The sequence below is a fragment of the Dama dama genome, chromosome 19 (assembly GCF_033118175.1).
Source record: "Dama dama isolate Ldn47 chromosome 19, ASM3311817v1, whole genome shotgun sequence".
Lineage (NCBI taxonomy): Eukaryota > Metazoa > Chordata > Mammalia > Artiodactyla > Cervidae > Dama > Dama dama.
In genome coordinates, this window is record NC_083699.1 from 71,462,479 (window position 1) to 71,606,657 (window position 144,179).

General features: G+C 45.6%; 2 protein-coding genes across 8 annotated transcripts; one reads left to right on the top strand and one right to left on the bottom strand.

Moving 5' to 3' along the window:
* The first annotated feature begins 18,022 nt into the window (after positions 1–18,022).
* Positions 18,023–59,167, top strand: TDRP (testis development related protein). The gene is made up of 3 exons (XM_061167362.1): positions 18,023–18,162; positions 55,764–55,867; positions 57,170–59,167. The coding sequence occupies exons 1-3, from the start codon at positions 18,058–18,060 to the stop codon at positions 57,513–57,515; spliced, it is 555 nt and encodes a 184-aa protein (XP_061023345.1). The 5' UTR covers positions 18,023–18,057; the 3' UTR covers positions 57,516–59,167.
* A 4,596-nt stretch (positions 59,168–63,763) lies between these two features.
* FBXO25 (F-box protein 25) lies at positions 63,764–91,151 on the bottom strand. Of its 7 annotated transcripts, none has more exons than XM_061167366.1 (12): positions 91,026–91,116; positions 90,640–90,857; positions 80,547–80,687; positions 78,005–78,108; positions 76,869–76,918; positions 74,468–74,560; positions 72,728–72,821; positions 71,069–71,253; positions 69,958–70,137; positions 68,680–68,823; positions 65,079–65,105; positions 63,764–64,487 (listed from the first exon to the last, which is right to left on the bottom strand). In XM_061167366.1, exons 3-12 carry the CDS (start codon positions 80,678–80,680, stop codon positions 64,398–64,400), a joined length of 1,101 nt encoding a protein of 366 aa, XP_061023349.1. In that variant the 5' UTR covers positions 80,681–80,687; positions 90,640–90,857; positions 91,026–91,116; the 3' UTR covers positions 63,764–64,397. The 7 variants fall into 7 exon arrangements, with proteins under 7 accessions (XP_061023349.1, XP_061023346.1, XP_061023347.1 ...); XM_061167363.1 differs by having other exon boundaries at positions 69,958–70,140; positions 91,026–91,114; XM_061167364.1 differs by lacking the exon at positions 90,640–90,857 and having other exon boundaries at positions 69,958–70,140; positions 91,026–91,151.
* Between the last annotated feature and the right edge of the window lie 53,028 nt (positions 91,152–144,179).

Below are 144,179 nucleotides of genomic sequence, written 5' to 3' on the forward strand. Positions count from 1 at the left end.
TCTTGGGTTCCAAAATCACTGCAGATGGTGACTGCGGCTATGAAAGTAGAAGACACTTGCTCTTTGGAAGAAAAGCTATGAGAAACCTAAACAGCATATTAAAAAGCAGAGACATTACTTTGCCAACAAAGATCCATCTAGTCAAAGCTATGGTTTTTTCAATAGTCATGTATGGATGTGAGAGTTGGACCGCAGAGAAAGCTGAGCGCCGAAGAATTGATGCTTTTGAACTGTGGTGTTGGAGAAGACTCTTGAGAGTCCCTTGGACTGCAAGGAGATCCAACCAGTCCATCCTAAAGGAAATCAGTCCTGAATATTCATTGGAAGGAGTGATGCTGAAGCTGAAGCTCCAATACTTTGGCCACCTGATGCGGAGAGCTGACTCATTTGAAAAGACCGTGGTGCTGGGAAAGATTGAAGGCAGGAGGAGAAGGGGACAACAGAGGATGAGATGGTTGGATGGCATCACCAACTTGATGGACATGAGTTTGAGGAAGCTCTGGGAGTTGGTGATGGACAGGGAGGCCTGGCACGCTGCAGTCCATGGGGTTGCAAAGAGTTGGACACAACTGAGCAAGTGAACTGAACTGACTGATGTCACTTCAGTAGCATCTGACTATACTACAACCCCATGGACTATATACCCTGCCAGGCTCCTCTGTCAATGGGATTCTCTAGGCAAGAATATTGGAGTGGGATGCCAGGCCCTCCTCTAGGAAGTCTTCCCAATCTAGGGATCGAACCCGTCTCTCACAAACCCTGCTTTGGCTGGTGGGTTCTTTACCACTAGCACCACTGGGAAGCCCAGAGCCCTTCTATCAGCAAAGTCACTGTGTCAGCTGTGCCTTCCTCCTGCAAGGGAATTCCACAGATGTCACACTGGCAAGTGCCACATCCTTGATGAGGCCCAAATCTCAAATTTTGCAAGAGAATCTCATTCGTCATGAACAAGGATCGTTTAGAAAGACTTAAGGAAGTGATGGGCAGAATTGCCTTGTAGGTTGATTAAGTTTACCCAATCAACCAATAGTGATTAAACACCTATTCTGTGAGAGGTTCGGGACTAGACTCTAAGTATGCATGTGAGTAAGATGGCATGTGCTGACACCAGGACTGTCAGTCCAGCATACATGGTCAGGGGCCACAGCCAGTGGTGAGAATTGTGACCAGCCTGTCCCAGCTCAGAGAAGCACCTACCTCTCTGGACATTTTATTTCTCATGGATCATGTATTTATTTCATCCTAATGAAGATAGCAGAAACACTGCACAAAACTCACTCTTTTCTCTTTTCTCAGCATCTGGTCCTTGTCCTTGTGTTAATCTCTTTGCAACCCCATGGACTGTAGCCCACCAGGCTCCTCTGTCCATGGGATTCTCCAGTCAAGAATAGTGGAGTGGGTTGCCATTTCCTTCTCCAAGAGATCTTCCTGACCCAAGGATCGAACCCAGGTCTCCTGAATTGCAGGCAGATTCTTTACCGCCTGAGCTACCAGGGAAGTCCCTAAAGGTGGGGGCTGGAAATGAATTTTCAATCCTTTGACTTTTCCCATGACTGACATGGCCTGTGGAAAGTGTTAGTCACTCAGTCCTGTCCAACTCTTTGCACCTCCAGGGACTGTAGTCCACCAGGCTTCTCCGTCAGTGGGATTCTCCAGACAAGAATACTGGAGTGGGTTGTCATTCCCTTCTCCAGGGGATCTTCCCAATCCAGGGATCGAACCCAGGTCTCCTGCATTGACAGGTGGATTCTTTACCCTCTGAGCCAACCGGGGAAGCCCCAGTATCTGGTAATTGAGCCCAAGACATGTTTGTTGAATGAATGGATGAAGGCTAGCTTGAGAAGTCCACCCGTGCTTCTGTCAACTACAAATTGGCACTTGCCAAGAGCATTGCCAGCAACTCAACAACAACAAGGGTGTTTGTTATGTGCTGCTGCAACTGTTAACCTTCAACAACCCCTTAGGGAGTTTAGGGTGGAGTAAGGCACTCTGTGCTACAGGGAATCTGGTGGAACAGGTCTTTAGTTAGATATTTTCAGAAACTGATTTCATGATTCCAATCCTTACATCTCTTCTTATCTAGAAAAGCACTAAATACATTCATGGTGACATCAGCCCCTCATGACTAGCAGAAAACCTTTTGTAAAGTAAGCCCTTGATTGCATTGAACTTCCCCTTCACCAAAATGCTATATTTTTACCTTCCCCCACTGCTTCTTTGGAGCAGTCTCTTAGAACTATCTGAGGTGCTGTCTCCCAGGCTGCAGTCCTCATTTTGTCCCAAATACAACCTAACTTGCAACTATCAAGTTATGCTGCTTTTTTAGTTGACACCTCCAAGTCCCTCCTGTGTGGGGCTAGGACCCAGGCCCAACAGTGGAGAAAGAGACTCCCCCCACACAGCCAAGCAGACATGGAGACCCACAACTCACTGCTTGGTCCCCTTGATGCTCCTGCTCTGGCAGGTCCATAAGAGGATGTTATATTTATGCTGAAAGTTACCAGGCCAGACTGGCAACTTCAGTGGCGCTACTTCTGGCCCATGGACAACCTGACCATGCCAGATCCCATCGAGTTTTGTGTGTTGTTTGGTCATGAACTTTCTTAGCTGCTGCTGCTGCTGCCAAGTCCCTTCAGTCGTGTCTGACTCTGTGTGACCTCAGAGACAGCAGCCCACCAGGCTCCCCTGTCTCTGGGTTTCTCCAGGCAAGAACACTGGAGTGGGTTGCCATTTCCTTCTCCAATGCATGAAAGTGAAAAGCGAAAGTGAAGTAGCTCAGTCGCGTCCGACTCTTAGTGACCCCATGGACTGCGGCCTACCAGGCTCCTCCATCCATGGGATTTTCCAGGCAAGAGTACTGGAGTGGCGTGCCATTGCCTTCTCCAGAAATTTCTTAGAGAGATAGACAAATTTATAATCTTGAGAATTTTTAATGTCACTGGAAAATTCTTACTATGTGACATTTAAAGAAAAATGCTGGATGAAAATTTTGAGAGTATAGTTTTTGTTTGTTTTTTTTTTTAAGACAGAGAAGAGTGAACAGAAAAATTCTTACACCCTTAAGCAGAAATCTGGAATGAGTTTTCCCCAAAAGGAGTAGACATCATGTATGTTTGTTCGTGTTGACTAAAAAAGATGCACAACTTGAGAGCCGTGAGTTCAGTTTTATTTAAGGCAGAATGAGGACTGCAGCCTGGGAGGCAGCACTTCAGATAGCTCTGAAAGACTGCTCCAAAGCAGCAGTGGAGGAAGGTCAATATATATGGTTTTGGTGAAGGGGGAGTTCAGTACCATTAAGCACTCATTTTACAAAAGGTTTTTTTGCTAGTCATGAGGATCTGATGTTACCATGAAGAAATTTAGTGTTTCTCTAGATACGAGGAGATGCAAGGACTAAGATCATAAAATCTGCTTCTAAAAACATCCAACTATCTAAAGACCTGTCCCACCAGATTCCCTGGAGCACAGAGTGCCTCACTCCATCCTGAACTCCCTGAGGGGCTTTTGAAGGTCAACAGCTATAGCAGCATGGGGTTCAGTCTCTGTAGAGGCAGATGGCAAATGCCTTTGTTGCTCAGTCGTTGGCAATGCTCTTGGCAAGTGCCAATTTGTAATTGACAGTAGTTTCCCATCGCCTCTGACACATTACAAACAGGGTCTTACAAGGACACCAGTTATCTTACAACCTAGAGTCAGGAGTCTGCAGCCAGTTTCCCTGGCCTAAAGTCAAGGTGTGGGAAGAGTTGTGCCCTTTCAGGAGGCCTGGGTGGGGGTCTGTTCCCACTTTGTCCAGCTTCCAGAGGCCGCTGCACTCCCTGGCTCATCCCGCTCTCCCCCCCCCATTTTCAGCGGTGCTGCCCCTTCTCTGGGTGCACCCACATTATCCAGACTAACTGCTTCATTCTAAAGTCAGCTGTTAACAAACGCAATTTCATTTGCAGCCTGAATTCTCCTTTGACCTAACATACCCGTAGGTTCTGGGGGTCAGGGTGTGGACACATTTAGGGCCATCAATCGGCCGACCCTGTGGCGAGTGGTGGGATTCAACATTAGTTTTACTTTATTTCAGTTTTTCCTGGTGTTGTTTAGATTTTTTAATGAATATATATAATTTTTACAATAAAGACATTTGTTTTCTTTTTCTTACAATTTTGGCGGGGGGGGGGGAGTGGAAGTCTGTGTATGAACCGCATGTGAATGTCTGCGTCACAGTTCAGGGTACGGATGTCCATTTGGGGATTTTATGAGAGTATCCAGGCAGGACGGTTCCACCTCATCTCTGCAGTGACATTCTGGAGAGGACGTCAGTGTCACGTCACCATGGAGTGGGATGGGTGGGTCCAAGCCCCTTAGGGACACCTGCTGTGGTTAAGTGGAGGGAATCTCACTAAGTCCCAGCCCTCCAGACAGCGTCATTCTTGTCCAAACACTGAACTTGGTGACATGCACCCAGCAAACATCCAGCGTCTGCCTTGGGTGGGCCCCGGCTGTGGCACCCACCAGGAGGGCTCCCTGCTGGGGCCGTGACATAGACTAAACTTAGAGCCTGGGGGTTGGCATGAACTCGCTCCCCCACCTGTCTGGGCTGCAGACCGTCCTCCTCAGCCTTTTCAGCCTGGTCTTTGCCACTCTGAGTGACCACTGGGCTGGCCTCCACGTGACACGCACCACTCCTGGCTCACGTGCTGGTCTCCAACCTCTAGACTGTGGTCTCTGGATCTCCACAAGGCATTCAGAACACGACTCTCCTATTCCCTGAAGCCTCGAGTTGGCATCTTGATCCCTCTGAGCCAAGTCACCTGAGATGCCACAGTTACAGTAGGGGCTTTCTGACCTCTTTCTTCCTGAAAGCAGCACATGAACTTGCCCGTGAGGATGGAGCCCTTTTGTACCAGGGGGAGCAGAATATTTAATCACCAGAGAAAGGGATCTGGGCAAACCCAGTAACACAACCCTGATCCCCCACTGGGTCCCCTATGTTTCCCAGTCTTCTCCCACCATTTATCTTTTGTCACAGCCCCAGGACTTATCATATTTTTGTTTAAAAAGTGTACAAGCTCTGAATCCTAACCACTTCTTCATTCCTCATTTTTCTTATGAAGACTCCCCATGTGGACAAAAATATTAAATAAAATCTGTATGCTTTTCTCATGTTAAAATGTCTTATGTTGGTTTAATTTACAGGCACCAGCACAGAGCCTAAGAGGGATGAAGGAAACTTTTACTGCCCACAAAACCTCAAAACCTAATTCCTGTCGATGGAAACTGTGATTGGCTTAGTTAGGATGGGTTATCCGCTTGACAACTAAGTAAAATCGGCCTTGAGCAGGAGTCTGTAGTGTAAGGGATGTCCTGTCATCAGTGATGAGGTAGATGCAGAATTCTCAGGGAAGGGGCTGACTGGGAGAGTCATGCTGGAGGCGTCTGCCAGGCCCCTGCTGGAGCCCTGGAGTCAGGTTGGTTTTAAACCCCAAAGCCTGCGTGGGCCAGCCCTGCACATTCCCTCCAGCCAGGCTGCTTCACTGGGTGATGAAGTTACTGCAGATTGGATAATTCCTTGTTACTTTGTGCTCTTCATTATTTACCAGGTGGCCTATTATGGTTTCCCATTATCCTTGTAAGCAGAGAAAAAATGAATATTTTTAAAATATATTGACTCTTTTAGTACCAGTGTAAGAAATATGTTGCTATTAAGCGGAATGAGAGGGGACAGGCAAACTGCACAAGAAAAAGCAAATACAATTATTGAAAAGAAGGAAGGGAGGAGAAGGAAGGAAGAAGGAAAGCCGGCCGCATCCTGACACGGCGGTGGAAACTACCGGTGCCGGGAACCCAGGGTCGACAAGGTCACCAGGGTCACCCGTCAGCAGGCTCGCAGGCTTGGGCTCCCTCCTCCGGGTCCACAGCCCGTGTAAAGACTGTGTGGTCATTCTGCCCTGTTGCTTTTTTCCATTTGACACCTTAAAAAAATGAGCGACTCAGTAGTGAGATGGAATCTACTGTGGGTCTGGGAAAGTCAGAGATTCTGCACTGCCCAGGGCCACCAAAGGTCAGTGTGGTGGGCACTCCCGTGTGTGTGTGTGTGTGTGTGTGTGTGTGTGTGTGTGTGTATGTTGGGGAGTTTGTGCGGTATGTGTGCATGTGGTGTGTATACATGTACCAGTGTGGCACCTGCGTTGAGAGGGGGTATAGGTGGGCACGGACCGATGCCACCCCTGCAGTCACTGTCGAGGCAGCAATGTCAGCGGGACCCCGGCCCAGGTACCCCCTGCCATCGGAGCGCCTCCCACCCAAGAGCCAGGCTCAGCGGCCTGTTGAACCCCCAGGTGGAGACCGCAGACCGAGCTAGTGCCAAAGTCAATGCGGAAGCCAGGAAGTGGCCCCCCACCATCTGCACGCTCCTGGGAGGAGGGGCCGCCCCCAGGGAGGTGGCGAGGCCTCTGGAAGGCTGGGGGCAAGGAGGACCCGAGGGGAGGCGGGTCTGCCGGGGTTGGAATCTGGCGGGGAGATGGCCCCAGCGCGCCCCCAGCCACCTGCCCGCCCTAGCCCTTTGCTCCGCGTGCCCGCTAGCCCTAGGCCGCCCTGAGAGGTGAGACCTGCCCCTCCGCCGCCTCCCTGGGCAGATATCCCGGCAGAGAAAAGAGGCTTTGCTCAGAGCCTCAAAGCCCGCTGCTCCGCCGCAGAGTCTGTGCTGACAGCTGACGGTCCCCAACACTCACGGGTTTATAACTTTCGTTTCCACATTTCTTCAGCATGCAAAATAGCTTTAGATACAGTGCAACCTCTTATCACGATTATAATTTTTAAAAGATACAAATACGATAAAATATACAAACTACGATACATAAAAGAGAGAAGCTAGGAGGATTTACTGAAAAGCACAGGGAACTACACTTGGTGTCTTGTAATAACCTACAGCAGAATATAATCTGCAAAACACCAAATCAGTATGCCGTACACTTGAAACTAAAACAATTTTGTAAGTCAGCTGTAGTTCAATAAAAAATAAAACCAAAGGGAAATAAATATTACACTTGTTAATTAAGATGTTGGTAATGATTCAGAAGGTACAGCAGATACAAAAAGGCTTTAAAAATAAAGATGCGAGGGGCGGCAGGACGCTGGACAGTAAGGGTACTCCTTGCTCCTCTCAGGGTTTTATTGCATTATTTACCCTTTTATTTCTTTGGAGAAAACAGGGTTAATTAAAAGGCCCAGGCCCTTGGTGTGGTAGGAACTGCTAACAGCCAGCAAGAGACAGCAGAGCAGGCTCCTCCTGGGAGGGGAGGGCAGGTTGTGGGGGGCATTCCTGGGAGGGGGACTAGGGGAGGATTTGGAATTTTCTGTGCTTTCATGGTTCCAGAGTGAGAGGGGAACCGAGACTGAAGCTTGCTTCCTGGGCGGCTGAATTATTTGGACAGTTGCTAAAGATGATGAGCTTTATGCCAGCAGGGTTCTGCCTGGGGGTGCCAGCCCAGGACGGAGCAGGGTGGAGTCACGCTGGAAATCCACTGACAGAAAACATCAGGGGTTGGGGGGTCTTGCTGGAGACAGCCAGGGGGTCAGATTCCCTGGGTGGTCTGCAGGAGTTCCACTGAGCTGACCAGGGGGTGTCTTGCTGAGACTGGGTGACACAGGCCAGCAGGACCAATGCTGATGGTCGGACCCCGAGGGTCGAGCCAGGAGGGGCCGAGTTTGGGAGGGGAGCCGGGCTGTATGCCTCACAGAGGGCTTCTTGTGGAAGGGGTCCAGGAGATAGGACTCAGGTCACAGAAGCAAGTGCTTCACACGAGTTTACCCAGAGACTTGGTCTGGAAGCAGGGCTTTAACAGTGCAAGAGGAAGATTAGACCCGGAACACTGACCTGGAACACCGAGGCTCAGAGAGGGCAAGGCCCTCTTGCCGAGCTTCACAGCGAGTGCGTGTTGTGTCTTTATGCTGAGGATGAGCCCTGCCATCCTTAACTCATCCACAAAACCTTCCCATTACTGATACCAAAATGACCTCTCAGAGTCACAGAGTTTGTAAGTCAAAGAGCAGAACAATTTAGACCCCCTAAGGAACTTTTTAATTTGAAAAATATAGAAAAGACAAGGCTGTATATTGTCATCATACTTATTTGACTTAATCATGCAAAGTGTGAGGCTGGAATCAAGATTGCTGGGAGAAATAACAACCTCACACACGCAGATGATTCCACTTTAATGGTAGAAAGGAAAGAGAAACTAAACAGCCTATTGATGGGGGTGAAAGAAGAGAGTGAAAAGCTGGCTTAAAATTCAACATTCAAAAAAGATCATGGCATCCAATCCCATCAATTCATGGCAAATAGATGGGGGAAAAGTGCAAACAGTGACAGATTTTATTTTCTTGGACTCCAAAATCACTGCAGAAGGTGACTGCAGCATGAAATTAAAAGATGCTTGCTCCTTGGAAGAAAAGCTATGACAAACCTAGACAGAGTATTACAAAGCAGACAGAAGTCCACATAGTGAAAGCTTGTTTTTCCAGTAGTCATGTATAGATGTGGGAGCTGAACCATAAAGAAAGCAGAATGCCAAAAGAATTGATGGTTTTGAACTGTGGTGCTAGAGAAGACTCTTGAGAGTCCTTTGGACTGCTAGGAGATCAAGCCAGTCAATCCTAAAGGAAATCAATGCTGAATATTCACTGGAAGGACTGATGCTGAAGCTGAAGCTCCAATACTTGGGCCACCTGATGCAACTAGATGACTTATTGGAAAAGACCCTGATGCTGAGAGACTGAAGGCAAAAGGAGAAGAGGGCAGCAGAGGATGAGATGGTTGGATGGTATCACCAACTCAATGGACATGAATCTGAGCAAACTCTGGGAGATAGTGAAGGATAGAGAAGCCTGGCGTGCAGCAGTCCACAGGGTCACAGAGAGTTGGACATCACTGAGCGAATGAACAATGAAAGTACAAAAATAGAAAACAAATTTCCCAAAAATATACACGTGATTGTTAGTAACATTTATGCTGTACATTACATTTAATGGTAGGAATGTGAGCTTTTATACTTTCACTTATCATTATGCATAAATTTGGATATAGTCACTGAAGTTACTGTAGGATTTTAACAGGAAAAATAAGATAAATTAGAACAAATCAATTGTTAGTTGTAAATTTCATATCTGTTGCAATGTGAAAACTGTTTATATTTTATAGAGTAGCAAATTTCTTAAAAATTCAAAACAGCAAATACTGTTTGATCACCTTGTCCTTGTGTTAGTCCCTCAGTGGTGTTCAACTCTTTGCGATCACATGGACTGTAGCCCACCAGGCTCTTCTCTCTTCTGTCCATGGGATTCTCCAGGCAAGAATACTGGAGTGGGTTCTCATGCCCTCCTCCATGGGATCTTCCCCACCCAGGGATCGAACCCAGGTTTCCTGAATTGCAGGCAGATCCTTTACCGTCTGAGCCACCAGAAAGTCCAATATAGACTAGATACATAATATACATAATGCATAATTTCCTATCTATATATGTCAAAATTCATATATCTATGTAGATAGATAACTACAGAAGTCAAAGTGGAATTTTGTTACTGATTCTCAAGTTTAATTCCTGCAGGTAGCCAGTATTGAAGTTTGGTGCAAATCCTTTGAGGCTCTGTTTCTTTTTTTTAAGTGGAGCTAAAATTGTAATCCAGGTCAACGTGCTCCAAATTCTGGTCTTTTTTCCATTAAATAGGACAGTATATAAAGTATAGTGAATGCCTGGTGTTCAGTAGCCCCCAGTAAGCTATATTTGTGTTTCACTTCTGTCTACACAGCTGAATAGAATTAGTGAGCAGTTTGTGAATTCTTGGTGCAAGTTTTGTTCTCAGCACCACACAGGATGTACTTGAGAGAACGTGAAGGGTACAGAATGTCATTTTTAATAATACCTACAGGTAAGGGAGAACTTCCCAGGTGGCTCAGTCATAAAGAATCAGACTACAGTGCAGCAAACACAGGATTGATCCCTGGGTTGGGAAGATCCTCTGGAGAAGGAAATGGCACCCGACTCCAGTATTCTTGCCTGGGAAATCCCATGAATTTCCCAGAGGAACCTGGTAGGCTAGAGGCCATGGGGTTGCAAACAGTTGGACATGACTGAGTGACTAATCAACAAACAACAGTTCCTCTTCAACGGACAGACATAATGATACATCTTTGAGCTCTATGGGAACGAAGGCCCTCACTAGGAGGAGGGTGAAAAATGGGGTTGACCCTACAGAAGGCAGACAACTAGAGTGTGGATTCTGTTGACCTTTCCCCAGTTCTATGCTGATTCTCCCCTACTCAAGCCCCTGTGAATATGCATATACCCTAGCTTAAAGCTTAAGACCTCCCCAGTTGTGCTGTTCAGGAAACATTCTTTTGGAAAAATCCCTGGCATTCTCCTTATTTGCTACCAGTAAAAGCTGTTGTTCAGTCACTAAGTCATGTCCCTTTGCAACCCCATGGTCTGTGGCCCACCAGGCTTCCCTGCCCATGGCAAGAATACTGGAGTAGGTTGCCATGTCCTTCTCCAAGGGATCTTCCCCACCCAGGGATCAAACCCGGTTCTCCTGCATTGCAGGCAGATTGAGTCAGCGATGCCATTGAACCATCTCATCTTCTGTCGCTCTCTTTTCCTCCTGCCCTCAATCTTTCCCAACATTAGGGTCTTTTCCAATGAGTTGGCTCCTCGAATCAGGTGGCCGAAGCACTGGAACTTCAGCATCAGTCCTTCCAATGAATATTCGGGGTTGATTTCTTTTATGATTGACTGGTTTGATCTCCTTGTTGTCCAAGGGACTCTCAAGAGTCTTCTCCAGCACCTCAGTTCAAAAACATCAATTCTGTAGCACTCAGCTATCTTTATGGTCTAACTCTTACATTCATACATGACAACTAGAAAAGCCATTTGTTATTGTTGTTCAGTCCCTCAGTTGTGTCCAGCTCTTTGCAATCCCATGGACTGCAGCACACCAGGCTTTCCTGTCCTTCACCATCTCCCGGCATTGCTCAAATTCATGTCCATTGAGTCGGTGATGCCATTCAACCATCTCATTCTCTGTTGTCCCCTTCTCCTTCCTTCAATCTTTCTCAGCATCAGGTTCTTTGCCAGTGAGTTGGCTTTTTGCATCAGGTGGCCCAAGTATTGCAGTTTCAGCTTCAGCATCAGTCCTTCCAATGAATACTCAGGGTTGATATTCTTGAGGATTGACTGGTTTGATCTCCTTGCTGTCCAAGGGACTCTCAAGAGTCTTCTCCAACACCACGGTTCAAAAGCATCAATTCTTCTGTGCTCAGCTTTTTTTATAGTCCAACTCTCACATCCATACATGACTACGGGAAAAGCCATAGCTTTGACTATATGGACTTTTGTCATCAAAGTCTTGCCTCTGCTTTTCAATACATTGTCTAGGTTTATTATAGCTTTTCTTCCAAGGAGCAAGCATCTTTTAATTTCATGGCCGCGGTCACCATCCACAGCAATCTTGGAGCCCAAGAAAATACAATCTGTCACTGTTTCCACTTTTTCCCCATCTATTTGCTATGAGTTGATGGGACTAGATGCCACGATCTTCGTTTTCTGAATGCTGAGTTTTAAGCCAACTTTTTCACTATCCTTTTTCACCTTCATCAAGAGGCTCTTAAGTTCTTCTTCACTTTCTGCCATTAAAGTGGTATCATCTGCATATGTGAGGCTGGTGATATTTCTCCTGCCCATTTGATTTCAGCTTGTGAGTTATCCAGTCCCATATTTCACATTATGTCCTCAGCATATAAGTTAAATAAGCAGGGTGACAATGTACAGTTTTGCTGTACTCCTTTCCCAATTTTGAACCAGTCCATTGTTTCATGTCTGGTTCTAATTGTTGCAGACCCTTCCTTTTCCCAATCTTTGGCTTGGTGCTGTCTGCTGGCTGACACCCACCAAGAGGTGAACCCAGTTTTGCAGTAACAGAACCACCAGCATATGGCAGCTCAAATGCCATTGGACACCCCTGGCTTCATGGCCCCCATAACTGGAATAATGGGACTTCACCTTTGGCTGCCTTGTCACCCAGATGGACCTCTGCACCATCCCCTCCTGGGGTGAGGACGTGCCATGAGTTCACTGGGGCTCTGGTTGCTAAGAGGTTCTTTTGGTGCCCAGACAGCACTCTCTTTTAACACTAAGTTTGCCAGAGTAAAATCCCACTAAGCTGAGCCTTCAAACAGGGATGGCACACTCGATCTTTATTAACAGAGTTCCTACTCCAATCCAGTGAATTTTCAGGACTCCGTTAGCCAATACAGGCAATTTGGGCTAAAATTAGCTTTCTTCAAGGAGGGCTCAGTAGTAGCTTTCTTCAAGGAGGGCTCAGTAAATGAAAGGTTAGCCATGTCTTTGTAGATCCAAAAGTGGATTCTTAGGTGTAGGCACTGTGTTTTTGTGACACTGGATTGTGAAAAGCACATTTGTTATGGCACTTTCACCATAGCAAGACTTAATTTTATAAAACTCATACGTGAATGAATGAATGAGTAGGGTCAGACTCCTAGAACTCCCTGGAAGTGTTCAGAGTCCCAGGCTGCCTACTGCTCAGCCACCTGGCCCTCCTGCTGACCTTAGCCTCAAGAGCAGGCCTTCCCTGCAGAGCTCTCCTGGAAGTTAATGTGAGGCACTGTAACTGATCTGGAATTGAGCTGTTTTATTTAGTTAGCCTGGCCTTCTTATCCCAGATTGGCCTGCATTTGCAGGAGGTTACAGATCAATTTATTAAGAAAAAATCTCAAAACTGAAAAATGCAGATACACCAGAAAAAGGAGGCCAGTGGTCGGGCATAGGCCCCATGCTCTCCTGGCGAGAGTAAAGGCATCTGTGTTTATTTGTTGGAAGTGTTCTGAGTTGGTTTCCCATATTTTGTTTGTAGAGACTTTGAAGGGGCTGTGTTTGGATCCTGGCTTTGTTTTGTAGCCTCTACCTTTTTTTTTTTTTTTTTTTTTTACTTTTATCACTGTTTGTGTTTGCAATGTGTTTATTTTGACAGTACTCTGTGGACCCTGGAGTACAAATTTATTGTGTGTAGGTCACACATCCTAGAATCACCACCTGTCTACGTTCAGTGTTTCCATCCTGAAATCTTTCCAGTCGAGAAGATGAAGGTTAGTTGACCTGATTTGAAAAGATGTGTCAGTCAGTTCAGTTCAGTTCAGTTGCTCAGTCATGTCCAACTCTTTGTGACCCCATGGACAGCACGTCAGGCCTCCCTGTCCATCACCACCTCCCAGAGATTACTCAAACTCATGTCCATTGAGTGGGTGATGCCATCCAACCATCTCATCCTGTCGTCCCCTTCTCCTCCCGCCTTCAATCTTTCCCAGTATCAGGGTCTTTTCAGATGAGACAATTTTTCCCATCAGGTGGCCAAAGTATTGGAGCTTCAGATTCAGCATCCGTCCTTCCATTGAATATTTAGGACTGATTTCCAGTGAGACCAGGACTGGTTGGATCTCCTTGCTGTCCAAGGTACTCTCAAGAGTTTTCTCCAACACCATGGTTCAAAAGCATCAATTCTTCTGTGCTCAGCTTTTTTTGTAGTCCAACTCTCACATCCATACATGACTACTGGAAAAACCATAGCTTTGACTAGATGGACCTTTGTTGGCAAAGTCACGTCTCTGCTTTTTAATATGCTGTTTGGGTTTGTCATAGCTTTTCTTCCAAGGAGCAAGCATCTTTTAATTTCATGGCTGCAGTCACCATCTGCAGTGATTTTGGAGCTCAAAAAAATAAAGTCTGTCACTGTTTCCACTGTTTCCCCATCTATATGTCATGAAGTGATGGGACCAGATGCCATGATCTTAGTTTTCTGAATGTTGAGTTTTAAGCCAACATTTTCACTCTCCTCTTTCATCAAGAGGCTCTTTAGTTCTTCGCTTTTGGCTATAAGGGTGGTGTCATCTGCATATCTGAGGTTACTGATATTTCTCCCGGCAGTCTTGATTCCAGTTTGTTCTTCATCCAACACAGCATTTCTCATGATGTACTCTGCATATAAGTTAAATAAGCAGGGTGACAATGTACAGCCTTGACGTACTACTCTCCCAATTTGGAACTAACTGTTGCTTCCTGACCTGAGATTTCTCAGGAGGCAGGTCAGGTGGACTGGTATTCCCACCTCTTTAAGAATTTTCCACAGTTTATTGTGATCCACACAGTCAAAGGCTTTGGCATAGTCAATAAAGCAGAAGGAGATGTTTTTCTGGAACTCTCTTGCTTTTTTGATGATCCAACAGATGTTGGATCTCTGGTTCCTCTGCCTTTTCTAAATCCAGTTTCAGCATCTGGAAGTTCTTGGTTCATGCACTGTTGAAGCCTGGCTTAGAAAATTTTGAGAATTGCTTTGCTAGCGTGGGAGATGAGTAAAATTGTGCAGTAGTTTGAACATTCTTTGGCATTGCCTTTCTTAGGGATTGGAATGAAAACTGACCTTTTCCAGTCCTGTGGCCACTGCTGAGTTTTCCAAATTTGCTGCGATATTGAGTGCAGCACTTTTACAGCATCATCTTTTAGGATTTGAAATAGCCCAACTGGAATTCCATCACCTCCACTAGCTTTGTTTGTAGTGATGCTTCCTAAGGCCCACTTGACTCTGCATTCCAGGATGTCTGGCTCTAGGTGAGTGATCACACCATCATGGTATGAAGTCTAGGTCATGAAGATCTTTTTTGTGTAGTTCTGTGTATTCTTGCCACCTCTTCTTATATCTTCTGCTTCTGTTGGGTTCATACCATTTCTGTCCTTTATTGTGCCCATCTTTGCAAGAGATATTCCCTTGGTAGCTCTAATTTTGAAGAGATCGCAAGTCTTTCCCATTCTGTTGTTTTCCTCTATTTCTTTGCATTGGCCACTGAGGAAGGCTTTCTTATCTCTCCTGGCTATTCTTTGGAACTCTGCCTTCAAATGGGAATAGCTTTCCTTTCCTCCTTTCCCTTCTCTTCTTTTCTCAGCTATTTGTAAGGCCTCCTCAGACAACCATTTTGCCTTTTTACAGTTCTTTTTCTTGGGGATGGTCTTGATCATTTGAAAAGATGTATATATATATAGTTTTAACATTCTTATATAGTCCCATGAAGAAAGAGTTCTTTAATTTCTAGTGGGTACAGTATTCTTCAGTAGGTATTCTCTGGTTCTACACCAGTTTCGGGTATTTGTGCCTTGTGGATCCAGAGATATTTGGGGCCCTGGTAGGTGTGCCTGTGTGTTTATCTCATGATCCTCCTGACTCAGTGAGAAGGGAGAATGGGGTCGCCTGGGCTTCTTGCCACAGGCTTGGGTTCCAGGTAGCTGGCTGATAGGTAAATTTTCCCCTTCCATGCTGGGGCTCATATGGTAAAGAATCTTCCTGCAATACAAGACACCCACGTTCGATCCCTGGGTCTGGAAGATCCCCTGGAAAAGGGAATAGCAACCTACTCCAGTGTTCCTACCTGGAGAATTCCAGGGACAGAAGATCCTGGAGAGTTACAGTCCATTGGATTGCAAAGAGTTGGACACCACTGAGAGACTAACTCTTTCACTTCACATGCCCTAACCACTAATCCTGAAAGGACTCCCACGCCCCTCACCACTGGGTCTTGTTCTTGGGGCTTCTGCAGGCCTCTCCCAAAGACAAACTCAGAGCCTCTCTTCATTTTAAAACTTTTCCTACTCATTACATCTGGAAAGTCCCAAAAGGTACAGCTGATTTTTTTTTTCTTAGAGTAGTAAAATTACAAAGCTTAAGAAAATGTTATAGAAGCCAACAATTCTGGATTTCTCAACTAATACACATATGTTGTGAAAATACAAGCAATACTGAAGCATATCACATAAGTAAAAAGGTTCTCTGTGGGTGTTAATTTGCTGGGCAGAGGGTTCGCGAGTTTAAACTGTAATAGATACTAGCACCTGGTACATCCTTGCAAATGTTCACCATCTTGATAGGAAAGAAAAGGGCCTCATGTTCATGAGCAGAAAAGGGTTCTCATGTTCATTTGCATTTCCCTGATTACAGCAGGGCCCAAAACTTTGATTTTGGGCTCCAAAATCACTGCAGATGGTGACTGCACCCATGAAATTAAAAGACACTCCTTGGAAGAAAAGCTATGACCAACCTAGACAGCTTATTAAAAAGTAGAGATATTACTTGACCAACAAAGGTCCGCCTAGACAAAGCTTTGGTTTTTCCAGTAGTCATGTATGGATGTGAGAGCTGGACTATAAAGAAAGCTGAGCACAGAATTCATGCCTTTGAACTGTGGTGTTGGAGAAGACTCTTGAGAGTCCCTTGAACTGCAAGGAGATCCAATCAGTCCATCCTAGTGGAAATCAGTCCTGAACCGTTCATTGGAAGGACTGATGCTGAAGCTGAAACTCCAATTCTTTGGCCACCTGATGCGAAGAACTGACTCATTTGATAAGACCCTGTTGCTGGGAAAGATTGAAGGTGGGAAGAGAAGGGGACGACAGAGGATGAGATGGTTGGATGGCATCACCGACTCTAATGGACATGAGTTTGAGTAAACTCCGGGAGCTGGTGATGGACAGGGAGGCCTGGCGTGCTGCAGTCCATGGGGTCGCAAAGAGTCGGACACGACTGAGCAACTGAACTGAACGGATTGCACTGGAGTTGAATATCTTTTATATTTCATTGTATGGCTCCTTTATGAGACAGAAAGTAAAAGTCATCCTGTATTGTACGTGGGGTTTGGGTAAGAGGCCAGAGAGCCGGGTGGGCCGGGCCTCCTCTGCCACAGGTTCGCTCGCCATGACTATGACTGTAAAATGCAATTCTGAGAAAAAGGAACAAATTTCAATTGTTATAACTGACTGTCTCAAAGTACACTCGGCTGCCAGTGAACTACACCACGTGTGGGTCATCTTACTTGCTGGTCAACGTCAGGCTCCCGGAAAGCGAGCGTCCGGCGCGCAACAATGCGGCTTCCAAGGTGGTGTGGCCAGCGAGCTGCCCGCTTTCCCCACGGGCCTTCCGCTCCGAAGGCAGACACGTTCCCGTCCCTCTATCCGCACCCGCCCGGGCCGAGCCTACCGTCTACGGCCCATCCCGGGGCTCGGCCGCACCCTCTCCTCGGCGGCAGGTCCGCACGCCCAGCGCCTCCACCCTCTGGGGTGCCGGTCAGCATTCGCGCTGTTACCCACCGGACCCCCAGGCAGGACGCCTGCGCGCACCCCCGAGAGCACCAGGGGGCGGGCCGACCCAGCAGGAACCAGAGCAGCCACCGCCTCCAGCCCCACCCACCGCCCCCCGAGCCGCGGACACTGGCTTGTGCGCATGCGCACCATGCCCGCTCCGCGTCCGGTAGTTGTCGCTATGGTGACCGGAGCCCCGGCCGCCCCGCCCCCCGCGCCGCCGCCCGGCGGGTCTGGCCGCGACCCAGCGCGGGGTGAAGGGTGAGGGGTGAAAGGGTCAGCTCGGGGTGGGGGTGTGCTCGGGGTGAGGAGATATCACGGGGTGAGGGGTGAGGAAGGTCGGCCGGGTTGTGGGGACCTTGGGTCGAGGGGTGAGCGGAGAGGGTCCGAGATGAGTGGGGGCTAGGTGAAGGGAGCTTGGGTGAGGGGCGAAGGGTGAGAAGGTCGGTTTGGGTGGGCGGCCCGCGGAAAGGACCTCCTGGGATTTTGTTTGGGGGTGGGGACCTCTCAGAGGAGGCGGAGCCTCTTGGGGGTGGGGGTCCGTCGGGGGTAGGGCCTGGCCGGGGGTGGGGCGGTGGTGACCTGAGAGGGGCGGTGAGCAGAGCAAGTGGCGGCCCGGGGGGTGTGGCCCGGGTCTGGAGGTGGGCCCGGGCCGGGACGGACGGCGGGTCTGGTTGGGTGCGGGGACCGAGTCCTGTCCGGGAGGGGGCGGGGTGGGCTGGGGAGGGCCGGGTCCTGGGGGTGGGCCCGCCCCACAGCCCGGCCCCGCCCGGCCCCACTGGCAGCGTCCGGTCCTCCAGGAGCCGCAGTCCGGGCGTCGGTGCTGCGGGCCGGCGGTGGAGGGGCACGCAGGGACACCGGCGCCCGCCAGCCCGCCCGCAGCATGTGGAAGCTGGGCCGGAGCCGGGTGCTCCTGGACGAGCCCCCCGAGGAGGAGGACGGCCTGCGGGGGGGTGCGCCGCCCGCCACCGCCCCCGCCGCCGCTCAGGTGAGGGGGCGCACGGGGGGACAGAGCGCGGGAGGCGGGGGTCGGGGAGAGTGACGCGGGTCTGGATGCGCGCGGCTGAGGCCTGGCCGCGCAGTGGGGGAGGCGCACAGGTGGGGCGCGCAGGTGAGGCCCGCGCCGCGCGGCCCGTTAATTTCCCGAGGCTGGTCCGGGCCGGGCCGCTGTGCCCCGTGGTGACCCCCGCCTCCACATTACGAGTGACTGAACCCTGCGCCCCGCCTCCCCGCGCGCGGTTTCGGGATCGCGGGCGGAGTTCCTGGAGGTGGAAACCTCGGGCCGTGGCCTTCCAGTGGCGCGGGGGAACCTGCCTGCCGAGTGGACGCGGCCCTGGCCCCGGCCCGGGCGCATCAGTCCAGCGCCGAGTCCGGGGCCGCGCGCCGCGCTGGGCTGGACTCACCGGCGAGGCCTGGGCTGGAGGGGGGCACCGGCCCGCCGGCGAGGTCAGGAGCTTCTGGGGGCTGCAGCGGGCGCGCCGAGTGCGCTAAATACTTCTTCAGATAACAAACAGACCTTCACCTCTGTTTAAACCCTCGGTTGGAGGAAGAAGGCAGATGGCCTTTATTTAGACAGAACTGCCGTTACAAGTTCGGAGATATGCCTGGAATGTTTAGAATTTTTTAATTAAAAAGGACCCCAGGTGGATCCTGTGCGCGTTACGTACGCTCCACTCCACACCACCCCCAACGCAGTGTTCCTTTTCCTATGCAGTGAAATTAGGTCAGAAATTCAGCTTTTTATTTTTAAAATGACGGTGGTCATACAACTTCTTGTTTGTTAAATGTTTGGAAACCCTCTCCTGTTGCTGTTGGCGTTAAGACGGAAGTTAATGGTGATCTGTGTCTCTCTTCTCGGCACTTGGAAATAGTTCAGGAGATTGTTTCTTTCCCAGTTGGTTCTAAATAACTTCCCTTGGAACTGAAGTTGCTTCATTTGGATATTTTTTTAATAGGAGTTAAATACCTTTAGATAAGCATTTAAATATGATCCCTATCTGAAGTGTCTTTCAGAAACCACTTTTTGGTAGTTTTAGTGCTCACCCTACTATTTACTTTTTAAATCTCAAAATTTTATGGTTATTCTAAGCAACAACTTTCTTAAATATAATGTTGAGAATTTAAGTGCAGTTTAAATATGGTTACAGAGTTATTTCTGTGTTTGACTATTATTGGTCAGAGATAGCAGTATTGTTTCTGAATGAACTTAAAATTTTATAATCTATTTTATAATCTGTTAGAAATTCTATGTTCAGCTTCTGTTTTCTAATGAATCCCCAAACACGTTTTTTCCCCTTTTAAGTTAAATTACTAACAGAGAAAAGTTGGAAGGATAGGAGATTAAACACCCAAGTATATACTACCTAGACATAACCATTGTTGTTTAGTCGCTCAGTCGTGAGTCGGACTCTTTACCACCCCAGGGACTCCAGGCTCCTCTGTCCATGGGATTTTCCAGGCAAGAATACTGGAGCGGGTTACTGTTACCTTTTCCAGGGCATCTGCCTGACCAGGGATTGAACCTCTGTCTCTTACATTGGCAGGTGAATTGTTTACCATCTGAACCACCTGAGAAGCCCAGACTTAACACATTTATTAAAACTTTTTTTCTGATCTTCAAGTTTACAGAATTACAGTCTATACCTTTTTTTCCTCTGTGCGTAGTTGTATGTGTGTTTTAATAGACTTCTTTTTTTTAGGGGGGTACACAACAAAACTCAGTGGAAAACAGAGTTCCCATATACCCCCGGTCCCCACAACCTCCCCCATACTAGCAAAATCCCATTTGTTACAGCCAAGGAACCTCCACTGACACATTGTTATTGCCCAGAATCCACAGTTTACATTAAGGTTCCCTCTCGATATTGTCTGTTCTGTGGATTAGATAAGTGTATAATGACATGAATTCGCCATTATAGTGCCATGTAGTATAGTTTCACTGCCCTAAAAATCCTCTGTGCTCTGCCTATTCATCCTTCCCCTGCTCCCCCACAACCATTGATCTTTTTGCTGTCTCCATAGTTTTGCCTCTCCAGAATGTCAGAATTGAATCATAAGATGTGCAGCTTTTACAGATTGACTTCTCTTACTGACTGAGCAGTGTGCATTTAAGGATCCTCCGTGCCTTTTCACGGCTTGATAGCTCATTTCTTTTTAATGCTGAATAATATCCCATTGTCTGAAAGTTTACCAGTTCACTGCAGAGTGGCATCTTGGTTGCTTCCAGGTTTTAGCAATTATAAATAACGCTGCTATAAAATACATGATATGCAGGGTTTTGTGTGAACATTAGTTTTTAACTCGTTTGGATAGATACCAAGGACTGTGTGATTCCTGGATCATAGACTAAGAGTCTATTTTGTTTGTTAGAACCAGACTGTCTCCACAGTGGCTGTACCAGTTTGCATGCCCACCAGCAATGAGTGAGACTTCCTGTTGCTTCCTGCGCTTGCCAGCATGTGATGTCAGTGTTCTGGGTTTTGGTCATTCTGATAGATGTGTACTGGCATCTCACTGTTGCTTAATTTGCATTTCACTGATAACATTTGATGCAGAGCATCTCTTCATCTGGCTCATTTGCCATCCATGTAGGCTACCCACTCCAGGATTCTTGGGCTTCTCTTGTGGCTCAGCTGGTAAAGAATGCTCCTGCAATGCAGGAGACCTGGGTTTGAATCCTGGGTTGAGAAGATCCCTTGGAGACAAGAAAGGCTACCCACTCCAGTATTCTGGCATGGAGAATTCCATGAATTGTATAGTCCATGAGGTCACACAGAGTCAGACACTACTGAGCGACTTTCACTCACTCATGTCTCCTTCAGTGAGATGTCTATTCAGATTTTCTTGCCCCATTTTTTAATTGAGTTGCTTTTTCCCCCTTATTGCTGAGTTTTGAGAAGTCTTTGTGTATTTTGGATAGCAGTCATTTATGAGATGTGTCTTTTTTTTTTTTTTTTTTGAGATGTGTCTTTTCCAAATATTTTCCCCCAGTCTATGTCATATCTTTTCATTTTCTTAACATTATATTTCACAGAGCAGAAGTTTTTAATTTTAATGAAGTCTAGGTTATCAGTTACCTCTTTCATAATCACATCTTCAGTGGTGTTTCCCCAAAGTCATCTGCATTTTATCCTGGGTTACCTTCCAGTATCCTTGCCTGGAGAATCCCATGGATGGAGGAGCCTAGCGGGCTATAGTCCATGGGGTCACAAGAGTCGGATGTGAATTAGCGACTAAACTACCACCACCACCACCACCTTCTAGGAGTGAGATTTGACTGCAGTTTCTATCTTATTTTATCAAGTGTATCTATAGTTTGATGTGTTGAAAAAACTTTGCTATAGAAAAACAAAGATTTTTTGTGGCAAGTTCAGTTCAGTTCAGTCACTCAGTCGTATCTGACTATTGTAGCCCCATGAACCACAGCACACCAGGCCTACCTGTCCATCACCAACTCCCGGAGTCTACCCAAACCCCTGTCCATTGAGTCATCCGTTGAGTCATGGTGATGCCATCCAACCATCTCATCCTCTGTCGTCCCCTTCTCCTCCTGCCCTCAACCTTTCCCAGCATCAGGGTCTTTTCCAGTTAGTCCTCTTCACATCAGGTGGCCAAAGTATTGGAGCTTCAGCCTCAACATCAGTCCTTCCAGTGAACACCCAGGACTGATCTCCTTTCGGATGGACTGGTTGGATCTCCTTGCAGTCCAAGGGACTCTCAAGAGTCTTCTCCAACACCACAGTTCAAAAGCGTCAATTCTTCTGCACTCAGCTTTCTTTATAGTCCAACTCTCACATCTATACATGACTTCTGGAAAGACATAGCCTTGACTAGACGGACCTTTGTTGGCAAAGTAATGTCTCTGCTTTTTAATATGCTCTCTAGGTTGGTCATAACTTTCCTTCCAAGGAGTAGGCATCTTTTAATTTCATGGCTGCAGTCACCATTTGCAGTGATTTTGGAGCCCCCCAAGATAAAGTCAGCCACTGTTTCCATTGTTTCTCCATCTATTTGCCGTGAAGTGGTGGGACCGGATGCCATGATCTTAGTTTTCTGAATGTTGAGCTTTAAGCCAACTTTTTCACTGTCCTCTTTTCACTTTCATCAAGAGGCTCTTTAGTTCGCCTTCACTTTCTGCCGTAAGGGTGGTGTCATCTGGATATCTGAGGTTATTGATATTTCTCCCGGCAATCTTGATTCCAGGTTGTGCTTCCTCCAGCCCAGCGTTTCTCATGATGTACTCTGCATATAAGTTAAATAAGTAGAGTAACAATATACAGCCTTGACATGAGATTTGACTACAGTTTCTATCTTACTTTATCAAGTGTATCTATAGTTTGATGTGTTGAAAAAACTTTGCTATAGAAAAGCAAAGACTTTTTGTGGCAAGTTGGTCATAACTCTAAATTTAGTTCATTTCATCAGGTAGATTGATATTTATCCCAAAGCCAGTTTCTCTTAGAATTAAATTTTAAAGTTTATGACAAGTCTACCATAAAACTTCTGCCTACAAAATTTTATTTAAAGTTGAAAGAAGTAGGAGTTAATACAGAAGGATTTAATGGATCTGTTAAAATTGTGTCTCATTAGAAAGACATTCTCATTCCTCATTCTCATTCTACTTCATTTTCAGTGTATACCTTCCCCCTACCCCTCCCTGTCCCCTCAAAAAAGTCAGTTCATATTAAAACATGTAGGCTAGGAGTGCACTTTGTCTTATTCCAGAAAGGCATTTAATTTGTGTTCAAATCTGGTCAGTCGACTTACTTGAAAATCAGGTCACACAGCTATAATCTGTGTCGTTTTTTAAAAAAAGAAAAAATAGCTTAATGTTAGGTTCTAGTAAGTTTGAAATGTGAGGCATTCCATCATTCCATGGATTTAAGGAATACTTAACTGTTACTAAAATAGAAATTTTACAAATTTATCTGAGCCTCTCTGTAGGTGATTAGCCTTTTTTGTCATGAATACGCATCTATTTTGTATTAAAGTATAACAGTGAGGTTTTTAAGGTGAAACATTTATTGTAATCATTTAAAAAAGAGAGATATAGAAGTTTTACTGACTCTAATGTTTGTTTAAACAACATCTGCTATGTATATAGTAAAACATTTCTGGATGTTCAGTATTGGGTCTTCTTCCTGTTTCCAGTAGGAAGTATCATTACTTGTTTAATATAGCTATCCATGAAGCATTTATGTACATTCATAAATGTATGTTTAAAATCACATATTTGCTTTTCCACCACAAACATTTTTGTGTACTTGGAATGGTTCCCTCAATAAATAATATATGTATCATGGGGCACTTTCTGTCTCAGGCCTACAGCTGGAAAAAAATCACCCTTAAGGCTGGGTATGCCAAAATTTATCTGGTTGGGCCTCTCCTGATGGATGTGGAGGTGGCTGTTTTAGGCGCTGCTCCTGGGCGCTGTGTGAGTAGTAAGAGGAAAAGTTGGTCTGAGATGACCCACATGAGGGGAGGGTTCAGCTGGTTTTCACTTGCCTCAAGCTGCACTGCACAGGGTCCTGGGTGTTAGTCCCTCAGTCATGTCCGACTCTCTGCAACCCACCAGGCTCCTCTGTCCATGGGATTTTCCAGGCCAGAATACTGGAGTGGGTGGCCATTTCCTTCTCCAGCTGCAGTTGAACATCTTCAGAAACAAAACTCACAGCATTTGGGGCATATTTTCATTTAAATATGAAAAGGCTTTACTTAAAAATCTAAATACTTTATTTAAAAGTTTAAAAGGCTTAGACATACTCTGTAGGCATTCCAAAAAAAGTCAGAGAATGTTTCAGGTGTTTTTCACTCTGCTTTGAGGATAGGAAAAACCAAGAGTCTTAGTTGAGATAACACAGAATCTTTCTTGTGTGGTGCTGGGAGGTGTCTGTTGTAGTCTGTTATGGTGAGTTAGTATGTTGCCTGTGAGGTCAACATTAATAACCATGCAGTATATGTTAAATAAAGTTTTATACACTTCCCAGGTGGCTTAGTGGGAAAGAATCTGCCTGCCATTGCAGGTGACCATGGGTTCAGTCTCTTGAATTGAGAAGATCCCCTGCAGGAGGAAATGGCAACACACTCCAGTATTCTTACCTGGGAAATCCTGTGGACAGAGGGGCCTGGTGGGCTACAGTCCGTGGGGTCTCAAAATTGTCAGACACGAATTAGCAACTAACCAGCAATAGCAACAAGGTTTCATACAGAAACACATACAAAACAAGGATATATATTGAATGATTGAAGAAAATGTCACCAGAGGCTCACAGGAACCTGACCCCGTTTTTCCTGTAAGAGCAGCAATTCAGTATTTGCTGATTCATAGCTGTCTTGAATATTGAAAATCGACTGTATTTTACATTTGAATAACTTAAGGAAGCTAAAGAACTTGTGTAGAGTAATGTAGCTACTAACAGGAATTTGAATCCAGGTTTCATATTCTATGTTTAAAGTGCTAGGGCTTCAGTAATTAGTGCCTTAAAAAGCATTGATAAAATTATGTCTTGGCTCAAATTTCATTGTAACAAACATCCTAATATACTTTTATTTATTTACTTATTTTTTTGCTGTGCTTAAGTATTGTAATAATGAGTATATTTATAGAAGTCTTACTGTGGAAGGTAAATGGCTCTCTGGTGAATTAGCAGGTGAAATAAAGAACTGTTGTGCACACACCCTTTTCTTTATTCATCTCCCTTTTACCTTCATTATTTGAAGAAGAGCAGGTAGAATTTAAGCTGATTCTTGAAGAAAGATAGTGAGGGAGGGAGGAAATGGCATAGCTTTGGACCCCAAATAGCTTGGGGGATAGAAAACAAAGCAGTTTAATCGGTATAGAAGGTTTGTACAGGGAGATCTGGGAAACCCCACTGAGGGGTTTAGAATTCACCTTGGAGGTAAATATTGAAGGCCTCTGAGTCATGGCTTCCTGCCACTTCACAGGGAAATCTTGTGTGGGGAGGAGGGATTAGAGGTGAGGTGCACGTAAAACAGGTAGGATCTGGGTATCGGAGTTCAGGCTGAAATAAGAGCCTGAATTCTAGATGGATTAGATTCAGGACAAGTGGGAGGAAGCAAGCTTGCCAAGCCCATGGAAAAGAGAGCTGGTGCCTTTTGAAGATCAGAGGCTGAAGGGCACCTGGTGTGATGGGGAAGATGATGTCACCTCTGAGCAGCAGGGGATCCTGGGCGGGTTGACTGGGGACATGTGACTTAGAGGCAGCTTCTGCCAGACACCCCCATGGCTGAGCCGCACAGGTAGAGTGCTGGGTAGGAGCCAGAGGACTCATCATTTGTGAGATACTGCAAGAGCCTGGCTCTTCATTAATGAATGAACTAGGATCACGGGAAAGGGAGTTGGTAGCCTGGCATCAGCAGACAGTCCTGGTTCCCTGCCCCCTCTCAGCAGTTGTGAGACATGGGGCCAGTGAGTGTATTATGCACTCTGCAGAGCCCCTGTTCTAAGCCAGAGGGTTAGAGCAGGAGTGGAGAAGCTGACTGTAAAGGGCCACACGGTGTCCGTCATAGATGCGCAACTCTGCAGCTGTCATGTGCAGACAGCCATGACCTGTGTTGGTGAACAAGCGTGGCTGTGCTCCAGTAAAACTGTATTTACACGGGCAGGGCTTGGCCATTCTTTGCTGACCCTGGTTTAGAATAAAGGATCTTTGAAGTCTATGCTAATTATGAGGCAACCTAATTCATTAGAGTTTTGCAGTGTGGAATTTGTGATTTAGGGTACAAGTAGGAAGTCTTAGTTGCTAAACTTGGAAATTAGTGGCAGATGCTGGGGCTCATTTATATTCTTCCTGGGCTTACATTTTATTAATTGCCCAGTGAACATTTGTGTATCTTTCTGTGCTTTCACATAAATTGTCTATGCTGGACCTTTACTTCTCATTCCATGATGAAATGAGTCATGCTTTATAGTCAAGGAGACAACATTAAGAACAGCACAGTGATCTGCATCATCTCAACCCAAAAAGCACGTGGAACCGGGAGGTGTTTTGTCGACAGTTAAGAACTGTGTATAGTGGTGTTCATCTTAGCTCTGCAGAGGCCAGGGACTGGCAGGTGCCCTTTTCGGGGAGACTGCTGACTTCCCACTAACAGCACGTGTTCGTCATGTGTACAGCCCCCCAGCTGGAGACTTCACTCCCAGCATGCCTTGCGCCAGCAAGAGCTCTGAGTACAGGTCTGGGAGTCACATGGGAGGAAGCAAGTGCGCCTGCCCTCCTGCTTCCCATCCCCTTGGCACTTTGGTCAATGATGGTGGGGCTGTCCTCTGCCCCAGAGGGGGTGGGGTGAGGTGGGGTATGGTGTTGGAGTAGTGTTCTGTTCTGTTGTGCTGTATTCTTGCAGCAAATTTTATTATAACTAGAGGCTTTACGACATACATCTACCCAGTTCAGTTCAGTCGCTCACTCGTGTCTGACTCTTTTCCACCCCTTGGACTGAAGCATGCCAGGCTTTCCTGTCTATCACCAACTCCCAGAGCTTGCTCAGACTCGTGTCCATTGAGTCGGTGATGCCATCCAACCATCTCATCCTCTGTCATCCCCTTCTCCCACCTTCAGTCTTTCTCAGCATCAGGGTCTTTACAAATGAGTCAGTTCTTTGCATCAGGTGGCCAAAGTATTGGAGTTTCAGCTTCAGCATCAGTCCTTCCAATGAATATTCAGGACTGATTTCCTTTAGGATGGACTGGTTGGATCTCCTTGCAGTCCACAGGACTCTCAAGAGCTTCTCCAACATCACAGTTCAGAGGCATCAATTCTTTGGCACTCAGCTTTCTCTATGGTCTGACTCAACATCCATACGTGACTATTGGAAAAACCATAGCTTTGACGAGCGGACCTTTGTTGGCAAAGTAATTTCTTTTTAATATGCTGTCTAGGTTGGTCATAACTTTTCTATCAAGGAGCAAACGTTTTTTAATTTCATGGCTGCAGTCACCACCTGCAGTGATTTTGGAGCTCAGAAAAATAGTCTGTCACTGTTTCCACTGTTTCCCCATCTATTTGCCATGAAGTGATGGGGCCAGATGCCATGATCTTAGTTTTCTGAATGTTGAGTTTTAAGCCAACATTTTCACTCTCCTCTTTTCACTTTCATCAAGAGGCTCGTTAATTCTTCTTCACTTTCTGCTATAAGGCTGCTGTCATCTGCATATCTGAGGTTACTGATATTTCTCCCAGCAATCTTGATTCCAGCTTGTGCTTCACCCAGCCCAGGATTTCTCATGATGTACTCTGCATATAAGTTAAATAAGCAGGGTGACAGTATACAGCCTTGACGTACTCCTTTCCCGATTTGGAAACAGTCTGTTGTTCCATGTCCAGTTCTAACTGTTGCTTCTTGACCTGCTTACAGATTTCTCAGGAGGCAGGTCAGGTGGTCTGGTATTCCCATCTCTTTAAGAATTTTCCACAATTTGTTGTGATCCACACAGTCAAAGGCTTTGACACAGTCAATAAAGCAGAAATAGATGTTTCTCTGGAACTCTTTTTGATGATCCAATGGATGTTAGCAATTTGATGTCTGGTTTCTCTGCCTTTTCTAAATCCATCTTCAACATCTGGAAGTTCATGGTTCATGTACTGTAGAAGCCTGGCTTGGAGAATTTTGAGCATTTTTTAGCTAGCATAGCATTCATAGCTAGCAATTTTTCTAGCGTGTGAGATGAGTGCAATTGTGTGGTAGTTTGAGCATTCTTTGGCATTGCCTTTCTTAGGGATTGAAATGAAAACTGACCTTTTCCAGTCCTATGACTACTGCTGAGTTTTCCAAATTTGCTGGCATACTGAGTGCAGCACTTTGACAGCATCACCTTTTAGGATCTGAAATAGCTCAACTGGAATTCCATCACCTCCACTAGCTTTGTTGGTAGTGATGCTTCCTAAAGCCCACTTGACTTTGCATTCCAGGATGTCTGGCTCTAGGTGAGTGATCACACCATTGTGGTTATCTGGGTCATGAAGATCTTTTTTGTACAGTTCTGTGCATTCTTGTCACCTCTTCTTATCTTCTGCTTCTGTTAGGTCCATACCATTTCTGTCCTTTATTGTGCCCATCTTTGCATGAAATGTTCCCATGGTATCTTTAATTTTCTTGAGGAGATCTCTAGCCTTTCCTGTTCTATTGTTTTCCTCTATTTCTTTGCATCAACCCAGTGGCCTGCTCTATGTCATGTACCAGTTACTTAATTCTCCCTCTTCTGTATCAATTAAACTTTAAAACCTGATATGATTTAATATTTCCATGTAACTATTATATCTCATTTTAGATTTTCTTTGCTAGGTGTTTAGCTGTAGCTCATAGTAAATTTATTGACTGAAGATAAATCAGTTCAGTTCAGTCACTCAGTCATGTCTGACTCTTTGTGACCCCATGAACCGCAGCACACCAGGCCTCCCTGTCTATCGTCAACTCTCGGAGTTTACCCAGTCCCATGTCCATTGATTTGGTGATGCCATCCAACCATTTCATCCTCTGTCGTCCCCTTCTCCTCCCACCTTCAATCTTTCCCAGCATCAGGGTCTTTTCAAATGAGTCAGGTCTTTGCATCAAGTGGCCAAAGTATTGGAGTTTCAGCTTCACCATCAGTCCTTCCAATGAACACCCAGGACTGATCTCCTTTAGGATGCACTGGTTGGATCTCCTTGCAGTTCAAGGGACTCTCAAGAGTCTTCTCCAACACCACAGTTCAAAAGCATCAATTCTTCTGCGCTCAGCTTTCTTTATAGTCCAAATGTCACATCCATACATGACCACTGGAAAAACCGTAGCCTTGACTAGACAGACCTTTGTTGTCAAAGTAATGTCTCTGCTTTTTAATATGCTATCTATATGCTGTCTAGCTTGGTCATTACTTTCCTTCCAAGGAGGAAGATAAATAATACTTCTTAAAAAGAAAGTTGTTTTATAGTGGTGTTTTAAACAACAAATGGAGAAGTTTTGTCCTAAGGTGTAATTATAGACATTGATTGATGTGGCAGGAGAGTGTGCTAAGAAATTTTACAGAGAAAAAACAGTGTGTAACTATAATTAAGAGTGGTCATCTTCACACATTTCCATTTTTATCATAAGAAATATGTATATCCCCATGTTGTTTTTTTTCTGATGCCAAGCAGTTCTCCAGTCCTCTAACACCAACTGGGTGTCGTCCGATTCAGTTCCGTTCTGCCACTGCCTCAAGTTAGCACAGACCCCACAGGTTACAGGCTCAGTCCCACACAGCGGCCCTCACTCAGAAGTCGGCCGCCAGCAGGCGCCCAGGCAGACATAGGAGGAGCGAAGCCAGCGTGGTGGAGAGGGAATCCCTGATCTGTTAACCCTCAGACGCATCGCCTTAATAGTAATGATCTGGAAAAGCTTTTATGACTCCAGAAACCAGTAAAGAAGTTAAGTCACCCAAGCCAGCACAACGCCAAGAGCAGCCGCACTGAAGTGGTGACGGGAATGGTGACAGGCCACTTCACTCCCCTCACTCACAAGAGCCACATCCACAAGTGCCCCTCAGCCGGACTTTCAGTGAATGCCATGCTCACAGCTTCCTGGTTACAGGCCCAAGAGAAGCTACCGCGGGTTGATTTCCCTCACCTGACTGGCATGATTGGCTCCCGTGGGGCCACTGAGAACAAGGGTTGTTCAGCTGCTTGTGGCCAGAGAACCTGCAGCCCCGCAGATGGATGCTGGAGGGAGAAGGAGCTTACAGCTCTGGGCCGTGACAGGTGGAGAGAAGACACATGCCCAGAGAAGGTTTGGAGGCTCCCAGGATCTAGCCAGGCTGATTGGTGAAAGTCTTTCCCCATATGAAGCCAGTTCAGAAAGACTGGGAGAGGTGGCAGTTTTTACAAAGGCCCAAATCCCAGCCAAAAATAATGAGGCAGATAAAGAAACAGGGAAATGTGGCCCAGTCATAGGATCAAAATACATATCCGGAAACTGCCCCTAAAGAAGCTGTGTGAATTAATGAAGGATTCAAAATAATAGTCTTAACCTTTAGTATGCTACAAGAGAGCAGTTGAACTGCAGTTGTGAAAATGAACAAAATGTAAATATCAACAAAAGAAAGAAAAGAAAATGTAGTCACTCAGTCATGTCTAACTCTTTGTGACCCCATGGACTGTGTAGCCCACCAGGCTCCTCTGTCTATGGAATTGTCCAGGCAAGAATATTGGAGCAGGTTGCCATTTCCTTCTCTAGGGGATTTTCCCAACCCAGGGATCGAACCTAGTCACCTGCATTGCAGGTGATTCTTTACCTTCTGAGCCACCAGGGAAGCAAATATCAAGAAAGAGAAAGTATACAAAAGAACCAAACAAATTCTGGAGCTGAAGAATACAATAACTAAATTGAAAAATTCTCTAGAGTGTTCAGCAGCAGAATTAACTAAGCAGAAGAAAGAATCAGAATTTGAAGACAAGCCACTTGAAATGATCAAGTCAAGAGCAAAAAGGAAAAAGAATAATGAAGAGTGTGGAAAGCCTCGGAGCCTTATGAAACACGAACAAGTAGACCAGGATATGTTGCGTGGGAGACCTAGTAGAAAGGTCAGGAAGCTTCTGAAACCCAGGGCAGGATATGGACATCCAAATTCAAGATGCCCAAAAGAGGCCTGGACCAAAACACATTGTAATAAAACTCACAAGGCAGAGGCAAAGAGAGAATCTTGAAAACAGCAAGAAAAAAGCCAGTTGTCACAGGGGAGCTCCCATAAGGTTCTCAGCAGGTGTTTCAGCAGGGGCATTATAGGCCGAGAGGAAGTGGGGCGATGTAGTCAAAGTGCTAGAGGAAAAGAGGAGTGCCAACCAAGGGAACTGGATCAGGCAAAACTGTCCTTCAAAAGTGAAGGAGAAATAAGACTTTCCAAGAGAAGGAGAAGCTGAGGGACTGCACCATCACTAGACTTGCTTTGCCAGAAATGCTAATGACAGACAGGATGCAAGGTGTGACGTGAAAGCATACGAAAACATAACACTGTGTTAAAGGTGAATATATAGAGAGGTGTGGATGCTCAATCATGTCCAGTTCTTTGCGACCTCATGGATTGTAGCCCATCAGGCTCCTCTGTCCATGGGATTTTCCAGGCAAGAGTACTGGCGTGGGTTGCCATTTCCTCCTCCAGGGGATTTTCCCAATCCAGGGATCAAACCCACGTTTCCTGGGGCTCCTTTGTTGGCAAGCAGATTCTTTACCACTGAGCTACCTGGGAAGCCCATATAGAAAGGTCCAAAATCTGTAATACTGTCATGGTGGTACATAAATTAAAAGATAAAAACCAGTAACTGTAGTAACCATAAAATATAAAAAGATATAATTTGTGATGTTTATAACATAAGTGGGGGGAGATGTACAGGAGTAGAATTTTTGTATGTGATTGAAATTAAGCAGTAATTAGTTTAAAAGATTGTTGTAACTATAAACTGTGTTATGTAACCTCCCCACAAAGAAAATACCCATAGGATATAGGTGGAAGATGAGAAAGGAATCAAAGCATGTCACTGCAGAACACCAAGGAAGCATGAAGGCAGGAAGCAAGAACAGAAAAGAGGAGCAGATAAACTGTAAGACAAAAAAACAATCAACAAAATGAAAATAGTAAGTGCTTCCCTGGTAGCTCAAATGGAAAAGAATCTGCCTGCAATGCAAGAGATCTGGGTTCAATCCTTGGGTCAGGAAGAACCCCGGTAGAAGGGCATGGCAACCCACTCTGGTATTCTTGCCTGGAGAATCCCATGGATGGAGTAGCCAGATGGGTCATAAAGAGTCAGACACAACTGAGTGACCAACATTTTCACTTTCACTATCAGTAATTACTTTCAGTGTAAATGTCTTAAACTCCCCAATCGAAAGATACAGAGTAGCTGAATAAATGTAAAAAATAAGTATGCAAGTACATCAGACAAAAATTTGAGTCAAAGATTCTCACAAGAGACAAAGAGGGTCATGGTATGATTATACATACTACATACGTATTATATGTGTGCATGTACATGTATATCCTACAAAGCTTTCCGTGTTCCAGCACTGAGCAGGACAGGTTAAATGACTGGTCGGTCATTGCTCCGAGTCAGCTTAGCCTCTCTCAGCCAACAGGGGAGGCATGGTGGTGGGACTGAAGGAGAGTTCTGATGTAGGAGTTGCTTTTCTGGTGACCAGCCACCCCACCCCACCCCACCCCACCCCACCCCCAGTCCTGAAGTTCTGAAGCCCCCAAGACCCCCGTGTCATCATATTAGCACACAAAAGACTGTAAGTTCTCAGACTTTGGTGACTTTGTGCCAAGAAACAAAGATCAAGTTGTTTTTTTTTTTTTTTTTACTGTACTAGATTCCCAATATTTGATTTATTGTAAATGTATGTGGATTTTAAGTTAGACTTTTTATTAAAATATGTAAATGTTTTCTTAAAAATCTTTAAAAAAATGAAGTCTCAGTTTTTCTCTCTGTTTTTTTCCTGTTGCTTTTATGCTGAGAAAGGCATTTCCTTCCTTGAGATCAGATTCTCTTTAGTTCCTTTATGGCTTCAGTTAAAAGGAACAGCTCTTTCATCTGTGTGGAGTTTATTTTCTGTGAAAATAAGGATTTTAGTTTTTCCTCTCAAAATAGATAACCAATTGTTGTAAGTCTGTTTTGTTTTGTTTTTTTTAATCATTTTTCTTTTACCCTCTTTGTCACATCACTCTTACTAAAATTCTTCTCTGTTAGGGTTTGTAGGGTTTTCCCTTCTCTTCTCTTGAACTCTGTGTATTCTCGTTCCATTTCCACAGTTTACTTACTGAAGTTTTATAATATATTTAATAACTTGTGGCACAGATTGCATTTTCATAGCCTTTCTAAAATGGCTTTGTTTTTGTGAATTAAAAACATTGCGTGCCACATTCTTAGAAAACAGATTTTTGGAGCCATCAAACCACTACAGCTGCCCGATGGTGAGCCCAGAGGGGACTCAGGCTGGCACAGCACAGGATTCTGGCCCCAAAGAGAGGTGCACAGCAGAGGAATGATTTCAGTGAGCCCAGACTCTTGCATCTTGCCATGCACTAAATTCCTTAACTTGGTTTTCTTTAATTATCAGTAATCTTTGGATGTTCCCACTGCCTGGTCTGTGTTGCAAAAATTCCTGTAGATTCAGCTGCTGCTCTCTCACTCTTCAAAGCAGTCCCTCAGGGCTACCTGGGAACTGCCGCCAGGCTTGCGCCCTCAGGAAGTTCTTCAGATCAAACTGTTGTCAACTTTTAGGTTGTGTTTTTTTTTCTCCCAGTTGACACTTTCCTGTTTACTTTTTGTATGTATGTGTCTTACTGAGCTAGATTATTATCTTCTTCTTTGTTTTTAATACGCCTTTTATTTCATTTAGAGCAGTTTTAGATTCACAATAAAACTGAGAGTAAGGCACAGAGGTTTCCCGTAAACCCCAGTCCTCCATCTCCTGTTTCCACACATGCACAGCCTCCCCCACTGTCACCATCCCCACCAGATGGGATGTTTGTTACAGTCGGATGTATCGTCATCTCCCCGAGTCCATGGTTTACATCAGGGTTCACTCGTGGCCCATTTTGTGGGTTTGGACAAACATGTAACAACACACATCCACCATTATGATGTCACACAGAGGGGTTTCGTGACCCAGAACGAAACCTCTGTGCTCCACCTGTTCCTGTTCCTCTGTGCTCCACCTGTTCCTCCCTCCGCCAAACCCTGGTGTTATTACTGTCTCCACAGTTTTGCCTTTTCCACAGTGCCACACAGTTGGAATTTATAGTATGTGGTGTTTTTATATTGGCTTCTTTCACTCAATATGCATTTAAGTTTCCTCCATGTCATGTCTTTTCATGGCTTGGTAGCTCATTTCTTTTCAGCTGAGTAATGTCCCATTGTCTGGAAATACTAAGTTAATTTATCCATTCACTTGCTGAAGGACGTCTTGGTTGCTTCCAAGTTTTAGAAGTTGAGAATGAAGCTTCTGTAAACATCCATGTGCAGGTTTATGTGTGATCATAAGTTTTTGATTCCTTTAGTTAAGTACTAAAGCATGTGATTGCTGGACCTTACAGTTTGTTGTTGTTGTTCAGTTGCTAAGTTGTGTCTGACTCTTTGCAGCCACATGGACTGCAGCATGCCAGGTTTCTCTGTCCTTCACTGTCTCTTGGAGTTTGCTCAAATTCATGTCCATTGAGTCAGAAATGCCATCTAACCATCTCATCCTCTGTTGCCTCCTTCTTTTGCCCTCAATCTTTCCCAGCATCATGTTTTTTGAGTTGACTCTTCGCATCAGGTGGCCAAAGTATTGGAGCTCTACCATTAGTCCTTACAATGAATATGCAAGGTTGATTTCCTTTAGGATGGACTGGTTTGGTCTCCTTGCAGTCCAAGGGACCCTCAAGAGTCTTCTCCAGCACCACAGTTCAAAAGCATCAATCCGTTATGCTCAGCCTTCTTTATGGTCCAACTCTCACATCCATTCATGACTAGCAGAAAAACGTAGCCTTGACTATATGGACCTTTGTCAGCAAAGTGATGTCTTTACTTTTTAATATGCTGTCTAAATTTATCATAGCTTTCCTTCCAAGGAGCAGATGTCTTTTAATTTCATGGCTGCAGTCACCATCCACAGTGATGCCCAAGAAAATAACATCTGTCACTGCTTTCACTTTTTCCCCATCTATTTGCCGTGAAGTGATGGGGCCAGGTATCATGTTGTTAGTTTTTTGTTTGTTTTTTTAATGTTTTATTTTATTTATTTATTAGACATGCAGCATGTGGGATCTTAGTTCCCCAACCAGAGGTCAAACACATGCCCCATCCATTGAGTGGGCAAAGAATCTTAACCAGTGAGAACCACTGAATCTCAGAATCTTAACCACTGGACCACCAGGGAAGTCCGGATCTTAGTTTTTTGAATGTTGAGTTTTAAGGCAACTTTTTCACTCTCCTCTTTCACTTTCATCAGCGGGCTCTCTAGTTCCTCCTTGTTTTCTGCCATTAAAGTGGTTCCATCTGCATATCTGTGGTTGTTACTTCTTTGGGCACTCTTGAGTCCAGCTTGTGACTCATTCAGCCCAGCATTCCCCATGATACATACTCTGCATAGAAGTTAAATAAACAAGGTTACAGCATACAGCTTTGTCATACTCCTTCCCAATTTTGAACCAGTCAGTTGTTCTATGTCTGGTTTTAACTGTTGCTTCTTTATCTGCATACAGGTTTCTCAGGAGACAGGTAAGGTGGTCTGGTACGCCCATCACTTTAAGAATTTTCCACAGTTTATTGTGATCCACACACTCAGAGGCTTTAGCATAGTCAATGAAGCAGAAGAACATGTTTTTCTGGAATATTCTTGCTTTTTCTCTGAACCAGTGGATGTTGGCAATTTGATCTCTGGTTCCTCTGCCTTTTCTAAACCCAGTTTGTATGTCTTCAAGTTCTTAGTTCACGTAATGCTAAAGTTTAGCTTGAAGGATTTTGAGTATAACCTTACTGGCATACAGAATGAGTCCAATTTTACAGTAGTTTGTACCTTCTTTGGCACTGCCTTCTTTGTAATTAGAATGAAAACTGACCTTTTCCAGTCTTGTGGCCACTGCTAAGTTTTGCAAATTTGCTGACATTGAGTGCAGCACAGTAACAGCCTCATCTTTCAGGATTTTAAATAGCTCAACTGGAATTCTATCACCTCCACTAGCCTTGTTTGTAGTGATGCTTCCTAAGGCCCATTTGACTTCAGATTCCAGGATGTCAGCTCTAGGTGAGTGACCACACCATTGTGGCTATCCAGGACGTTTTTTGTATAGCTCTTCTGTGTATTCTTGCCACCTCTTTTTAATCTCTTCTACTTCCGTTAGGTCCTTACCATTTCTGTCCTTTATCGTGCTGATCCTTGCATGAAATGTTCCCTTGATATCTCCAGTTTTCTTGAAGAGATCTCTAGTCTTTCTCATTCTGTTGTTTTCTTCTACTTCTTTGCACTATTCTTTGAAGAAGACCTTCTTATCCTTGCTATTCTCTGTAACTCTGCATTCAGTAGGGAATATCTTTCCCTTTTTCCCTTGCCTTTTGCTTCTCTTCTTTGATCAGCTATTTATAAAGCCTTCTCAGACAACCACTTTGCCTTCTTGCATTTCTTTTTCACTGGTTTTTGTCACTGACTCCTGTGTAGTGTTACAAACTCCCAATCCATAATTCTTTGGGCATTTTGTCTTCCAGATCTGATCCTTTGAATCTGTTAGACACCTCCACTGTATTATAATCATAAGGGATTTGAGTTAGGTCATACCTGAATTGCCTAGTGGTTTTCCCTACTTTCTTCTATTTAAGTCCAATAAGGAGCTGATGATCTGAGCCACAGTCAGCTCTGGGTCTTGTTTTTGCTGACTGTATAGAGCCTCTCCATCTTCAGCTGCAAAGAATATAACCAGTCTGATTTTGGTAAAATCAATCTGGAGAGTCTATGTGTAAAATCATCTCTTCTATTGTTGGAAGAAGGTGTTTGCTATGACCAGTGCGTTACCTTGGCAGAAGTCTGTTAGTGTTTGGCCTGCTTCATTTTGAACTCCAAGGCCAAACTTTCTTGTTACTCCAGCTATCTCTTGACATCCTACTTTGCATTCCAATCCTCTATGATGAAAAAGACATGTTTTCTTTCGTGTTAGTTCTAGGTCTTGTAGGTCTTCATAGAACCAGTCACCTTCAACTTCTTCAGTGGTTGGGCATAGACTTGGAATACTGTGATGTTGAATGGTTTGCCTGGGAAACGAACCAAGATCATTCTGTTGTTTTGATATTGCACTCAAGTACTACATTTTGGACTCTTTTGTTGACTGTGAGGGCTATTCCATTTCTTCTAAGGGATTTTTCTACTATCCGCAGTAGTAGATAAAATAGTCATCTGAATTAAATTCACCCATTCCCATTCCTAAGATGTCAGTGTTCATTCCTGACAACTGCTGTTTGAGCATGTCCTACTTACCTTGGTTCATGGACCTAACTTTCCAGGTTCCTATGCAGTATTGGTCTATATAGCATCGGACTTTACTTTTACCACCAGATACATCCACAACTGAGCATTCTTTCTGCTTTGGCCCAGCCACTTCATTTTTTCTGGAGCTATTTCTCCGGTCTTCCCCAGTAGCGTACTAGACACCTTCCAACCTGCAGGGCTCATCGTCCAGTGTCACATCTTTTTGCCTTATCATGGGGTTCTTGCGGCAAGAATACGTTAGTGGTTTGTCATTCCCTCCTTCAGTGGACCATGTTTTGTCAGAACTTTTAACTATAACCCATCCATCTTGGGTGGCCCTGCACAGCATGGCTCATAGCTTCATTGAGTTATGCAAGACTCTTTGTCATGACAAGGCTGTGTGTGATCCATGAAGGGGGGACTTTATAGTTAGAGTCTATTTATTTGCATAAGAAACTGCCAAACTCTTCCAAAGTGACTTTTCCAGTTTGCATTACTACCAGCAGTGAATGAGAGTCATTTGGTGGTGTCAGTATTTTGTGTGTTTTGGACAGTATCTTAATACCTGATAGGTGTGTCTTTTGCCGTCTAATGTTTCTTCATTTGATGCTTTTTCCATCTTCTAGTTATATGGTCTTTGCCTAAATAATAGTAATTGTATTTTCCTTCCCAGTAGTTTTAACTCTTTTCTGTTTTATGCCTTGTACTGCTTAGAACTTACAGAATAATACTGAGTAATAATGTGGGAGGGTGGCCATATCTTTTTTCTGACTTTACTGGGTTATGCTGGGTAGAATATAATTTATTTTGATAGTACTGTAAGCATTCTCCTACGTACAATGTTTTGAATGCCTGTATTTGTAAGTTTAATCAGAGGTAGGTTTCATAGATACAGTTTTTTGGCTGGCCAAGAGATTGATTAGTGAGCATTTGAAAATCATCAGAAATGTAGATCAGCAACTATATTTAAAGTGAGGGTGGAGGAGGGACCTAAGATCCAGTCCCATGGCTGTCTTTTCAGGAGGAGGTCAGCATTTGCCAAGTTTAATGAGTTTTTGGCTGAGTAGGTGCTGCTTTTCTGGTAGGCTGCAGATGTACGTGGGGCCCTGACCTGACCTGCATTCCCAGTATTTGTGGTATCTTTATTCAGGAGTGTAGGAAAATCTGAATTGCAAAATGTTTCCCTTCCTAGTATTTTTTTTCAAGGTAGAGTCCATCAAGATCTAGTTCCACTGACTTATGAGATGAGGATCTTTATTTTAGGTGGCCCTTCAAGGGCAGAAACAAATACTCTCAGCCTGTTGGCAGCAGCCTCTGGCGGGGGTGGGGGGCAAGGGTGGTGACCCATGGGAGCTGCCAGTGGTCTCTCTCAGCCTGTGTCCCCGTGGTCTCGGTGGGACTCCCGCCCCTGGAGCAGGAAAACTGAGTTTGCCATTTCCCAGTGCCTGTGAGGCATGCCCATCCCTGCAGCCACTTACAGAGAACCGCCTATGTGCTGATATGGAGCTTCTAGTCCGGACGGCATCCTGTGTGGACATGTGTGAGCTGAGGAGTCAGCAGGGTAGGCAGAGGCTTGCCGGACACTGGGTTTCGGCCAAGCATTTTGGTCTAGAGGAGCTTAATGTGACTGGCCAGTGTGTCCCTGGCGGGTCCACTCTGGTCCAGTTTCCTGGGGGTTGGTCGTGCAGGCTCTGTGTGGAGTCCATAGTCTTCATGCCATTGGACGTATTTTTCTGTTAAATTTATGTGTGTGTTAAATGGGGCTGGTGTTAGTTGTCTGTGCCAGGCTCTGTGGTGTGCTGCTGCCAGGACTCAGGCATGTTAGGAGCATCACGGCAGTTGGTGTCGCGTTCAGGCATCTTCACAGAGGAGCGAGAAGGCTGGTGTGTGCCTTGCTTTTGTTGGGCACTGCTGCACCTGCGACCCTGCTGCTGCGAGTTTTGTGATGTGACCAGATATTCCCAGAATCTTCCTCTGTTGTTGGCCAAGGCTGGCGGAGGTGTGGGAAGAAGCTTTCTGGGTGTGTCCTGCACGCCTTCCACAGCATGTTAAAGTACAACCGTCTCCCTTAATTCATTCACTCAAATAGTACAACTAAATGATTCTTAGTGCAGTCACAGATATGTGACTACAACCTACCAATTTGAGGACATTTTCAGGACCTCAGGAGGAAACCCTGTGGTTCTTCACCCCCACTGTTTTCCCTCCCCAAGCAGCTGCTGGTCTGCTTGTGTCACTGCATCTTCACTACTCTGGGCTTCTGTTTGAACAGAAGATCGTGTAATGTGTGGACTTTTGTGACTGACCGCTTTCACTGAGCATAATGTTTTAAAAGGTTCATCTGTGTTATAGCCTATGTCAGTACTTAGTTACTTTTTTTGACTGAATCATGCTCCATTTTATCAATTTATCACAAATGTTTGGTTGTTTACACTTTTTGGCTATTATGAATGATGTTGCTATAAACATTTGTGTAAAATATTTTGTGTGGCATGGCCTTGTTTTCATTTCTGATGGGTATATATCTAGGAGTGGAATTTCTAGGTGCTTCAGACTGAATAAATTCTCCCAGATTCATATGTTAAATCCTACCCCTTGTGATGGGGGCTAAGCAGTGGGGCCTTTGGGAGGTAATTAGGTCATGTGCCAGAACCCTCATGAACGGGACCCCCGAGAGCTCCCTGCCTCTCCCACCACATGGAAATACACCAAGCGTAGCCAGCTGTGAGGCAGGAAGAGTGCCCTCACCGCTCAGCCTCTGTTAGCACCTCGTCTTGGACTACCTACCCTCTGGACTGTGAGGAGCACCCTTCATTGTTTACAAGCCACCCAGTCCATGGTCTTGTGTTAACAGCAGCGCAGATGGGCTGAGACACTGGGCCGCACGGTTTCTCTGTGTGTAATCATTTTACACACCTGCTGGCTGTTTCCTCCACGTGATGGCTTCGTTTTTCATTCCCCCAGTAGTGTGTTAGGGTGTGATTTCGCCACTTCCTCACATATGTATTGCTCTGACTTCTTGATTCTAGCCATCCTCGTGGGTGTGAAGTAGTATTTCACTGTGGTTTGACTTGTATTTCTCTGATGACACATGTATTGAGCATCTTTTTGTGTACTTCCTGGCTGTTTGTATACCTTCCTGGAGAAGTGTCTATTCTGGTGCCTTGTTCATGTAAAAACTTTTATTTATCTCTTTATTATTGAGTTGTAAAGTTCCTATGTGTGTTCTAGATACATATAAGAACTTTATCAGATAGATGATTTGTAAATTCTTTCGTTCTGTGGATTGTCTTCACTTTTTTTGCTAATGTTCTATGAAGCACAAGAATTGTAAATTTTGATTAAGTTCAGTTTATTTTTTCTTTTGTTGCTCATGGTTTTACCATTTTATTTAAGAATATCCAAATCTAAGGTCATAAAGATTATCCCTGTGTTTTCTTTAAAAGTTTTATAGTTTTAGCTCTTCTATTTAGTTTTTTTTTTTTTGATCCATTTTGTGTTAATATTTGTATATAATGTGAGATAACAGTCCAGTTTTGTTCTTTTACCTATTATTACCCAGTTGTCACAGCACCACTTATTGAAAAGACGATTCTTTTCCTATTTGTCTTGGCACCTTTTCAAGAAAATTAGTTGACCTTGGAGGTATGGGTTTGTTTCTGGATTCTCAGTCCTGTTTCATTGATCTGTTTATTTTTCCATTTGCCAGTAGTGTCTTGATTACTGTTGCTTGGTAGAATGTTTTGAAATGGTAAGAGTGAGTTCTTTTTCAAGATTATTTTGACTATTTGAGTCTCTTGTGAGTCTATATGAATTTTAGAATCAGCTTAACAATTTCTACAAAGAAGTCAGATAGAATTGCAATGCATTGAATCTGTAGATCTGTTTAGGGGGAGAATTGCTGTCTTAATAGTGTTATGTTTTCTGATCCGTGAACATTGTATGATTTTCTCATATTCAGGGCTTTTAAAAGTTTATTTCAGTACTATTTTGTAGTTTTCAGAAAAGAAACTTTGAACTTTTGTAAGCTGTATTCCTAAGTATTCTTTTTGATGTGTTTGTAAATGGCACTTTTCTGTCTTTGACTGCTCGTTGCTGGTATATATTGACAACTGATTTTTGTATATGATCATGTATCCTGTCACCTCATTGAACTGGTTTATTCTAGTGGGTTTTTAGGGGATTCCTTAGGGTTTTCTCTGTAAAATACATCACCTACAAATAGAAGTAGAAATGTTATACCTTTTCCTTTCCAGTCTGGATCTTTTTTATTTCTTTTTCGTGTTTGATTCCCTCGCTGGCACCTCAGCACAGTGTTGAGTAGCAGTAGGCATCTTTGTCTCATTCCTCATTAGGGGGAAAGCTTTCAGTATTTTACCATGCAGTCTGATGTTAGCTGTGAATTTTTCATAGATGTTCATTATCAGATTGAGGGAGCTCTCTTTTAAAAAAAAAAACAAAACTAATTTTTTAAAATAGCATAACAATCAAAAGAAACACTGAAAACTTATTGCTGCCATACTTAGCACATACAGTGACAGCTTTATTATAACTATGCAATATATGTAAGTTACACTTAAAACTTGAATGTTTCTGTCTTTGCTTTGATTCATTTCAAACTATTTCTCATTTCCTTTTTGAGTTCTTGTTTGACCCCTTGGTTATTTAGGCATGCGTTGTTTAACTTCCACCTAATTGTGAGTTTTTCCTGCTATTGACGTTTCATTCCTCTGTGTCAGAGGAATGATCTGACAACTATGAACAATTTTATCCTATTAAATGTATTAAATGTTTATTTTATGACTAGCATATAGTCTGTGTTCCATGTGCACTGAGAAGAATGTATATTCTACTGTTGGACAGAGTGTTTTGTTGATGTCTATTAGGTCTCGTTAGTTTGTAGTGGTTTTCATGTCCTCTCTTGTTTATTTTCTGTCTAGTTGTATCCAGTGTTGTTGATACTGAAGTCTCTTCTGTTGTTGAGTTGACTAGTTCGCTTTTAATTTCTCCACATTTTTCCTTCTTGTATTTTTTCTGTTATTATGTGCCTGTATGTTTTGTTATATGCTTCTGATGTTAAGATACAACAGTTTTCATTCTGTTTATCCAATTTCCATTCCTTCCATTTATCATTATGAAATAATCTCTTTATCTTTAGTAACTTCAAAAATTTTAATGTTTATCTTGTTGATATAGCCACTCCAGCTTTATTTGTGGTTGCTGTTTGCATGATTTATCTTTTCCCTTCCTTTTACATTTAATCTTTTTTATCTCTGAATCTCAAGTTGTCTCCTATAGGCAACATTTAGTTGAATCAGTTTTTAAATACAGTATGACAATCTCTGCCTTTGATTGGATTCTTTAATCAGTTTACATTTAATAGTATTATTGCTTAGGTGAAATCATATTGCCATTTTTTGTTTTCTATGTGTCTCATGTCTTTTTTGTCCCATGATTCCTCCTTTAGTGCTTTCTTTTGTATTAAATGTGTATTTTCTAATGTAGGACTTTGCTGGTGGCTCAGATGGTAAAGAATCCACCTGCAGTGCAGAAAACCTGGGTTCGATCTCTGGGTTGGGAAGATTCCTAATGTAACATCTTAATATCTTTATTGTTTTACCATCTGTAGTCCAGTATTCCCACCCACCTCTTTTATGCTGTTATCGGCAAATATATTACACCTATACATAGGCCCAGCATTACATTAAATATATATTACTGTATATACTTATTTAAGTTAGTTATAAGAAGTAAAAACCATGCATTTTTACTGTGTTTTATGTTGATAATTACATAATTACTTTTACCAGTGGTCCTTGTTTTCTCATGTGGGTTTGAATTACCATTTGGAGTTACTTGCTTCAGTCTAGACCATTATTTAGTGTTTCTTATAAGACAGATCTGCTAGCAACAAATTCTTTCAGATTTGCTTATTTGGGGAAGTCTTTATTTCACCTTCATTTCTGAGAGATGGCTTTGTTGGGCTCAGGATTCTTGCTTTTCAGTGTTTTCATGCAGTGCTTTGAGTATGTTGTCTTACTCCCTTCTGTCTTCATTATTTCTCTGAGTCAGCTCCTACTCTGACTGCAGCTTCCTTGGTAAGTGACCAGATGTTTTTCTCTTTGTAGTTTTCAAGGCTTTCTCTTTGTAGGCTGTGGTAAGGAAGATGTCTGGTCTTCTCTCCAACCCCCATTCCTAGCACAGAGCTTCTAAACCCTTGGGATTCCTGAGGGTCAGGCGTCATTGTTATACTAGGGACATGACTCCCCTGTGCCCCTCCATTAGCATAAGGATGGGGCTTGGTTCTGGTACCAAAGACTAGGCATAGGAATAGAGATTTGGGGTTTTCAGCCATGTCACCCCCAGGGAATGGAGAGGGCTAGAGACTGAGTTCTTTCACATAGTCAGTGATTTAATCAATCAGGCCGACATAATGAAATTCCAGTAAAGACTCAGTGGAGCTTTATGGTTGGTGAACTTGTTGATGTGTGTGTGTGTGAGAGAGAGGCAGACGAACTGGCTCTGAGTTCCTAGGAAGACTGCAGGCAGCACCGCGTTCCCCACCCTCTGAATTTATATCTCTTTGTTCAGAAGTGCAGCTTAAGTGAGCCCCTGAAGTGAGGCTGCTGACTTGCGTGAAGACAGTCTTGAGGAGGACTGAGCCTTGAACTTGTTGAGTCCGAGGCAGACTCCAGGTGGTTAGCCTCAGGATTGATGTTGACTCTGACTTTGCTTTACAGCAGTCTGTGTGTTTGTGGGTCTCAGGATTGGTGTTGGCTCTGACTCTGTGTTACTACAATGTGTGTGTTTGGGAGTCTCAGGATTGGTGCTGGCTCTGACTCTGTGTTACTACAGTGTGTGTGCTTGTGGGTTTCTGTGTTCATCCTACTTAGAGTTTCTTGAGCTTCCTGATGTATGGATTTTGGTTTTCAATAAATTTGGTAATGTTCTGTTATTTGTTTTATTTATTTATTTATTTTTTTGCTAATTTCGCTCTTCTTCTGGTACTCTATTTTGCATATATTGATGTGCTTAATGGTATCATGCATTTTTCTGAGGCTCTTCATCTTTTTCATTTTTTTCTCTCTGGTTTTTGGCTTCAAGTTCGATAATTCTTTATCCTCCAAACTAAGACCTACTTTTGAGCCCCTGTAATGAATTTTTAATTTTGTTTATTGTACTTTTCAACCTCAGAATTTCTGCCTGGTTCTCTTCGGTCGCTTCTGCCTCTGCCCTTTTTCATTGGGTGCCACAGTGCTGGCACGCCTTCTTTTGCTTCTTTAATGGCACTTCCTTCTGTCCTGTGAATGTGTTTATGATGGCTATTTTGTCAAATCAAACATCTGGTTTGCTCTCAGAGTCAGTTTGTTTGTCCACTTTCTTTTTGGTCTATGGGTCTTCCTTTCCTCCTTTTTAGGCTGCTTCAGAGTTTTTCATTAGAAAATGGACATTTTCTTCTATTTACATTTTTAAAACTGAGATATAACTAGGATATAACAGTATATTAGTTTCAGGTGTGCAGCATAAAGATTTGATATGTATACTGCAAAGTGAGCACTACAATAAGTCTAGTTAATATCCATCACTGGACGCAGTTAAGTTTTCTCTTGTGCCTTTTCCCCTTCTGCCTCTGACAACTGCAGTCTGTTCTGTCTCTGTGAGTACTGTGTGTACATGCTAAGTTGCTTCAACTCTTTGTGGGGACCGTAGCCCACCAGACTCCTCTATCCATGGGCTTCTCCAATACTGGAGTGAGTTGCTGTGTCCTCCCTCCAAGGGATCTTTCCGACCATGTCTTTAAAGTCTCCTGCACTGTTAGGCAGGTTCCTTACCACCAGCACCACCTGGGAAGCCCTGTGTGCTGGGTTCTTTTATGTTTTGCTTTGTTTTGTTTTTGATTCCACATATAAGTGAGATCATACAGTATTTGTCCTTATCTGTCTGACTTATTTCACTTGAACATGGTGTCCCCAAGGTCCATTCGTGGTGCAGACAGCAAGATTTCATCCTTTTTATGGCTGTATAATAAACCGTGTGTGTGTGTGTGTGTGTGTGTGCGCGCGCGCGCACGCACACACATCACATTATCTTTATCCATTCATCTGTTGATGGACATTTAGGTTGTTACCATGTCTTGACTATTGTGAATAGTGCTACAATGAACATGAAGTACATATATTTTTCCATATATCTTTTCCAGTTAGTGTTTTCATTTTCTCTGAATCAGTATGCAGAAGAATTGCTGGGTCATTCTATTTTTAATTTTTTGTGAAATCCCTATGATGTTTTTCGTAATGCCTGCACCAATTTACATTCCCGCCAGCCATGCACAAGGGTTCCCTTCTCTTCACATCCTTACCAATACTTGTTATTTTTTGTCTTTTTGATAAGAGCTGTTCTCATAGGTGTGAGGTGATTTCTTGTGATTTTTAATTTGCATTTCCCTGGGGACTAGTGACGTTGCGTATCTTTTCACATACTTGTTGGCCAGCTGTGTGTTGTCTTTGAAAACATGATGAGATCCTCTGCCCACTTCTTACTCAGGTTGTTGCTCAGTTATTTTCAGTGATAGTCGGGGAGGGGTGTGAGCTGCTCTGGAGCTGCATCTGCTCTGACTGGCTCCCTTGAGGGAAGCATGTCTGAGGCTCCGACCTCAGGGGCACCCCTTGGCTTCTCTCCGCTGGGTCTCCTGCAGTCTCACTGCTCAGTTTGGCTGCACCTCAGGTCCCCACAACCTCCTGCTCTGGACAGCTCCTCTGTGCTCTGTTACAGCGAGGTGGGTGCCTGTGGGAGGGTCTCTGGTCCACGGCTCCAGAAGCTCCTGCAGGCTCACAGGGTCTTGTGTCCTGCTCTTCCTGCAGGGCCTCTGAGCTGGGCTCTGGAGCAGGTGTAGAGGCCATGACAGGCTTCTCTCTGAGTGGCACCCACTCTTGGAGCCAAGCGCCTGCTGGGGAGCGGGCAGCAGCCTGGGATCTCCTGGTGCACTCTGGCTGCCACTACATGAGCCAGGCCAGGTGAGCCTCTGTCCCTTGAGGGGGGCTGGATGGAAGGAAGGAGCCCGCTCTGGGGCCCACTCCTAGGGAGCCTCAGGATGAGAAGTGCAGAAGCCCAGCCCCTCACCAGGCGGCTGGGGAAGACTGGACTCTGTGCTAGCAGCCAGCCAGGGGCCTGGGGGCTGTGTTTGGGCTCAGGTGCAACCAGGGCTTGTTGCCTTTTGTTCACTTCAGTTCAGTTCAGTCGCTCAGTCATGTCTGACTCTTTGCGACCCCATGAACCGCAGCATGCCAGGCCTCCCTGTCCATCACCAACTCCCGGAGTCCACCCAAACCCATGTCCATTGAGTCGGTGATGCCATCCAACCATCTCATCCTCTGTCCTCCCCTTCTCCTCCTGCCCTCAATCTTTCCCAGCATCAGGGTCTTTTCAAATGAGTCAGCTCTTGACATCAGGTGGCCAAAGTTTTGGAGTTTCAGCTTCAACATCAGTCCTTTCAATGAACACCCAGGACTGATTTCCTTTAGAATGGACTGGTTGGATTTCCTTGCAGTCCAAGGGACTCTCAAGAGTCTTCTCCAACACCACAGTTCAAAAGCATTAATTCTTCGGCACTCAGCTTTCTTTATAGTCCAACTCTCACATCCATACACGACCACTGGAAAAACTATAGCCTTGACTAGACGGACCTTTGTTGACAGAGTAATGTCTCTGCTTTTTAATATGCTCTCTAGGTTGGTCATAAGTTTCCTTCCAAGGAGTAAGCGTCTTTTAATTTCATGGCTGCAGTCACCATCTGCAGTGATTTTGGAGCCCAGAAAAATTAAGACAGCCACTGTTTCCACTGTTTCCCCATCTATTTGCCATGAAGTGATGGGACCGGATGCCATGATCTTAGTTTTCTGAATGTTGAGCTTTAAGCCAACTTTTTCACTCTCCTCTTTGACTTTCATCAAGAAACTCTTTAGTTCTTCTTCACTTTCTGCCATAAGGGTGGTGTCATCTGCATATCTGAGGTTATTGATATTTCTTCCATCAATCTTGATTCCGGCTTGTGCTTCCTCCAGGCCAGCGTTTCTCATGCCTTTTGTACATTTTCTTAATTTTGAGTTAATGAATTTCATTTCTCAAAATGATGATTGAGGGGTGGGAGTGCGTGAGGTAGAAGTCTTGTGTTAATTCCACCGTTCCTGGCGTTCATCTGGCTGTGTGGAGAAAGGACACCCCACTGCTGCACTGTGATTACGGGCGCAGCTCTGCTCCAAGGTTGGACTCTTGTTTATCATTGCTGCTGGAATCAGTAGTTTAAAATCAGCATTTAGAATCGGTGCTATTGATGTATTTTTCTGTCTCCAAATATAACTTTCAAAGGGAACAGGGGATTAAGGTGTGAGTTTATTTTCTTTATTGATTGTTATTTCCAGCTCTTACATATACCCATCCATCTTTTTAAGTTTATTTTTGCAGTAGTAACTTAGAATACTGCCATGACCTGTAATCACTGGCTTCCTTTGGTCTGAGTTTTATATATTTGATTTGTTCGTTTTATATGTTTGTTTATGCAATTTGGAATTCCTGTTTTGACACTTAGAACATATTAGGTTCTTACTACTGTTTTTAGTTGTATCATTGCAGATACTTAAAATTTTAGTATTGCTTATGATTATATGGTTGTTATATACAGTTAATGATTAGCTTGTCATCTCACTGTGGGAGTGGAGAATGGAACCTAAATTTTTGGTAGGATTGTGGACAGTTCTGAGGGGCACCTGGTGGGCGCTCCACCAGCTTCCCTTCCTGCTTCCTGCTCCACCCACTGCCGCCGGCTCGCTGGCACCCCTTCTGACTGAGAGCTCAGCAGCTTGCCTTTGAGGCTGTGGCCGAGCTGGCCTTTTCTTGGGACAGAGGCCCACGGTGGCTGGGCCGGATGGGCCGGGACGGTGGTGGTGGTGCCATTGGCTCAAGATGGAGGCAGAAACAGCCCAGGGCCCAGTGCAAAGGCGGGGCTCCATCCCTCCCACTTGCGCAGAGCCCTAGAGCTGCCCCCTCCTGGGTGGGCCGGGGTGGGGGGGGGTGAGGGGAAGGGGGCTTGCTCACAGGAAGCAGGAAGACCAGCTGGAGGAGAACAGGAGCCAGCACCCCCCGTGCCCTTGGGTCCAGGGCCCACCTAGCAGTGCTGCCTTCTGGCGAGGCCACCTCCTTCCAGGGCTGCCCCCGGAGGGCGTACACACTGCACCTCATGAAGTCTAGGCTCTGAGAAGAGCTGTTTTTGCTTTCCCTCTGCCTAAGTCTCACTGATGTATTGCTTATCTGATAATGTTAGGTTTTGTCAGCTTTTTATTCCCATTGCTTTGACTGCAGAGGATATTCAGAGGCTGCAGGAAGTGGGGGGAGCAGATGGAATTTTCCTTTGGCTTCTTGCAACAGGTTAAGATCATCTGTCTAAAATATTTCTAGCAAAAATCCCCACATATTTTGGATTTTGGTTGGCAAAGTGAAGGCCTGTGTTTCTTCATCGGGATTACTTTTTCCAGTTTCTCTGTGGCACCTTTGTGTTCATGGGATCACGTTGCTGTAACATAACACCAGGGACTGGAGTTCAGACAGCTCTGGTGAGGCCAACAGGACACTTCCTGCTGGGCTGCGTCCCATCCCATCGCAGGGCTCCACCTGCAGGGCCTGATCAACCCCCACATACCATCACATCGCAGTTTAGGATTCCAGCACCTTAATTCCTGGGAGAGACATCCATTTAGACCATTGCCTTCGATGAGCTGAAGACCAACGTTTCTCCCTTTGGCAGGCCCTCTGGCCCCAGAGTTCACCTGTCATTAAAGCCGTCAAGCACTCAGTGGCCAGTGTGCATTCACGTGAGCGGTTAACACTCCTGCTGGATGGGTCCCTTCCAGCGCTTGGCAAACCTGCTGCACGGTTGTATCGAGGAAGGTTGTAGTGGGCAGTGTGTAGAGGTTCTGATTTTCAGTTCCATAAGTATGCCACATGTATAAATGATGTTTGTTTTCATCAGGCCTACAAGATTATGTGAAGGTCCTAATTTATACTAGTTACATAAATTAAGTCATCATTTAAGGTTAATTTTTATTTCAGCTAAACAGTTGTGTTAAAAAATTTGGTGTGGGAAGGAAAAATTTGCTTTTCCCCACTGTAATCCTACTCTGAATAAGTAATTGCCACAATTAATTACCACTGCAGTTAGCCACTTAGTTTTCAAATAGCTCTTAAAAGGACATAAAGTGGAAGTTTTTTAGAAATGAAATGATTGAAAATGCAGTTTAAAAACTCTGAATGAATGTATTATGTTTGGTTCCCAAATGTGCAAAAGCAGAGGACAAGTTGTTTTATGTGTCATCACTGTCTCTGAATAGCTTCTGGTGTGTTAGATTCTAAACGCACCGAGATCTGTGTTCGCTTCCTGAGACAGTGAAGCGCAAAGAAGCCAGGGACCTGGAGTGTAGGCGGGCATATAGAGGGCCAAGTACTTGCCGGGGACTGGGAGCGTAGACGGCCGAGTGCTCCCGAGGAACCAGGGATGTAGAGGGCCGAGTGCTCACAGGGAACCGGAAGCGTAGATGGCTGAGTGCTCCCAAGGACCCGGGAGTGCAGGTGGCCGAGTGCTCACAGGGAACTGGGGGTGTAGAGGGCCAAGTGCCTCCGAGGAACCGGGGGTGTAGAGGGCTGAGTGCCCCCGAGGACCCGGGGGTGCAGGCGGCCGAGCGCTCATGGGGCAGCCCAGCACTGGCCTTGTCCCCCCTGAGGTGCAGGGTGCTAACAGGGTGGTGCCCAAGCAGGTGCAGAGACCCACCCACCTCTCTGGGGACAGCGTCCACCACCCTGTGCCTCCTGGGGATCTCCGTTCACACCTCATTTGGTAAATAGATTTGCTGGGGACTTTATACCAGCTTCAAGACTCTTAATAACACTTCCTGACTGCACCCCAAAGCTAAACAAGAGAAAGAAAACCAAAGGAAAAAAGGGCATGCTACCAAGCAGACAGTGTCCTGGGCAGCAGGGGGTGCAGAGCTGCTGGGTGCTGTGTGTGACAGAAGATCCAAGTCCTTTCAGGCCCAGAGCCCACCCTTCTCTCTGATCCAGAACCAGAAGGCTCGCCTGACAGGGTCTCCTCCTGAGACACCTGGGCTGAAGACCTAGTCACATGACCGGCTTCTCCCAAATACTCAGAGAGCCTTCCCAAGTCAAAAGATTCTGTTTTGTTTTGCCCATTTTCCTACTAGGTCGTTTGATTTTTTTTTTTTTAATTGTTCTATAAAACTCTTTATATTGAAGACATTAGATTTTTACCATTATACATTACAATCTTTCCTAGCAAAGTTGTTTGTCTTTTTGTTTGTCAAATTCAGAAAGAACTGTGAAGTTTATAATTAAAAGAAGAGTACCCATTTCTCCCCTCCCCACCATGAATTCTGCTCTCAGAAGTTACCAGTTAATGTTGAAGCTCTTTCTCAAGATACTTGCCGGCAGGTTTGCAAGCTCAGTGCTTGTCTCAGGTTGCAGTGGGACCCTGTAGAAAGCAGTCTTCCTAGAGACTGACCCTTGTGCATGTGAACTCTGCTCTTTGCTACTGTGTTTCAGAGGAGGGCGCTGTTCAGAGCAGTCTTTTCCATTGCATCAGAGAGATGTTTCCCAGGGGGCAGGGTGAGGTGTGTTTTATTGGACTTGTTACCTGTGGGTTAGATTTCTGGGTAAGCACTTGCCTGCCCTCAGCCCCTGGAAGACGCCACTCGTCACGGCCTCTGTTGCAGGTCAGACGTCTGCTGACATCTGAGGCTGCATTGCTGGACATGTCCCTCTCTGCAGTGTCCAGGCGGGCACTGTCCTCCAGTGGCTGAGAGCTGTGGTCCCCACAATGGGGAGCTTTGTTCTGAACTGGGGGCTGCTTCTCGTGGCCACTTTACATCTGCCTTTTATTGATTTTCCTCACAAAACTCCTCTTAACTGCGTTTATATCTTGAATGTCGAGCTCTGCCCTGCACCAGTTTCTATCTGGTGACTTTCCCTGTTCTCCTCCTCCCAGAAAACTCAGTATCTGCTTGACAACACCTCATGCTCTTTCTGTCCACCATCTGTCATTTAGTTTCCTGGGGCCGCCTCCTCCCATGGCCAGTCCACCACTCCAGGATGCCCTGTTTCCTGCTCCTTCCAGCAGGGACACATGATCTAAGACTGAAAATGGACTGAAGGGGATGTGGTGAGTCTCATCTCTGCTTGCCACCCAGTTCTGCAGTTCACAGCTCTTGCTCCTCCCTCTAGAGGTCCTTTCTGCATATAATGTATAAACACAGGACGTGTTGATATGCATACATGTACACAGATGTCACATGTACAAAAAGTTAGCACGTGAGTCCCCAGATACGCACGGACAGCTGGTAGCACGTTGGTGTCTAGCTGGTGGGCTGGGGTTAGTCCTTACAGCCCCTTCTGCCTGCCTAAAGAGGCCTCAGCTGACAGACATTCAGGTCACCCCCTCAGGATTCCACAGTGCATTTTCCTGCTCGTGCTTTTGGCACAGAGATGCACTTGGCTTTGAATCAGGAACCTCTCTCTTCTCTTCTGTTAGCATGAATAATTGAGTTGACTGTCAACTGATTTGGGTATTGAAAAGATATAAACATTGTTGCACAAGTGACCAAACAAACCAAGAACTCAAAGTTTAACTGGCGATTGATCAGAAACATTTTTCACATTTTAGGACTACTACATGTGTTTGTTACTATTAGCAAACGCAGCTGTAGCATCACACACTCTACAACAAGTGTGTGTCTTCTAGTGCTCTGCGGGTGAGTCACTTTGATCTGTGCATTCCCACTGAGGAGCAGGTCCATAGCAGACCATTGTATGGTATGTAGTTTCAGAGCACAGAGAAGGCAATGGCACCCCACTCCAGTACTCTTGCTGGAAAATCCCATGGATGGAGGAGCCTGGTAGGCTGCAGTCCATGGGGTCACTAAGAGTCAGACACGACTGAGCAACTTCACTTTCACTTTTCACTTTCATGCATTGGAGAAGGAAATGGCAACCCACTCCAGTGTTCTTGCCTGGAGAATCCCAGGGATTGGGGGGCCTGGTGGGCTGCTGTCTATGGGGTCGCACAGAGTCGGACACGACTGAAGCGACTTAGCAGCAGCAGCAGCAGTTTCAGAGCAAGCCATGTGAAGCCTTAGCTGTTTCTCTACTTAGTCTAAGGAGTTTCTGCAGAGTTTACTGCTGAGAACCATCCTAACAGATTAAAAGGGTCAGCTGGATGAATGCAGAGCCCCCATCTGGGGAGCAGGGTGATAATCAAGTGTAATCTCATAGTAACTTCTAATGATCCCTGCATTTACCTGGTATCAATTGTAATGTTTCTTTCATTTAGAATTTTGTTGAGTTGGTTCTTTGTTTTCCTTGGTGAGCCTAGCTAAAGGTTTGTCAGTTTTGTTTGTTTTCAAAGAACCAACTCTTAGTTTCATACATCTTTTCTGTCATTTCCTTGTTCTCTATTTCTCCTCTCTATCACTCTGTTTTACTAACTTTGTACTCAGTTTGTTCTTTTTCTCATCCCTTAAGGCATAGAGTTTTGTTATTCCGGATCATTATTTTGTCTTGTGAACTTCTTTCTTAGAATTGCTTTTGTCACATTCTGTATATGTTGTGTTTCCATTTTTGTCTGTCTCAAGATACAGTTTTATCTCCTCTTTGATGTCTTTGACTTGTGTGTTGTTCAGGAGAGTGTTGTTTAGTTTGCATGTTTTCATGCAGTTTCCACTTTTCCTCCTCTGGTGGTATATGTTGCAGTCAAAAAAGATACAATGCTTACAGTCTCCTAAATTTGCACAGATTTGTTTTGTGGCCTAATATATGGTCTGTCATAGAAAAGGCTCCATGTGTTCTTAAAAGAATGTGTATTTTGCAGTCACTTATAGAATATTCTATATGTGTTTGTGAGGTTCATTTCATGTGTAATGTTGTTCAGACTGTTTCCATTTTGATTCTTTGTTTGGATGATCTGTATCCATTGTTGAGAGTGTGGTATTAAATTCCCTAGTTATTATTGTACCGCAGTGTCTCTTTTTAGCTGTTAGTAGTGGTTGTTTTGGCTGCACCATGCAGTCTGTGGGATCTTAGTTCCCCAACGAGGGATCAAATACAAGTCCTCAGCAGTGAAAAGGCTAAGTTCTAACCACTGGACCACCAGGGAATTCTGTTAATTTCTGCTTTCTACATTTATGTGTTCCAGTGTTGGGTGCATAAATATTTAATAATTGGATCTTCTTGATAGAACTGACCCCTTTATCATTATATAGTGACCTTCTTTGCCCCTCTTCACCATTTGTAAAGTCTGTTTTGTGTTACATAAGCATAGCTATCCCTACTGTTTTTGGGTCACCATTTGCTTGAAGTTAGTTTTATATCCATTCACTCAGGCTATGTGTGTCTTTAAAGCCAAAGTGAGTCTCTCTGTAGGAAGCTTACAGTTGGGTCTTGTTAACCCATTACAGTTTATGTATATTTTTGTGTATCTGAGGACAGATTATTGTAAATGAAATTATTTTTAGTACTTTTTTTTCTACTTTTAAATTAGAGTTGTAAGTGATTTATATGCCACCATTACTGTATTACACTCTTGAGTATAAATTTATGTGTACTAGTGAGTTTCACTCTACCTTCATGTTTATTTTCACTCACAAAACTCCTTTAAGCATTTTTTGTTAGGCAGGTCTAGTGCTGATGAACTCCCTCCACTTTTGTTTGTTTGGGAGAGTCTTTATCTCCCCTCATTTCTGAAGAACAGTTTTGCTGATATAGAAATCTTGGTTGATAGGTTTTTTTCTTTTGTTATAATATCCTATGGTAATTATAATTCAGTAAGTCAATTAAGAAAATGTTTAGTAGTTAAAAAATCTTTTGATTATATCATCTCATCCTCTCCTGGCCTGAAAAGCTTCTCTTGAGAAATCTCTTCATATTGGGGTGAAGGGTTCCTTTGCATGTAACTAGTCTCTTTCACTACGTTCAAAGTTCTTTGTCTTTGAACAATTATGTGTCTCGGTGTAGATCTACTTGGGTTCAACTTATTTGGGGTCCTTTGGTCTCATGGATTTGGATATCCATTTCTCCCCCCAGGTTTGAGACATTTTCAGCCATTACTGTTTTAAATATACTTGTCCCTTTCTCTCTTATTCTGTAATTCTACCAGTGTAGATACTGTTTCTCCTGATTGTGTTCCACACGTCCCTTTGACTTTCTTTATTCTTTCTCATTCTTTTTTGTTGTTGTTGTTTTTTCTTCTTCTCTTACTGGATAATTTCAAATGTCTTTGTTTCTCTTCATTGTCAAGTCTATTTTTGACCATCTCTATTAAGATTTTTGTTTTGTGATTGTGTTTTTCACTTCTAAGTTTTTTTCTTTATGGTTTCTGTTTGTTTGTTCCATGTGTTGTTTTCCTAATTTCATTTAGTTGTCTTTGTGTTGTTATGGTTCACTAAACTTCAATAGGGTTATTTGGAATTCTCTGATAGTTTATAGGTACCACATTTCTTTAGGGTCAGTTATTGAAGCTTTATTAGCTCCCTTAGGTGCCATGAAATTAAAAGACTTTTACTCCTTGGAAGAAAAGTTATGACCAAGCTAGACAGAAGCAGAGACCCTGCCAACAAAGGTCCATCTAGTCAAGGCTATGGTTTTTCCAGTAGTCATCTATGGATGTGAGAGCTGGACTATAAAGAAAGCTGAGCGTCAAAGAATTGATGCTTTTGAACTGTGGTGTTGGAGAAGACTCTTGAGAGTCCCTTGGACTGCAAGGAGATCCAATCAGTCAATCCTAAAGGAAATCAGTCCTGAATATTCATTGGAAGGACTGATGCTGAAGCTGAAACTCCAGTCCTTTGGCCACCTGATGCCAAGAGCTGACTCATTTGAAAAGACCCTGATGCTGGGAAAGATTGAGGGCAGGAGGAGAAGGGGACGACAGAGGATCAGATGGTTGGAGGGCATCACCAACTCAATGGACATGAGTTTCGGTAAACTCCGGGAGTTGGTAATGGACAGGGAGGCATGGTGTGCTGCAGTCCATGGGGTCACAAAGAGTCAGATATGACTGAGCGACTGAACTGAACTAGGTGGTGTCACATTTGCCTGCTGTTCTGTGATTTCAGGCTCCAGAACCATCAGAGTGACTCCAGGAAAAAGCAGTTGACAGGAGAGCTCTGCAAATGCACTTCCTTTTCTCCATCCCTCCCTTCTTATTACTGTATTTCTTTGAATCTAAGGTGCCAGGCGTTAAGTATATCCTGATTTCAGAAATGAAAAAGTAACAAAATCATTTCTAAGAATACAAAATGTGTTGTGGTGCAGCCTCAGCACCCCTCCGCCCTCGGTTGGGAGCCCCATCAACCTGATCTGGTTTGGCTGCAGTTACTCAACGCGGCTGACTGTCTTCAGCCACATGGAGACTCCCTGCAGCTGATGGGAGAACGCGCTGTGCACACGCACAGATAAGGGGACATGGGCCAGCTTCTCTGCTGAAGTGTCAGTTTCACGGCCACCGGGTGATACAACTGTGACCTGTGTATTCACTGCATCAGGTCTGAGCTTCTCTTAACCTTTCATTAGGTTCCAGGAGCGAGTTTCCGAGGCTGGAAAGAAGTGACTTCTCTATTTAACAAGGATGACGAGCAGCAGCTGCTGGAAGGACGAAAATCCCCCAAGTCCAGAGCGTGAGTAGCCACTGTCCGAGGAGCGGGCATTCCAGAAACAGAGAGCAGGGCCATGAGAGGGGACGAGAGGGGCTTCCTCCCTTGTGAGGAGATGGAAATGCATTGTTCTAAGTGTAAGCACTTTGAAAGACTATAGAAAAATGGAAAAGAATTTTAAAAAGCTTCCCAGACCAGGTCTTGAACTTCCAGCTGTAAACTGAACTTACAAGCCTTAAAGCAGATGGTAGCCACATGTTTAAGGTGGGAAGATGGCAGTTGTTCCAGAGAATCAAGGAAAAACCCAATTAAAAATGCAAAGATTGACTGTAAACTATACTTACATGCTGACAGTGCTGCTAGTTTATTATAAACATTTTGAATTTAAAAATTACATACTTAGGGAATTCCCTGGTAGTCCCGTGGTTAAAACTTGGTGCTTTCACTGCTGTGGGCCTGGGCTTGATCCCTGGTGGGTGAACTAACATCTCACAAGTCGTGTGGCATGGCCAACAAAAAATGTAGTTAAAGATGAAAATATAAATTTAAATTTGAAAATATAAATGGTGTTGCCAACAGTGGGTGAATCCTGGGGAATCTGACCATAGGGAGGCTGCTCCTCCGTGGACAGGGCACCTTGGCAGCACTCAGGACCCATCAGAGCCAGCCAGTCCCCCTCCTCTGACCATATGACTGTGGCCTCCCCACCCTGTCTTCAGGGACTGTGTCAGTCAGTCCTCTGGGCTGTCTGGGTGGCAGCTAACAGGTAAACGTCTCCCAGGGGCCTTGAACTTGTGCCTGTGTTCTGCCCCTCGGTCCAGTTAAGCAGGACTTGGAAGGTTGGGCCTGTGTCCTGGGGATGCTCTTGGCAGCCCGGCCAGGGGGCCCGTGGCCAGGGTGCTGTGTCGTTTCTGGGGACCCACCTCCAGTTGGCTGCGTTTTCCTCAGGGCACACAGTGCTCTGAACTCTGAACATCTGAGGCTGCAGCTGAGTAAACCTGTGGCAGCCCAACTTGGTACAGGGCATAATCTGTTTCTGGATCTGGGATCTGGGGCCTGTTTTCTCCTGTCTCCAGAGACAAGCTCGGCCTTCTGTGTGCCTTGAGACAGCCTTCTCTTCTGTCTTCTCTCTGAGGCTGACTTTGCTCGAGTTTAAATATGGCATTCACAAATTTTATTAATCACGTGTACTGACTGATTTTTCCATATTAATATGGAAAATACAGGTTTTACATATGTATCTGTTTGAGTTTATTTATAAAATAAACACAACTTGACACCCTAGGATGACTGATCACCAACACTTAACTCTTTCGTCTCCTGTAGCACTAACTTAAGACTAAAAGAAGAGTTGAAGACAGAGAAGAAGTCTGGATTTTGGGACAATTTGGTTTTGAAACAGAACATACAGTCTAAGAAACCAGATGAGATAGAAGGTTGGGAACCTCCAAAACTTGCCCTTGAAGACGTGGCAGCAGACTCGGGCGGCCCTGTGAGTGACCGTGTGTCTCGGCCGGGCTGGCAGGAGGACGCAAAGGGCTCTACCAAATACACCAGCCTGGCCAGTGCAGGGAGCAGCTCACGCTGGAGCCTCAGGTCGGCCGGGAAGCTGGTCAGCATCCGCCGGCAGAGCAGAGGCCACCTGACGGACGACTGGGAGGAGCTGGAGTGACCGCCCAGCCCCCACGTGTCCTCACACCAAAACCTGCCTGATCGTGCACCTTTGTATCTCATCTCCTTCACATTCCTAGAGTCTGCGGTATCGTGGCGTTTATTAGTATAGTGTCCTGTTTGGTCTTTCCCAGATGAAAGTCACAGAGAATCTGCTCTGTGCTGTTTCATTTGGCTTTCCTCTTCAAATGCCAAGTGAGGAAATGCCAGGCCTCCTGTGATTTCTCAGTGGGCATGCACAGGGTCCACCTGTCACCTGTGTGTTGCTGACCTTAGGTGGGAAGTTCACCACAGTGGGGATTTGCTGTTTGCCACAAAACTGTCTTTCTGTGTCCTGAGTTGCGGTTCTGTGTGCTGTGACTTGATCCCTGTCTCTGCATGTAGCACATACCTGTAATCTATGACACAAGAATGTAGCAGCCACACACTTCTTTTCTGTTGCCAGAAACCTGCAATCCAGGTGTAACGTGAATCTTCCAAAGGTCACGTCACACTGTGCTCACTCTTCTTTTGTATTAAACCGTAAAATATGCAAGCAAATTAAACACTGGCGAAGTGAAGGCTGTATCATCCCCAGAAATACACTGTCTGCAAACACAGCTTCACCTCCCACAAGCGTATTAGATGGTGACAGTGTTCCCATCTTGAGGTTCTTGAACTTTTAAATACTGATGTTTCTTTTCTTCTAAAAGTTTGTTTTCTTATTTTGATTGCAGACTAAAGAATGCTATAAAGCATGGATCAGTTTTAATAACTTGACACTTCAATTTGTTTGGAAAATATTAACTTGCTTGTTAGAGTTGAAATTGCAGGAAAATGCTGAAAGTGCCTCTTTTCTGTAACACCCAGGGTTTTGTTTTTTCAAATGAGACTGTTGGACCCTGAGAAGCTCTGTGTTGTGGCTGGTTCAGGAGCATCACTGAGCATCTCTTGTGTCTCCGAACTTGCTTGTTGACTCCTTGACAGAGTGGGCTCCAGATCAGGTACGAAGCACGTGTGTCCTCAGCAAGACAGACCCAACCCACAGGAGGACCACGTGTTTCTGAGATCCGAACAGGTGTAGGGGTTTCTGGTTAAAAAGAAAAACTTCCAGTTACACTGTGCATTCCTCTCTTGTGAAAGCCACTGTCTTCAAGGTATTCAGTGAGCAGTTCCGTGCTGTTCCACACAAGGGGTGTCATTTAGCGTTTCTGTGGACCCCAAGGGGTGACGGGGGTGACAGAGCGCCTGCCTGTCACCTGCTATTTCTCGGTCCATCAGTCTGTGGACACTCTGTCATCTGACTACCAGCCGTCTAACCACAGTCTCCCTGTCATCTAACCATCTGTGTCTGTCATCTGTGTAGCGTCTGTCAAAATCACTTATGTCCTTCTCTTTCTAATAGACAAGTTTACTTCACCGAGCCTTGAAAGGGGGACATGTGAGTGGTGGTAAAATCCTATTTGTGTTAGAACCTTGAAGTGGTTAATAGCGGAGTTGAAAACCGTGTTTCCTCAGGTAAACAGTTCAGCTCATTAACTGGAGTCCTTCTCCCTAGAGACACTTGCTGTGACTGAGATGAGCTATCTGAAGCAGGAGCTTCGGGCTCATCTTGGGCTAATCCTGTGATGAGGTGCAGGGAAGGGGCTGTGTGTTTGAGGTTCTGGGCAGAGAGTGCGGGGTGGGGGGGGGGGGGGGGGGGCGGGGCAGGTGGGACAGCCTCCACCTCGGGGAGCCTGTGCCGGTGTGCTGTGATGCTAAGTGCCTGCGACCCCCTTGGGGACACACGTGATGCACAGCTGGCAGAACGGCCCCTCACACCCCTCATTCCTCACAGCCGAATGCAAGCCAGAGTGGGGTTGGATTATGCACGTGAATAATACTTTTTCTTATCTACAAACATTAATGTAAAAATGAATTTTTGTTCTGTTGTATCTGATTAAAATAACTCTGTGGATTTTAATATAAATATTTATTGGTGTGCTTTGGGGGAAAGATATTTTTTTCTTGATGGAATTTACCAAAGCAACTTTTATTTTGTTCACTGGCTGATGAGAGAGCGGGTCTGTCCAAATTCTGTAAACTGCACAGCTTCTCTGAAGAGTGAAGTATCTGCTCTTCTGACTTTGTTTTGTCATTAACAGGAAAGTGATTGGTTTTAAAGAAAGTTGAATTCATCCGTAATGCTGAAGTTTTTTAAAAATAAAAACATGGTTTATATCCTGTTAGTTTGCACAGTTATTGACATCTGCTTCTGACAACTTAGAGCTGATGACATCTTCTCAACACTTTCAGTGTCTTTCAAGATGCCAACGAAATGTGTAGATTCATGGATAAATGACCAGCTTCAACCTCAGTCATCAGGATGTAGCTTTTACATATGGGATGCTGTTCAGAGTAATAGGCGCTGCCAGCTATGGGGTCGCACAGAGTCAGACATGACTGAAGCGACTTAGCAGCAGCAGCAGTGCCCCACGTCTGAGCCGCCTGCCCTGGGCCCTGCTTTTTTCCAGTCACTTGATGGGGGGGAGCCTGAAGCAAGCCTCCCCTTCAGCCGCCAGCCTGAGTTCTTTAATCATCTTTTAAGGTTTCATCTCTTCTTTCCAAACAGTGGCCTCTTGGAAAGAAACCCTGACTCCCATTAGGACCAGGGTAGCACCTGTGGTGGTGCTGTCTCAAGCCAGGCGATGCGCGCGTCCCACCAGCCTCCTTCCCAGCGGGGTGTGTCCCAGGCGGCCTTGTCCTCACCAGTCTCGTGGCCTGTGCCCTCCCCCCAGTCCAGCTCTGCACTCCCCCCTGGGGGCCTCCAGCTCTGTGGTAGCCTCAGACCCCCACCCTCGAGTTCTCACTCACTTCACCAGATACTTCCGATTCTTGTACAGGTAAAGGACCTTCTCTTCTCTCTCCCAGTTTACTTCTAGCCATATAGCTTCTTTCCAGATTTTATGGTTAAGTCTCAATTGATACTTGACTGAGCCAAAGATAGGCAGGACACTATTTATAATAAGCTTTAAGACAGGAACTGGCTAAAATTTTTGTTAACTGATAAAATAGCCCAAAGGGCGTGCAGATGGTCCTAAGTGACTGACCAAGGGAGTGGCTGCCACTTGCCTTCTGGCAGAAGCGTGGTTCTGGTGGTGGGTGTGAGGCAAGGAACCCTCTGAGGGGCTTCCGTGGCACCATGCCCCGAAGACAGATACCACCGCTTCCTGTAGTTGCTGCATCGCCACGAGTGTCTGAGGGGCCTGCAGCCTGCACGGGATGCCGTCCTGGTGACTGTGCGTCCCCACAGCTGTGTTCTGCAGTCTGTAATTGTGCCGCGTCCCATCCCGTCCCAGCCCAGTCCAGTTGCTGCAGGCCAGCTGCCAGACTGTTCAGCCAGTTGAATGCACTTGTTTTCAGAAAAAGCACTACTCTATCCTAAATGTCTCTCAGTTCACATTGTGAAGAGTCTCTGCTCCCAAAAGACACAATCAATAGAGTGAAAAAGGCAACCTAGGGAATCAGAACATTTTCAAGTCATCTGGCTGGTAAGGGCTTAAATGTCCAGAGCTGGTGTAGTTCCTTCTACATTCAACAAGAAAACCACCACAACTCAATTAAAAGGCAGGCAAGTCCTTGAACAAGCAAGGAAAAGATGCTCAACATCACTCCACGACAGAGAAATGCAAATCAAAGCCACAATGAAATACCACCTCCCACCCATTTGGATGACAACTATCAAACCAAAAACTCAACTCCACAGCCCAACAAGTGTTGGCGAGAAATGGAACTATTCCACACTATCAAAGGCAGCACCATTTTACATTCCCACCATGGAAAACAGTATGGTGGTTCTTCAAAATATTAAACATGCATTTACCACACGGTCCTGCAGTTCCACTTGTGGGTGTATCTCCCAAGAGAGATGTATATAGCATGTTCCCAGCAGCTCAAAGTAGGGGAGCACCTCCACATCAGCAGGTGATGAAGAAGCAGAATGTGGAGGACAGGTACGCCAAGGGAGGGAAAGCCTAAGCCACGCTACAATGTGGATGCGACAGATACTAAAAGATTCCGATTATGCAGCGTGTCTTCAGCAGTCCAATCCAGAGAAACAAACTAAAACCTCAAAGTGCAAGGCTGGTTCAGCCAACAAGTCAACACGTGACCACCTCTGTGGATACAGAAAGGGAACTCAACAAAACCCAACACCCTTTCATGTAAAACGCCCCCAACAACATGAGGCTGGAAGGGAGCACCTCACCCTGAGGCGCCCAGACACGCCCAGCTCACAGCACAACCACAGGTGAAGGACAGACATCCCCCAGGGACCGCCGTCCACACCCATGGGGATCTGGTGGGAAAGCTGGCGAGGAAGGAATAAAAGGGTATCCCACTGAAAGAAGGTGATGAGCCCCCTTCATGTGCAGACCTCACAATGTACATCTGCATCCCATGGAGTCTACAAAATACCACTAGATCCATTTAGTGGTTTCAGCAAAGTTAAGAGGACTTCCCTGGTGGCTCAGATGGTAAAGCATCTGGCTACCATAGCGGAGACCAGGGTTCAATCCCTGAGTTGGGAAGATCTCCTAGAGAAGGAAAAGGCAACCCACTCCAGTACTCTTGCCTGGAAAATCCCATGGACAGGGGAGCCTGGTAGGCTACAGCCCACGGGTCACAAAGAGTTGGACACAACTGAGCGACTTGACTTTTCTTTCTTTCTTTCCTAAGAGGATACAGAATCAGTGTACAAACACCTTATATCTTGTTTGTGTATGATTCTAAAAGTGGCATTTACAGCAAAACTAACACCAAACCCTTCAATACTGTCCTGAAAGGAGATGTGGTTCTCTGTGGACAGCCCTGAGCACACACAGCCAACTCCGTGACACCCGAAAGCAGCTCCTGTGTTGGCTGCAGAACCTACCGTGGCTCCTCCCAACCCACAAGTCACAACCCGGGTGGGAAAATGTACCTCATTGCCAAGGCAGACACCATGGATGTGCTGGCAGCACTTCCTGGAGGCGGGGCTTCCCACAGGGGTGATGCGGGTCCCCTGCAGCTGTCCAGCAAGCACAGGGGGCATGCAGGTGCCACATCATGGGCAGGGAACCACGCTCGGGAATGCCACAAAAACCTGCGGCTCAGGACAGCACCCCTCTTCCTGATCCATGCCATTCAATCGTTGGGAAACAACCGGTCGGGGCCCAGGGACTGTGTGCGTGGTCTCTGCCCCTCCCCCACTGTACCCCAGTCACATCCCCACTCTGCACAACTGCTGGAAGTCCTGCCGACGCCTGTACATGGGTTCCGGTCCAAGCACATCTGCTGCCTGTGGAGATGGGCTGATTAATGGGGAACGGCTACACACATCTCCCAAGACTTTTCATGCTATTGAGGGGGAAGAACTCACGTCAAGAGGTTAATGTCTTCTTAAGAAATTAACACAAAAAAGACCAACACCCCAAAAGTAAACACACATTAGGTAATTTGCCAAAAGTAAAACAGAACAGAAATAAAAGCAACCAGCAAGCTTTCAGGAGAAATGCCCCCCCTCACAGCCTCTTCACGCATGCATCTTCAGGGGAGAAAGATGCCACGAACCGCTCTCACCACTGCTCTGGGAATGTCCTGCAGATTTCTGACTTGCTTCCCGGGCTCTGCTTCTTGTTTGACGTGAGGAGAGCATCATCAGATGTATGTAAGCACCTGTGTAGTGTTGCTGATCACAGAGTGATTCTTTCGAGCTGCATGGTACCATGTCACCAATAAAAACCGTATTTCTACAAACTCTTGTGAAAAAAGAGCTGGTTGTAAAATGAGAACACTATATATGCCATTGATGGTTTTATGAAAAGCTTCCACCTGATTCACACACAGGGAAACTATCATCTGCCAACTAAGCATAGTTCTGGCTGCACCAGTTTGGCACAGGATGTGTGCTGAAAGCAGAGACTCTTTATTTACAAATATGCAAGACTGCACATTTTCATCTGCTAAGAAGAAGGAAGCAGAAATGACTGGGCTTGGGTTCCCTGACCCTGTTCATTTCTCCCCTGCATCTGCTGGGGCCATTCCAACGTGCTTTCTGGCAAGCACAGCTATTCTGGGTGCCAGGGTTATGCACCAGTTTTATTCTTTTATAAACCTTTATTTTCAAAATTTTCTAAAATGTACATGCAATATTTTTAAAATAAAATGATCTTTGAGAGGTTTCAATAAACGATTATCAAAATCATTGACACTACTTTTTTTCAGTAAGATGCAAAATTGACAAAGTTAAAATAGGTAGACAAACATGATTTATTATTCTGCTAGAAGAGGATTCCAAGCAGTGTGGTACAGGCCACACCAGGCTTCCCCCAGGTCAGGGCCCTGCCAGTCAGCGTTGGGCATGAGGCCCAGGACCACAGCCCCAGACTCGCCCTCGTGGGTCTCAGCCATCTGCACAATTCACAACCCACTGCTGAGCATCCAGGAGACAGGCACATACTTCCCTGGATCCTTCTATATCTCAGAAGACTCGTGCAGACACAACCAATACAGTTAATATACATCTTAAGAAAAATAAATATTCTGTACAATGTCATTACAAGGATCAGTGATCTACCCTCACCCCAATCACTACAAAATCGGGAAACCATCATTTGAGTTAAGAGGCATAGTCTTCTTGGCTGTTAGTGTCAGTTCAGCACAGGATGTAGTGCTGAAAACACACTTTTTGAACCATATTTACAAATACACAAAGTTCCAAATTTTAATGTGCTTAGAAGAATTTTTTAAAGAGAGAAGCAGAAATGATCTTGCCGGGGTTCCCTGACCTGGTTTCAGAGGTGGAAACCATAGGCGCCCCTGCCCACAGGCCCTTTCACGTTCTCTCCAATGCAGGCTCCAGGTCACGGTGGGCCCGGCCAGGCCCTCAGTACTTGAAAAGGTCGATGAAGTGCTGCGGGGACACAGGTGTGAAGCAGCTGTCCGGGTCGGCGGCCGTGCAGGGGTGGCCTGAGTCCTGTGGGAGGGGCAGGGTGTTACCGCACGTGCCGGGAGGGAAGACAGCTCAGAAGTCACCAGGCATTCACTTAAATGCACCTGGACCCCACCGCACAGGTATGCGGACAGCAAGCGAGAATTAGGAACACGTGGCTGCTCAGCGGGGAGAGTCCCCGTGCCAGCACGTGGGGGACAGGGCGCCCGAGTCTGGGGGCCGGGAGGAGCCCACGCTTCCCTGCTCCCCAGCCCCGACCCCATCCTGGTCACGCTGCCCCCTCCGCCCACGGTGGGCCAGGATCCACTCTGGAACTGTGCCGGGCACCACCCACCCACGTTCCCCTGAGGGCCCAGCACCACGTCCCCCGGCAGAAACACCCAGGGCTCACTTGTGTCAGAACAGCCTCGGGACCTGGGGGCCAGTTAGGCCAGTGTCTGGAGACAGGACCCCCCCCCCCGCCAGCCAAGCCTACACCCTCCCTCTGGTCTAAAGGCAGCTCAAGGGACCCCGATGGTGGCCAAGTAGGAAGGCCAGTCACACGTCAGCAGAGGCCGTGGCCTCATCGGCCCAGCCCCCCGGGGACGCGCACAGACTCAGGCAGAGAGGAGGTACCTCGAGTAATAAAGCAAGGCGGCAGTCCTGGAGGTGGCGGAGGAGGAGAGCAGTGAAGGGAGGAAAAAAGGGAAAACAGGGTTAGGAAGAGCCAGGCCACACCAGGACTCAGGCTGAACATGAATCATTTATGGAAACGACCAACATCACTGGGCAGTGAACAGGGGAGCGCTGCCCCCGGGCTCCACGCAGCAGCTGGAAGCCAGAGGACCCGCAGGCCATCTGGGACCCGACGTGGCTTCCACCTCCTCCAGCCTCGGGCCCACAGCTGGTGAGACAGCAGAGCTAAGTGACCGTCACGACTTCACTGAGAACACGCAGAGCAGCACAGCGGCTCACACCGGGAACGTTCCCAGCAGGTTTCCCTGAAGCCCACTCACTCCCTCTTTGCCGTCTGAGCCAGCTCGGGGGGAGTAAGTGAACAATGCAGGTTCCCCGGGAGCCAGCTCCTTCCTGCTCAACCACGGTTTCCAAGTCAAGGTCAGCACCAACCTGCCCCTCTCGCCACCCGCTGGCTGCCCCACCCTCGCCACAGCCCGGGTGTCCGCGGGGCTCGCTGTCAGCACAGCCGGGACCCGTGGCCTCCTGGCCCCCGCTGCATGCCTGCAGTGTGGACCTGGCAGTGGACACATGGACACACAGTTGCGATTGCTGCCTTTGACTGGATTCATTCTGTCTGGCTTCCAGCCCACTCAACACCTGGTTTTAGCTGAAGTTCCCTGAAAAACAGCTAGAGGACAGTGGGGTGGGGGGAGCACAGCGGTCTCACAGGAGGGCCACCCCACGGAAGGCAGACAGACCTGAGCTGGGCCTGCGTGCACACAGGTGACTCAACCACTCCAAGACCTCCTTTCACCTTGCCGACATTCCCCCAAAGGCAAGTAGAAAAACTGACAGTGTCCAGAGAGTGAAGCCAGGTCAGACAGGATGGCCGGGGGCAGCTGGGGCGGCAGCATGAGCTCGCGGCAGAGCCCCAGCCTGTGTGTGTGGAAGAGGACAGGTCCGGTGGGAAGCGGGCAGCATCGGCACAGCGGGGTATCGCCCCACCATGCAGCCTCCACACAGCAGGCCTGCCCTCAGAGAGGCTCCAGAAACCGGGCTGAGGCCTGAGGGGGCCAAGCTGTGTCGGGGGGAGTGGGGTGGGGGCGGTGGCCAGCTGGGGGGCTTGCTCAGGAGCCGACACAGGCAGCAGGGTCCACCACAACAAGTTCCAGACACTCGTCTTTTCTTTCAATTTCCACCCATAGACTCAGAAGAAAGTGGAATGGCCTCTGGGAGAAAAACCTGCTCTGTGACCTCACAGATGGACAGAGCCAGTCCCCAAGGCTGCACAGAGGTCAAGGCGCTCAGCCTTCAAGGCAAGACTGTGAACAACATTTCAGAGCCCAAAGACCAGCAAGACACTTGTTCTGAATTTTCATAAACAAAAGAATCTGTAGGCAAATTCTTCTGGAAACCTAAAAAAATCACCTCTCAATTTTTAAACATCCAGAACGTCCCTATTTCTTGATACTTCACCTGAACATTCTGTACGCCAACACAGAAAGTAGCAAGGGTGTTTCTCAGTTCAGTACATCAGAGACAGTGTTCTCGGACGGTCTAACATGGTCTGCCACATGCAAAGTCAGAGACTTCTGTCCAGGGGGGACACACCACTGCTCCCAGTGTCTCTGGAATAAACCATCTGCTCGGGGGAAGCATCGTTCAGAGCAGCGACCAGACCTCATCCGCTGACTCAGCCCTGAAGCTGCCACATGTCTGGGATCACCCTGTGTGCTGTGGCCCCGGGGCTGACTGGTTCACCCGTGTCCCGCTAGCACCCTGGCAAGACTGAGCGTGAGGTGCCCCTGGCCTGGAGGAGCAGCTTCACAGAACCACCACTGCAGCCACCCAACACCTTTCCTCTTGTTAACTGTGCAGAACAAGCCGTGCCAGGCTCCAAAACAAGTCAGAAATGACATGGTCTCCAGCTGGCCCCCGCAGCACCAGCAGTAAAGCCTTGTTGACACGGGGACTCCCACCATACAACCACAGGGGTACAGGCAAAAAAAACCACACTATCATGTAAATAACCTGAAATGAAAACAATTTAAAGTAGTCATTTGCTTTTCAGCAGTTTAGAGTTTGCCACATAATCCAGTCAACAAATTACAGATAAACAGAAAACAAAAAACAACCACGGTGCTTCAGACCAGGCAGAAGGCACGTGGCCCCATGGCCCCATAGGAGGACACGGAGCGGCAGGGCAGACCGCCTGTCACCCTTCTCCCCAGTCAAACTTCACAAAGTTAAACAGACTCAGACTCAAGGCAAACTACGGAAATGGTCTTTCTAAGAGGAGGTGAACAGAAGCACCCGTCCCTCCCCCAGAAACTTGTTTTCATCAGAGTCTGGAGAGGAAGAGACCAGACGGGAGAGGAAGGGACCAGAGAGGAAGAGGATGGGCCTGACAACTGCAGACACAGCTCAGTCTCCACAAGGACCAGGCATGCTAAGTTTGGGTCAAAAAAACAGGAGGAGCCTGGGCGCCTTCATGGGCCTCTCCTCTGCTCCAGGGCTGTGCTTTGAGGAGAAGCCCCTTTGAGGAGGCACCATTGCTGGGGGTCCTGACAGTGAGCTGAGGCCAAGTGTGAAGAATGGGGGACGGGGATGCCCTCCCTTGATTCTAGAAGAGGCGGGGATCCCGACCCTCCTTCTCAGCTCAGCCGTGAGAACAGGGGGAAGCAGCCCGCCAGGACTCGGGCTGCCGCACAGGCAGCGTGCTCACGGCCTGGGGACAGGTCCTGCCCTACCATCCTGCACAGGGACCCGGTGGGTGGCCCCACATTCGGGTCCAGCCACGGTTCTGCTTTGGTGAACCTGCCCCTGGCCCCAGTCCCTGGTGAGACACCATCATGTTATCACACTCTACACTCGGGTGGACATTCCTGATGAGACGCCATCATGTTACCACACTCTACACTCAGGTGGACAGTCCCTGGTGAGACGCCATCATGTCATCACTCTACACTCAGGTGGACAGTCCCTGGTGAGACGCCATCATGTCATCACACACTACACTTGGGTGGACAGTCCCTGGTGAGACGCCATCATGTCATCACACACTACACTTGGGTGGACAGTCCCTGGTGAGACGCCATCATGTTATCACACTGAACACTCGGGTGGACAGTCCCTGGTGAGACGCCATCATGTCATCACTCTACACTCAGGTGGACAGTCCCTGGTGAGACGCCATCATGTCATCACACACTACACTCGGGTGGACAGTCCCTGGTGAGACGCCATCATGTCATCACACACTACACTTGGGTGGACAGTCCCTGGTGAGACGCCATCATGTTATCACACTGAACACTCGGGTGGACAGTCCCTGGTGAGACGCCATCATGTTTTCACACTCTACACTCAGGTGGACATCCCTGCTGAGACGCCATCATGTCATCACACACTACACTTGAGTGGACAGTCCCTGGTGAGACGCCATCATGTCATCACACACTACACTCGAGTGGACAGTCCCTAGAAAGACACGGTCATGTCATCACACTACACTCAGTGGGACAGCCTCTCTCTCCGGGAGCACAGGTGCTCTCCTTACCTTCCAGAAGAGGATGCTGCAGTGCCGGCAGAAGTGCAGGGTGTCTCCGTACTGCTCCTTGGTGGGGTAGTGCTTCTGAAGCGCAAAATACATCAGCTTCCACTCCACGTGACCTTTTTCTGAAAGGATCAAGTGTCTACAAAACTAGACAAACAGACTTCTGTTCAGAATCAGATGACTTTCATAGCAGTGTCATGTGCACAACAACTTTAAAAGGCAACACGCTGCAGGAAACATTCAATTATCTGAAAATAAATTCGAGCTGAATCTAGACAATGGAATACCATGCAGCTGTTCAACAGACTCAAAGGTTTTTATCTGGAGTGATGTCCATGATGTCTACTAAGTTAAAAATAAGTTACATGTATTGTGTCTAACAGGGACTTGTCACCAGAATGCAGAAAGTATCCAAATACAACATGGGCAAAGCATTTGGAAAGACACACAAACGGGCAAAGAAGCACACGAAAAGATGCTCAGCGTCTTGGGCCCCAGAGACGGCAGGAGGCAGCACCTCACACCCTGCGGGGCAGCGACCACACCCTCGGAGGAACAGGCATGGATGGTGTGCTGAGCAGGTGGGCTTGGGGGTGGCCAGGGGCTGCCCAGTGCAGCAGCATCTTCACGGTTCCTCACAATGTTACCCTCTGCTCGTGAGCCCCATGCCCCCAGGAGAAGGCAACCATGGTGGCCCCGTGGCCTGGCTGTGCCCAATCTCTCACCCTCTGATTCAGGCGGGAACCTGCTCGCTGCCCCCACCACCTGACTTTCTCCTGGATAGGTACGTGACCCCTCAGGTCTGCGAGCCTGTGTCTGAGGAGACACATGACATCTGGCCCTCCCTGGGGCCTCCCTGGGGCAAGGCTGTCTGCTTTGGCCCGGCACACTGCTGCGTGTGTCATGGACACCCAGCTGGCAGTGCTGCGCTCCAGAAACCACACAGGGCGGGGGTGGCAGGGAGGGATAGTGATAACCGGGAGACACACAGCATCCACCGGAATCCAAAGCTGGCCCCATCCTGGGAGGGCAAGATGCAGGGAGCAGGCGCCTACCCCTCAGTCTCGAGGGGACACGCCGCCTGGAGAGGGGCCTCCAGTTACAGCAAAGACTAATGGCCCGTCCTTAACAGGAAGAAACTGCCCCGGTTCTGCTGCTCTGTTCTGGGCCGTTTTTAAAATTATGGCTTTCTCCCCATGGAAAGCAAGCTTTCCTGCAGTGATTCCAGTCCACTCCCTGAAGCGGCCAGTCTCGGCCATCAGGGCCACAAGCCCCACTCACCTGCTTCTCCCCAAAGTGGTACTGGCAGAGCTTCTTCCACAGCTGCCGGTCCTCGCTGAGGGCGAACAGTGTCGGGGTCACCTGGCCCAGGGTGACGATGTCCCACCCGTCCGAGAACCTGTGCAGGATGTTGCTGAGCATGTGCACAGGGAGGTCGCTGAGCGTCAGGCCGCTGTCCACCTGCTGGGAGGGCCCCACACTCACTCCAGCGGCGACGCAGGAGCGCGTCGGGCACAGTAATATCTGCTGCCTCCCCACTCCTCCCAGGTGACACCCTGCGGCGGCCCTGGCTGCACCTGGGGCCCCGGACACCGACACCCTAGTCCCCACGTGCGCTGGGCGACGTGGCGTCACTGCACGTCAGGGACTCGGGGACAGTAGCGCCTGGGGCGCATGGCCTGGGCCAGGTCTGGAAAGCAGACACGCCCCACGTGTTACGTGTCTTACAGGTGAGTGGCCCTCACAACACAAGCCCCTGACCACAGGAATGAGGCTGCCGGGACACATACTGTCAGATCATCCCTGCTAACTGCAGGGCCTTAACTAGAGAATCACCACTCCTATAAATCCCGCATTTACATGGCAAATACATGGCCCAAGGTCACCTCTGAACCCAACCACAGATAAACCAAACACAACCTAAGACACTTTAGTGAATGGGGTCAACATTTCTCTTGGTGAAACCAGTTATCAGAATCAACACAAAACATCAAAGACAGCAAGAAGTGGAGATGGAAACACCAACCCTGAGAAGCAACAGCAGGTGAGCAGAGTGACTACTATACGGTGCCGTCTTAATTTACCGAATGTTATTCCAGCCTAAAATATCTAATCTGCTGTCAAGGCAAATTAATTTACCACCTCATCACCCATAGGAACAGCTGTTTTTAATAATTACCATCCCCACTGTCTTTCCAGTGACACCTATAAGCCATCAGAGAGTCTTTAGGCCTGAACCCATCTTACGACAGTTTAATATGTATTCATGAAATATAAAGAGAAAAAAACCTTTGGAAGAGCTGTGACAGTCTTCCACATACACTTAGAAGTAGCAATGGCTTCTGTGATGTAACAGCAGAGACTACTCTCTTGCAGTCCAGAAAGCACATACCTCAGTCATCTGAAGATTCTGCAGCTGCTGCTGCCAGCGGAGAACAGTCTCTAATCGGCAAATCCAGATGTTGATGTTTCCCACCAGCACGGACTTCCCCACTCCTCGGATCAGAATGCACAGGGTGGAGCTGAGGTCTTGGAGAAGATCCTTGATCAGGCGAGGGTTTTGGTGGTCACCAAGAACTGGAATAAACAAAAACGAAACAATGAAACAATACAGTCAGCCCCCACTGTTAAAAATGACCTGCTTTCGGGCTTCCCTGGGGGCTCAGTGAAGAATCCATCTGTCAATGCAGGAGAGCCACGGTTTGCTCCTGGATCCAGGAAGATTCCACATGCCTCAGAGCAACTAAGCCTGTGAGCCACAACTATTAAGCCCGTGCTCCAGAGCCTGGAAGCCACAACTGCTGAGCCCATGAGCTGCAACTACTGAGGCCTGAGAGCCCTAGAGCCTGCGCTCCCCAACAAAAGCCGCCACGATGAGAAGCCCATGCACCACAACTAGAGAGGAGCCCCCACTCTCTGCAACCAGAGAAAAGCCTGTGCAGCAACGAGGACCCGGCACAGCCAAAAATAAATAAATAAGTCAAATGATTTCTAAAGTGACCTGCTTTCACAACCCAAGGGCCTCTCAGCAGATGCCACAGGTAAACAGAATGTGATTTATACACACAATGGAATATTACTCAGCCTTAGACAGGACAGAAATTCTGACATGTGTCACATGAGACCTGAAGACCTTATGATAAGAACCAGTCACAAAGGGACAAGTGTTGTCTGATGCTCCTAATATGAGGTCCTTGGAATAGTCACATTCACAGAGAGTAGATGGTGGGTGCAGGGGAAGTGGGATTAGTGTTGGGGGGGACAGCTGCCGTGATGTGACTATGCTCAGTGCCACCAAGCTGTGCACTCGAGATGCGCAGGAAAGATGGTGTTTTATGTGCATTTCACCACAAAGAGAAAATAATGATTTAATTTCACTGCATATCCAAAGTGGCATCATTTTTGAGGTATCACAAGTATGACGAGATTCAAAAACTTCCAAATTGAAAACTTCCAAATGCTGTCTGATAGTGTACTTGGGGTTGAGTCTACAATTTTGTCTTTAAAACCATCTCTACTTTCTTTTATACTTAATCATAAAGAGAACTGATAGTTAAAATGGCATATATATGCATAAACTCTTAAAGTTCCATTTACTATTGGCCACTAACTAATCAAGACAAACATTAAGTTAAAAAGAAAATTACAGGCTTATCTGATGCCTAAGAACTAAGTCACAACCTTGCTAATTACAGAATCACTATATAGCAAAAGTGAGCTATGACTAGTTAACCATGAAGCAGTAAGTGTCCGTTTAAAACTCAGGGATTACTTTCTCAGGGACTTCCCTGCCAGCCCAGCGGTTAAGACTGCACTTCTACTGCAGGAAGCATGGGTTTAATCCCATGTCTTTCTCCTTACAATATATTCTGTGTCCAAAAGCATCTTTTAAAGAACAATACCAAGAACATCAAGTACCAAGCGGCCAACCTGAGCCCATCACATTATTTGACACCATTAATACTGGCGGTAAATGAAAGAAAATCCAGTCTCCTTGTACTAAGTTTCTAACTAAGACTGAGATCATTAAAAATGTCAGTCCTCGCCTTACCCTTCTGAACGATCTTATCCAAGATGTTGAAGTAATTCTTCTGGGCCACACCACTCAGCGAGGTCAGCTGGGACTTTGCAATCAGCTGCAACAGCTTGGGAGGGGGAGGGGCGGGGGGGGGTTACAGGTGAGCATCACCTCTGAAGGGAAGCCCACCTCCCCACCCCAGTGACCCGAGAAGAAAGCAAAGGATGCAGGTACGGCTGCTGCTCAACCCCCACCCTCCAGTCCCGGCCAGTGTCCTGGCCGCCCCTGCTGCACTCTCTGCCCTCTCCTCTGACCGCCCCAGCCTCACAGGAGCCAGACCTCCCCTGATGGCCCCCCAGCACATCTGTCCCACTGCTCCTGCGGGTCCATCCGGCCCCGATGTCCACCTGCCTCCCGGGCGCCCCCTCTGTCAGAGGCGGGCTGCTCTCAGCACACGGAAGCCGTTGCATCCCTCCTCGGCTCTGAGGGAGGAGCGGTCCCGGTGGCCGGCAGGGATGCTGGCGGGGAGGAACCAGGGGGGACGCGGCAGTAGTGCCGGCTTCTCGGCCACAGAGCTGCCCCTCCCTTCTGCACGTCAGGGACACCGGTTACCACAAACACAGCTCATCTCTAGGAGTCTCCAGCGCCCCATGCCCAGCTCTGTGCACACTGGTTCAGGAGACCTGTGTCAGCCCATCCCCACCCACTCACATCCTGCAACTGCTGTGCCCGCGCAGGCCCTCACTGAAGCCATGCCTGTCTGGGGTGCTGGTCAGACCCGCACCTGCACACACACACCCGTTCACTGCTGCCTGTACTGTTCCTGAGCAATCTGAGCCCCTCTGGGTGAGCCGTAAACACCTTCCAGAACCCGGATCACATCTGCTCCTGTGTCTCTGGAAAGGGGTTCTTTATCCCTCCTTTCCAGCCCTCCCTGCTGCCTCTGTCAGCTGCAGAGGGAGCAGAGAAAGTGCCAACTCACACACACTTACACACTCGCACCGCTGTTGACTATGGAGGCCAAAACAACAAACATGACAATCACATGGTAACTGCTGGGGAGGATCCCGCCGCTAACTCTAGTGTGTCTATGCACACGTGCCCGGTGCTGCAATGATTATAGAAACCACACCCCAGGCCCGGCTGGAGGTCACGTAACCAGCCAGCGTTCTGTCCCGACAGGAGCACTCCTACAGGCCCCTACAGGGAGTGTCTACCACAGCCTCGTGGCACTATTAAAAATCCCAACTGACAGTTTCATGACTCACCACTTACTCTTGGCCTAGGACAATCAGGTGAGTAAACTTGCTAGGCAAGTAAAAACAAACAATAAATGGAATATATAGTGCGATCTCTTATTTTCTGAATGCAGGAAAAGGTAAAAATTTCTTCTAAAAATGTATCATTAACACAATAAGGCTTCTATGCAGCTCTGTTCTGTATCAATTCCCTTCCCTCCACTAGCTTGCTCCCCTCTACCAAGCAGGGCTCATGCTCTGGGAAAAACACCAAGTAGAAAATGCATATGAGACCACCGGGTAAGAAGCCCTGAGAGGAACGCCCGCCTCTCGTTCCGTCGCCAACATGACACGTGAGGTAGGCTGGAGGGAGCTTCAGTCCTCCTCCTCCTGATCCCCACCCCCCACCCCATGGTTCTCCACAAGGAACAAGCACAGCTTTACGCAGCTGCCCAAAGCATCTTAAACATGGGACATAATCTTTAGGGTGCAACCACTCCACGTGTCCTCCGGTGGCTCTGAAATGAACACTCACCCTGACCACGTAATTGAACCTTCGGATGTCCTGGATCGCACTCGAGAAGTCTAAGCGATTAAAAGCTTCTCCCAAAGTACAGTAGCCGTGTCTCTGGAAAAACAGACATGAGTTATGATACATCAAATCAGCCAACCAGGCAAAATGAACAGACAGCTAACGGGAATTAATCTGTGCAACTTTTTTTTTTTAATTTTCACAAAGGAGAGTCATTTTTACTATGATTTATTCCATACTTAGATTTAATTTTTGAGTAAAATGAAAGCCATTCTAAATCTGTCATTTATGTATAATCAATTATGTATACACATTGACACTTTACACCACTGTAGATACAAAGGTAAATACTGATTAAATACTCATCAATTTCTTTTGTTGACATGCATTTGGGGAGGCTTTAATTTAGGCTTTTATTTATTTTATTATTTATTTATTTTATTTTATTAATTTAGGCTTTAAATTAAGCCTAAAATAATAAAATAACCAGATGTATTCTAGGCTGTGCAACTACAAATACATAAATCATGCTTGGCCACTATAAAAAGGCCTCTTCTATGAACACACATGTTGCCATTCAATCCCTCTGCATGCAGTCCTGTGTACATCCAGCCACTCAGGATGAAGGCCGGAGGCACCTGGGTGGGGCCGGAGGTTTGCATACCAGTGTTTAGGTGGAAAGGGCTGGAGGCGATGGAATGTGACAACGGGCAGTGTTCAGGCTGGGAACAGGGGGCCTAGTACCCCAAAACCCAAGCATGTGGTAATAAGGCTCACGGGTTCAAGAGTCAAAGACCACGAAGGAAACTTGACTTTTTTTTATTACCAGAAACACTGCAAAGATGTTTTTCCTTAATGATATGCCCCATATTCTATATTAAGCGCTGTAGCGATTTGAACCCTAGGTTTCAGAAGACATTTTAAACTTTATCCCTGTTTTTGAACACTTACAACACAGAGAGGTTTCAGTTCAGAGTTGTGAGCATAAAGCGCGGAATAATCACAGAAAACATGAGGAGACAGATACGCCTCGTGTTTCACACACAGACAGGAGCAGGCCCAGCGGGGCGGCGCCGGGGACACCTTGTTTCGACACGAGACACACCCCCAAACCGCAGCAGCCTCAAGGTGCAGAGAAGCCAACAAGACACACTCATCGTAAATGCTCAACACCACTAGCTGCAGAACGTTCCCTGGGGGCTGTGGAGGGCGCGTCGGTCATAATACAAAACCCGTCACAGCCGATCACGTTTCTCTTTCTCAATGAACAGCATCCAGACACCGGTGTGACAAGACTCCTCCCGGCAGCCACCCATCTCACAACAGGGCTAGAAGACACACGCGTGCACCGCACAAGCAGACACTTGGTGGGCCCAGAGGAGAAGACCAAAGGTGCGATGCTACGTGGAGAGAGGGGGGCCCTCCCGATGCCTGCCTGTGCCCCTGCTCCCCGGACCCAGCAGCATCCGAAGCCTCGCAGCCCCCTCCCCTTCTGCCTCGTGTGTGCCAAAGCAGGACATCTACTCTGTCTCGGAGTCTTTCATGAGCTCACACAGGTTCTCCCGGCAGCACACATCCATTTAACAACAACAACTACTGCCAAACAGGTCGGATTAACTCCCTGTCTCAGGATCTAACCCTTAAGCTTCTAGGAAATGGGGTTGTTTTCAGAACATCCACTACCAACACTGCCAGAACACTTCCCTCACGCCAACAGTCTAACACATGCTAAACGACTCCTCCCAAATTATTTCCCCCAACTGTCGCAAAATAAGGAAAAAGCAAAAGAGTCTTTCAGGCTACAGATGGAAGCAAGCTTCCCCAGACACCAAGCAAAGAAAAAGGAAACAGACAGCTGAGGTGAACAGACCACACCTTCCGTCAAGAAAGCAGGATGGCAGGGCTTGAACGGCTTTTTGCAGATTCCAACTTAACTACCAACACCACCTTCACTGCTCTACAAATAAACGAGGGTTTACAAGCTGTTCCCACCCTTCCAGAACACATGGGGGCCAAAACACAGCCTCACCAGCAACAGCAGCCCACTTCTGAACAGCTCGGGGAGGGCGGGAAGAAAATAGCAAAGCACCTGCGGGCCCCTACTTGTTCTGAAACAGCCCTCAGCTGAGTCAGAGCTGTACAGGGTGCTGACATGCACCACACACGCACACACTCACACCACACACACACGCAGAGGCACATACACCACACATGTGCACACACACACACATGCACACACAAGCACACACACACACTTATGCACTGAAAGACCCTCATAAAGCTTTCACCTGTCAGAACTTGGACACTGATTTGATATTGCAAAAGAAACAATTTACTTAAGGTGACATCAGACATCCAACAGAAGCAATACAAAATATACTCTTATTTATAACAAAATACTTACTTCTCTTGTGCTTTCTTTGTGGACATAGATCCAGTTTTCACGATAAAAACCTAAAATAAGAATTTGCTTTTAACATCTGGTGACTCATTACCAAATGAAGATTTTGAGGAGCTTCAAAAGCTGCACGTGTAACAACACTGTCTGATGCCATGGGGACAGGAAACTGCTGACTCGGCCACGTGCTTCACCTCCCAACATCAGTTTACCGAGTGCTGAAACATCTTTGCATGAAAGATGACATGGCACAGCCACGTCTTGGTGACTTAGAAGAAAATAGTGTCACCAGTGACTTCATCCATCTCCAAACATAAATGGCTACAAATGAGCATTTTGTATATACCCTAATAAAAATTCTCTTCCTCTTTCATTGTCCCAATATGGTATTCCATCTAAATACACTTTCCACGTAACTCACGTCCCAGAGTTTCAAGGATGGAGACTACATTGCCCATGGGAGCCTCCAGGGGGCGCACTAACAGGCCCTCAGTGACTCAGGGCTGAGCACACGCACAGGCACTCTCTCAGAGCCGCCCCATCTCCAGGCGCTCGCCCACCCTGCCTACAGGCTCCAGCTCTGACGGCGACTATCTCCTGTTCGGAACCAGCAGTGTCTCCTGCATCAAAGCAGTGTCAAGGCCTCTAAAGGTCAGTTTCACTGCTTGGGAGTGAACAGACCTGAATTCAGGATCGCTACCGTGACTCAGTGGTTAAAAAACCCACCTGCAATGCAGGAGACACGTTCAGGGTTCAATCCCTGGGTTGGGAAGATCCCCTGGAGGAGGAAATGGCAACCTGCTCCAGTATTATTGCCTGGAGAATTCCATGGGCAGAAGAGCCTGGCAGGCTCGCAAGGAGTAGGACATAGCGACTAAACACACATAATTCAACATTCAGACAGGCTGTTCTGTGGGTTTTCCTGTCTTTTATTTCACTGCTGTAAATCTTACTGATGACTTAGTCAAGCAAAGGGCAGAGCTGCAAGACTCTGACCCCCAAGTCTGACCACCTCTGGACACACTGTTGCTTATGTAACTGGATCAGAATTTCTGCCCTAGAACAGCACTGTCAACACAATCCAATTTATCAAAACAGTCCACAAGCAAAAATAATGAGATTATTAATGAAAATGATCTTACACTGAGTATTTGTGTCATTTCTAAAATGGTCCTTTTTCCTTTTTTTGGATGCATATTCGTGCTCTTCATTACTGAATATTTCTTCATCTTCACTATTTAAGATACTGAAACAAAGATACATTTTATTAAAATATTTTTTAAAAGGATTTCTTAATTTGGATTTTCTTTTGTAAAATAAATAAATAAATTTTGGTTTATTTGGACAATAAATACTTTTACAATTCAGGAGCCCAAAATAAAAATCATGTTAAAATCTGAAGGCAATCACTTAATTTTCAAAGCAACAAATCACACGCTTGAAATTATAAGGCTAATATCTAAGTTTTTTGTTTGTTCTGAGAAATCTGAGGTTTATCCTGGTTCTTATCAGAAAGTTGTATCAGGAAGTGATGTACTTGTTTTAGAATCTCCTAAGGATTTTGACATGCTCAACCAAGGTCATTTCAGGCTTTAAAACTTAGATTTATAATCTATACTCTGGAAAAAAGTACCTGATACTAATGATCTGCTGTCTCCTGATCCAATGCTGAGGAAACACCCAACATTTCTGCTTGTCCCCACGTTTCCAAAGACTCAACTAGAATATTACTGCACTGGTACGTATCCTTACGAAGCATCAATCAAATAATGCTGCCTATTAAGGCCTCCAACTGAAGCCGGATGAAGTAAAACATGTCTTTTATCCACTGAAATACATGTAATTTAAAGCTTTCCCATTTTTTTTCTTTTGGATGAAACAAGATAATAAAATCATAAACAACTTGAAAACACTTTCTTTAAAAAAAAAAAATCTTCCTTGTAGTTAAAAAGAAAAAAAAAGACTAGGCAAAACGCAGCCCACCCCCTTCAAAAGCGAAAATGACGCAATGTTTACTCTCGGCACACTGACCCTGGACAGCTTTCCAGCTGGTGGCAAAGAGGGGCTCCCTGGAGATCCTGGCCAGCAGAGGTCCAAGCACCGATGCACAAAACCAAGGAGGGCACACTGCTGGCTTCCTCGCCACCACTCTCTGACAAGAAAATTGTACACAGGCGCCATCCACTAACCCGAACTCACTTTTAATAAAAAACAGCTGAATTTGCCAAATGAATGCATGCATCACTGTCAGAACAGACTTAAACAACACTGGCAAGAACTGTAAATCAAGACAGGCAGAAGAGCACTTACCAAAAACAAACAACTTAACATTCAGTGACAGGTGCTAAATAACACCAGTTCGTAGAAACTGGATGATCCTGTCTGTATCTCACAGAGTCTCACACGAGTTTGCTGTCACTGATTCAAGCACTAAAGGCAGAAGCTCTCCAATCTGAACAGCTTCGCTAATGACAATCACACGGGTATCCGGGAGGAGCGGAACCACACTGCTCTCCAGAAAGACATCAGAGAGGTGGAACCCGGCACGGGGGATGAGGGAGCTGCCCGGCACCCCCACACCCGACTCTCCGCCCCCGGAGAGTCACGTCTGGCTGGGCGAGAGCAGCGAGGGGCCCTGGGGAGACACGCCCACGTGTGCTCTGCCAAACTCTGCCCTGGGAGGGCCAGGCCGCCAGACTGCCCCTCATCTGAAGGAATAGTCCAGGGACAAACATATAGGAGGAAGCACAGACATCTATGCATTTAAGCTGTCTGACTCATGCTGTCAGTTCAAAATATACAGTTGAGAATTAGGTCAATGTGAGATAAAAATATGCAGTATATCCATGGCAAGACCCATGAGTCTCTGGAGGAAGAGGTCCCCAGACCTCCCACTCCCCAAGCGCTGCAGGACACCGGTGACATGGACTATGAGTGACTCGCCACGGCCCGCCAGCCTGCTCCTGCGTCTGCAATCACTCACTTCCATCTGGGGAGGACCACGGCCCCCAGCCACCGCAGCCGCTCACACACCAGCTCGTGAGGTGGGGACAGGCGTCTCCCTCTTCCCTTCTCCCGCCAGGAGGAAGCTATACCCTGAACCGCACATGTGAGGCCGCACTCTGGGACCCGCAGAGCAACGAGACACATCACTTCAGCCCCGAGCAAAGTCACAGCGCCCCTCAGGCCTCCAAGAGAAACCTCTCCCATCTGGCGCAAGCCATTATTAGGGGCCTCGGACGTAGGCCACCAGCACTGCGTCTTTTCATTTCTTCTCCTTCCCCAGCTGTGCGTGCATGTTTAATCGCTTCAGTGGTGTCTGATTCTTTGTGACCCCATGGACTGTAGTCTGCCAGGCTCCTCTGTCCGTGGGGTTTTCCAGGCAAGAACACTGGAGTGGGTCGCCATTCCCTTCTCCATCCTCAGCTATAATGGGAGGTTAATAATAACAACACCTATCTCTTAGAAAGCTGTAAGTAGTAAACGTTTTAAATAAAAAGAAGATAGCAGCATCTGTGTGCGGGCACCAGGACTCCACCAGGCTCAGACTCTGGCTAATAACTTGTCTCCTCACACCAGCCTGTCTGGGGGTGATTCTCAGCCAACTGGTAAGTCACGGGGCTTCAGCAGACGCGACATCAATGTTGGATGGGAGACACCATGGCTCTGCTGAGCTAGACTCACATGCCGTGGCCAATGTCACACTGGCTGTTCTCTCCCTCAAGTTCCTGGCTCCATGCATCACATCTTTTCCAGCCGTCTTCTGTTTTGATCCAACTCCATCCAGGAGATCTCCAGTCCTGGCCCAAAAATGGCATAGTTCGCCTATAAAACATGGTTACTTTATGTTAAAAATGTGTAACTGATATAGTGCTTTTCATTTAGAACATGTGTTCATTAATTTTAATGAATACAATCCTATTTAAATGTCTGTATGTGCCTTACACGCCGGCTACACAGAAAGATAAGACAGTGAAGATAGCACAGTCCTCAGTTGTCCTAACAGGGTAAGACAGATGAGGACTGGTGGATTTCCTAGCTCAATCCTGCATGTGCCATGAAAGGTGTCCCAGGGCTGACATCCCAGCTCATACCTGAAGAACAAGCAGCCAGAGAGTGAGGAAGAAAGGGGGAAATGACACAACAGAATATCCACTCAGAAGTTAGAAGCAAAGGACATGAGACACTGATGCTCAGCCCTGTACACAGTCGAGTTTGGTGAAGCTGACCACGACAGGGGAGGAGCGGGGAGTGGCTGGCATGAGAACGAAGAGGCCACCAGTGCAAACGACTCAAAGGAGCTGGACTGCACTCTGAGGACTCAGAGTGGTCAACACAGGGACCTCTGCAGGGAGGTGACTCAACCAGATCTGAGCTTCACAAAGACCTCAAGCTACTCAGTCTCTCTGCCAGCACCTCGAGTCTTCCCAGTAATGAGTGTCCTCTGAAATTACACGGCTGCCACCTGCCTTCCTCAAGAAAATACCATGTCTTGTTCAACTCTGTATCCCAATACCCAGAACGATGCCAGGCACATAGGGAGCTCACCAGTCACTGAATGATGGAAGAATGAATGAAACACAAGGAGATCCATGACTCGGGGGAGAGGGTGAGGCAAGAGAGTAAGGTGGGAAAACCATCAGCATCCAGACAGTATGACCACAGGAACCACATCTCAGACAGAGACCAGACCAAGCGGGACAAGGAGAGTCAAGCCACAAGCTCTAAGACTCACTGACATGTAAGGAATGGGCAGATGAAGATGAGCCAAGAAAGGACACCAAAAAGGAAGAGCCACAGATGCAGCGGAAGTGGCAATGCAAGACAAGAATGGATTCAAGAAAGAAACGATCAACAGAGAGGTGTGATAAAGAAGCCAGTGCGGTAAGAATTTAAAAGTATACATTGTATTCAGCTGTACAAAAAGGTACTTCATAATCCAACAGAAAGTTTCAATAGAGTAACTGTGTTAAATTAACCTCATGTACAAAGTAAATCTGGGGTATTTCCCTAATATCACACATCATATCACAGAGTACACAAGAGATTAAAGTGTTTAAATACCATCTCCCAAATATATTTAATATAACTCACAAAAAATAAGCTATTAAAAAGGCATTTATACAGGCTTAAAAAAGACAAAAAAATTTCAGAGAGAAATTCTAAGCCTTCAACAATATTCCTGAGTTAACTACAAGTGCCCAATATGAAATGTATGAAGTAATTTTCCACCATACCAAGAGGATCTCAAAACCTTGTTTAATTAATAATCAGAACACACCTTTTTTAGTCACATATTATTTAATTTAAATCCTTGCTTTAGAAAATAATTAAAAATAATTTCCTAAATCTCAACAGTACATTAATAAAGCTCATATTACATTCCTGTTTCACAACTACAGATCACCCTGAAATGCAAAAGCCGCCACCCATGTCCAGTCAATCCAGATAAAACACAAACAAGAGAAAAATATCTGTTAGGACCACTCTGACAACTGCCAAAGTATCTTTCAATATCATATTTAAACTGCATTTTAGAAGAATCAAGTGGCAACCGTACAGAATATTGCCAATAAGTACAAGATACGATTTCTTCAATGACAAATATATAAACACAGACTAAATGAGTTGTTCTAATCCCAAAGAAAGGCAATGCCAAAGAATGCTCAAACGACTGAACAACTGCACTCATCTCACATGCTAGCAAAGTAATGTTCAAAATTCTCCAAGCCAGGCTTCAACAGTACATGAACTATGAACTTCCAGATGCTCAAGCTGAATTTAGAAAAGGCAGAGGAACCAGAGATCAAATTGCCAACATCCGTTGGATCATCAAAAACGAAAGAGACTTCCAGAAAAACATCTATTTCTGCTTTATTGACTATGCCAAAACCTTGACTGTGTGGATCACAACAAACTGCAGAAAATTCTTCAAGAGATGGAAATACCAGACTACCTGACCTGCCTCCTGAGAAATCTGTATGCAGGTCAGGAAGCAACAGTTAGAACTGGACCTGGAACAACAGGCTGGTTTCAAATCGGGAAAGGAGTATGTCAAGGCTGTATACTGTCACCCTGATTATTTAACTTATATGCAGAGTACATCAAGAGAAAATCTGGATTGGATGAAGCACAAGCAGGAATCAAGATTGCTGGGAGAGATTTCAGTAACCTCAGATATGCAGATGACACCATCGTTATGGCAGAAAGCAAAGAAGAACTAAAGAGCCTCTTGATGAAAGTGAAAAAGAGTGAAAAAGTTGACTTAAAACTCAGAATTCAGAAAACTAATATCATGGCATCCAGTCCCACATGGCAAATAGATGGGGAAACAGTGGAAACAGTGACAGACTTTATTTTGGGGGGCTCCAAAATCACTGTGGATGGTGACTGCAGCCATGAAATTAAGACACTTGCTTCTTGGAAGAAGAGTTATGACCAACCTAGAAAGCTTATTAAAAAGCAGAGACATTACTTTGCCAACAAAGGTCTGTCTAGTCAAAGTTCTTCCAGTAGTTATGTATGGATGTGAGAGTTGGACTAAGAAGAAAGCTGAGCGCCAAAGAATTGATGCTTTTGAACTGTGGTGTTGGAAAAAACTCTTGGAGAGTCCCTTGGATAGCAGGGAGATCCAGCCAGTCCATCGTAAAGGAAATCAGTACTGCATGTTCATTGGAAGGACTGCTGCTGAAGCTGAAAGTCCAATACTTTGGCCACCTGATGCGAAGAGCTGACTCATCTGAAAAGACCCTGATGCTGGGAAAGATTGAAGGCAGGAGGAGAAGGGGACGACAGAGGATGAGATGGTTGGATGGTACCACCTACTTGATGGACATGAGTTTGAACAAGCTCCAGGAGTTGGTGATGGACAGGGAGGCCTGGTGTGCTGCAGTCCATGGGGTCACAAGGAGTTGGACGTGACTGAGCAACTGAACTGAATTGAAATGTGTTGTTACATTATGCATCCCTTCCCTAAAGGTATACCAGTATACTCTTTTGACGAACTGAAAAAAAAAAATGAAAGCCCCCTCCACATACAATATATGTAAATACATTTAAATATATGTGCAGATGAAGGCAGTCAAAATGCACAAACTTACAGTTATAAAATAAACAGGTACTATGGATGTACTGTACAATAAGCTAGTTAAAACTGCTGTACATTATATATGAATGCTATAAAAACAGCAAAGCTTATGACTTCTCATCATGAGGAAAAATACTTTTTTTCCTATTTCTTTACTGTTGTATCTATATGAGATAATAGATGTTCACTAAACCTATTGGGGTACTCATTTTGTGATGTATGTAAATCAGACCGTCATGCTCTACATATAACATGTGGTTTAAAAAAACTGAAAATAAAGCTACCATAGGATTCTGCAATCCTACTCCTGAGCATATATTTGGAGAAAAACATGATCTGAAAAAATGCATGCACCCCAATGTTCACTGCAGCAGTGCTTACAATAGCCAAGACACGGAAGCAATGGACAGAGGCCTGGATAAAGAAAATGTGGTACATATATACAAAGGAATATTACTCAGCTGCTAGAAAGAATGAAATAATCCCATTTGCAGCAACATGGGCGGACCTAAAGAGTGTCATACTGAGTGAAGTTAAGTCAGAGAAGGAGAAGTATCGTAGGACATCCCTGATGCGTGGAATCTAAAGAGAAATGATACAAACAGTAAGACTCACAGACTTAGAAAACAAACTTATGGTTGGAGAGGGTGGGGGGAGGGTGAAGGGAAGACACAGTTTTGGAGTCTGGGATGGACATGTACACTCTGCTATATTTAAAATGGACAACTAACAAGGACCTGTGGTACAGCACGTGGAACTCTGCTCAATGTTATGTGCCAGCCTGGAGGGGAAGGGGGGTTGGGGGAGAATGGATACATGTATATGTACGGCTGACTTCACCTGATACTATCACAATATTGTGAATCAGCTAAACCCCAATACAAAAAAAAAGAATTTTTTTAAACTTATATACAGTGCTATCAGTTCAGTTCAGTCGCTCAGTTGTGTCTGACTCTTTGCCACCCCATGGACTGCAGCACGCCAGACCTCCCTGTCCATCACCAACTCCCGGAGCTTATTCAAACTCATGTCCATCAAGTAGGTGGTACCATCCAACCATCTCATCCTCTGTCGTCCCCTTCTCCTCCTGCCTTCAATCTTTCCCAGCGTCATGGTCTTTTCAAATGAGTCAGTTCTTCTCATCAGGTAGCTAAAGTATTGGAGCTTCTGCTTCAGCAGCAGCCCTTCCAATGAATATTTAGGACTGATTTCCTTTACAATTGACTTTGCAGCCCAAGGGACTCTGAAGAGTCTTCTGCTAGATCACAGTTCAAAAGCATCAGTTCTTCGGCACTTAGCTTTCTTTATGGTCCAACTCTCATATCCATACATGACTAATGGAAAAACCATAGCTTTGACTATACAGACCTTTGTCAGCAAAGTAATGTCTCTGCTTTTTAACATGCTCTCTAGGTTGGCCATAGCTTTTCTTCCAAGGAGCAAGTATCTTTTAATTTCATGGCTGTAGTCCCCATCTGCAGTGATTTTGGAGTCCAAGAAGATAACGTCTGTCACTGTTTCCATTGTTTCCCCATCTATTTGCCATGAAGGGATGGGACCAGATGCCAAGATCTTAGTTTTCTGAATGCTGAGTTTTAAGTCAGCTTTTTCACTCTCCTCTTTCACTTTCATCAAGAAGCTCTTTAGCTCCTCTTCACTTTCTGCCATAAGGGTGGTGTCATCTGCACATCTGAGGTTATTAATATTTCTCCCAGCAATCTTGATTCCAGCTTGTGCTTCATCCAGCCCAGCATTTCACATGATGTACTTTGCATGTACGTTAAATGAGCAGGGTGACAAAATATAGATTTGTCATACTCCTTTCCCCCCTTGGAGCCAGTCCGTTGTTCCATGTCCAATTCTAACTGCTGCTTCTTGAACTCCATACAGATTTCTCAGGAGGCAGGAAAGGTAGTCTGGTATTCCCATCTCTTGAAGAATTTTCCACAGTTTGTTGTGATCCACACAGTCAAGGCTTGGGCATAGTCAATAAAGCAGAAGTAGATGTTTTTCTGGAATTCTCTTGCTTTTTCTATAATCTAATGAATGTTGGCAATTTGATCTCTGGTTCCTCTGCCTTTTCTAAATTCAGCTTGAACATCTAGAAGTTCTCTGTTCATGGACTGTTGAAGCCTGGCTTGGAGAATTTTGAGCATTACTTTGCTAGCGTATGAGATGAGTACAATTGTGTGAGAGTTTGAACATTCTTTCCCATTGGCTTTCTTTGGGACTGGAATGAAAACTGATCTTTTCCAGTCCTGTGGCCACTGCTGATTTTTCCAAATTTGCTGGCATATTGAGTGCAGCACTTTCACAGCATTTTCATATACAGTGCTATATGTCACTAATATCTCAGTAAAACTGGTAGGGGTGATGTTATGTAAAAAATGTCCCTTGAAGAATTTTTTAACAGGAACAAACTGTAACAATTAAAAACAATTAAAATATCTAAAAGAGGCTTTGTTAAATATATGTTATTACACCAGGGATGTAAGTGACTGTAAATAATAATTGTGTGAATATCTCTTATCATAAAAAGATATTCATAGTATATTAAGTGGAAGAAGCAAGTTTTAGGAAAATATATGTGATACTTCCGTGTATTTCTACATGTGAGCACAAATTTATACACGTGTGCACAGAAAAAAAAATCTAAAAGCAGATAAAATGAAATGTAAACAGTGAATACATCTGCATGTTTGAATTTCAAGTGATTTCATGTTTGAATTTCAAGCACATTATTTTTCCTTTGAGACATTTTTATTTTTAATATTTATTTTCTTAGGTGAACATGTATTAACCATGTGACAATTTTTATAGAACACAATTTGCTGATGTGAAAGACAGAAATGGTGACATTGTTAACCTATATTATTTGATTCCTGATGTAGTTGAAGAATTATCCCCAGTATTTGTTTCTCTTTTCTTTTATGATTTGTAAGCTCACAGGTTTAATAAATTTATTATTTTAGTTTTTTCCTTTCTTGTAGAATTTAGAAGTTTTTGTATAGTTAAATTAATAAACTTGGTTTCTCATTTAAAAATATATATACATATATATGTATACATGCACTCTTGTAATATGAATACTGAGTGAGTGAAGAAAGAATGATTAAAAGAAATTCTGAGTAAAAAGCAAACCCTCTGGGAAACGCCTGAAGAAAAATGAGGACATGAGCTTAGCCTTGGAGCATGGTTAGACCTTAAGTGAATGGAGAGGAAAGAAAAAATACCAATCACAGAAATGATGGGTGAGAAAAATATGAAGACAGGAATACATGCAACATGATTTAGAATAAGCAGAACAGGCTGGCTGAAATAGAGAAATCTACAGCAAGGCTGGCAGGTATGTTGAAAAGGAGACGGAGAATGTTGACTATCAGAGATATTGGACTTTATTCTCTAAGTAATTAAAAGTTTTGAGCAATCCAGCAATGTGAGCAGTGCTATTTTGAGAATCATTTGCCAGGGTCTGAAGAATAAATTGAAGGGGAGAAAAGAGGCAGAAAGAGTAACTACTTAAGCCGTAGAAACCTCTTGTCAACACCTCAGCTAACACAATATTTTAAGGCTTTATGACACACATTGTACTTGCCTATGTGAATACCATGCCCACTCACCACTTAATGCATTTATATTCAGGCCTCACAAGCAATCCCTATAACATTTACACAAAGTGTCTACTGTAAAGTTAAGAGTCATCTTGGGGTTTCCAGTAAGATAATCGATTCCTTTACAACTACCAAAACTCGACAGATAATCACGGTGACTTTAACAACTCTGTGAGAAACAAATATATTTGGCCTTAATTTTTCAGCTGCTAGGGAGTGAAATGCAGCTAAATGGACCATGGAAATAATAATAGTACATTTCCATGGGTTTTCAACACAGAGTAAAAGATTTGTTTCAAAACAAATGTGTGTATTCCATCCTAGAAACGTGAATTATCTTTATACTTATGCTTTATACTTACATATAACCTTTTTAAAAAATTGATGTATAGTTGATTTACAATGTTGTGTTAGCTGCAGGTGTATAGTTAAGTAATTCAGTCATGTACATATTTTTCATATTCTTTTCCATCATAGGTTATTACAATATATAACCTTATATAATACTCAAACGTAATCTTTATGCTTTAGTTCATAAACTAAAGCAGAGATTCTGGAAGCACAGTGATCACAAACACTAAACAACCCCCCCGCCCCAAAAAAAAGCCATCAGGGAAAAGAAAAAAAATGACTTGAAATGTGAAAGACCTGGCTCTCAAATTTTCAAAAATATTCCCACTGTGAGACATCTAACAAATCTGCATACTGAAAAACAGTATTGCTAAACTTTTGGAATGATGACAACCCATCATCTTGTATGGAAATATATCTATCTGTTCTACTAAAAGATCTGAACTGCTAGCATTTGACAAATTTACTTAAAATTACCTTTTATTTTAATAATTTCCAAATAAAAAAATAAAAACTAGAAATTACTCCTGAAAATTATTAAATGTGTAAGAGTAATGACTCAAAGTGTGGCTACTCTTGTGAAATAGCTGGTACAATCTGCAATATTATGCACATTTTACCAACTAATGTCAGAAAGCATATGGGGCTATCTATCATAAACTTTTCCTTGATGTCTCTTCTATACAGCAGGACATGGAGGTGAAGCACTGCAAGAGAACTGGACTTCATCAACTTCATTTACCAGCTCAAACTCCTGCACAAGAGAATCACAAGTAACCAAAAAATGTCTTTCCTTCAAAAAATTAACTTTCTGTTAACTAATGATAACAGCAGCAAACATTTACTAGATCTCAGTATGGGGTAGGCATTACTCTAGACAATTTATTATCTCATTTAGTCCTTACACTACCCTACAAGGCAGGAAATGTTACAATCCCCTTTTAAGAGTTTAAATCTGTATTTTACAGATGAAGGAACTGAGGCACCAAGGTTGGTGGAGCTGGGATTTACAGTTATGGAATCTCAATCTACGATCCATCTCTAGTACAACAGTTATGACAGCAATTCCTGGATACCACCATCCATCTCTATCATAACACTTTTATTTTTTTTTTATCACAACACTTTTATAACAGTAATTCCAGGACACCATATAAAAACAGATGTCATAAAACTGCAGGTTTTTTTCCCCTTATATTTTTTGGCTTATATGTCATACATCAGATATGATCTAAAGTAATAAACTTCTAGCAGAAATCAAAGAAGAACTAAAGAGCCTCTTGATGAAAGTGAAAGAGGAGAGTGACAAAGTTGGCTTAAAAATCAACATTCAGAAAACTAAGATCATGGCATCTGGTCCCATCACTTCATGGCAAACAGAGGAAACAGTGGCTGACTTTACTTTGGGGGGCTCCAAAATCACTGCAGATGATGACTGCAGCCATGAAATTAAAAGATGCTTGCTACTTGGAAGAAAAGTTATGACCAACATAGACAGCATATTAAAAAGCAGAGACATTACTTTGCCAACAAAGGTCTGTCTAATCAAAGCTATGGTTTTTCCAGTAGTCATGTATGGATGTAAGAGCTGGACTATAAAGAAAGCTGAGAGTCGAAGAATTGATGCTTTTGAACTGTGGTGTTGGAGAAGACTCTTGAGAGTCCCTTGAATAGCAAGGAGATCCAGCCAGTTCATCCTAAAGGAATTCAGTCCTGAATATTCATTGGAAGGACTGATGCTGAAGCTGAAACTCCAATACTTTGGCCACTTGATGCGAAGAACTGACTCATTTGAAAAGACCCTGATGCTGAGAAAGACTGAAGGTGGGAGAAGGGGATGACAGAGGATGAGGTGATTGGATGGCATCAGTGACTCTGTGGACATGAGTTTGGGTAAACTTCTGGAGTTGGTGATGGACAGGGAGGCCTGGTGTGCTGCAATCCATGGGGTTGCAAGGAGTCGGATACCACTAGGCAACTGAACTGAAAGTAATGGTTGATCTAAATATAAAACACAAGACAAGGAAAACATATGAAAGGAAACAGAGCTATAAGTTTTAAAAGGCTACATATACCTTGCTGTTTTTCTTAAAGTCAGATGGAAAGGAAATGGAGTAACAGTACTTATCTCAATCACTAAACTGATTTTCAAAACAATAAAAACTATAACTGTACAGCAAGAGCTATTGCTATATATACTAGGAACAAGTTACAACGAAAATAAAAGGCAGTTTCGTATGTAGACAAAAAGCTGGCAAAGGAGTTTCTTCTCCAGTATTTATCTTTCATCATCAATTTTGAGAAAATAATTTCCATTGTTCTTAGATAAGAATGACTGATTCTTCATTTGATAAGCATTTGACTTTTTCTGTTGCTTTCTTTTCCTTACAAGACTTCCAAATAATGTTGACAGATAAAACATGAATATGGCTTCTGAGTGTGGAAGAATCTTATCCAGAGAGATCAAGCAGGGGTAAATCGAGGGCTGGGGATCAGAAACGGGATTTACCATAAGAAGGCCTGAGATATAATCACAGATGCCATAAGGAAACGGAAAACAGTCCCGAAAGAGGGGAAGTGGAATTGGAAAGAAAAGAGAACGCGAGTCATTTCTGATTAGGGCTGGAGGGAAGGGTTTGCGAGAGGCAGGAAAGAAAGGTTCCTCAGGACTCCTTTCAGATGAGTCTTAGCAGGCCAGGGCTGGGAGAATGGGCAAAGCGGAGCTTACCGCGAAGAGAAGGATGCAAAATGCAGAGGCGTCAGCTCAAGAAAAACAAGGAAGGCAACCGCAGAGGGGCCGGAGCCCAGTGAGGGCAGACGACTGACGCCGGGAGGACGGGTCTGGCCTGGGGAGGGCGGAGCCGGAGGGCGGACTCACAAGACGCCGGGCCGAGGGACTGGGATCCCGGAGACGGAGGGCGAGGGGCGGTGGGCAAGGGGGCCGACCTGTAGAGGGCGGGAGACGGCTAAGGACCGGGCGGGGTGGTGAAGGAACCTGGACGGCGTGTCGCGGAGGGTGGGCGCGGGGTTGAGGCCGACAGGCTGCCTCGGTCCCCACCTGACGCGCGAACGCCTACAGTCCCCACCAGGCGCGCGCAGCATCGCACTCCTTACCTAGCGCGCCGACGATCCCGGCCCCACCTGGCGCTCAGAAGCCCTCAGCCCGCACCTGACGGCGGAGCGTCAGGCTTTATTGCCGGAAGTTGCCCGCCGCCTACCCGGGAGCGCCACGGGAAAGCCCCGCCCCCGGCCGCGCTGATTGGCCGGCGCGGCTCCTCAAGGCCGTGTTGCTACCCTGATCCAAGAGTAGGCAGCGCGCGCGTGCGCAGTGGGCGTCGCCTGCCCTAACCCACTGGGCTGCTGACTGCCAGTTCTCAGTGGGTGCGGCCCGGGCCGGAGGGTACCGGCGCTGCGGGGTCCTAGGTACCCTAAAGGGTGTGGGTACCTGGGTCCTGACTGCCGTGTGGACTGCAGATCCGGTCACCCCCACCTGCTCAACTTTCCAACCCAACGGCTGCCCAGAAACCATCTGAAATTCCTGATTGTAGCTTCACTTTACACCCCACTATCCTGTGCACCTAATTACCTTGTATATTGCGTTTAATATTAATATATTAAGATCGCACTGAATAGTCACTGAAAATACTGATGCGAAGAACTGACTCATTTGAAAAGACCCTGATGCTGGGAAACATTGAGGGCAGGAGGAGAAGGGGGCAACAGAGAAGGAGATGGTTGGATGGCATCAACTACTCAATGGACATGAGTTTGAACAAGCTCCCAGAGATAGTGAAGGACAGGGAAGCCTGGCGTGCTGCAGTCTATGGGGGTGCAAAGAGTCGACAAGATGTAGCGACTGAGCAAGGACAGCAACTACTGAGTTTAAGGCCCAAGTCCTTTGTGTTTATAAACGGTTTAGAGTACTGCTCATTTTTTGGAAGTGAAAGTGTCAGCCTGTGGGGTTTTCCCAGTAAGGCGACAAGAATGTGGGGTACTGGGGGCAGGGGAGGAGCAGGGCCCTGGTTGTGACCAGTCTCCCCCATCTGTGGAGCAGGACTGGAGGCCAGAGGCTGGGGACTGACTGAGGCCAGAACCTCTCTCTGCCTCATTTTCTCTACAAGTAAAATGGAGCTGGTAGAGGCACTTACCTCACAGATCTTGACAAAAATTGAGTTAACATGCTCAAAACATTCAGGACAGTGACTAGTGTACAGTAAGCAGTATGGTACATGCTCCTTGTGGCCATGTTTTCACTTATCTTTGATAAATACTGAGGGTGGACTGTGCTGGGGCGTGTGTATGCAGGTAAACACATCTGCAAGTGGAGTTAGAGAAAGCCTTGCTGCTCTAAGATAATGTGTGTATCCTCTGTTTGAGAACCAGGTCCCTGCTTCAAAGATACACTATTGTTTCTTCTGACAGTACCTCTCTTGTCTCTGCAACCACTCCCTTCCCTAATTAACAACTACTTGAGCCTATTGGAACTCAGAGAAGGTCATGGAGGCTGAATGCAGCTCATTTCCAAGGATTCTGTGCCCAGGAGCCTCATGGGGTCCTGATCGGTATCAAGGCATGTACAATAATGCTCATAGTGGTTTATTGGTTGGAACAACCTAGAAACCTGTCTGCAAGGAAGTGGACTAATGGACAGGAATATTCAAGCCGTGGTCCACTACCCGGTGGAAGAGAATGAGCCTCTGATACATGTGACAATGTGAATGCTTATTAGGAATAGTATGTTAGTGAAGGAATGCAAACATGGAAGTGCATGCCATGTGACTCCATTCATGTGAAATTCTAGAACAGACCGAGCTAGCGTGGTGATAGAATGACCTGTGGTGGTTTCGTGGTGCCAGAGGAGGGACAGGGCAACTTTCTGGGGTGGTTTGGAATGAGAATATGAATGTGTTAAATATCACGGAGCATATCACTGGAAGTATGTTAAACCTCAATAAACCAATACGTATTTTTCATTGGCAGCAACATTTCTATCTGACTTTTCCTGGTCAAATTTTAAGCAACATGTTGAATTTTAAAAATCAAACAACTAGCAAATATGTTGAGTGCTTACCCACACCCAGAATCATATTAAGAATTGTGGGAAGTGCAGAGACACATAGAAACAACTAGGAGTTTGTGCTCTATAATTGAGGAAGGAAATATATGTAACAACAGTTGAGGCAGGAAATACATGTTAGAGAGCAACCAAAAATTTAAATAAAAATTCAAAAGAACCAAAGGAAGTGCCAAAACAGTCGCACAAATGACTAGTAAACTTTAATGAGGGGGTCATAGATGCAGAGAAATCACTTTAGCCTGAGCAGTCAAAGAAGATACTGAAATACACTTTGGCAGGTGAGGAGGGAAAGCACAGTCTCCTAACTTAGTAGGGAATCTGACCAGGCACATGTTTTTGGCAACATCTCTTAGAGCCATGCTCCCTTTCCTCAAATGTAAATCCCAGATAGCAGGTACTCCAAACTAAAAACAAAAAATGCTAGGTCTCTAAGTCTCTCCCAGTCCTGGGATCTTGAAATTCCATCCACAAGTTCAAGGGAGCATCTGTCCACACAATCCCGTTCCTCAAGGCTCACACCAACCTTTTCCTTATACGGTGACGACAACGACAGCTCTGATAATGACAATGGTGACGTGAGTGGCTGACCTTTACCTACTGCTCACTGCACACCAGGCTTTGTGCCAGATGCTCTGCTTGCTTTATGTCCAAGATTACCCTAGAAGGTCAGTCCTATGTTACTGTGTCTTGAAGATGAAGCCCTGAGGCTTCCAGAAAGCTCAGCAACCTAGTTGGAACCCCATAAGTAGGCAGATGTGACTCCAGGGAATGACCTGGTTAGTCTGACACCATCACTGTGTGTCCAGCCTCCCTGGGAGGCACCCCACTGGGCATGGGCTCCTTCCCCTAACCCTCCAGTGCTTGTAGTCTTTACCAGTCACTAGAAAACCACAAAGGCTTCCCAGATAGCTCAGTAGTGAAGAATCCTCCTGGCCAATGCAGGAGACTGGGGTTTGATCCCTAGGTCGAGAAGATCCCCAGGAGTAGGAAATGGCAACCTACTTCAGTATTCTTGCCTGGAGAATCCCATGGACAGAGGAGCCTGGTGGGCTACAGTCCATGGGGTTACAAAGAATTGAACAAGATTAGCAGCTACACAAAAAAAGACAACCACAGTTTCTTGTAAATTCTTTCAGTCACTTAAATCCCAGCGCTGCCCTGCCCCCAGCTTTACATGAAAACTGTAAGCTCTCTGAAAGCAGCCATTTACTTCTCCACGGGATCTTCCCAACTCAGGAAGCGAGCCCGGGTCTCCTGCACTGCAGGCAGATTCTTTATCAACTGAGCTACAAGAGAAGACATTCAGTTCAGTTCACTTCAGTTCGGTTCAGTCGCTCAGTCCTGTCCAACTCTTTGCGAGCCCATGGGTGGTAGCACGCCAGGCCTCCCTGTCCATCACCAACTCCCAGAGCTTACTCAAACTCAGGTCCATTGAGTCAGTGATGCCATCCAGCCATCTCATCCTCTGTTGTCCCCTTCTCCTCCTGCCCCCAATCCCTCCCAGCATCAGGGTCTTTTCCAGTGAGTCAACTCTTAGCATGAGAGGGCCAAGTATTGGAGTTTCAGCTTCAACATCAGTCCTTCCAATGAACACCCAGGACTGATCTCCTTCAGGATGGACTGGTTGGATCTCCTTGCAGTCCAAGGAACTCTCAAGAGTCTTCTCCAACACCACAGTTCAAAAGCATCAATTTTTTGGCACTCAGCTTTCTTCACAGTACAACTCTCACATCCATACATGACCACTGGAAAAACCATAGCCTTGACTAAATGGACCATTGTTAGTAAAGTAATGTCGCTGCTTTTTAATATGCTGTCTAGGTTGGTCATAACCTTCCTTCCAAGGAGCAAGCGTCTTTTAATTTCATGGCTGCAATCACCATCTGCAATGATTTTGGAGCCCCCCAAAAATAAAGTCTGACACTGTTTCCACTGTTTCCCCATCTATTTGCCATGAAGTGATGGGACCAGATGCCATGATCTTAGTTTTCTGAATGTTGAGTTTTAAGCCAACTTTTTCATTCTCCTCTTTCACTTTCATAAAGAGGCTCTTTAGTTCCTCTTCACTTTCTGTCATAAGGGTGGTGTCATCTGCATATCTGAGGTTATTGATATCTCTCCCAGCAATCTTGATTCCAGCTTGTGCTTCATCCAGCCCAGCATTTCTCATGATGTACTCTACATATAAGTTAAATAAGCAGGGTCACAGTATACAGCCTTGATGTACTCCTTTTCCTATTTGGAACCAGTTTGTTGTTCCATGTCCAGTTCTAACTGTTGCTTCCTGACCTGCATACAGATTTCTCAAGAGGCAGGTCAGGTGGTCTCTTTCCATCTCTTTCAGAATTTTCCACAGTTTATTGTGATCCACACAGTCAAAGGCTTTGGCGTAGTCAATAAAGAAGAAATAGATGTTTTTCTGGAACTCTCTTGCTTTTTTTGATGATCCAGCAGATGTTGGCAATTTGATCTCTGGTTCCTCTGCCTTTTCTAAAACCAGCTTGGACACCTGGAAGTTCACAGTTCATGTATTGCTGAAGCCTGGCTTGGAGAATTTTGAGCATTACTTCACTAGCATGTGAGATGAGTGCAATTGTGTGGCAGTTTGAGCATTCTTTGGCATTGCCTTTCTTTGGGATTGAAATGAAAACTGACCCTTTCCAGTCCTGTGGCCACTGCTGAGTTTCCAAATTTGCTGGCACATTGAGTGCAGCACTTTCACAGCATCATCTTTCAGGATTTGAAATAGCTCAACTGGAATTCCATCACTTCCACTAGCTTTGTTCATAGTGATGCTTTCTAAGGCCCACTTGACTTTACATTCCAGGATGTCTGGCTCTAGGTGAGCGATCATACCATCGTGATTATCTGGCTCGTGAAGATCTTTTATGTACAGTTCTTCTGTGTATTCTTGCCACCTCTTCTTAATATCTTCTGCTTCTGTTAGGTCCATACCATTTCTGTCCTTTATTGAGCCCATCTTTGCAGGAAATGTTCCCTTGGTATCTCTAATTTTCTTGAAGCGATCTCTAGTCTTTCCCATTCTGTTGTTTTCCTCTATTTCTTTGCATTGATCGCTGAGGAAGGCTTTCTTATCTCTCCTTGCTATTCTTTGGAACTCTGCATTCAAACAGGAATATCTTTCCTTTTGTCCTCTGCTTTTCGCTTCTCTTCTTTTCACAGCTATTTGTAAGGCCTCCTCAGACAACTATTTCGCCTTTTCGCATTTCTTTTTCATGGGGATGGTCTTGATCCCTGTCTCCTGTGCAGTGTCATGAACCTCCGTCCATTGTTCATCAGGCTCTCTATCAGATCTAGTCCCTTAAGTCTATTTCTCACTTCCACTGTAAAGTCATAAGGGATTTGATTTCAGTCATACCGAATGGTCTAGTGGTTTTCCCTACTTTCTTCAATTTAAGTCTGAATTTGGCAATAAGGAGTTCATGATCTGAGCCACAGTCAGCTCCCGGTCTTGATTTGCTGACTGTATAGAGCTTCTCCATCTTTGGCTGCAAAATACATAATCAATCTGATTTCAGTGTTGGCCATCTGGTGATGTCCATGTGTAGAGTCTTCTCTTGTGTTGTTGGAAGAGGGTATTTGCTATGACCAGTGTGTTCTCTTGTCAAAACTCTATTAGCCTTTGCCCTGCTTCCTTCCGTACTCCAAGGCCAAATTTGCCTGTTATTCCACAGGTTTCTTGACTTCCTACTTTTGCATTCCAGCCCCCTATAATGAAAAGGACATCTTTTTTGGGTGTTAGTTCTAAAAGGTCTTGTAGGTCTTCATAGAACCGTTCAACTTCAGCTTCTTCAGCGTTACTGGTTGGGGCATTGACTTGGATTACTGTGATATTGAATGGTTTGCCTTGGAAACAGAGAGAGATCATTCTGTCTTTTTTGAGATTGCATCAAAGTACTGCATTTCAGACTCTTTTTTTGACCATGATGGCTACTTCATTTCTTCTAAGGGATTCCTGCCCACAGTAGTAGATATAATTGTCATCTGAGTTAAATTCACCCATTCCTGTCCATTTTAGTTGGCTGATTCCTAGAATGTCGACATTCACTCTTGCCATCTCCTGTTTGACCACTTCCAATTTCCCTTGGTTCATGGACCTAACATTCCAGGTTCCTATGCAATATTGCTCTTTACAGCATCGGACCTTGCTTCTATCACCAGTCACATCCACAACTGGGCATTGTTTTTGCTTTGGCTCCATCCCTTCATTCTTTCTGGAGTTATTTCTCCACTGATCTCCAGTAGCATATTGGGCACCTACCAACTGGGGAGTTCATCTTCCAGTATCCTATCATTTTGCCTTCTCATACTGTTCATGGGGTTCTCAAGGCAAGAATACTTAAGTGGTTTGCCATTCCCTTCTCCAGTGGACCACATTCTGTCTGACCTCTCCACTATGACCCGGCCGTCTTGGGTGGCCCCACACAGCATGGCTTAGTTTCATTGAGTTAGACAAGACTGTGGTCCATGTGATCAGATTGGCTAGTTTTCTGTGATTATGGTTTCAGTGTGCCTGCCCTTTGATGCCCTCTCACCACACCTACCATCTTACTTGGGTCTCTTTTACCTTGGACGTGGGGGTATCTCTTTACGGCTGCTCCAGCAAAGCGCAGCCGCTGCTCCTTACCTTGGACGAGGGGTATCTTCTCACAGCCTCCCCTCTTGACCTTGAACGTAAAATAGCTCCGCTCATCCGTCCTTTGCCTGCGCAGCCGCCGCTCCTTGGATGTGGGGTTGCTCCTTTTGGCCGCTGCCCCTGACCTTGGGCGTGGGGTAGCTCATCTAGGGAGCTTTCCTACCCCAATAGGGAAGGCATATTGCCTGCTAAACAGCTAGGTTTTTCCAAGCAATTTTGCCAGCAGAAGTTTACTGCTTTTTGATAGAACTGAAAATAAACAGAAACAATAGAAAGACAGTATTATTTTACATGCATCTGGGTTTTAGTAAATCTTTATAGTAATGTGCCACATAATTTTGGAAAATTAATTCTGGTTTGATTATGAGCAATAAAACGATAAAATGGTTCAGTCAGTTCAGTTCAATCATTCAATCATGTCCAACTCTTTGTGACCTCATGAATTGCAGCACACCAGGCCCCCCTGTCCATCACCAACTCCCGGAGCTTACTCAAATTTATGTCCATTGAGTTAGTGATGCCATCCAGCCATCTCATCCTCTGTCATCCCCTTCTCCTCCTGCTCCCAATCCCTCCCAGCATCAGGGTCTTTTCCAATGAGTCAACTCTTCACATTTGTTGTCCAAAGTATTGGAGTTTCAGCTTCACCATCAGTCCTTCCAATGAACACCCAGGACTGATCTCCTTTAGGATGGACTGGTTGGATCTCCTTGCAGCCCAAGGGACTCTCAAGAGTCTTCTCCAACACCACAGTTCAAAAGCATCAATTTTTTGGCACTCAGCTTTCTTCACAGTACAACTCTCACATCCATACATGACCACTGAATAAACCATAGCCTTGACAGACAGACCTTTGTTGGCAAAATAATGTCTCTGCTTTTTAATAGGCTATCTAGGTTGGTCATAACTTTCCTTCCAAGGAGTAAGCGTCTTTTAATTTCATGTCTAATGAGCTGCATTAATCATTCTTCCAATGTCTTGGGGGAAATGAAGTTAAAGCAAATCCAACTAATTCAGAAAAGCAAGTGGAAATGAATGGGTGAAAATGTCGACAGAAGTGAGCCTCATCTTTTGGAGACAAGTGTGTAATGCACAAATGGAAATATACAACCAGAATACAGAAAATTAGCTTCTCTGTTCACATGGAAACCTCATCTTCCTCTGAAGTGCTGAGGATGACAGGATGGGAAGAGGGTGATACTCCTTCGTATCATCAAGGAGTCTGGATCGGCTGGATGAAGGCAGCTAGATGAAGACAACCACAGCCAGGGGAGGGGATGTGTGCAAGGGCAAAGTTTGTTTCTGTGCACACCAGAACTCACGCTCGCAGGGACATGTAAGCAGGGGAGGCACTTCATGGCCCCGTGACAGCTCATCTTCCCTCCATATGCTGACCCACAGAGCGTCATTCCAGGTGTCTTCACCCAACCCCAAGGTCAGGGGAAGTGAAGGATGGCAAAAATACAAAAATTTTGCTCAGTCTTTCAACAAACACTTTTTTCTTTTACTCCAGCCTGAAACCTGGGGCAGTGTAAGTGACCTGAGCCTCTGGCGGGAATAGTGTCCCTGAGAGGACCATGTAGGGTACATCACATACTGCGTGCAGCTTCTCTGCTCAAGTCCTTCTTCCTGGAGAACTTCTCTGACCTGTCTGAGCGGAAAGAAGCAAGGAGAAGCAAATGGCGATGCTACGAACATGCTTAGGCATGGAGCCTGACTCCAGATGCATAGTTTATAGATATGCTGCAGACACCTTGAGGCACAACCAAACCGGGGGATGGGAGGGGGAAACTTCCACTTGTCCTGGGTCCTGGGTCGCAGTAAGAGTGGGTCCCCAGTGTAGCCTCTCGGTTGGGACTCAGCGAGGTTTTGTGCACAGTCAGTGTCTCATCGGAGAAGGCAATGGCAACTGACTCCAGTACTCTTGCCTGGAAAATCCTATGGGCAGAGGAGCCTGGTGGGCTGCAGTCCATGGGGTCGCGAAGAGTCGGACATGACTGAGAGACTTCACTTTCACTTTTCACTTTCATGCATTGGAGAAGGAAATGGCAACCCACTCCAGTGTTCTTGCCTGGAGAATCCCAGGGACGGCGGAGCCTGGTGGGCTGCCGTGTAAGGGGTCGCACAGAGTCGGACACGACTGAAGCGACTTAGCATCAGCAGCAGCAGCAGCAGTGTCTCATCACCATGATCCACGAGTCTGACACGTAGGCAGCTGTTGATGGAAATTCCAGGGATTAGTTTGGCTCCTCTGCTTAAATGACTCAATTAAGTTGCCCCAGTGATATAGCAAAACCTGGAGACAGTAGCCTAGCTCCTGTTTGTTGGCCCTGCTGACTCAGGATGGTGAGTTGCAGTAAAATAAATCAAACATCTTCCCTTCCTTCTGCTTCTCACTCCAGCTCCGAAACTCCTACTGCTTTTCAAGGCAACGTAGATGTTCTAACTCGTGCAAAGTCATGTACAAGGGAGTCGATAAAAGGAAGTCACGGAGATTAATATTTCAAGAAACTGTCTTTACCAGCCAGGAGAATACGTGCAGTGGTAGGAAATATTCAGCCAGCATTCTGTTTGCCAGACAGCCTCAGAGTCTCTTGGAAATAGTACGTATTTTTAAAAAAGATCTTGAGAGGAAAATAAATACGCAATTTATACAGACATATCTCCTTTGAACAAGGACAATTGTGCTGTCTACAGTAGGTGTTAGAGTGATGAGACCTTAAAAGGGCATTTATAAGAAGGAAGCACAGCTTTGCCGTGATTCGTGCTGTCACAAATGAAGGGCCCCTTTCTCTGCCTTTTATTACCTTAGTATGGAAGGGGCTAAGCTTTTGATTGTGTGGATCACAATAAACTGTGGGAAATTCTGAAAGAGATAGGAATACCAGACCACCTGACCCGCCTCTTGAGAAATCTGTATGCAGGTCAGGAAGCAACAGTTAGAACTGAACATGAAACAACAGACTGGTTCCAAATAGGAAAAGGAGTATGTCAAAACTGTATATTGTCACCCTGCTTATTTAATTCATATGCAGAGTACATCATGAGAAACACTGGGCTGGCTGAAACACAAGCTGGAATCAAGATTGCCAGGAGAAATATCAGTAAGTTCAGATATGCAGATGACACCACCCTTATGGCAGAAAGCAAAGAAGAACTAAAGAACCTCTTGATGAAAGTGAAAGAGGAGAGTGAAAATTTTGGCTTAAAGCTCAACATTCAGAAAACTAAGATCATGGCACCTGGTCCCATCACTTCATGGCAAACAGATGGGGAAACAGTGGAAACAGTGGCTGACTTTATTTTGGGGGACTCCAAGGCATGTCATCACTGCAGGTGGTGATTGCAGCCATGAAATTAAAAGACGCTTACTCCTTGGAAGGAAAGTTATAACCAACCTAGACAGCATATTAAAAAGCAGAGACATTACTTTGCCAACAAAGGTTCATCTAGTCATGGCTATGGTTTTTCCAGTGGTCGTGTATGGATGTGAGAGTTGGACTTTAAAGAAAGCTTACTGTCAAAGAAATCCCTAATGCTGGGAAAGATTGAAGGCAGGAGGAGAAGGGGCCAACGGAGGATGAGATCATTGGATGGCATCACCGACTCAATGGAGATGAGTTTGAGTAGACTCCAGGAGTTGGTGATGGACAGGGAGGCCTGGCGTGCTGTGGTCCATGGGGTCACAAAGAGTCGGACACTACCGAGCGACTAAACTGAACTGAACTGATGGAATGGAAATTGCCTGGTAGACAGTGTCTGCACAGGGTCTTGTGGAAGCTGGGCCGTCGGGTGGCCCACACACCATAGGTTTGCAAACGATGACCTCCTGCCTTAGCAAGGCTCTGTTCCCATGTCACCTTCTCATTAGACCTACCTGCAGCATTTCAGTTAAAATTGTAACTGCCCTCAGGCACTCAGAAACCCCTTCACACTGGTCTGTTTTTCCTCTTTATTAATTAATTTATTAGTTATCCCCAGGATAGGACTTTCCAGGTGGCACTAGTGGTAAAGAAAACACTGGTTCAGTCATTGGGTTGGGAAGATCCCCCAGAGGAGGGCATGGCAACCCTGGAGTATTCTTGCCTGGAGAATCCCATGGACAGAGGAGCCTGACAGGCTACAGCCCATGGGGTCACAAAGAGTCGGATACAACTGAAGCAACTGAGCAGGCACCCCCAGGATGGAAGCTTCACCAAAGCAAAAAAAAATTTTTTTCTCTTATTCACCAATGTACCCCCAGCTTCCAGGAAAATACCTGATCTGTGCTAGACATATAACAGATACTTGCTAAATAAGTAAATGAGCAAATGAATGATACACATCCTTCATATGAAAAATGTTCAGTATACATGTTCTTGTTCTAGACCAGAAGATTCTATTGAACCCAGTTTAAGGACTATACCAGGAGGACTGGTAAATTGAGATATTTCCAGATTATGTTGCTTATTTACTTGAAGTTTGATGTCGCTATGGCCCGAATTAAAACGTGCTTGGTCCTGCTCTGTAAACACTGTGTGCATGGAAAACATTTGCTCAACATCCTACATGATGTTGGTCTCTGAGAGCAAGTGAAGACTTTTCCAGCGAATGGTGTCAAGAGCGGAGAACCACAATTTCTGAAACAAAACTAAATGTTAAATTACCTCTGCACACTTAACTCAGTGTTGGTTCCCCAACAGGACTTTTCACAGTGGCAACAGGAAAATGGTAACAGTATTTCAGACAGCCCTCTGGTTAAGAAAAGTGCAAAAGAAAAATGAAAATGGCCTTCTATTGCAGATAGCTGCCTAGAGAGCAGCAAATAGAACTCTCGGGCTCTTCCAGCTTCTTAGGGTTTATTTTGAGCTGTCCTCTGGCGTCCCATCTACCTGCAGCCTCCCCAGAGGAAAAGGGATGACTTGATGAAATGTCACACGTTTACAGTGTCTGGGTTAAGTTACAGAACACCATATGATTTTTCTCAAAACTACAGGCCTTTATTTTGCCAAAGCAAGTGGAAAGAGGTCTGTGTTACCTACTAGGTCCCTGGCTCCATCCTTAGCTGTAGCAGGAGCCCTGTGGGGAAGGCTGGAACCTTCACATAGGGGTAGCTGAAGGAGGGTTTAACACAGGGACTATGTCTATATGTGTGGGCAGGGTTTTGGACACCCAGGAGGACAGTGCAGTGCCCAGGGCTGGGGAACGTGTTGTTCCCTGTCGTCCCTGGGTGAGCAGAGTCAATGTCCCTGGGTGAGCAGAGTCAATGCCCAGGACAAAGGCTGCAGAGATCAGGCCATCTGAGGGAAGACCTCCTGATAACCCAGGACAAGAGGTTTATGGTTATGGAAACAGAGCAACTTTTCCTTATTGCTGATAAGGAAACATCATGATGCTTTTCCAGTGGATCTGCATGTGAACTTTGGTTCTTTTTATGGCTCTCCCGAGGTGGTTTGTTACATGTGTATCTGAACAATTTAGTGTTTAGAAGTGAAACTTAGGAGAGGCAGGTCCCCGTCAACAAGGGCTGAGATGTGCAGTGTTTTCCCCAGGAATTCCCTGTTGTTTGGACCCCTGCTGATGGGCTGTGGGGGTGGGGGGGAGGCAGGGCATGTGGGTGTGGGGAATGGGGGTGTGGGTGTGGGTGGGGCGGGAGGTGGACAGGGTCCAAGCTGAGCAGCCGGAGTTTGTCCCCTGTGGACAGAGACTCGCAGAGAAAGGTGACAGCAGAAGGGAGGAGGAGCTGAGCCCTGCCCAGATAAGAGCCAAAGAGATCACTTGTTCCTCCTTCCAAGGTCAAGGAGACCTTCCTAACTACACAGATGCAGAAAGACTCCTTGAAGGTCAAAGAGAGGCAGCCCCACCCCACAGTATGTGATGTCAACCTACCCACAGGCCTCTGTGCTGGAACCTGTCTCGGCTAAGAGACGCACAGGTACACAAGAAAGGACCCCAAGATACTCCAGACACGAACTCAGAGTCAGAGAGCCAGGTGACTGGCCAGAGAACACCAGAAGAAATGCCTGTGTAAGTGATTCAGACCACCCAGAGGGTGTGACTCCCTCTCTGAGCCCGCCGCAGGTCTATCTGCTGCTGCTAAGTCGCTTCAGTCCTGTCCGACTCTGTGCAACCCCATAGACAGCAGCCCACCAGGCTCCCCTGTCCCTGGGATTCTCCAGGGAAGAACACTGGAGAGAGTTGCCATTTCCTTCTCCTATGCTTGAAAGTGAAAAGTGAAAGTGAAGTCACTCAGTCGTGCCTGACTCTTAGCGACCCCATGGACTGCAGCCTACCAGGCTCCTCCGTCCATGGGATTTTCCAGGCAAGAGTACTGGAGTGGGTTGCCATTGCCTTCTCCGCCGAGGTCTATCTACACATACTCTGTTTCTTCCTAGTATACTTTGCTCCTTTCACTACTTCTGTCTCTTTGTGGAAATTCACTTTGACAAAGTCGACAGGCCAGGGCCTTGTCACTGTCCCCGGTGGTCTAGTGGCCAGGATTCAGCGCTCTCACCACCATGGTCTGACCTCAGTGTCTGGCCGGGAGCTGAATCCTGCAGCAGACCGAGGCCCACTGAGGCCACAGCAATGTGGGCATCGGGAGTGGAGGCTGGGCTTGGGGGCTGGGGGTGTGCCTGCATCTCAGGCTTGAGGGTGCCTGTGCCTGGGGTATGACCTTCACGAGAGCCCCCTCCCCACCGCAGGTGAGACCTTGGGTTTGCCCTGTGATCGCAGCTCTCTAACAGACCTAAGAAGCACTGTTGGTTTTCAACTTGTTGGCTTCTCAAACTTATAAAACCACAGGGGTGGTGACATCCAGGCTCTTTGAATGCCGACTGGGAGCCTGGAGGCTGGAAGGCCACGTTGTGAGCTCAGGGCTCTCAGCTCTTGCCCCGGGAACCTTCTGGACAGCACAGGAACTATCCTCAATATTCTGTGATAACCTATATGGGAACAGACTCTGAGAAGCAATATATATTCAGCTATATGCCTGTAACTGAATCACTGTGCGGTACAATTGAAACTAACAAGGCATTGTAAACCAACTGTACTTATTTCAATAAAAAATATATTAATAGGGACTTCCCTGGTGGCCCAGTGGCTGAGATTCCACGCTTCTAACTAGGGTTAGATCCCTGGTCAGGGAACTATATCCTACACGTCATAACTAAGAGTTTGCATGCTGCAGTGAAGATTGAAGACCCCACGTGTCACAACTAAGACCCAGCACAGCCAAATAAGTAAATAAAGCTCTCATTCCAGAGGACGCTCGAAGCTGAGGGCTTGTATACCAGGCTCGGCAGTAAAATGCATTTTGGATGCTGCAGGCTTGGCTGCTGGGGGTCTTGGGACCCTTGGCAGCGTGTGTCACAGGGACTCTCTACTCAGCATGGTCCAAAAAGCAAACATCTTTCACCCATGGCTCCTTGTCTACGTATGTACTTAGATGTATTTGTGATTAATAACACATTTATTTGTTAAATGTTACTGAACAAATAGTACCCTTTTGTCATTATACCCTCTCCCAATAAACAAAAATTCTGAGTACAATAATAACAAGTATGTGTTCATGAGAAACTGGGAGGTAAAGTTGGGTTTTCATACCTTCATTTGGGAACCATGAGGGAGGTAGCCAGCAGACTGGACAGCCAGCCAGTCTGGTGTGGCCACTGCTTCCAGAAGGAGCCCCAGCCAAGTGGGAAGGCCAAGGGCCCAGGAGGAACTTCTGGGAGGCACCTCCTCCAGCACCTTCAGGCGAGGCTGGTAAAGTCTGTTCACTTGGCGGACATCTCACCCACGAGAGCCTGGAGCTCACTCAAAAAAGAGGGAGTTGCTGTTGTTCAGTCGCTAAGTTGTGTCCAATTTTGTGACCCCACAGACTGCAACACGCCAAGTTTCCGTCCTCCACTGCCTCCCGGAGTTTGTTCAAACTCATGTCCATTGAGTCTGTGATGCCATCCAACCATCTCATCCTCTGTCGCCCCCTTCTCCTCCAGCCTTCAGTCTTTCTGAGCAACAGGGTCTTTTCCAATGAGTTGGCTCTTTCCATCAGGTGGCCAAAATATTGGAGCTTCAGCATGAGTCCTTCCAATAAACATTCAGGGTTGACTTGCTTTAAGATTGACTGGTTTCATCTTGCTGTCCAAGGGACTCTCAAGAGTCTTCTCCAGCACTACAACTTGAAAGCATCAATTCCTCAGTGCTCAGCCTTCTTTTAAAGCATGTCAATGTCATTTATATAATGTCACTTTGTGACCCCCTGGACTGTAGCCTACCAGGCTCCTCCGTTCTTGGGATTCTCCAGGCAAGAATACCGGAGCGGGTTGCCATTTCCTTCTCCAGGGGATCTTCCCGACCCAGGGAATGAACCCAGGTCTCCCACATTGCAGGCAGATGCTTTACTCTATGAGCCACCAGGGAAGCCCATATCATCAATTAACTCTTCAAAAAAAGACCTAATGCCAGGAATCTGAATTGACCTCTAGTTGTCACTATTGAGCAAAAGGAAACTAAAAGACATGGTACCTGATTAGTCTTTGCTCCTCCACCTCACTTTGCTCACCAGTGACCATTAGAGGTCTAGGAACCCTTCACTCTGGTGTAAGGCCTACTTCAGTAGTAGTACAAGAGCAAACAATTACTTCAAGAGAGGCCTTATTAAATGTCCTGAGTGGAAATGAACTTATTAAATCATCAGTCCTGGGGACGTAATGGTCTGCCCAGGGTCAGGGGCAAAGTAGCCACAGGGGAGTCCATGACTTGTGGCAGGTCACAGGGGCCTTGGGTGGGAGAAGCAAAGAACTCCATTCTACTGGAAAAGCAACAGATGAAGTAGGCTTCCCAGGAGGCACAGTGGTAAAAATTCCACCTGCAGTGCAGGAGACACAAAAGACACAGGTTCAATCCCTATGTTGGGAAGATCCCCTGGAGAAGGGGATGGCAACCCACTCCAGTATTCTTGCCTGGAGAATCCCATGGACAAAGGAGCCAGGCGGGCTGCAGTCCATGGGGTCGCACAGAGTCAGACACGACTGAACACACACACACTCATGTATGAGATGAACTGGTTCTAGTTACTAATAGAAAAGAACAAAATGTTGAGGGTCCAGCATGCTACGAGATACTGCATGTAGGCTAATTATGCAGCAAGGCTGCTGCCACAATAATCATCTCTGACTCTAATTGGGGAATGACCCTTTGGAAGCAGAGCTCAGAGAATCAATTTGCAGATAACATCAAAAGAGATTTAATCATATGTCTTCCTGTTTGATCATATGTCTTCCTGTTTGATCATATGTCTTCCTGTTTGAAAATGTTAGCTGCCGCTGTGCAGCCATATAATCGTTAATCTACCAGGTGAAAGATAGAAAACTTGGCCCACCCACTAAATCTTCTTCTCTTTTAAAAATACGTTTTCTCTGATTGCTTGTTTTCTAACTGAGAAACATTCTGCTTATGCGGTGGCTTATTTCTCGCCGCTAAGCTACTCGAGGTCCAAATGTCCTGAGGTGGAATATGAAAAAACAGGCTCTTGGGTCTTCCTCGACATGACCGTACAGGAGGCTGGAAGTAGAGCCTCGTTTTGCAATCTTGGGAATCAGGTGCAGGAGGGGAGGGAGCAAAGAAAGCCTGAGTGCCCAGGGCCGCCTGCACCCCAGGGTCGCCTGCCCCTCACCCATCTTCACGTCCTGTCCCTGACTCACACCCAAGGCAAAGAACAGAGCCAGGGAGAGAAAGCAGTGGGGTCTCGAGGACACGTTAGGGTGGAGGCGCTCGGCCACTGGGGGTACTTGCCCCATTCGACCTGCTTCTGGAGCTTAGCTGTATCCCAGAGGTGGGGATGCAGGAGAATTCCCAGATTGATGGGCCTGAGAAGGGGGAACTGAGACCCATCTCCAAGGCAGGAGGTAAAACTGAAGGCCAGGGCCTTCCCTGGTGGCTCAGTGGTAAAGAATCTGCCTACTGATGTAGGAGACACAGGTTCGATCCCTGGTCTGGGAAGATCCCACCCGCCGTGGAGCAGCTAAGCCTGTGCACCACAACTATGAGCCTGTGCCCTAGAGCCCTCACGCTGCAACTGCTGAAGCTGGCGTGCTCTGAGCCTGTACACCACAAAAGAAGCCACGACAATGAGAAGCCTGAGCACCGCAACCAGAGAGTAGTCCCTGCTTGCCACAACTAGGGAAAAGCCCGCACAGCAACAAAGACCCAGTACAGCCAAAATTAAATAAAGAAAATTACTTAAAAACAAAAACTGAAGGCCAGCCTGCACAGGAGCTCTACTGCCCATAATTCAGCCTTTTAGCCGAGGAAGTTGGTCAAGGGGAGGTGGCAGGGGCGGGGCGAGGGGGGGGCAGCCGCACCCAGTGTGATTCAGAGGTGCCTGCAGGGGCGATAGCAAACTCAAGTGGCAGTCACAGTCTCTCTGCAGCTCAGCCCACCCCTCCCTCCTTGGGCCTTCAGGACCAGGCTGGCTCAGCCCATCCACTGCCCCAAACATGAATGACAATCGGTCAGAGTCAGCCTGGGGCTGGGCTGAGACCTGGAAACAAGTCAAACAGCTGGGCAGGAAGAAGACTATAGGCGTATGGGGAACCTTTATGACCCAAGGATGTGAAGGCGAGTTAGCACTCCCTTCTCAACCATGCGCTGGAGCAACAAGCCTTTGTAGCAAAATGAAAAATAGAAACAATGAGTGATCAGGAATAGTTAAGAGCAAAACGATCATTTTCTTGCAGATGATATGACTGTCTATGTATAAAATCCAATACAATATCCTGATTAATAAAAGTTCAGTAAGATTTGCAGAGAACAAGAGCATTGCACGAAGTTCATAGTATTTCTTTACAATAGCAATAACAAGTGGGAATTATAAAATATTCATAGCCACAGTAAAATCAATGACATTCATAGTTGTGGCAAAACCTAACAAGTATGCAAGCTCTTGACAGAGAAAACAACAAGTGGGTTATTGAAAGATATAAAGAAAGCATTTAATATACGGGGAGAAGGGCCAGTTTCATGGATAGAAAGATTCAATTGTGCAAGTGAACTCTCCAAAATCTTTAAATTCAATGATACTTCAATCAAAGCTCCATCAAAATTATGGAGAACTTAAAAAGCTGATTTTAAAGAATGTGTGTAAAGAAACAGCTTAAGAAATGCTTGGAATGACACAGTACCTGGTTGAGGGATCAGGGGGGAGGCATAGATGAAGCATACAGGGCAGAAGTTGATTATCACTGAAGCTGGGAGTGAGTTACACTACTGGGCCTGACTCTTGAGAGTCCCTTGGATAGCAAGGAGATCAAACCAGTCAATCCTAAAAGAAATCAACTCTGAATATTCATTGGAAGGACTGATGCTGAAGCTGAAGTTCCAAAAATTTGGCCACATGATGTGAAGAGACAACTCATTGGAAAAGACCCTGATGCTGGGACAGATTGAAGGCAGAAGGAGAAAAGGGGCAACAGAGGAGGAGATGGGTGGATGACATCACTGACTCACTGGACATGAGTTTGAGCAAACTCCAGGAGATGGTGAAGGACAGGGAAGACTGGTGTGCTGCAATCCATCGGGTTGCAAAGAGTTGGATAAGGCTTAGCCTCTGAATAACAACAGCTACTTTTGCATGTTTAAAATTAATAATTTTATAATTTATATTATAAATTTATAATACAAGGTTTCAAAAGTTTGAGAAGAAAAACTACCTAAAACTTTTTTTTTAGAAAAAGCCAAATTGCAATTACTTATAAGAAAGTGAATATGTCAAAGGTACAAAAATAAAGAGTGTGACAACAGCAGAGCAGTAGAAAAGCAGGCCAATGGAGAAGAGCTCAGACAGTCCTATACTTGTTTGAGGATTTGGGGATCTGACAGCATCGGCATCGCCAGACGTTCAGTATGTAATATGGGGAGACTAGACTTCTCGGTCAGAAAAACCATTCAGGGAGATTCTCACTTCACGAATAAGATGAATTAAAGCCTAAATGTGACCACCTAAAAACTAGTAGGATGAAATATAGATAACAAAGGATTTTGTGATCATAAACATGGTGTGAGAAGAGGAAAGGGCAGAATAATCACTGCAGCATGGTGCCATTTGTGTAAAGTAACACTTTCAAAAACAAGTTTGTATAGTAGATACATGTACATTCAGTTCAGTTCAGTCACTCAGTCATGTCTGACTCTTTGCGACCCCATAAACTGCAGCACGCCAGGCCTCCCTGTCCATCACCAACTCCCAGAGTTCACACAAACTCATGTCCATTGAGTCGGTGATGCCATCCAACCATCTCAGCCTCTATCATCCCCTTCTCCTCCTGCCCTCAACCTTACCCAGGATCAGGGTCTTTTCAAATGATTTAGCTCTTCGCATCAGGTGGCCAAAGTATTGGAGTTTCAGCTTCAACATCAGTTCTTCCAGTGAACACCCAGGACTGATCTTTTTTCGGATGGACTGGTTGGATCTCCTTGCAGTCCAAGGGACTCTCAAGAATCTTCTCCAACACCATAGTTCAAAAGCATCAATTCTTCGATGCTCAGCTTCCTTTATAGTCCAACTCTCACATCCGTACGTGACTATTGGAAAAACCATAGCTTTGACTAGACAACCTTTATTGGCAAAGTAATGTCTCTGCTTTTTAATATGCTGTCTAGGTTGGTCATAACTTTCCTTCCAAGGAGTAAGTGTCCTTTAATTTCATGGCTGCAATAACCATCTGCAGTGATTTTGGAGCCCAAAAAAATTAAGTCAGCCACTGTTTCCACTGTTTCCCCATCTATTTGCCATGAAGTGATGGGACCAGATGCCATGATCTTAGTTTTCTGAATGTTGAGTTTTAAGCCAACTTTTCCACTCTCCTCTTTCACTTTCATCAAGAGGCTCTTTAGTTCTTCTTCACTTTCTGCCATAAGGGAGGTGTCATCTGCATATCTGAGGTTATTGATATTTTTCCCAGCAATCTTGATTCCAGCTTGTTCCTCTTCCAGCCCAGCATTTCTCATGATGTACTCTGTATATAAGTTAAATAAGCAGGGTCACAATATACAGCCTTGACTTACTCCTTTCCTGATTTGGAACCAGTCCATGTTGTTCCATGTCCAGTTCTAACTGTTGCTTCCTGACCTGCATACAGATTTCTCAAGAGGCAGGTCAGGTGGTCTGGTATTCCCATCTCTTTCAGAATTTTCCACAGTTTATTGTGATCCACACAGTCAAAGGCTCTGGCATAGTCAATAAAGCAGAAATAGATGTTTTTCTGGAACTCTCTTGTTTTTTCAGTGATCTAGCAGATGTTGGCAATTTGATCTCTGGTTCCTCTGCCTTTCCTAAATCCAACTTGAACATCTGGAAGTTCACAGTTCATGTATTGCTGAAGCCTGGCTTGGAGAATTTTGAGCATTACTTCAAATTGTGAAGTAGCACAATTACTGCAATTGTGTGGTAGTTTGAGCATTCTTTGGCATTGCCTTTCTTTGGGATTGGAATGAAAACTGACCCTTTCCAGTCCTGTGGCCACTGCTGAGTTTCCAAATTTGCTGACATATTGAGTGCAGCACTTTCACAGCATCATCTTTTAGGATCTGAAATAGCTCAACTAGAATTCCATCACCTCCACTAGCTTTGTTCATAGTGATGCTTTCTAAGGCCCACTTGACTTTACATTCCAGGATGTCTGGCTCTAGGTGAGCAATCACACCATCGTGATTATCTGGGTCATGAAGATCTTTTTTGGTACAGTTCTTCTGTGTATTCTTGCCACCTCTTCTTAATATCTTCTGCTTCTGTTAGGTCCATACCATTTCTGTCCTTTATTGAGCCCATCTTTGCAGGAAATGTTCCCTTGGTATTTCTAATTTTCTTGAAGCGATCTCTAGTCTTTCCCATTCTATTGTTTTCCTCTATTTCTTTTCACTGATCACTGAGGAAGGCTTTCTTATCTCTCCTTGCTATTCTTTGGAACTCTGCATTCAAACGGGAATATCTTTCCTTTTGTCCTCTGCTTTTCGCTTCTCTTCTTTTCACAGCTATTTGTAAGGCCTTCTCAGACAACCATTTTGCCTTTTCGCATTTCTTTTCCATGGGGATGGTCTTGATCCCTGTCTCCTGTGCAATGTCACGAACCTCCGTTCGTAGTTCATCAGGCTCTCTGTCTATCAGATCTAGTCCCTGAAATCTATTTCTCACTTCCATTGTATAGTCAAAAATCTATTTCTCACTTCCACTCTATAGTCATAAGGGATTTGATTCAGGTCATACCTGAATGGTCTAGTGGTTTTCCCTACTTTCTTCAACTTAAGGCTGAATTTGACAATAAGGAGTTCATGATCTGAGCCACAGTCAGCTCCCAGTCTTGCTTTTGCTAACTGTATAATACTTCTCCATCTTTGGCTGCAAAGAATATAATCAATCTGATTTCAGTGTTGGCCATCTGGTGATGTCCATGTGTAGAGTCTTCTCTTGTGTTGTTGGAAGAGGGTGTTTGCTAAAACAAGTGTGTTCTCTTGGCAAAACTCTATTAGCCTTTGCCCTGATTCTTTCCGTACTCCAAGACCAAATTTGCCTGTTACTCCAGGTGTTTCTTGACTTCCTACTTTTGCATTCCAGCCCCCTATAATGAAAAGGACATCTTTTTTGGATGTTAGTTCTAAAAGATCTTGTAGGTCTTCATAGAACCTTTCAATTTCAGCATCTTCAGTGTTACTGGTCAGGACATAGACTTGGATTACCGTGATATTGAATGGTTTGCCTTGGAAACAAAGAGAGATCATTCTGTCATTTTTGAGATTGCATCCAAGTACTGCATTTCAGACTCTTTTATTGACCATGATGGCTATGTACTACTATGACTATGTACATATGTAAATGTTTTTAAAGGAATATAATAATACAAACCACCAAACTATTTACCACTGGATCAGTGAGAACAGGCCTGTGTGTTGTTTATAAAGGATTCCTAAGCTGTATCTGTTTTTTTTTAAAGGGATTAGAAGCAAATATGACAACATAAATAGCTAAATTTGGGTTATGGGAACACAGTGTGTTTTGTAAAAATTCTCTGTGCTTTTCCTGTAACTTTAAATTTTTTTTCAAAATTGCAAAAAAGCAAAGAAATAAGAAATAACAATATCAGTGAACAAAATGAGAGCCCAGACAAGCTCTCAGGAAAAGAGAAGAAGGAAGAGGTGTCAGGACTCAAGGAGAGCTTTGTCCTGGGCCCAGGGAGTTAACCTGGAGCCACTCAGGACGCAGGTGTGCATCTGCAAAGCCGTTAAGAGACTCGAAGGCTGAGCGTGGAAGCCATGAGAAATAACCTGTGTATCATTGGTGCTCTTAAAGATAAAAACAGAAGTAATAAAGGGGGGAATTCAAGATGTGAGTGCATAAACATATCTCTTAAAAAATGAAAACTTTTTATCTGTTGGTTGCGTGTTCCAGGAATAAAAAAATGATACAAGAGGATGGATATAAAACACCTCGATTAAGTAACTCAAACTTGAAGGATAGAGAAAGCCCCCTGGGGTCTAAAAGGAAAACTATCAGAGGCAAGAAGAGGCTCAGACACCAGGACCAGAGGAGGGGCCTGATCACCAGGCAGTTGGAGGGCTCTCTCCCAGCCTGCGGCGGCTCCCACTCAGTGTATGTCATACGCTCTATATGTGGCACTCCCCTGCCTCCCCTGGTCTCCTCTGCCCCTGACAAATAAACGCCAGGTCCTGATCCTTGGAATGTGTGAGTGCCACCTTGTGTCTGTCCTGGGACGGCTTGTGTCCCTGAGTGTGAGTCCTCCAGACTCATCCATTCTGTTGCACATCAAGAATTCCCTCCTTTTCTAGCAGCCTCGGCATGTGATGAAACCTCCCCGCTCCCCACTTATCACCAGTTTAGCTTCTTGCTTGGTTGTATTGATCAAACATGTGTCTTTGACTCCACTACCTTAAATGGTGCTCTAGAGCATGACCATGAGCATTGGGCGGGGAACTCAGAAAGAGTTGCAGGGTCCAGAGGGTGTGATGTGGGGAGAGTCAGCTGTCTGCCCTCCTCACCTTCAGCCTCAGAGCTCCGGGGCTGACTGTCTCACCTCAGCTCCACCTTCCAGACTCCAGTGTGGTAACTGACTGGACACTGCTGAGCAAGTAATTTTCCTGACTATATAACTTTCTGTGCATGCAGAAGGCCCTGCAAAGTCACTTGAAGTGAACATATGGGCTGTGACATCTCATTTATGAATTTTGTCAGCAGAAAACACATGGCTTCATTAATGACATAGCATTTGATTAAGTTTAATCATGTAAAGTTATTACCACCATTAAGCCAGACAAAGTCACCAGTAAGTGCTTTACTGAATTCATTAGCAGATGTGAAAAGTCGCCAGGGAATATGTCATCTTGAAAGCTCAGCAAATTGGCAAATAAAATGACAGAGAATCTCACACTCGGGTGGCTCTTCAGAAACCAAAATGTGCCTTGTCCTCTGGGACAGGCTCCCCTGGAGGCCCGAAACCCTGCTGTTTCGTGGGCAGCTGGTGGATCCGAACTCCTGCCTGGGTGTGTCCAGCACTGCAGACCAGGAGACCCCCAGGATCCAGAGCCCTGCAGCCCAAACAAGATGAGCCTGTGGGGAGGCAAGGAAAGTCATTCCTCTTGCCCGTCCCTGAGACTTCCCCCTGGTTTGTCACCACGCCTCAGTCTACCTGGTCTTGACTCATGCCCCCATCTCTCATTCCAAGAAGTAAGACCAATTTCTTGTGACATTGCCTGTCTGACCTCCATGTGCATTTCAGCAGCATGTGAGAACCAGTGACCATCTGAGGCTCTGCTAACTCATACCCCAGCCAGCTGTTTCCCAGCCTCTGCGCCAAGGCCTCGGCTGATCGCCCCCAGTCAGGTGTGTTTTGAGGGCTGGGCCTTTGCACCGTCTAGGCAGTGAGGTAAGGGCAGCATGGTCTTGGCAATGATGTTCCAGGCAGCGATGGCAGAGCCCCAGGATCTCTGAACAGCTGAGGATTGGCATCGTTTTCAGAAGAAATTGGAACCATGGTCATGCACCAAGACCTAGGGTCAGCCACTCCCTTTCGAGGGCATCAGCTCCCCTGGACCTGGAAGACCCATGACCAGAGGGGTCAGAACCCTTGAGATGAGAACCTACCTGCACTTGTCTCAGGAAAGCAAAGAGGTCCCAGGAAATGGTGGGCGAGCCCAGAGGGGAGTCCGCCTACCACTGGCCGCCAGCATCAGGCAAAGGGTCTGGCGGGGCGGGGGGCACTGTGGTGCTGGGCCCCCTTCTCCTGCTGGCGCTTGAATCATCCAGACCTTCGTGTTCATCCTCTTTCATCCTCCTGTCCCTGGGTGTCCACATCCCCAGGGGGAGGCCAGAGTGGCTTCAGGGCATCACTCTTCCCTTGGCTGAGCTTCTCCCAGTAAATGGTTACCAGTGCTCCTCTGCTTGGTTCATAAGCACGCTGACCACACTGTGGAGGAAGGAAGTTTTATATTGAAACAAACGCAATAAACACTCCAGATCCAATGGTCATTCAGTCACAGCAGGGCCAGCTTCCCCTTGTCAGGCTTCTGCAGGAATGTTGTCCCACGGAACTGATTTCTAAGGTGCCCATACCTTGTCCATCAATTTGAATTCTTCGTGAAGAGGCTCTCTGACCTGCCTAAGTTCAGACCCTACAGAGCCTGAGCCCGCCCCGTCCTCACCACAGACTGTCCTCAGAAACCGAAGTCCCCAGAGCCCATCCTGATACTGCTCTCCCCCAACTCCACACTGCAGACCCCTCTCACCTCTGAGTCCTGCAAACAGCCCCATGTCTTCCCTGAAAGAGCAGGGTACCGACTTCACTTGCTTCCATACCCGCTCTGCTCCTTCACCTGCCCCCCAGTCCTCTCTCCGGACCCAGCACAACATGAACCACGTCTTCACTTAGATTTCACTTAATTTCTACCTCGGTTGAAAGGCATCACCCAGACACCAGCAGGAACAGGTGCCTATGAAACAGGTAATCCCTTCAGAGGAGCGTGTTCACAGCTAACACAGTCTTGCTGGGGAAATAAAGATAAATCTACCTGCCACAACTACTTTGGACCTGGCACACTGCAGGAGAGGGGTTTGATTTGCAAAGATCTGTGAGCGACTGGTAAGAAGAGTCCCTGGGTGGCTGATGAGAGGAGAGGAACGGGAAACACCAGCCGGTCTTTAAGGAAGGCTGCTGTGGGAGGGCGCCCCTGCTCCATGCCCTCCCCCTCAAACAGCAGCCCCAGCCCCTTGTCACCCTCCCATAATGTCCCAGCCATTTCTCCCCAGCTCAGCCCACCTTGGCAGACCCTAAGCCCTAGGTTCTCTCCTCATGGTGCCAACCTGCACAGTCCACACTCTCAGACTGGGTCTGCGGCTGCTGTGATGGTCCGAGTCCCATTACCACCCCACAGTGGGTGTCCTTGAGGGCTGGGAAGTTTCTTCCTTTTGCTTGGATAACATCCGCTTACACAGTCTTTCCATTGTCCCCTCTCTGCTGTTAACCATCTCTTTGTCTCCCTGCTCTACACTTCTAAGCCTTGTCTTCTGACCATTCCACTGCATTGTGACCTCCATTTTTGTTGGTGTTAAGTCACCCAGTCATGTCCGACTCTTTGCGACCCCATAGACTGCGGAATGCCAGGCCTCCCTGTCCCTCACCATCTCTGGGAGTTTGCCCAAGTTCATGTCCATTGCATCGGTGATGCCATCCAACCACTTCATCCTCTGTTGCCCTCTTATCCTCTTGCTCTCAATTTTCCCCAGCATCAGGGACTTTTTTTTAATGAGTTAGCTGTTCGCATCATGTGGCCAAAGTATTGGAGCTTCAGCATCAGTCCTTCCAGTGAGCATTCAGGGTTGATTTCCCTTAAGATTCACTGGTTTCATCTTCTCACTGTCCAAGAGACTCTAGGAGTCCTCTCCAGCACCATAGTTTGAAGGCATCAGTTCTTTGGTGTTCTGCCTTCTTTATGGTCCAGTTCTCACAACCATACATGACCACTGGGAAGACCATAACCTTGACTATAGGGACTTCTGTTGGCACAGTGATGCCTCTGATTTTCAACACACTGTCTAGGTTTGTCATAACTTTCCTGCCAAGAAGCAACTGTCTTCTGACTTCATGGCTACAGTCACCATCCACAGTGATTTTAGAGTGATTTTAGAGTGATTTTAGAGATTTTAGTGATTTTAGAAGAAGAGGAAATCTGTCACTGCTTCCACCTTTCCCCCTTCTATTTTCCATGAAGGGGAAGGATGCCACGATCTTAGGTTTTTGTTTTTTTTTAATATTTAGTTTTAAGTTGGCTTTTTACTCTCCTCCTTCATCTTCATCAAGAAGTTCTTAAGTTCCTCTTTGCTTTCTGCGATTAGAGTAGTTTATGTTTCTCCCACCTATGTTGATTCCAGCTTGTAACTCATCCAGCCCAGCATTTCTCATGATGTGCTCAGTGTATAGATTAAATAAACAGGGTGACAGCAGACAGCCCTGTTGTACTTTCTCAATCCTGAACCAATCAGTTGTTCCATACAGGGTGTCAGCTGTTGCTTCTTGACTTACATACATGTTTCTCAGGAGACAGGTAAGATGGTTTGGTATTCCCATCTCTTTAAGAGCTTTCCACAGTTTTTTATGATGCACACAGTCAAAGGCTTTAGTGTAGCTGACGAAACATAGGTAGATGTTTTTCTGGCATTCCCTTGCTTTCTCTATGATCCATTCCCACTAAAGCATGGCTACTATATGTGGCCTGCTACCCCCACATCCTCTGGTCAGGGACCCACACCCCAGCTGCCCAACTGCCAGCCCGAGCCTCACCCACATCCACAATCATCAATGGATGCTGCTGGTGGATGGACCATGTCTCAGAGCTTGGGGGGCTTCAGAAAAGCTCCTGCATGCTGTTTGGAAAATCAGAAGGAGGACAGTGATCATTTTATCCTCCTGCTCCTCATCTTGTGGGTATTTAAAAATGCTGCCCAGAGCATGAAAATTAACTCAAAATGGATTGAGGACTTGGACATAAGAACTAAAACCACAAACTTCCAGAAAGAAAACATAGGCTGGGGGCATCTGGCAGGTGCTTCTTTTCCCACCCTCCTACAGCACTGAGCCTCCGCTGGGGCCAGAAGCCCCATGCTTCTCTCCTCTGCCCAGGCCCTTTCTTGCATCTGAATTTCACCTGCAACCTGCTGGTGGCTGAGGAGACAGGAAGGCCAGAACCAGAGGAAGAGGATGTAAGAGTGGAAGCAGAGTCCAGGAAAGAATCTGCTCTTAGGCCTGGATGGCAGAGGAGGGGCAGAGCCTCAAAGGCAGGGGAAGGGAAGGAGTTTCACCTGTGAGAGGGTAGAGGAATATCAACCACGTTTTCTTGGTGCCGAGAAAATTATTTCATAACCTCGAGAGGAGCGTACAGACCAGAACACTTGGAGACAACCTTCTAGAGGAAGCACACCAAATTTGAATTTCAGTGAATGATTATATGGTCCACGATAATAGTGATGTATTCTTTTCTATCAACCCTGTTCTGAGTTTCATTACAGAGTTGAAAGCCCATTTAAGAAGGAATCTGGGAAGATGGAAGCAATTTACTGTTTTTGTATTTTCTCCAAATGCTCCCAGGTAGACATACACTAGATATGAAAAGCAAAACTAACAACCTAATCGTTCAGTTCAGTCCCTCAGTTCTGTATGACTCTTTGCGACCCCGTGGACTGCAGCACACCAGGTTTCCCTGTCCTTCACCAACTCCCGGAACTTGCTCAAACTCATGTCCATTGAGTTGGTGATGCCATCCAAACATCTCATCCTCTGTCATCCCCTTCTCCTCCCACCTTCGATCTTTCCCAGTGTCAGGGTCTTTTCCAATGAGTCATTTCTTCTCATCAGGTGGCCAAAGTATTGGAGCTTCAGCATCAATCCTTCCAATGAATATTCAGGACTGATTTCCTTTAGGGTGGACTGGTTGGATCTCATTGCAGTCCAGGGGACTCTCAAAGAGTGTTCTCCAACACCACAGTTCAAAAGCATCAATTCTTTGGTGCTCAGCTTTCTTTATAGTCCAACTCTTACATCCATACATGACTACTAGAAAAACCATAGCTTTGAATATATGGACCTTTGTCGGTAATGTCTCTGCCTTTTAATATGCTGTCTAGGTTGGTCATAGCTTTTCTAAAGAGCAAGTTGCTTTTAATTTCATGTCTACAGTCACCATCTGCAGTGATTTTGGAGTCAAAGAAAATAAAGTCTGTCACTGTTTCTATTGTTTTCCCATCTGTTTGCCATGAAGTGATGGGGCCGGATGCCATGATCTTCTTTTTTTTCATGCTGAGTTTTTTTTTTTTTTTTTTTTCATGCTGAGTTTTAAGCAAGCTTTTTCACTCTCTTCTTTCACTTTCATCAAGAGACTCTGTAGTTCCTCTTTGCTTTCTACCATAAGGATGGTGTCATCTGCATATCTGAGGTTATTGATATTTCTCCTGGCAATCTTGATTCCAGCTTGTGCTTCATCCAGTCCAGTATTTCACATGATGTACTCTGCATGGAAGTTAAATAAGCAAGGTAACAATATACAGCTTTGACATACTACTTTTCCAATTTGGAACCAGTCTGATGTTTCATGTTCGGTTCTAACTGTTGCTTCTTGACCTGCATACAGATTTCTCAGGAGGCAGGAAAGGTGGTCTGGTATTCATTTCCATCTCTTTGAGTATTTTCCACAGTTTTTTGTGATCCACACAGTCAAAGGTTTTGGCATAGTTAATGAAGCAGAAGTAGATGTTTTTCTGGAATTCTCTTGCTTTTTCCATGATTCAATGGGTGTTGGCAATTTGATCTCTGCTTTCTCTGCTTTCCTAAATCCAATTTAAACATCTGGAAGTTCTCAGTTCATGGACTGTTGAAGCCTCGCTTGGAGAATTTTGAGTACTACTTTGCTAGCGTGTGAGATGAGTGCAATTTTGCAGTAGAATTTGAACATTCTTTGGCATTGCCTTTCTTTGGGGTTGGAATGAAAACTGACCTTTTCCAGTCCTGTGGCCACTGCTGAGTTTTCCAAATTTGCTGACTTATTGAGTGCAGCACTTTAACAGCATCATCTTTGAGGATTTGAAATAGCTCAGCTGGAATTCCATCACCTCCACTAGCTTTGTTGATAGTGATGATTCCAAAGGCCCACTTGACTTCATACTCCAGGATGTCTGGCTCTAGGTGAGTGATCACACCATCATGGTTATCTGGGTCATTAAGATGCTTTCTGTATAGTTCTTCTGGGTATTCTTGCCACCTCTTCTTAATATCTTCTGTTTCTGTTAGGTGCATACCGTTTCTGTCCTTTATTGTGCCCATCTTAATATCCACCCAATACCCAAGGATCACACAGTTCTGAAACAATCTGAACCCTATAAACTCAAAACTAACAGAGCTCCCCCAGCAACCAGATTCCTTTTCTCAGGAGAAACGCCTGAGTCTGACCAAATCGAGCAGATCGCACAGTAGGGGCACTGGGAGAAGAGCAGAGGGGGTTGATTTCTTAACGTCCCAGGCCAGACTGTTCATCGCTTTGTGAAAACAGCAAAAGAGGGAGCACTGGGGCTATGAAGTTAAAGCTCTATGCCTGCCCACTGCTGCTTCCTAGATTCAGGAGAAGCCTTCATTTGTCTTACTTTTTACAATAAGCAGCAGTGGACAATCGCAAGGGAAATCTACACAAGCATTACCAAATCCCTGCCTACAATATCTGTGTGCCAGGAAAATACAGGCCTTCCTGCATATTGAAACATTCCCATAATGGCACAACTATCACAACACTAACAGGAGGAAACTGCCAGTCCCGGGAGTATGGGCATGGGCACTGTTTTTCTGAGATTAATGTTTTTACGTTGCGGTCAGATTGAGTGAGTCAATACTCTGATATCATTGAGAATCAACTGTGTGAGTGAAAGGAGATGTTTATACAATGAGTGAGGTTAAGTAAAAACACTGTATTCCTAAATTCAAATGGTATAAATACGAAATGACAAGCTTTGTACAGAAAAGGACTGAAACCAGTGCCCAAACCCGATCAATAGTCACCCCCAAGCGAGCAGATTTCTCATTAAAACCATCTGTGGCTTCTGGAAGAAACGGAAGATTTCATGTCTGAGTCAGGAAATGAGCAATCTAAAACAGTGTGCCCACCAGAAGGCAGGAAAGCCATGATGGGTCACCAGGTCCATGTCAACAACATTCGCTGAGGAGGCCCCCGCTGACTAAAAACGTGAGAATTATCACATCAAATCACTGAGCTTCCCTGCGGCTCAGTGATAAAGAATCTGTCTGCCAATGCAGAAGACATGGGTTTGATCCCTGGTCCAGCAGCTAAGCCTGGGCACCACAACTACTGAGCCCGTGGTCCAGACTCTGGGAGCCGCAGCTTCTAAAGCCTGTGTGCCTAGAGCCTGTGCTCCGTAACAAGAGAAGCCACCACAGGAGAAGCTGGTGGACCGCAAGGCAGAGCAGACCCTGCTCGCTGCAACTAAAGAAAAGCTCGCGCAGCAAGGATCACCCAGCACAACCGAGAATAGCGAAACAAGATTTTTAGAAACACGTCGACTGTTTAAATCCATGAGTTAATAAAGACATTAAGACAAAATAAAACAAAAAGCACCAAATCTAAATGAATCTAAAGCTACAAGTAGTTGATGAGGGAAAGTGTTTTGTTTTAAATACAAGCTTGGAATTCAAATGTCATTGTTTCACAACTGAGATTACCTGAGCAAATCTAGGCAACCATTTTCAAAGGCTGCTAACATCACCCAAAGAGAGACACAGAGAGAGAGAGAGAGAGAGAGAGAAAGAGAGAGAGAGAGATATCTCCCCAGGCAGATCCCTGGTCCAGTGACCGGAGCCTGCTGTTACCCGGAATCTGTACACAGCACAGCGGCCTCATCCTTCCTAGCCCCGTGTTCTCCTGGCTAAACAGAAGCCGTGGATGAACAGACCACCACCCCGGGTGTTCTGTTTTGTTAAGCAATTGTTGTTAACTTTTTGCTTAATGATAGAAATGCAATTACCTTTGTAAAGCACTCCCAATCTTTTAAAGAAGGGCTTCCCAAGTAATGCTAGTGGTAAAGAATCCACATGTCAATGCTGGAGACACAGGAGATGTGGGTTCGCTCTCTGGGTTGAGAAGATCCCCTGGAGTAGGAAATGACAACCCACTCCAGTATTCTTACCTGGAGAATCCCACAGAGGAGCCTGGTAGGTTACAGGCCAGGGGGTGGCAAAGAATTGTACTCAACTGATCGCACGCACACACGCATGTGCACACAGACACACACACACACACACACACAGGGTGGATGAAGCAGTAGAAGAGAGACCATCCAGCAGTGACTGTGGGTGAGCACGCTGTGTCAGATCCTGCCTGGAGCGTGCTCCGGAGCAGGTCCCAGAGGCCCTGATCACAACAGCGGTCACCATATGAGCTGGACGTGCTGACTAGCTTGGCTGTAGCAACCACTTCACTTTGCATGTGTATCTCAAGCCAGCACGAGGGGCTCCCTGAATATACACTATTCTGGTTTAAAATTTAAAATGTAAATGGTGAGGAGCCGTGACAGCACACTCCAGCTAAATGCCGCCTTGTGGCAGAAGTGCCACCCCATTCCCCTCTGCAGTCCTAGAAAGCAGGTGATGCCATAATCAAGTGTGGGGTTAAGAGGCATGGGTCACCCGGCCCTGGGAGCAGGGCCCGCAAAGAGGACCCCCGACACTCCTGAATCCGGCCGTCCTCTTCCCTCTGCTTTTCTCGTCTCCACTAAGGGAGGGCTTGCAGACCAGGAGCACGTGTGGAGCACAGCTAAGAGCCTCTCGTCCTCCTCAGAGCACCCATCCATGCTCCGGGCAGGGTATCTGCAGGACTCTGCCCACAGGGGGCGGGGGGCGGAGGGTTGGTTGTGGTGGGGGCTGGCTGGAGGCTCTGTTCCTCCCACAGAGTTGGTCCGCTGGGCTCTCGGTGACTTCCTTTTCCTCTTGCCCAAACCTCCATTCCCAGAGTGCTTCCTGAGGGTCAGTGGAGTGGGGGCCTCCCGACACTCTCCCCATGAAGGCAGACGGTCGTCTGGGGAAACCAGGTAGTCACGTCCACGCTCAGAAGACTCCAGACTTGCAGAGCCGAGGCAAGTCCAGCCCAGCCTTTTCTCGCCAAACTTGGGGACCTCCATCACAATCACGTGGCTCTAGCCCGGGGGCTTCTGTCTGAGCTGCAGGGGGCGGGGCCCATTCCCTCCCCCTTGAGACCCTCACTCTAGCTGTGCCCTCTGCCTGCACCATCCCACTGGCCCATTGTCATGTCCCTGTGTGGCTGTGATTCGGATCTGTGCACTGACACGTCTGTGTCCCCCAATCACAGACTAGCACTCCAAGCTTTCTTGCCCGTGCTTTAGCAAGACCCCGGTGGGGGCGTACATCCCCGCCCCCCACCTCGGCGCCAGTGCTGGGCCCAGAGTAAGGGCTCACTCAGTGAAGGCGTTTCTGCCCCTTGGCCTCAATTCTGATCGCCATCCCCCCCAGAGCAAGTTTCGTTAACCCCCTCCTAACATGCTGTTCCATTTCTCGGAAAGGAGGAAATGGGTTCTGATCCTGCCTAAGCGGAGGCCGGTTCCCTTGCCAGGACTCTTCACAGGTGTGGCCACAGCAGTGCATCTGAGGCCAGACAGCCTTCCTTGAGCTCTGGGCCACGCTCCTGGATGGGGCAGTGAGGTGGGGAAGGGGAGCAGAGACAGGGCCCCATGGCTCCGAGGAGCAGGTGCCCAGATTCCTGGGGGTCATTTCAGTCCCAGGCACTGCCACTCCCAGGAATCACGATGTCCTGGGCAGGTTGGACCCAGAAGAAGCCTCCTTTGGGAAGGGTTTGTCTGGGTTCCCAGGAGTCAAGCTCTCCTCCTATAGAAAAGTCAACCTCCAGCAGGCCCTTCAGCTGCCCCTCCAGTTTAATTACAAAGAAGACAAGTGCTCACTGGCTCGGTGCCAGCTATTCCGGGACCTAGGGGTCTTCCTAGGAAGACGCAGCCACAGGCCAGCTCCCGGTGTGATCGCAGGCCATGCAGGGCCGGGCTTCAGCTGCATCTCAGCTCTGACCCAGACCCAGGCCGTTGCAGGAGCACTGTCTTCTTCGCTGAAGAGCTGGACAGACAGGAGCCCCTCTGGACTGAATAATCCTATAAAGTGCTCAGTAGCCTGGAAAAAATGTTTTTTCCAGCTTGATCTGTTATGATACGTTATGTGAGAATGTAATCCGTGGTGTGAACCAAGAGCAGACTGACCGCCCTCGCTGGCCCCGACATCCCTGTCTCAGCCGACAGGGTCTCTGCAGAGCCATCCTTCAGCCCTGTTATGCAGGCCGTGAACGATGAGAAAAGTGAATTCATTTAGTCCCTAGTAACCAGGGGAGCTTGCCACTGGAGCTCTGGCTCACAGAGGTGGGCACCAGGCTCTGCAAACGAAGGAAACACAGATGCCCACATTTTCCAGCAACTGAGTTCATCCAAACCCTTTAGTCCTTTCTGGGAACCGGTCTCCCCTGTTTGGATCACACCATTGGAGGGCAGGCCTCAGGGTCGGACGACTACCTGGATGCTCCCACAGCCACCCGGCGCCTCCTCTCTGCCCAGCAGGCCCTGCCCTCAGCCCTGTGGTCACAGGCCCGGCCTGCAGGAGGGAGTGCAAGGCCACCCCCGCCCCCGGATATGTGCTTTGGGGAAGTCCACGGCCCTAGGGGACGCGTCAGATGGGGGACCCCCACCCCATCTTTGGGATCCAGTCTCCGGGCTCTGTGAGGCAGAAGAGCAGGGTTTCAGGGTTGTGGAAGGAACACGGGCTTGCATGAAGAGAGCCTGGGTTTCGGGTGTGATCCTGCCTGTCACTCAGGCCTTCCAGGACTACACACTCAGTTCCCCCACAGGGACGTGGGAGGGAGCTGAGGGTGTACCCAGTCCGCTGGGCAGGCGCTGGCCACAGTGGGCCCTGCTACACTCTGCCTTATTCATGCACCACACCCTGACCTCTGCTGGGGAGGAAGCTCACCACCTCCTGGGTGGGCTTCAGGCACTGCATTCCTGGGAGAGGGGGGGTGCTGGGACCCTACCTACCAGCCCGGTGCCTCCTGCCTCACACATTCCCGGCTGCAGGGGGATCTGTGGCCCTCACCACACGGGGTTCCGCCCACACGGCATCGCCCCCCAAACGAGACACACAGGCCAGTCTGCCCTTGGAGCACGAATGGTCCTCGCCCTTCGGACCAGGAAGGGCCGGCAGCGAGCTCACCGCACATGGGCAGATGAGGCTCCTCCAAGCCAGTGGGGCCTTGGCAATTGGGAGAGAGGGAGGCTACCGCCATCTAGTGGATCGTTGCTCCCTTACCTGGTTTTTTGGGTTTTTTTGTTTTTAGCTCTTTTTTTTTTTTTTTTTTCCCATTTATTTTTATTAGTTGGAGGCTAATTACTTTACAATATTGTAGTGGTTTTTGTCATACATTGACATGAATCAGCCATGGATTTACATGTATTCCCCATCCCGATCCCCCCTCCCACCTCCCTCTCCACCCGATTCCTCTGGGTCTTCCCAGTGCACCAGGCCTGAGCACTTGTCTCACGCATCCAGCCTGGGCTGGTGATCTGTTTCACCCTAGATAATATACATGTTTTGATGCTGTTCTCTCAAAACATCCCACCCTCGCCTTCTCCCACAGAGTCCAAAATTCTGTTCTGTACATCTGTGTCCCTTACCTGGTTTTAATTGAGCGTTTTATATAATGTATATAAGGCCTTGCTTTGTTCTCATTGTATCAATTTAATCAATAATACTCTTTTTTTTTTTTTTTAACCATGTGGGTAACTTTACTGGCTTACTCAGCCTTAAGCTTTGTAGACTTTTCTTTGGTTTTCATGCAAACCAAATGCCAGGCAAGAGAATGGAGGAAGAGAGCTCTGAGCAGAGACCCGATGTTCCTTTGAAGGCCCTCAAGTGAGACTTGTAGGCAGCTGGCAATCTGTCTGGGAAGTTGATGTGTTGTGGGTGATCCATTTGTCCCCTGAGTCCGGGAGTCTGTGGGTGTAGTTTCATTGGGGAGGGGGAGGGGGAATGGAGGACCACTTCTTCTCTGACCTCAGTGGGATCTTCTGAGATTCAAACATGAGTGGTCAACCAAAGGCTTGTGGTTTTGCTAAAAGTCTATTTGCATGAAAAACTAAGGACACTTCCTGGGCAGAGCTGGTTTACTTTGAGTGTAGTAAAAAAAACAAAACAAAACGAGAGCAAGCAAACAGCTTTAGCTATGAAAGGGCAGAGGTGCTTCTGAATGCAGCACAGATACTATATTTGCACTTGACTTTCAGCCCATGCCCTGAGGGTCTAAGTACAGCTTGTGGAAGGAGGGCTCCTTTCTCTGCAAGACACTTTCAAATAAAAAGGGGTCCAGGGAAAGAGAGGTCCATTCAATCTGGCAACTTTGATCCGCACCCCAAGTAAGATCACTTAAAAACACATATACAGGGGGGGAGGAGCCAAGATGGCGGAGGAGTAGGACGGGGAGACCACTTTCTCTCCTACAAATTCATCAAAAGAATCACTGAACGCAGAGCAAACTTCGCAAAACAACTTCTGATCGCTAGCTGAGGTCATCAGGTGCCCAGAAAAGCAGCCCATTGTCTTCGAAAGGAGGTAGGACAAAATATAAAAGATAAAAAGTGAGACAAAAGAGCTAAGGACGGAGATCCGTCCCGGGAAGTCTTAGGCGGCATTGCTTGGGGTAGGGTCCGGGCCTGAGTGCCCTGAGGACAATCGGAGGGAGCTTCTGTGAGTTGCCAACTTGAACTGTGGGAGACCAAAAGAGAGAGAGTAAATTAACTGGCCCGAACACACTGCCGGCTGTTCGCAGAACAAAGAGACCGAGAAAATCCGGAGAAGAGCTCGCAGGCTGTGGACCGGCCCAGCCCCGCCGGAGGCAGGAGGCAGGGGGGAGGGGAAGGTCGCGGCGAGACACAGGGCGCAGGCACCCGACCGGCGCGGGCGGGGACTGGGGCTGGGGACGCGGAGGGCAGAAGGCGCGCGCACCCGACTGGCGGCAGCGGAAACTGAGACTGGGTCCGCGGAAGGGAGGGGGCGCGCCACACCTGGGGAGAGTGCGCCCACCAAGCCCCTCGCTGCCTGGACCGCTCTGACGGGGAAGGCACAGAGAGCGGGCGCAGCTTTTCCTTCCGCGCTTTTGTGGAACACCCGAGGGCTGGAGCCTCGCGCAGCGCGGGGCGCGCTCCATATAGAGCAGCTGGGAGCCTGAGCAGTGCAGACGGAGAGAGCAGCGTCAGCCCCTCCTGGCAGCGCCGGCCCCTCCCCGCAGCGCCAGCCCGTCCCTGCGGCGCCAGCCCCTCCCCGCAGAGCGACGGAACTAGCTACCTGAATAAGGGTCCACCTCCGCCCGCCTGTGTCAGGGCGGAAATGAGGCTCTGAAGAGACCGGCAAACAGAAGCCAAATAAACAAAGGGAACCGCTTCAGAAGGGACTGGTGCAACAGATTAAAATCCCCGTAGAAAACACTGACTACACCAGAAGGGGCCTGTAGATATTGAGAAGCGTAAGCTGGAATGAGGAGCTATCTGAAACTGAGCCGAACCCACACTGACCGCAACAGCTCCAGAGAAACTCCTAGATATAATTTTACTTTTTTCTCTTTTTTTTTATTTTTTCTTTTTTATTTTTTCTCTTTTATTTTCCTTTAAAATCCCCTATTACTCCCCCATTACTCCTTAACTTTCATTTCCATAGATTTTTATGATTTTTTTAATTAGGGAAAAAAAAATTTTTTTTTCTTTTTTTTTTCTTTTTATTTCTTTTTCTTTCTTTTTTCTTCTTTTTTTTCTTTCCTTTTTCTCTTCTATTTTCTATTTTTCTTTTTATCTTATTTCTTTTAAAGTCCTCTAGTACTCCTCTACTACTCCTTAATTTTCATTTTCAATACACTATAACCTTACAAAAAAAAAAAAGAAGAGAAGCCCTATTTTTAAACCGAAGATTATTCTCTCCCAATCTTGACTCTCTGTTTTCTACCTCAGAACACCTCTATTTCCTCCTTTCCCCTTCTCTTCCCAATCCAATTCTGTGAATCTTTGTAGGTGACTGGGCTACGGAGAACACTCTGGGAACAGACAGCTGCGTAGATCTGTCTCTCTCCTCTTGAGTCCCCCTTTTTCTCCTCCTGCTCATCTCTATCTCCCTCCTCCCTCTCCTCTTCTTCATGTAACTCTGTGAACCTCTCTAGGTGTCCCTAACAGGGGAGAATCTTTTAGCCATTAACCTAGAAGTTTTCTTATCAGGGCTGTATAGTTGGAGAAGTCTTGAGACTACAGGAAGAATAAAACTGAAATCCCAAGGCAGGAGACTAAAGCCCAAAACCTGAGAACACCAGAAAACTCCTGACTACATGGAACTTTAAGTAATAAGTGACTGTCCAAAAGCCTTCATACCTACACTGAAACAAACCACCACCCAAGAGCCAATAAGTTTTAGAGCAAGACATACCATGCAAATTCTCCAGCAACGCAGGAACATAGCCCTGAACATCAACATACAGGCTGCCCAAGGTCACACCTAACACATAGACCCATCTCAAAACTCATTACTGGGCACTCCATTGCTCTCCAAAGAGAAGAAATCAAGTTCCACGCACCAGAACACTGACGCAAGCTTCCCTAACCAGGAAACCTTGACAAGCCAATCGTCTAACCCCACCCACTGGGTTAATCCTCCACGATAAAAAGGAACCATAGACCTCCAGAATACAGAAACCCCACTCCAGATACAGCAATCTAAACAAGATGAAAAGGCAAAGAAATACCCAACAGGTAAAGGAACATGAAAAAGGCCCACCAAGTTAAACAAAAGAGGAGGAGATAGGGAATCTACCTGAAAAAGAATTTAGAATAATGATAATAAAAATGATCCAAAATCTTGAAAACAAAATGGAGTTACAGATAAATAGCCTGGAAACAAAGATTGAAAAGATTCAAGAAGTGTTTAATAAAGACCTAGAAGAAATAAAAAAGAGTCAATTAAAAATGAATAATGCAATGAATGAGATAAAAAACACTTTGGAGTGAACCAAGAGTAGAATAACAGAGGCAGAAGATAGGATAAGTGAGGTAGAAGATAAAATAGTGGAAATAAATGAAGCAGAGAGGAAAAAAGAAAAAAGGATCAAAAGAAATGAGGACAACCTCAGGGACCTCTGGGACAACGTGAAACGCCCCAACATTCGAATCATAGGAGTTCCAGAAGAAGAAGACAAAAAGAAAGGCCATGAGAAAGTACTCGAGGAGATAATAGCTGAAAACTTCCCTAAAATGGGGAAGGAAATAGCCACCCAAGTCCAAGAAACCCAGAGAGTCCCAAACAGGATAAACCCAAGGCGAAACACCCCAGGACACATATTAATCAAATTAACAAAGATCAAACACAAAGAACAAATATTAAAAGCAGCAAGGGAAAAACAACAAATAACACACAAAGGGATTCCCATAAGGATAACAGCTGATCTATCAATAGAAACCCTCCAGGCCAGAAGGGAATGGCAGGACGTACTGAAAGTAATGAAAGAGAATAACCTACAACCTAGATTACTGTATCCAGCAAGGATCTCATTCAGATATGAAGGAGAATTCAAAAGCTTTACAGATAAGCAAAAGCTGAGAGAATTCAGCACCACCAAACCAGCTCTTCAACAAATGCTAAAGGATCTTCTCTAGACAGGAAATGCAGAAAGGTTGTATAAACGTGAACCCAAAATAACAAAGTAAATGGCAACGGGACCACACCTATCAATAATTGTCCTAAATGTAAATGGGCTGAATGCCCCAACCAAAAGACAAAGATTGGCTGAATGGATACAAAAACAAGACCCCTATATATGCTGTCTACAAGAGACCCACCTCAAAACAAGAGACACATACAGACTAAAAGTGAAGGGCTGGAAAAAAATATTTCATGCAAACGGAGACCAAAAGAAAGCAGGAGTCGCAATACTCATATCAGATAAAATAGACTTTCAAATAAAGGCTGTGAAAAGAGACAAAGAAGGACACTACATAATGATCAAAGGATCAATCAAAGAAGAAGATATAACAATTATAAATATATATGCACCCAACATAGGAGCACCGCAATATGTGCAGCAAACACTAACGAGTATGAAAGAGGAAATTAATAGTAACACAATAATAGTGGGAGACTTTAATACCCCACTCACAACTATGGATAGATCAACTAAACAGAAAATTAACAAGGAAACACAAACCTTAAATGACACAATGGACCAGCTAGACCTAATTGATATCTATAGGACATTTCACCCCAAAACAATCAACTTCACCTTTTTCTCAAGTGCACGCGGAACATTCTCCAGAATAGATCACATCCTGGGCCATAAATCTAGTCTTGGAAAATTCAAAAAAATTGAAATCATTCCAGTCATCTTTTCTGACCACAGTGCAGTAAGTTTAGATCTCAATTACAGGAAAAAAATTGTTAAAACTTCAAACATATGGAGGCTAAATAACACGCTTCTGAATAACCAACAAATCATAGAAGAAATCAAAAAAGAAATCAAAATATGTATAGAAATGAATGAAAATGAAAACACAACAACCCAAAACCTATGGGACACTGTAAAAGCAGTGCTAAGGGGAAGGTTCATAGCATCACAGGCTTACATCAAGAAACAAGAAAAAAACCAAATAAATAACCTAACTCTACACCTAAAGCAATTAGAGAAAGAAGAAATGAAGAACCCCAGGGTTAGCAGAAGGAAAGAAATCTTAAAAATCAGGGCAGAAATAAATGCAAAAGAAACTAAAGAGACCATAGCAAAAATCAACAAAGCTAAAAGCTGGTTTTTTGAAAAAATAAACAAAATTGACAAACCATTAGCAAGACTCATTAAGAAACAAAGAGAGAAGAACCAAATTAACAAAATTAGAAATGAAAATGGAGAGATCACAACAGACAACACTGAAATACAAAGGATTATAAGAGACTACTACCAGCAGCTCTATGCCAATAAAATGGACAACTTGGATGAAATGGACAAATTCTTAGAAAAGTATAACTTTCCAAAACTGAACCAGGAAGAAATAGAAGATCTTAACAGACCCATCACAAGCAAGGAAATCGAAACTGTAATAAAAAATCTTCCAGCAAACAAAAGCCCAGGACCAGATGGCTTCACAGCTGAATTCTACCAAAAATTTAGAGAAGAGCTAACACCTATCTTACTCAAACTCTTCCAGAAAATTGCAGATGAAGGTAAGCTTCCAAACTCATTCTATGAGGCCACCATCACCCTAATTCCAAAACCAGTCAAAGATGCCACAAAAAAAGAAAACTACAGGCCAATATCACCGATGAACATAGATGCAAAAATCCTTAACAAAATTCTAACAAACAGAATCCAACAACATATTTAAAAAATCATACACCATGACCAAGTGGGCTTTATCCCAGGAATGCAAAGATTCTTTAATATCCGCAAATCAATCAATGTAATACACCACATTAACAAATTGAAAGATAAAAACCATATGATTATCTCAATAGATGCAGAGAAAGCCTTTGAAAAAATTCAACACTCATTTATGATTAAAACTCTCCAAAAAGCAGGAATAGAAGGAACATACCTCAACATAATAAAAGCTATATATGACAAACCCACAGCAAGCATCACCCTCAATGGTGAAAGATTGAAAGCATTTCCCCTGAAATCAGGAACAAGACAAGGGTGCCCACTCTCACCACTACTATTCAACATAGTGTTGGAAGTTCTGGCCACAGCAATCAGAGCAGAAAAAGAAGTAAAAGGAATCCAGATAGGAAAAGAAGAAGTGAAACTCTCACTGTTTGCAGATGACATGATCCTCTACATAGAAAACCCTAAAGACTCTACCAGAAAATTACTAGAGCTAATCAATGAATATAGTAAAGTTGCAGGATATAAAATTAACACACAGAAATCCCTTGCATTCCTATATACTAACAATGAAAAAAACAGAAAGAGAAATTAAGGAAACAATACCATTCACCATTGCAACAAAAAGAATAAAATACTTAGGAGTATATCTACCTAAAGACACAAAAGACCTATACATAGAAAACTATAAAACACTGATGAAAGAAATCAAAGAGGACACAAACAGATGGAGAAAGATACCTTGTTCATGGATTGGAAGAATCAATATTGTCAAAATGGCTATTCTACCCAAAGCAATCTATAGATTCAATGCAATCCCTATCAAGCTACCAACGGTATTTTTCACAGAACTAGAACAAACAATTTCACAATTTGTATGGAAATACAAAAAACCTCGAATAGCCAAAGTAATCTTGAGAAAGAAGAATGGAACTGGAGGAATCAACCTGCCTGACTTCAGACTCTACTGCAAAGCCACAGTCATCAAGACAGTATGGTACTGGCACAAAGACAGAAATATAGATCAATGGAACAGAATAGAAAGCCCAGAGATAAATCCACGAACCTATGGACACCTTATCTTTGACAAAGGAGGCAAGGATATACAATGGAAAAAAGACAACATCTTTAACAAGTGGTGCTGGGAAAACTGGTCAGCCACTTGTAAAAGAATGAAACTAGAACACTTTCTAACACCATACACAAAAATAAACTCAAAATGGATTAAAGATCTAAATGTAAGACCAGAAACTATAAAACTCCTAGAGGAGAACATAGGCAAAACACTCTCCGACATAAATCACAGCAAGATCCTCTATGACCCACCTCCCAGAATATTAGAAATAAAAGCAAAACTAAACAAATGGGACCTAATGAAACTTAAAAGCTTTTGCACTACAAAGGAAACTATAAGTAAGGTGAAAAGACAGCCCTCAGATTGGGAGAAAATAATAGCAAATGAAGAAACAGACAAAGGATTAATCTCAAAAATATACAAGCAACTCCTGCAGCTCAATTCCAGAAAAATAAATGACCCAATCAAAAAATGGGCCAAAGAACTAAACAGACATTTCTCCAAAGAAGACATACAGATGGCTAACAAACACATGAAAAGATGCTCAACATCACTCATTATTAGAGAAATGCACATCGAAACCACAATGAGGTACCATTACACGCCAGTCAGGATGGCTGCTATCCAAAAGTCTACAAGCAATAAATGCTGGAGAGGGTGTGGAGAAAAGGGAACCCTCTTACACTGTTGGTGGGAATGCAAACTAGTACAGCCGCTATGGAAAACAGTGTGGAGATATCTTAAAAAACTGGAAATAGAACTGCCATATGACCCAGCAATCCCACTTCTGGGCATACACACTGAGGAAACCAGATCTGAAAGAGACACGTGCACCCCAATGTTCATCGCAGCACTGTTTATAATAGCCAGGACATGGAAGCAACCTAGATGCCCATCAACAGATGAATGGATAAGGAAGCTGTGGTACATATACACCATGGAATATTACTCAGCCATTAAAAAGAATTCATTTGAACCAGTCCTAATGAGATGGATGAAGCTGGAGCCCATTATACAGAGTGAAATAAGCCAGAAAGATAAAGAACATTACAGCATACTAACACATATATATGGAATTTAGAAAGGTGGTAACGATAACCCTATATGCAAAACAGAAAAAGAGACACAGAAATACAGAACAGACTTTTGAACTCTGTGGGAGAAGGTGAGGGTGGGATATTTCAAAAGAACAGCATGTATACTATCTATGGTGAAACAGATCACCAGCCCAGGTGGGATGCATGAGACAAGTGCTCCGGCCTGGTGCACTGGGAAGACCCAGAGGAATCGGGTGGAGAGGGAGGTGGGAGCGGGGATTGGGATGGGGAATACGTGTAAATCCATGGCTGATTCATGTCAATGTATGACAAAACCCACTGAAATGTTGTGAAGTGATTGGCCTCCAACTAATAAAAAAAAAAAAAAAAAACACATATACAGGCGGGGAGGGTGGGTGGGTGCGATGAATTTAGAGCAATGATATTCTTTTTTTTTAATTTTAAAATTAATTTGTCAATTACTTTATTTTTTTCCATTTATTTTTATTCATTGGAGGCTAATTACTTTCAATATTGTTGTGGTTTTTGCCATACATTGACATGAATCAGCCATGGATTTACATGTGTTCCCCATCCCAATCCCCTCTCCCGCCTCCCTCTCCATCCCATCCCTCTGGGTCTTCCCAGTTCACCAGCCCTGAGCACTTGTCTCATGCATCCAACCTGGGCTGGTGATCTGTTTCACCCTTGATAGTGTACTTGTTTCAATGCTGTTCTCTCAGAACATCCCACCCTCGCCTTCTCCCACAGAGTCCAAAAGCCTGTTCTGTACATCCTTGCCTCTTTTTCTGTTTTGCATATAGGGTTATCGTTACCATCTTTTTAAATTCCATATATATGTTTTAGTATACTGTATTGGTCTTTATCTTTCTGGCTTACTTCACTCTGTATAATGGGCTGAATTTGGAGCAATGATACTCTTAAAAGATGTTTTAATCACTGTCCTTGAGTTTGCAGTATACACTTAAAACTAATCAGAGTCTTCTTTCAGGTAACAACACACCACTTTGTGGGCAGTGCAGGCACCTCCTAACAGAATATAGGTTTCTCTGCTACCCACTTTCTTATTTATTAGCAAGGAAAAACTGGACTTTGAAACAAAGTATTTATATTAGTACTGCCAAAATGAAGTCCTTAGGCATAAGTCTATTAAAAGATACATCAGATATATGAAGAAAAGTACACAATGAAATCGATAAATATCAAAAGAACAGCCAAGCTAGGCCATGTACCTGGGCAGGAAGACACAGCACTGTCAGACTCTCAGGTCTTCCTGATTGTGATCTACAGATTCAATAGGACACCAGTCAGAATATCCACAAATTATTTTGGGGGTATCAACAAACTGATTTTAACATACATGTGAAAAGACACAAGACCAAAATCTAACCTGTCATTGAAGAAGAAAAACAAAGTTGGAACAAATTTTTACCTAACTTTTACCTAACTTTAATACTTAAAGTCACCACAAAGCACAGTGATCAAAACACTGTGATATTAAGGAAAGACTAGACAGGTATTCAATGAAACAGAGCAGAGAGCCCAGAGAGAGTCATGCAGATATACCCAACAGTTCTCTGGCAAAAGCACACAGGGAATTCAATGAGGAAACAATAGGCTTCTGAACAAATGGTGTTGGATCAACTGGACATTTAGCCATAAGCAAAATAATGAGTTTAGGTGCAGATCATACACCCTTCACAGAAATTGAAAGTGTGTTGCAGAAGTAAATGTAAAATATAAAACTGTAAAACTCCTAGAACAGTGTGGAGATTCCTTAAAAAACTGGAAATAAAACTGCCATATGACCCAGCAATCCCACTCCTGGGTATATACACCGAGGAAACCAGATCTGAAAGAGACATGTGCACCCCAATGTTCATCAAAGCACTGTTTATAATTGCCAGGACATGGAAGCAACCTAGATGCCCATCAGCAGACAAATGGATAAGGAAGCTATGGTACATATACACAATGGAATATCACTCAGCCATTAAAGAGAAGTCATTTGAATCAGTTCTAATGAGATGGATGAAACTGGAGCCCATTATACAGAGTGAAGTAAGCCAGAAAGATAAAGACCAATACAGTATACCAATGCATATATGTGGAATTTTAAAAGATGGTAACGATAACCCTATATGCAAAACAGAAAAAGAGACACAGATGTACAGAACAGACTTTTGGACTCTGTGGGAGAAGGCGAGGGTGGGATGTTCTGAGAGAACAGCATTGAAACAGGTATACTATCAAGGGTGAAACAGATCACCAGCCCAGGTTGGATGCATGAGACAAGTGCTCAGGGCTGGTGAACTGGGAAGACCCAGAGGGATGGGATGGAGAGGGAGGCGGGAGAGGGGATTGGGATGGGGAACACATGTAAATCCATGGCTGATTCATGTCAATGTATGGCAAAAACCACTACAATATTGTAAAGTAATTAGCCTCCAACTAATAAAAATAACTGGGGAAAAAAAATAAAACTGTAAAACTCCTAGAAAATAAGAGAAAATCTGGATGACTGGATTTGAGGTGACATTTTAGATTAGGCACCAAAGGCAAGAGGTATGTCAGAAAAAAATTGATAAATTGGACTTCACTAAAATTTTAGAAGTTCAACCCAGTTTAAAAGGATCTTACTTTCCTGTGGAATCTTAAAAATCACACTGACACAGGTGGTGGTTGGAGCGGGGAACAAAGTGGGTGAAGAGGGTTAGAAGTAGAAACTTGCAGCTATAAAATATTCCTGTGGTCGAAATGTACAGCAAAGTGACTACAATTAATACTGTGTTATATACTTGAAAGATGATGAGAGGGTACATCTTAAAAGCTCTCATCACAAGAAGAACATCCTAACTATTTGCCTTATTTAATTTAATTAATCTATATAATTTATTTTTTTTGCTGCACTGCATGGCTTGTGGGATCTTAATTCCCCACGCCCTCAGCAATGAAAACATGTCATCCTAACCACTGGACTGCCAGGGAATCCCCTGAGTTTGCCTTTTGAATTTGTTCACTTCCTAAATGGGTATGCCTGTATCTTTGAAGTATTGACCAAACCTTTGCCTACTTGTCCTGTGTTTCACTGGCAGTTTCCCACATTGTTTTGTTATAATGAGTCGTGTTCCCCACCCCCCCACCCCCCAAGCCCCCATCGCCATGAAGATATAAGAAGTAACACCCTGAAAGGAGTGGAGGAGTTGAAAGTTTGTGGCCATCATGGTATGGACTGGGTTGAGCAAGAAGCCCCAGTAGATGTTAAACCTGGAGAGTGTTTTGCCCGATGTCCGAATCCCCGAGCGGGAAGAGAGAAGGCTTCCAAGACAATGCAATTCGCAAAAAGGGAAGTTTATTACTGACTCGAGCCAGGGCTCCTGCCACATCCAATGCAGTGGTGCAGGGTCAGAGAGCCCTGAGTCCAAGCTGTTACCCAAATTTATAGGGTATGCATAAGCGGTTGGTAGCTGGCTTAAGCGGATTGGTTACATGTTTGCAAAGCAATTTTATTGGTACAAACTTTCGGGGGCTCTTTTCAAACTTGGGCGTTCACGGGCTTTTCAGCTTTCCCTTTGTTTCTTACTGGGCACATATTGATTGGCTCCAGGCAGCCTGATGGGGGTAGGGAATCTTACCATTTCAGGGGAAACCAAAACTTAGGTCCGGGCCACCTGTCATAGTGTTAGCCCTGGCAGCCTCACAGAGAGGAAGTGATTGGAGAGCAGGATGTTTCCATGGTCTCCACTGATGGCTCATTAGTGATAGGGACAGGATGCAGGGACAAGATAGGCGATTAAATAATTCATCCCTGGAGGAGAAAAAGGCATCCCGCTCCAGTATGCCTGGGAAGCCCTATGGACAGAGGAGCCTGGGAGACTACAGTCCATGGGATCGCAAAGAGTTGGACATGACCAAGTGACTAAACCACCACCCCCTTCTTAAACCTCTTTAGGTTGTCACAGAGCATTGGGTTGAGCTGTTCACATCATATAGCAAATTCCCACTGGCTATCTATTTTACGTGTGGTAATGTATATGTTTCAGCGCTGCTCTCAATTTCTCCCACCCTCCCCTTCACACGCTGTGTCCACAGATCTGTTCTCTGTGTCTGCACCTCAACTGCCGCACTACAGAGAACTTCATCAGTTCATCCGTACCCTCTTTCTAGATCCCCTATATACACATTAACATACTATATTTGTTTTTCTCTTTCCGGCTTATTTCAGTCTGTATACAGGCCCTAGGTTCATTGATCTCACTAGAACTAACTCAGGTTTGTTCTTTTTATGGCTGAGTAATAGCTCATTGTATATATGTATCACACCTTCTTTATCCATTCATCTGTTGATAACATCTAGGTTGCTTCCATGTCCTGGCTAATATAAATAGTGCTACAATGAACATTGGGGGTACCTGTCTTTTAGAATTGTGGTTTGCTCAGGGTAGATGCTTAGTAGTGGGATTTCTGGCTCATATGGTAATTTTACTCCCAGTTTTTAAAGAAATCTCCAAACTGTTCTCCATAGTGGTTGTATCCATTTACATTCCTGCCAGCAGTCCAAGAGAGTTCCCTTTTCTCCACATCCTCTCCAGCATTTATTGTTTGTAGATTTTTTAAATGATGGCCATTCTGACCAGTGTGAGGTGATACCTCATTGTAGTTTTGATTTGCATTTCTCTAATAATTGAGCAGTGTTTAGCATTTTTGTGTGTGTTTATTAACTATGTAATACAACTGATTAGATGATTGTGTGTATGTTGACTTTTGAATGGTATCTACAACAATGTATATTTAGATTGTGTTCTTCCTGTAACTAAGGATTCATCTTCACAAAAGAATAAAAGTTAATTTCAGTAAAAATAAATCCTTGTAAAAAGTTGGGTTATAAACTAGTTTACTTTGTAACATTAAATGTACTTTTATCAAGAATGAAATTATTTGTTTCATACTTAATTATACTCCTTGTTTTGTTTCTATAATAAAATTCTTAGAATTAAAAAAAAAGAAATATTTCACCCCACTAAGGGATTGTAAGTAGGAAAATGTGGGAGACCCCTGTAAGTTAATGATCTCTGGAGAAAGCAGTATTGCTTAACCACAAAACCAAGCAGTCTTCTCAACAACAAAACTGTGAGACAGAAGCATGAGACATGCCCCAAAGAATAAAACAGTGGTGATGTGAGACCTACATCCTGCCTGTGAGCTCAGTAAGTTCGTGATCCCTAGGACATGCTCTCTGCACACATAAAAAAACTATAATTTGTGGAACTTGCTTGACCACATAGGGACAAGAAAACTCCCCTGCTCCACTTGGAGGAAGAGCTGATGATGTGAGCATGATGTCTACTCAAGAAAGACAAAGAAGTTCTCCTCCCTCTCCCCACTCTTCCTCTGATTGTAAAACTGTAGCCAGTAAATTCTCAAGGCACGTTTTATTCTAATAAATCACCTCTTAACTACCACTTTGCTCTAGCTGAATTCTTCTTTGCACTGAGACATAAAGGGCTGTGTACCAGAGCTCTTCAAAGCCCTCCAGAAATGACACCAATCGATTTCATTAGTGGTCAGAATTTCAGTGAAATCAGCACACATCTAGTGTGTTCTGAAGGCAGGGAGGAGAGTCAGAGTCCTACTCTGCTTCAGGACTTTGCACCCCAAGGGTCTGAATATGCAGCCACCAGACTCAGCCTCTGCAGTGTGAATCCCCACCTGAGGGGCTGTAAGGGTCTGAAGCCCTAGAGCTGGGCTATGTTCTTCTGTTGCACAGCATGTGGGGGTGGATGGAGTGGGGGCTGTGCTTCCTGGGCCCTAGTGCCCCAGCGGCAAAGTGTGGGCCTTGAAGGAGGTTCCCCTGCCCCATCTGACGCTTCTGAATCCAACATCCTCCTTTTCTCCTTACAGAGAGCTGGACAGACACGTGGTTGGCTAAGGAGCTTGTAAGCAGCTGCAAGGTTTTGAAAATCCCACCAGACTGATTCTCTGCGAGGCAGCGTTAATGTCCTGGGGTGTCATTGATGTAACTGACTGTGAGTGATTGAACCTGTTCAAGAGATCTGCCTGGAAGGTGTCAACTTTAAAACAGTCACAACCTTAAAGTTGAAAGTTATGTTATATTCAGTGGGAATTTTTAGGACTTCAAGACAGGGAGATAGGATCTCAAGCTGCCCTGAGAGAACTGCTCTGAGGAAGCGAGGAGAGGAGCCAGGTTACATACAAATTTGCAACTAAGGGCAGGTAGTCTGAATATCAAAAGTATTTTTGTGAATTAAAGAAAACCAGATATCCCACGTTAAGGAATTTAGTGCTTTTCTATATATTGGAAGATGCAAGACTTTGGGCTCACTGACATTTCTTTCCTGTGCGTCTCAGTTATCTGGGCCAGTATCTGGTGTGTGTGTGTGTTGCAGAAACCAGTCATTGAGAAACCAAGCACCATAATTGAAGAGTTGGAGAACTCAGGTTTATTACACCGGTGGGCCCAGAGGAGTTAACACTCCAAGCTCTGAGCCTCGAACCAAGGGATTACAGAGTTTTTATAGAGAGACTATAGTTGGCAACACTAGCTTCTCATGGGCTGGTTTAAACTAAGGGGTTTCATTTGTGTGTGCGCCCGTGCACGGGAACAGCAGTCGAGATGGGGAGGGGGATGCCTGACCTTTACACAGACAGGCATGATTAAGCAGGTTCTCAGAAGCCGGGCAATTACAAAGAGCAAGACAAGGGTGAGTGAGATAAGCTCCAGTTCCTAGTATTGTTAAGTCTCCACTTTCTGAGACTGCGTGACCTACGTGATCCAGACTTTACAAGGAGCAAGCTGAGTAACAGAGGCAGGCGGTTATGTGAAATTTCAACTTTTCCTCTTCATTTTCACGTCCTGAGCGCCTCAGGGCTCATCGTGGGGAATGGCTGCAGTCTGAAGGCTACCAGATTGTGCAGGTATTATTCTCCTGCAACCTAAGGGTTCCCCTAGGGTTCAGGTGCTCACATTGGAGGGCTGGAACTGCCAATGCCTGCAAGGTCCTCATTTACTGATAAAGCAGGAAACACTCCATTTCTCAACAGTCAGTGGGGTGTTGTGGGGGGCAGGGGAGGCCTCAGGAGCACACTCTGGATCAGGAAGGGCCATCTCCTCCCTTGGGAAGGTGACTTTGGTGGTCCACATCCCCACCATGCATTGGGACCATCTTTTCAGGTACCTAGGGAGGAGGCTGGGTGGAAGTGTAGGTGCCATGGGTGGTGAGGGATAGCAGGTCCAGAGACACAGAGCTGCTTGACTGCATCACACAAGGGCCACACCCAGAGCTTTACGTTCCCAGAGGTTATTTGTAAAATGCAACAGGTGAGAGGGCAGGGCAGCTGGTGATAGATCTCTGAGAGGTTTTTGAAGCCTGGGGGAGGTGTTTAATTTAAGTAATAGGTGTCAAGACGTTTTGTTGAAGAAAGTGCTACCCAAATGTAAAGTGTTGATTATTTCTGCAGTAATAACCACGAGCCTTCCCTTGATCTCTATCTTCTTTGAGGACCCAAATAATCCATGAGGAAGCAAGATCCAGAGTTATGTCCCATCCCACAAACACCCACTTATTAACAATTTGGCAGACTTCAGTTGGGAGCCGTCAGTGACACAGTGAGGGGAAGAAGATGCTGGGCAGGCAGAACCCCCCCAACCCCACCCCACCCCATGTTTGGGGACTTTCCTAGACTCCCAGAACCATCCAGCAACCCTGAGGTGTGTTTCACTGCACCTACCCATATTTTCAGAGGATTCTGTCTTTTAAAACACTCCCCTGGTGTTTAATGAGTCAATGATTATTTTATAAATGAAATTTTAGACAAAACTGATCCACTATTATGGAGAAATTCAAAGACTGACTTTTGAGGAGTTTTCAGAAAAGCAACAAAGCAGAGAGGTACCCGCTGGAGACAGATTCCTCTTGTTCACTCTCAGCTCTGGCTGGATGGCCTCATGGAGAAAATGTCCCACACATATTGGCCAAGATGTCCCAGAGGGTCCATGTGCCCTTGGAAGGGGCCAGTCACTCACACACCCTCTGATCTGACAGAGTCAGGGTCCAACACAGAGAAGGGAAAGAATTGACGTGGTGGAGTGGTGGAGGTTGCGGCAATCACCTTCCCAGGGTCTGCGAGGTTCATCTGAGCTAGAACAGAGGGTGAAAGGGCGGGAGAGGGGTGCTCACTAGTACAAATACCAAGGAGCAAAGCTGAGGAAGGACAAAGAAGTCATGAGACCCCAATTGTCCAGTTTCCAGACCAAGTCTCATAAAGCCCAGTCCTTCCCCAGGCCGTGGCCCCAGTCATTGGGAACACACAGTGTGCTGAAAGAAAGACTGGGAGGGCTTTCCTTTCCCACGGTCACCAGTAAGAAGACTATGGCTATTCAGGTCAGTTCAGCTGCCCAGTCGTATCCACCTCTTTGTGACTCCAGGGACTGCTGCACGCCAGGCCTCCCTGTCCTTCACCATCTCCCGGAGATTGCTCAAACTTATGTCCATCAAGTAAGTGATGCCATCCAACCATCTCATCCTCTGTTCTCCCCTTCTCCTCCTGTCTTCAGTAATTTCCCAGCATCTGGGTCTTTTTCAGTGAGTCACCTCTTCACATCAGGTGGCCAGAGTATTGGAGCTTCAGCTTCAGCATCAGTCCTTCCAATGAATATTCAGGACTGATTTCCTTTTCCATTGACTGGTTTGATCTCCTTGCAGTCTAAGGGACTCTCAAGAGTTTTCTCCAACACCACAGTCCAAAAGCATCAATTCCTTGGCACTCAGATTTCTTTATAGTCTAACTCTCACATCCAAATATGACCACTGGAAAAACCATAGCCTTGACTAGATGGACCTTTGTTGGAGAAGTAATGTCTCTGCTTTTTAATATGCTGTCTAGGCTGTTCATAACTTTTTTTCCAAGGAGTAAGTGTCTTTTAATTTCATGGCTGCAGTCACCATCTGCAGTGACTTTGGAGCCTAAGAAAATAAAGTCTGTCACTGTTTCCACTGTTTCCCCATCTATTTGCCATGAAGTGATGGGACCAGATGCCATGATCTTAGTTTTTTGAATGTTGTTTTAAGTCAACATTTTCACTCTCCTCTTTCACTTTCATCAAGAGGCTCTTTAGTTCCTCTTTACTCTCTGCCATAAGGTTGGTGTCATCTGCATATCTGAGATTCTTGATATTCCTCCCTGCAATCTTGAAATCAGCTTGTGCTTCATCTGACCCGGCATTTTGCATGATGTACTCTGCATATAATTTAAATAAGCATGGTGACAAGCCCAGGTGGGATGCATGAGACAAGTGCTCGGGCCTGGTGCACTGGGAAGACCCAGGAGAATGGGGTGGAGTGGGAGGTGGGAGGAGGGATCGGGATGGGGAATACGTGTAAATCTATGGCTGATTCATATCAATGTATGACAAAACCCACTGAAATGTTGTGAAGTAATTAGCCTCCAACTAATAATAAAAAAAAAAAAAAAAGCATGGTGACAAAATACAGCCTTGACAGAACTCCTGTCCCAATTTGAGGCCAGTCTATTGTTCTATGTCTGGTTATAACTATTGCTTCTTGACCTGCATACAGATTTCTCAGGAGACAGGTAAGGTGGTCTGGTATTTCCATCTCTTTAAGAATTTTCCACAGTTTGTTGTGATCCACACAGTCAAGGTTTTGCCGTAGTCAATAAAGCAGAAGTAGATCTTTTTCTGGAACTCTCTTGCTTTTTCTATGATCCAGTGGATATTGGCAATCTCTGGTTTCTCTGCCTGTTCTAAATTCAGCTTGAACATCTGGAAGTTCACGGTTCATGTACTGTTGAAGCCTGGCTTGGAGAATTTGAAGCATTACTTTGCTAGCATGTGCTGCTGCTGCTGCTAAGTCACTTCAGTCGTGTCCGACTCTGTGGGACCCCAGAGACGGCAGCCCACCAGGCTCCCCCGTCCCTGGGATTCTCCAGGCAAGAACACTGGAGTGGGTTGCCATTTCCTTCTCCAATGCATGAAAGTGAAAAGTGAAAGTGAAGTCGCTCAGTCGTTTCCGACTCTTAGCGACCCCATGGACTGCACCCTACCAGGCTCCCACGTCCATGGGATTTTCCAGCCAAGAGTACTGGAGTGGGTTGCCATTGCCTTCTCCATGTTAGCATGTGAGATGAGTGCAATTATGCAGTAGTTTGAATATTCTTTGGCATTGCCTTCCTTTGGGACTGGAAAGGAAGACTGACCATTTCCTGTCCTGTGGCCACTGCTGACTTTTCCAAATTTGCTGGCATATTGAGTGCAGCACTTTCACAGCATCATCTTTGAGGATTTGAATTAGCTCAACTGGAATTCCGTCACCTCCACTAGCTTTGTTCATAGTGATGCTTTCTAAGGCCCACTTGACTTCTCATTCCAGGATGTCTGGTTCCAGGTGAGTGATCACACCACTGTGGATAATTGGGTCATGAAGATCTTTTTTGTATAGTTCTCTGTGTATTCTTGCCACCTCTTCTTATATCTTCTGCTTCTGTTAGGTCCATACCACTTCTGTCCTTTATTGTGCTCATCTTTGCATGAAATATTCCCTTGGTGTCTCTAATTTTCTTGAAGAGATCTCTAGTTTCACATTCTATTGTTTCCTTCTTTTCATTGATCACTGAGGAAGACTTTCTTATCTCTCCTTACTATTCTTTGGAACTCTGCATTCAGATGGGTAGATCTTTCCTTTTCACCTTTGCCTTTTGCCTCTCTTCTTTTCTCAGCTATTTGTAAGGCCTCCTCAGACAATCATTTTGCCTTTTTACATTTCTTTTCCTTGGGGATAGTCTTGATCACTGCCTACTGTACAATGTGCCAAACCTCTGTCCATAGTTCTTCAGGTGTTCTGTCTCAGATCTAATCCCTGGA

Coding starts and splice junctions, on each gene's coding strand:
- TDRP (XM_061167362.1), top strand. CDS start 18,058: ATGTGGAAGCTGGGCCGGAGCCGGGTGCTCCTGGACGAGCCCCCCGAG. Junction 18,163..55,763: donor CCGCCCCCGCCGCCGCTCAG/GTGAGGGGGCGC, acceptor ACCTTTCATTAG/GTTCCAGGAGCGAGTTTCCG. Junction 55,868..57,169: donor AAATCCCCCAAGTCCAGAGC/GTGAGTAGCCAC, acceptor CGTCTCCTGTAG/CACTAACTTAAGACTAAAAG.
- FBXO25 (XM_061167364.1), bottom strand. CDS start 80,680: ATGCCATTTTTGGGCCAGGACTGGAGATCTCCTGGATGGAGTTGGATC. Junction 78,109..80,546: donor TGTGACATTGGCCACGGCAT/GTGAGTCTAGCT, acceptor TCTTTGTTTCAG/TATCTTAAATAGTGAAGATG. Junction 74,561..76,868: donor ACAAAGAAAGCACAAGAGAA/GTAAGTATTTTG, acceptor CTGTTTTTCCAG/AGACACGGCTACTGTACTTT.